Source organism: Acanthochromis polyacanthus, chromosome 14 (genome assembly GCF_021347895.1).
Source record: "Acanthochromis polyacanthus isolate Apoly-LR-REF ecotype Palm Island chromosome 14, KAUST_Apoly_ChrSc, whole genome shotgun sequence".
Lineage (NCBI taxonomy): Eukaryota > Metazoa > Chordata > Actinopteri > Pomacentridae > Acanthochromis > Acanthochromis polyacanthus.
In genome coordinates, this window is record NC_067126.1 from 40,083,864 (window position 1) to 40,197,306 (window position 113,443).

Sequence of the window (113,443 nt, forward strand, 5' to 3'; positions counted from 1 at the left end):
ATAATAGGCTATAGTTAAATGTAAAAATGCTTTTTTTTACAGCTCTACGGATATAGAAAGATTTAATTAAGATCAATGAAACCCAGTAACATGATCATGTAACATGGTATACGTCTAGTCTCTGTTCCCACAGACCAACTCAGAAGACAGATCCATGTATGAGTAATGTTCTTGACAAACAGGTATTAATATGCACTGCTGTAACTCCATCAGGCCTCCAAACTACATAATTAAATCTGCCTACAACTACATTCCCATTGATTGACCCACTGTTATGAATCAGTGTGTAATCTTCCACGAATGGAAAACCCACATGCTTCTGCTGCACCTGGAAATTGATGTGCCTCCTTTATGGACTATTAGACCAACATGGCTCTAGATTGTAGGTGGAATTGGTCACCTGTCTGACCTGCAAAATCACACGATCTAATGCATGCTACAACAGTTTCAGTGGTTTCATAGTCATGTTTGTTACTTTCTTTTTAAAAGATTTATGTATTGAAATATATTGCATAACACATTGATGATAAAAAGTTTGTTCGCAGTTGATGACACATTAATTACAGAATCAGTTGCATCTGGTGGCCCTATGAGTCTCAGATCATTGCTTGCTTTATACGTAATGTATGGGATGTACTTATTGTGGCTATTTGTAAATGAACAAACTATTGAATCCTGGCAGTTGCCTTCTGAGTCTCTTTAGTCAACAAAGCCAGACTATCTTGTTATCCTGCAGACCAGCTGTGTGTGTTTCTCACATCACACCACTCATGTGCTTTTAAATGTTCTTGCATGTTGTGTGTTGCTAATGTTAAACAGGTAATGGAGTATATAGTAGTCTTTTTTTTTTTTTTTTAAGAAAAAAAAACATGAAAAATTTCAATAGATGACTAATGGACCTGCTGAGATTTAATAATAACAAAATAAATGAATATTTAAATAGTTTTGGCTTGATATCTGAAGGCAATTTACGCTAGAGGAAAGGATGAGGTGGATTATGTTACACATGGAATGATCACCAGAAAAAACAGAGCACATAAAAGTGCTCTCCATTACAAGATGGATCTGAGGAACAGTTAGCAAATGTCTAAGACATCCAAAATGGTACATTGAAAAACAAATGTTTTTGTTTTGTTTGGAAATGAACCAGTTGATTTCTGCACTAAGTTCCTGCTACACGGTTTATTTTAGCAGATTTTTCAGTTTTTGACAGAAAACGTTTCCAACAAAGTCAGTGTAGATATTTTTGAGCTTTCTTCTACTTCTCCTCTTGGAGTTTTTTTTTATGTTTGATGATGCAGCAGGACCACAAAATTACAAGACAGAAGCTGAGCGCTGGTGGTTGTTCCCTCCAGTCCGCTGTTATTAACAGCAGCTGTCAGATGGCCGATTACGCAAACACCTCCCATGACAGATGGGTATTGTTCTGGAAATCCACTTCAAGTTTATGGGTTTTTATCAGCCAATGAACAAAACCCACATAAACATGTCAAAGAGGAAATCAGAAGAAAGAAAACAAAGACAAGGAAAATATTAGTCCTGTTCATTTTTAAAAAATGAAAAAATTTGTCACTCCTCTTCCTGACATTTAATTCGCATTCCAGGAGTTTACTCCGCTCAGATAAAGTGATGTGTTTGATAAGAGCATCTGGTCTGGAAGGAGTTAACTTGCAGTTTTCTTTCAGTCAGCGCCACCAACTGAAAAAAAGCTGTTCTGATGTTGGTAATGGTCTTTCAACTGATGCAGTAAAAATGTGTTGAAAAATCCTATTCACTGTATTTAGATGTCATTTATCCACCTTAATGCTTTGACCTAATTTGTTCCGCTTTCCTTTGTTAAGGAGTGTATTGGTTTGTATTCTAAAGATGACTGAGCTTTATGCTGCCTAGTGACTTTAAAGGTGACAGCTGCTCGCACAAGATAAACGGTCAAATGAGGCTTGCATTCAAGACTTGAACAGGACAATTACGCTACAACTAAGTCTTTACACCACAAATGCATATTTTAACTTTATGAATCTTCCAGCTGTGGTTTTATCCTCCACAGACACACACCATACCATCAAAACATCAGTCTCTACTAGATATTCACCATTATGTATTTACATTCACGTTTAACTTCTATTCTTCATCTTAATTTGCCTATCCATAATTATATCCTCTTCACTGCAAAACTCTAATCTAATCAGTCTGTTTTGTCCTTATTTTTAGTTTAAATGTCTCACCCACTTGATTTAAGATAAATTCACTAACAAGAGACATTTTCAGCAGATGGAGGGATGTGTTTTAAGACAATACATCTGAAATATACTTGTTAAGCGAACAATCTTGAAATTTATCTTAGTTTTGAGTTGAATTTTACAAGAAAACTCCAAATAAGTTTAACCCGCTGTCTCCTGCGGTCAGATTGACCGTTTTAAAGTTTGAAAATGTGGGGAAAAATATATTTTCACAGTGAAACTTCTGATGTCACATTTTCAACATTTTTGGGAAATCTTTGAACATTTTTGTGGAAAAAAGAAATGTTAAATGTTTAAGAACTTCACAAAAAATCAACCAAAATCCAGCGAATTTACTGGATTTTGGTTGATTTTTTTATGTGAATGTTCTTAGAGATATAGAAGTTTTATTGATATATTATGGAATCACTTTAGATATTTTTAGGATTTTTTGGGAAGATTTTTACTCATTTTTTGAAAATATTTAAAGAAATTTACTTGCCAAATTTGGGGATTTATTTATTTTTTTAAAATAAACTTTAAGGGAAACTTTTAGGAATTATTGATTTGTTCCTGAAGGTTGAATTTTCAAAATTTGGGAATTTCTGGTTTTGGATTTTTTTCAGACAAGGAAACAATATTTTTTTGGTCCATAAATGAGGACAACAGGAGGGTACAACATCTCAAATTAGGAGGTTTACATGAAAGCAAAATCTAATTTTTGAGTGAAAAATGCCCAATTTTTTTTAGCATATCTGGTTTATTTCTAAGAAACTAAGCCTGACAATCCTTAGGGTAAAATAGAGCTCTCAAATAAATTTTCACAGCAGCTAATTAAGGATCTTTTATATTCTAAATATTCATATCTTGATTTCAAGAAATCTTTACAAGGACATTTTTCACTTGTTTCTATTGCAGATTTTATTCACTTAACAGTTCCTTGAAATAAGTTTTTTTCTTGTTTTGAGAGGGGCATTTTCCAGTGTTTTTACTTTAGCACATCGTTCTCCAAAAATATACACTTACATGTACATTTATCTGGCAGGTTCAATGCATAAACAGTGAGCTTGAGAAATTTTGGCCAGAGCTAAAATCAATAGGCGTCATTTTCCAATTTGTTAATCCTCTCAATTTATGGAGAGCCACAGTTGTATAGATTCTTTTATGAGCTCCAATTAGTTGTGTTCACTTTTATTTACTTGCCTCGGACATTCAGAGTCTGCCGCTGGATTTTAGAACAGTGAAACCAACACAGTGTTTTCAACACAAAGACGGGCAAATCCCCCTTCAGCTGTGGAGAAAGGGCAGAATTTATCAATGGCAGGAATGCAACCCAAAAAAACCAGGCGATAATGAGTGGTATTGTAACAAAGAAGATGCTTTTCGGTATTGATGATGTTCAGCCTGTTCTCAAGAGCCTACAAATAACAATCTCTCCATCTATTGACAGAAAACAAGTTTTTTTCCGATGACACATAGGAGGAAACACTTCAGCAGGACTTTCATACATCTGAAGATTGATGAAGTCATTGTATAGAATTTACCTCACGGGTCTTCTGATTCTTTTCCTGAGGAGGCAGCTATTCTTAAGACATCACAACAAAAAAGGGCCAAGCAAACACCTCTCTCAGTAATGTTTCATAGATTCACACTTCAGGTTCCACACAGCATATTGACGTTACTGTAGTCGTGCAATGCAATGAAAAATTGCAAGAACAGTGTGCAAGTTTTAGATTATAGTCGTATTTCAACATTATCATCATCTTTTTCTTCCATTTTTTCATCTTTTGTGTGGATATCTCTCTTCTAACACCTATTACTTAAATGTTCTAAAAAGTTAATAGTGAAACACGACTTGGAGAACTCAATAAATTCATGAATAATTCACGTGAATATCTCAGATAATGCACTGAAGCTTTAGAAAGATTCAAACTGCATTAAAACTAAACTGCTCGTAAAGCAGACAGGGTTAAATTGGATATATAAAAAATGAAAATCGCATACACTTCAAAAGCCAATATTAAAAAAAGAACTTTGGCTTGATTCAATTCAAAAAGGCTACAGTGGGAATTCTAAGTTCGCAGGAGTGATTTCAACAGTGAGCTGCATAATGGCAAAAAGCCATTTCACCATGTGTGGTTTGAAAGTTGGGCACCAGTAAGCTGACCAGTCCTGCAAATCTGAAAGACCTATGGGTTTAAACTCAGCACACCAATATCTCTGATGCAAATTAAACACAAACATCAGTGGACTCTGTGGGAACCAGAAGTCATGGAGGAGCACGAGGAGCAAGAGAAAAGCAGCAACTACCAGCAGAAAGAGAAATGCTGGGGACAAATCACAATCACACATCACTGCATCGAACTTTTTTTAAAAGTAATATATGTATAATCCTCCTGTTGTTCCTCATTTACAGGCACCAAGAAATACTTGTTTCCTTGTCATGAAAAAAATCCACAACTTTCAGCAAAAAAAATTCCCCAAATTTGGTTAAGAAAAAATCTCTTGATGTTTGCATGACCCTCAAAAGCACAAGCAGACCCACGGATCCTCTCAGTTGTGATCTAAGATTGTACAACATCTGGAGGAAAATTATGTTTTTTTAGAGATCTGGGACATGGACGACTGCTCATATGGAAGTAGGGGAAGGTTATCAGATGTGTACAGAAACAAAGGCAACTTAACCTTTAAAAAAGTTGCAGATTTGCTGCACTTGAAGTGCACTCCTTTCATCTCTAACACACAGTCAGGCCCCGATGTAAAGATATATATAAAATTCAGGCTTCATCATGAAATACCCTTCTGATTTGTTTGTTTCCTGTGAGGACGTATCCTTATCCTTTACTCTTGTCAGGAGAAATTCGTGTTCAGAGCCTCATATACTGAACTGATTAGCATCGAGTCTGCTGGGCATTTATGATTGTCCTCAGCTTCAGTAGTCCAGTAAACAGAGAGGATTTTAGACCAGGTTAAACAAGAGGGTGGTTTAGATTCTTCTTAATCCTCACATGCAGAAATGAGTTTGAGTCTATATGTATTTATGTCAATAAAATGTGGAAATTGTTACTGTTTTACCTCGTGTCGTCCTGCGGTCAAATTGACCGTTTTAAGTTGAAAATGGGAGAAAAAATAAATATTTAGATAAGATAAGTCCTTTATTCTCCCACGCCAGGGGAAATTCACATTGACAGCAGTGTATGTAGCAATAGGATAAATAATAATAGAACAGCAGTAATAATAATTTTAAATATTACAGTGAAACTTCTGATGTCGCACATTTTGCAAACTTATTTGGGAAATTTTTGAACTTTTTTGGTGAAAAAGAATGTTAAAATCTTTCTATAGAACATTGACAAAACAACTACAAAATCCGTTATATTCGCTGGATATTTGATTGAATTTTTCTAGTGAATGTTCTAAAGAAATATAGAGTTTTACTGATAATATATGGAATCACTTTAGTATTTTTGGATTTTTTTGGAAGATTTTATCATTTTTGAAAATATTTACATAGATTTTCTTTACAAGGATTTTTTTTTTTTACACACGTGTCAGAATAACTTTTAATTCTCTCTACCACGGGTCTGCAACAGTTTACTGCCCTGATTTATTTTCTACATCAGATATGACGATAGTTTATTAGTTGTTTTTTAAAGTGGCCTATAAAATATGAACTTTACACCCTCTTCGACAGAATGAATGTGAAGAGGAAACAGAGGGAAAACGTGAGCTTTTGGCAAGATAAGATAAAGGGACGCCCCTGCTTTGTGACTTACTGAGAAATTAGAAAGAACAGAGGCAGGACTTGTGCAGTTATAAAGACTGGAGGAATAAAAAGAACCAGTTAAAACAGAGAAGAAGAGCGTGATAGAAACTCACGGTGCAAAACCCAATTTAAAGAAAGCCACAGTCACTCTGTAAATAGCTACGTAAACGGTACAGATTTAGTCATTTAGATCAAGATGAAGACACTAACGCTGCTTTCACTGAGCTTTGCAGGTAAGAAATTTAATTTCCATTTCTCAAGGAGCGTGACTAAATAGTCTGTGTGTGAACATATTAGCAAACTGCTTTTGTAAAAATTAAATTGGGAATATCTGTACCAGGAAACTTCCCAGAGGCCTGAGGGGTTTAAGGGGTTTGTGATAACTACTGTTAATATCTATAAATGGCAGTTAAATGAGTATTTAGACATCCAAAACTCCCACAAAAAATGCCAAATCACCTTATATTTTCTGTGCCTGTGGACAGGAGCTCATGTTAAAGGAATCTGCTTGATTTCAGCTGCAGTTATTCAGGTGTTTTCTCTCTGCAGTGGCTCTGGGAATGCCAGCGCCACCTCCTGGTGTCCCACGAAGTCCTGAGTTATCCAAAGAGGAGCAGAGCCCTCTGCTGGGAGACTCCGTCCCAGTGCAGGTGGAAAATCCTGCACCACAGGCCAGACTGAGCTCCACAGAGCAGCAGGAAAAGTTGGCTGCAGTGGACGTAAAGCAGAATGAGAGTCCGCTAGAAGTACAGCCAGAGGTTAAAGTGGAGGAAGCAGGTACAGAGGTTCAAGTACAGCCAAAAGGTGAGGTGGAGGAGAAGTCTGAAGCATGGCAAAAAGTTCAGCCTGAGCCAGAAGTTAAAGTGGAGTCAGAGCTAAAAGCAGAGGCTGAGGTGGAACCAGAAGCTCAAGCAAAACCAGAAGGTGAGGAGGAGGAAAAGAGTGAAACGAAGCAAGAAGTTCAGCTGGAGCCAGAAGTTCAGCTGGAGCCAGAGGTTCAGGTGGAGCCAGAAGTTCAGGTGGAGCAAGAGGGTCAGCTGGAGCAAGAGGGTCAGCTGGAACAAGAGCTTCAGTTGGAGCAAGAGGGTCAGTTGGAGCAAGAGCTTCAGTTGGAGCAAGAGGGTCAGTTGGAGCAAGAGGGTCAGCTGGAGCAAGAGGGTCAGTTGGAACAAGAGCTTCAGTTGGAGCAAGAGGGTCAGTTGGAGCAAGAGGGTCAGTTGGAGCAAGAGGGTCAGCTGGAACAAGAGGGTCAGCTGGAGCAAGAGCTTCAGTTGGAGCAAGAGCTTCAGTTGGAGCAAGAGGGTCAGCTGGAGCAAGAGGGTCAGTTGGAACAAGAGCTTCAGTTGGAGCAAGAGGGTCAGTTGGAGCAAGAGCTTCAGTTGGAGCAAGAGGGTCAGTTGGAGCAAGAGGGTCAGCTGGAGCAAGAGGGTCAGTTGGAACAAGAGCTTCAGTTGGAGCAAGAGGGTCAGTTGGAGCAAGAGGGTCAGTTGGAGCAAGAGGGTCAGCTGGAACAAGAGGGTCAGCTGGAGCAAGAGCTTCAGTTGGAGCAAGAGCTTCAGTTGGAGCAAGAGGGTCAGCTGGAGCCAGAGGCTGTAGCCAATCCAGACTATGAGATGGAATCAGACGTTAAAATGGAGCCACCACTGTTAGATGAGGCTCAGATTCAGGAGCAAATAAGCCTTGAAACTGACCCGTTACTGTCAGAAACAAATTATGAAGGGCAAGGTGACGAGTTTGACAACATGTTTGGAGATGAAGCAAGCAACACGGAGCTGTCAGAGGTAGAAGAGTCTATGAGGGCAGCTTTTCTGAATCCAGATCTTGCCGTTGAACCTCAGCAAGAGGAGGAGGATCAGGAGGAGGCCGCGATAATGACGAACTATGTCCAGGATGAAGAGCTGGAGCCGGAGATGATAGAAGAGCCCTTTGAAAATCAGTACATCAGGCCAGATGATGCCACCTTGGAAGAACTGCAGCAGCTGGACATGATGGAGCAGCAGATGCTGCTTTCACAAAACTACCCAAATGAAGGGGCAAGGATGGAGGAAGCAGGGGCAGAGTTCATGGCGGAGGAAGACGGGCCTGTGTTCGATGAGCAGATTGAAGGAGCTGGGAGAAGATTTTTACCAAATCCAGAAAGACTAGGTAAAGTGCAAACACACAGACATTCCTACTATCCCTGAACAACCCACTTCTACTGACATTAAAAGTGAATTCCTCCGTCTCTCCTTGCTGGCTGTGAAAGAATCTCCTCCTGATGCAACGCCAGTGTAAGGCACATGGCTCTGAGTGAGAATGACCTAATATGTGCACTTTGAATAATGTACACGAAGACGACAAACTTAAATGGCAGAAATAAGCGATCTCACTTTGGAGGAGGATAATGCCCCCCGAGAGGGAATGAAACAGAAGAGAAAATCAATTTTAAAAAGAAGAAAATAAATAAAAGCTTTAGCAGATGAAGCAAAACAAATGCTTCAGACTGTATCTTACAAAATGATTGCTATTTTGTATCTACAAGTGAAACAGTAGCAACACAAAGGGGGACTTTTGTGCTAAAAGTTACTTATGATGCTAAATACTTTGATTTGTGTAACTTGAGCTGCTTCTGACAACTTCAGAGGTCGTTAAAAGAAACATTTCACATCAGATAGCATTAGAACCACATTACAAAAGGATGTTTTCATGAAAAAAGCAGCAACTGCAGTGAAGTGAAGAAAAGTGAAGAGAATGTTTTTCGTTGAAAGAAAGCGCCACAAAAAAGCAATCTTATCCTTCAAAGAGCAGCAAGATGGAAAGAAGTGCTGTAATTTCCCCTTTCTGCCACAGGGCGGAGCTCTTGTACTGGAGTGCTGTTTGAGGGGAGGTGTTACCAATTCTTCAAAGAGCCAAAGCGTTTTGAGGAGGCTGAGGTATTTCCACATTTATCTTCCACTATTCCAGGGATTCATGACTGAGTCTTTTTAGGTTTATTTATTGAAACTGCGCCACTGTGCTTCTGGTTCTCCTGCAGTTCTTTTGTCAGAGTCAGTTCATGGGTGGCCACCTGGCCTCCATCACAAGCCCACGAATCCACAGAGATGTGATGGACTTGATGCTGACGACTATCGGAACCCGGACACGCGCCTGGGTTGGAGGACTCCGCTTTTTAGATGTAAGTATCTGTAGTTCAGAACACAAAATTAAACTTTAATCACATCTCCAGGCTGCTTCATGTGATTGTTGAGTTGTATCTGACAATAATTTCAATAAATACCTCCTCCATGTCATGACTTCTGTCTTTACCTGTCAGACTGGGCGCTTTGTCTGGTTGGATGGATCCCTCTGGGACTATTCTGATTGGCTGGTCGGGGAGCCCAATCACACAGCCAATAAGGAGGAATGTCTGGAAGTGCTTGGTATGAGACCGTCTAAATCCCTGATAAGTTCTTTCAGATGAACTTTTCCTGTCTTTTGTGTTTGTATTTTAAGCAAAGAAGTAATTGTCAGATTGTGAAACTGTCACACTCTTTTTAGATGTAACGTCATTTAATCCCAGTTCATTGAAAGTTAGTGTGCGACTTTAAATTTAAAATTAAATCTGTGTGTAAACAACACTTTTCACTTTTTTGTTGTAAGAAACAACACATGCAACATTTATAGCCTCTGATTTAGCTTTTACTTATTATTTCTACTAATTGCACCAAAAAGACAACAGATTTCAGCAGCATGGAGGATTAAATTTGTTCTTTTTTCAGTTTTCACTGGTTGGTATCAAGGAGGTTTGGTCTTTTTTATGACATAATAGTTACACTTCTGAATTTGTACTTCCATACTTCAAGAACAGTTTGTACCTCGGCATATTTATTGAAGTGAATCAGTGATAAATTGCCCTCATGCATTAATTATACATCAATTACAGCCTAATTTTCTGCATGGTAGGATCAAGAAAACTAGACATTGTAAAAATAGAATGCTGTCAGTATTTTAGAAACCCACAAAATTTCACAAATTTAAATTTTCAGGGAAGCTCATTTTTTAATAAGTGGACTGAAAATGTTATTTAGATTTACATGTTTCCTTAGCTTGCATTGAATCGGTTCTAGATTGAAAAACAAAACCAGAAATTTCTTTCTAAGTTCAGCTTTTCTTGTTATCGTACTATAAATATGCAAATTTTATTAGTGTCATGTTAATTCAACTGAAGATTTATTGTCTATTCAAATACCTTTCCTCAATATGATATCAGGTCTTTTGACTTGAAATGATTAGCTAAGGTGTTAGCATAGCATAGCATAGTATAGCATAACATAGCATAGTATAGCATAGCATAGTATAGCATAACATAGCATAGTATAGCATAGCATAGTATAGCATAGCATAGTATAGCATAACATAGCATAGCATAGCATAGCATAGTATAGCATAAGAAACGATCATTTTAATTGCTGGACACCCGTTTTCATGCTTTACATTTTTCAGGTCAGCTTATTTCTATGCTTAAATTGTGTATTCTTCCCAAAACGTTTTTCAAAAATAGTATAAACAGCTGCAACTTTAATTTCTTAAGGTCGGATGAAGACAACATAAATAAATAAATAAATAGTGATCGTATCCAGTGTTTTTTAAATGTTGTCAACTTTAGCTAGCTCCACTGGTTTTACATTTTCAAAACTCAGACGACTTTGCACTAATTATCTAATCTGTCTTCAGCTCAGCGGGTGAACTTATGTTGGAGCTTGAAAACAGCTACATGATAAATAAACAGTGATGCTATTATAAATAAGATGATTTGTGTATTTACACAGATAGACAGATTCAAGCTGAGCTGAAGCCTCACTGATTTGTTTTTTACCACATTTAATTATGGAACACGTCTGACCTGCTGTTTGTCTGTTTTCAGCCAATGGAAAGTTTAATGACTTCACATGCTGGGAACCTCAACCCTTCTTCTGCTCCTGCCCTTGTGACTGAATACAACAGGAGCTCTTTTTCAACCTGTTTCCTCGTCTGATCGGATGCACAGATCGTTGCGTTTTACTTTTCTTACAATAAATCATTTATTTGAAAGAAAATGACAACGCAGTCGGATAAATGCCTCAGAAACCTATTTTCTCAGTCAGCAGATTTGTCATTTTCTACTCAAGTCAAGACACTTTTGTTTTATTTGATAGATTTTTTAAGATTGGTGCTTTATGTTTTCTGTGAAGTGGGTGGGACTAATCTGGGAAATGATGATGTCACAATCTCCTGCTCCAATCAGGATTTAGCAACATTTGAAAGCGATGGCAGCTGCCATGTGGTTTGGTTGTTTTCAGAGCTCATGTTCAGTCTGAAGCAGATTTTATGAATAATGCAGAAAGATATATTTGTTTATCTTTAATGTTGCTTATTTACTGTAGTTGTGAATGTTGATGTTATTTAGAGACGCTGAAATGCACATTTCTAGGGCTTTTAGAAAAGTTAAACAAAATGAATGAAATAATGCGCATTCATAAAATATATATGTTGTCCTTTGTTTTTGATAACGAGCTTATAAACTGTAAATAAAGAGAACATTGTGTTTTATTCTTGGACTTGTTTGTCGTTGTTACCATCAGACTTTAAGTGTAACTGCAATATTCCAGCAGCTGGGGCAATAAAGGAAATATTCCTCTTATGAAACTACAGTAATTTTACATAATTACAATATATTTTCTAATCTTAATTTCACATGTGATTAGGAGCATTTCTTTGGCTTTTTAATGTTTATTGATCTGCAAACAAACCTACTGTTACACATTTCACAAAAAAGAAGTAGACAGAAAATGTCATAGCAACATCTAAATATGGGGACAGTGAAGAGCCTTTAAGTGTTCAGAAGATCAAAAGATTTGAAATTAACACATCAAATACAAAAAATAGTTGATTTTTGAAAATGTTTTTACTTTTTTAAAAATGCAGTGCAGCTGAAGAAGACAACTTCTGAGTACAATCAAAGTATATTTCTCACATACAAACACACTTAAAAATGTAATTTCAATAAATTAAGACTAATTTTAGTCGATTAAAATTATTTTTTATAGAAGCAGTCTGAACTGGAGGCCTAGTAACTCACTTATTTCTAGATGAGGTAACAAAGTGCATATACTTAAAGGGAAACTTCGGGTTTTTTTCAACCTGGGGTCTGTTTTCATGTAATTTCATACATGTGAGTGACGGAGAAATGAATTTTTGACATAGCTCCAGTATTTAGCCAGGCAGGCAGCTTAGCAGCTCAGCTAGCAGCTCAGCTAGCAAAAAGTATGGGGCAACTTGCCCCCCCTGCATCAAAGTCCGCCCTAACGTGCTTTTTTCCACACTGACCGGCTCAGATAGTCTCAATGAGTGTCCCACAACATGCTAGAGATGAGAAGTGAACGAAAACCTCCACATTACCTGGCGATCGCTCTTTGTTGTGGTCTGTATCCAAATCTCAGGAGGCTAGAAACCAAATCTCATTCCGAAATCGCACGATAGCTTGCGAGCTATCACGAAATCGCTAAATAATAAAGTGCAGTTAGGTCCATAAATATTTGGACAGAGACAAAGTGTTTTTGTTTTTTTTAAATTTTGGTTCTGTACAGTTCCACAATGAATTTAAAATGAAACAATTCAGGTGTGGTTGAAGTTCAGACTTTCAGCTTTAATTCAGTTGGTTGAACAAAAAGATTGCATAAAAATGTGAGGAACTAAAGCATTTTGTAAACACTATCCCTCCACAGAGGCTCAGAAGTTATTGGACACATTAAATAACTGAAAATAAAATGTTCTTTTCTAACACTTGGTTGAAAACCGTTTGCTGGCAGCGACTGCCTGGACGTCACCAGACGCTGGTTTCCTCCTCTTTAATGCTCTGTCAGGCCTTTACTGCAGCGGTTTTCAGTTGCTCTTTGTTTGTGGACTTTTCTTTCTGACATTTAGTCTTTAACAGGTGAAATGAGATCAGGTGACTGACTTGGCCATGCAACAATATTCCATGTATTTGCTTGAATAAAGTCCTGGGTAGCTTTGGCAGTACGTTTCAGGTCGTTGTCCATCTGTACTATGAAACGTGGCAGAATCAGTTTGGCTGCATTTGAGCCGACAGTTTGTCTCTGAACACCTCACAATTCATCCGGCTGGTTCTGTTCTGAGTCACATGATCAGTAAACACCAGAGACCATCACACCGCCTCCACCATGCTTTACAGATGATGTGGTACACTTTGGATCATCAGCTGTCCCATATGTTTTTCTTGCTATCATTCTAGTAGAGGTTTATCTTGATTTCATTTGTCCAAAGAATGTTCTTCCAGAACTGTGCTGGCTTTTTTAGATGTTTGTTTTTAGTAAAGTCCAGTCTATCCTTTCTATTCTTGAGGCTTCTGAGTGTCTTGCACCGTGCAGTGAACTCTCTGGATTTACTCTCTTTATGGTGGACTTGAACATGACACACCTACCTTCTGGAGAGTGTTTTTAGCTTGGCTGGCTGTTGTGAAGGGGTTTCTCTTCACCATGGAAATGATTCTGTGATCATCCACCGCTGTTGTCTTCTGTGGCTGTCCAGGTCTTTCTGCGATGCTGACTTCACCGGGGCTTTCTTTCTTTCTTTGTTTCTCAGGATGAAGTCAACTGTAGATTTTTCCACTCCAGATATTTTAGCAGTTTCACAGATGTTTTTTTCTGTTTTCGCAGCTTAAGGATGGCTTGTTTCACCTGCATGGAGACCTCCTTTGACCGTATGTTGTCTTCACTGCAAAATCTCCCAAATACAAGCAGCACACCTCAGATCAACTCCAGACCTTTTATATGTTTAATTGGTGATGCCATAACGAAGGAACTGTCCACACCTGCCTATGGCATGGCCTTTGAGTCAAGTGTCCAATTCCTTTTGGTCCCTTTTAAGATAGGGTGGCACATGTTAAGAAGCTGAAACTCCTAAAACCTTTATCTAATTTGAATGTAGATCCCCTCAAATGGAAGCTGAGAGTCTGCACTTTATGTCCATATCCATTATATAACTATAACTAGAAAATGTTTCACTAAACAGATAAAAAAACAAAAACAAACCTGTGTCAGTGTCCAAATATATACGGACCATACTCTAAATTATCATTGCAGTTGTTCAATAAAGGTTGATGATACATTTAGAAAGTAGAAAATAAAAAAATCAACACACACTCATGAAATCTCTAACTTGCCAGCATGCATGACAACATGATAACGTTCAGTTTCACGTTTCACAAACTGATGGCTGGTTCATGAGGGTTGTAACGTGGTGCTGTTCAGCTGGACTGTTTTATACTTCAGCACAGCTCCATCCTCACTGATAATAATCTTGTATAATAAACTACAGTTCAGCAGCATCTGCTCAGATTTTGTGTTTATTTGATATTTGGGACCCAAAGCTAAATTATGTCAAATATTTTGCCTGAATGTTTAGAATGGTTGTACTTTCACCCTTAAAAAACTTTACTGGTTCAGTGCATCCAAAAACTCCCACAGCCATGAAACTCAATGAAGACGCAGACAAAATCATTTCCAGCAGATCCAAATTATTGAACGGATTGAATGGATATTCTTCCAACTACATTTCCACAATTATTATAAAACTGAATCAATCCGGCTTCAAAACAGTTTCAGCAAACACAATGCGTTAAAACCTTTGTGAAAGCGGGTTTCGTGCAGCACAGGTGTGCTTCCAGCATCTTTCCTCTCCCTTCCAGCTCCCCTATCATGGCTCGCTGTGGAGCTTTTCCTGAAGTGTTTACCAGGAAACAGGTCATTACTCTGTGGAGACCAGGCCTCCATCCAACACCCATACATGGCCTCCTCAGCTCACTGAACCCCTGCAGTCCAGGCATTCTGGCTCATTTTGCAGGATCAGGCGAGAGTCGCTCCGCCCGAGAGAGCAATCTGTTCTGGTGCCCAAAGTCTCAGAAGGCAATAGAAGCCGTTGACACTCAGATTTCAGATATCATCTTCAGCATCTGCTGGCTGGAAACACGTCTGATTGCGCTGCTCTATCATCGCAGCATCTAGACGTGCTGAATACCAATCCTCAGCTAGCCTTAAAAATGGCAGCAGCTTAGCGCCCATTAAGTGCTGTATTCCCACACGGGGCTGCTGTAAGCTGCACACATGCTGCCGGCTGTGAGCCTCATTCATTTTCCACTGGCCTAAACAACATTCTCCTGACCTTTGGACACGGAGGTGAGGATTACCAACGCTAAGGTGATGAGTGGCAGCTCTTTATCCTCTGTTTAATGTGCTGACTGTCCCACCCATCCATCCATCCACCCCCACCCCCCCCACTCACCGTTATCAATGTTCAGATGATGCAGTCTAACATCGTGTGCACATGTGAGCCCTGTAGATTCTCCATTGTTCCCCCACCAGGAAAAGTGACTTTTGCTGGAATTAAGAGATCACAGCTGAATGTGCATCTCCAGTCTATTGCTGGAGAGATGCCCTCTGTAGCTCAGCAGCACATTGTGCAGCTACAGAGCAGAATCATATTTTTAGAGTCGTACTTCATCAGATCTGGTAGTCAGCATCACGAAGCGTGTCTATACATCAAATCTGATCAGTAGTGATTAATAAATGAAAGGGAGCAGGGTGGATTCCTGGTGTTGGGATCATAGAGCTCGGCTGTGATGGAAATCCTCTGATAGCTTCACTGATTATTGCTGTTGCTGTTTGGATGAGAGTGACTCACTGTTGCTGCTCACCATCTGTCAGTTCAAGTCATTTTCTAACTTCATGCAGCACAACCATCTGTTTGCTGTGTGTGTGTGTGTGTGTGTGTGTGTGTGTGTGTGTGTGTGTGTGTGTGTGTGTGTGTGTGTGTGTTCTTGTACTTGCTACATTGTGAGGACCATTTTCTGCATTTAACTATCAAAGTGAGGACATTTTTACAAAGTGAGGACATTCTGGCCGGTCCTCACTTTGAAACAGCCATGTTGGAGGGTGAAGACTTGTTTTTCGAGAACAGGTATGAATTGAGGTTTGGTTAGGGTTAGGGTAAGGATTAAGTTTAGGCCATCAGTTGTGATGGTTAAGGTTAGGGTAAGGCTCTAGGAAATGCATTACGCCTATGGATGTCCTCACTAAGATAGAAGTACAAACATGTGTGTGTGTGTGTGTGTGTGTGTGTGTGTGTGTGTGTGTGTGTGTGTGTGTGTGTGTGTGTGTGTGTGTGTGGTTGGTCGTAAACGGTGCAGTTTCCAGGCTGGACTCTGGTGCTGCCATGAAAACAGACTGAACAATGTTTACACCACGGCCTGTTATAAATACATACCGCCACTAATCTGTGTTCTCTGTGACAGCGCCGCACCAACAAGGAACACAATTATCCGTCCTGTTTCCAGTTCTTAAGCACACTTTAACCTTCCTGTTCTCCTCATTTATGGGAACTAAAAATATTGTTTCCTCTTCTGAAAAAAATCCAAAATTTCTACAAAAAAAGTCCCAAAATTTCTGAAAATTTGCAAAACTTTCAGGAAGAAAATTCCAATAATTCCTTAAAAATTTCCCATAAAAGTTTTATTTTAAAAAATCCCCCAAATTTGACATGAAAATTCTTGTAAATATTTTCAAAAAATGAGTAAAAGTCTCCCAAAAGAATCCTAAAAATATCTAAAGTGATTCCATATATATCAGTAAAACTTCTAATATTTTCTTTAAGAACATTCAGATAAAAATCAAACAAAATCCAGTGAAATTCAGGCAGGCAGGCAGACAGACGCCGATCGTCACATACTTCCATCGCCTACCATTGTGGAATAATTACCACTGGTCTTCTTGTAGATGCCAGGTGGCTCACACATCTGTAACACCTCGTGCACATCTGCTCAGATCCCTCTTAGGATCAACATAAATATGTAAATTAGTCCCAGCGTGAACAGATTGGGTTTTTAATTGTTTGCACATCCCTGTGGCTCTACCTGGAACCCTGTTTCCAGCCAGATGTTTGGCTCAGTAAGGATGAGACAACAGAACAATAAAAAGCTGATCACCATAAACCTTATATCCACAATAGTGTGTCTAATTTAGAGAATGTGTAGCAGGAGCTGGCTGGTCAGGATCAGGAGCCTAATTCTCTGTCAGACGTTATAAATGTGTGTGCCTGCTTCTGTCTCTCACTGAGGGGAGTGTCACAGATGCTGCTGCTGCTATAAACACAGCAGAGACAAGAGGACAACAAGAAAAGCAGCAGAGGACACAACTTCAGCAGGTACGTGTCACATCCTGGATTTAACCCTCCTGTAGGTCACATTGACCCGTTTTAGAGTTTGAAAATTTGGAGAAAAAAACACTATTTTCACAGTGAAACCTCTGATGTTCACATTTTCAACATTTTTAGGAAATTTCTTTAACATTTTTTGGTGGAAAAAAAAAAGAAATGTAAAAAAATGTTTCTTAAGAACATTCATGAAAAAAACAACCAAAATCAGTGAATTTCTCTGGATTTTGGTTGATTTTTACGTTAATGTTCTTAAAGAAAACATCAGAAGTTTTACTGATATATATGGAATCACTTTAGATATTTTTAGGATTATTTTTGAAGATTTTTACTCATTTTTTGAAAATATTTACAAGAATTTTCTTGCCAAATTTGTTTGTTTTTTGTAAAATGCATTTTTAAATGAAATTTTTCAGGAAATATTTAAATTTTCTTCCTGAAGGTTTTGTAAATTTTCAGAAATTTGGTGAGTTTTTTTGCTGATTTAAAAAAAATTCAGACAAGGGAACAATGTTTTTGGTGCTTGTAAATGAGGACAACAGGAGGCTTAAACACTGTGTCTGTTCCAGTAAATGAGGACAATTTAAGTAGAATATTTGCTTTCACAAACGTAACACACCAATAGTTATTTCCAAAGTGCATCTGTCATGTTTGCAGTTAAATCCATCTAAATGTGATTTGTATCTGAGGTGAAATGGAGCCCGACGTGCCCTCTGAGTCGCTGCCAGCCGCCTGCTTTAACCTCCTGCTTTAACCTCCTGCTTTAACCTCCTGCTTTAACCTCCTGCTTTAACCGCCTGCTTTAACCTCCTGCTTTAACCGCCTGCTTTAACCTCCTGCTTTAACCTCCTGCTTTAACCTCCTGCTTTAACCTCCTGCTTTAACCTCCTGCTTTAACCTCCTGCTTTAACCTCCTGCTTTAACCTCCTGCTTTAACCTCCTGCTTTAACCTCCTGCTTTAACCTCCTGCTTTAACCTCCTGCTTTAACCTCCTGCTTTAACCTCCTGCTTTAACCTCCTGCTTTAACCTCCTGCTTTAACCTCCTGCTTTAACCTCCTGCTTTAACCTCCTGCTTTAACCTCCTGCTTTAACCTCCTGCTTTAACCTCCTGCTTTAACCGCCTGCTTTAACCTCCTGCTTTAACCTCCTGCTTTAACCTCCTGCTTTAACCTCCTGCTTTAACCTCCTGCTTTAACCTCCTGCTTTAACCTCCTGCTTTAACCTCCTGCTTTAACCTCCTGCTTTAACCAGCTGTGATTCCAGCTCCACACTGGAGTCCAGGAGCAGCCAAAGAGACTAGTGCACTAAATCTGGTCCACTCTGACTTTTACTGAGCTTAAAGTAATCCACAAACACACAAATCATTTAACAAGCACACAATAGAATATCAGAACAACTAAACAGACACAACTGACATGCCGAACAGGACACAAAGGGGAAATTACTGCAGCTTTAATCACGTGAGACGATGATTATTTTAACAAACATTATACCTGTAGAATTTTAACAATGGAATAGTTTTTATGTACATTTTGCAGTTTGATGGGTTTTCTCATAATATTTTAAGAGCTAAAAGGTTTTAAAAGTGACAATGCAGACAGCAAAGCAGGAAATAGAAAAGCACATACCTCCAAGTTCAAATGTTATTTGAAGGTGCTTTCCACCAATTTTAAAGAGAACAGAAACTTTGTGACATAAACTGCAGGTGTGATGTCAGAAAGAAGTTGTTACCTCGACTCATACAAACAACCAGCCACTGTCTTCCATATTTCCTTATTTCTTTTAAAGAAATGCATCACTAAGCTGCTGAAGAACGTCTGTCTGTGAGTCAGTAACGGTTCTCGTGCCACAACAATACTTAGGGCTCATGGAGAGATCGTCTTCAGTCGTCCAGCCTGTCCGACAGAAACATCCTGGAAAAACAAAGGAGGTGGATGAGAAGAAGGAAGGGAAGCTGCAGGTGGAGCAGGAAGCCACAGATGAAGGTCAGATGAAGGTTCTATCTGCCGTCCTCTGCTTAGTCTAGTTTTTGGATGTCAGAGGAGCGTGAACTTCCAGATTAATAACTTTCAGTGCTGCTTTATTCTAACCTGTGCAGCATTAGCAGATCAGAAAGTGATGGCCGGTGAAGCTCAGGACAGGAGGAACATCTGGGAGCCGAGTGTTTACTACGCACTGGGAAAGGAGACTTTTTATTTTGCTGGTCACGACATCAGCATCCGCGAGTCCCTGGACACATACGGCGCTCTGATCTGGCCCGGGGTAGGCTCTGTCATCAGCACAGCATCTCTGCCTTCACTGGCTTTAAACGTGACTGTGAGAATTTTGTTTTGTAGGCCATAGCTTTGTGCCAGTTCTTGGAGAACAACCAGCAACAGGTGAGCCTGACGGACAAAGCAGTGCTTGAGATTGGAGCTGGAACCGGTCTGCTCTCTATAGTGGCCAGTCTGCTGGGTGAGTGGGGGGGGGGGGTTCTCATTTTACATCATATGTCTGAAACTTTGCCCACAAGAGTCTTTACAATGAAATAAAATAATACAGGAAAGAAATAGATTACAGGATTATCCGGATGGCAATGATACAGAAATCTTTAACCAATCCATGGATCCAGACTATCAGCTGCATCACTGACAGAATCTGATCAGGTGGTCCTTGGATCATTTCTGACCTTCTCTGGAAATTTCATCCAAATCTGTTGGTCTGTTTTAGAGGAATGTTGCAGACAGACAGACAGACAGACAGACAGACAGACAGACAGGAGGACAGACAGACAGACAGACAGACAGGAGGACAGACAGACAGACAGACAGGAGGACAGACAGACAGACAGACAGACAGGAGGACAGACAGACAGACAGACAGACAGACAGACAGACAGACAGACAGGAGGACAGAGACAGACAGACAGACAGACAGACAGACAGACAGGAGGACAGACAGACAGACAGACAGGAGGACAGACAGACAGACAGACAGACAGACAGGAGGACAGACAGACAGACAGACAGACAGACAGGAGGACAGACAGACAGACAGACAGACAGACAGACAGACAGGAGGACAGACAGACAGGAGGACAGACAGACAGGAGGACAGACAGACAGGAGGACAGACAGACAGACAGACAGACAGACAGACAGGAGGACAGACAGACAGACAGACAGACAGACAGACAGACAGGAGGACAGACAGACAGACAGACAGACAGACAGACAGACAGGAGGACAGACAGACAGACAGGAGGACAGACAGACAGACAGACAGGAGGACAGACAGACAGACAGACAGGAGGACAGACAGACAGACAGACAGACAGACAGACAGACAGGAGGACAGACAGACAGACAGACAGACAGGAGGACAGACAGACAGACAGACAGACATTCACAGATTGTCACATAACTCCACCGTTTCTTGAAGGAGTAATTACTTATAGATATAATTAATAAGCAAATGATGAAGACACGTATTACGCTTTGCTTCTTACTGCTTTGTTGTCTTTGAATGTGGAACTAAAGGAAAACTAATAAAACGGGTCAGTCAAGTCAGACATTGCTGCAGAAGTTTCAGAATTTGTTCAGATTTCGTATTTATTTGTTATTTGACTAAGTTTTGTCAAATATTTTGCCTGCATACCTACAATAGTTCATTTCTACCCTTAAAAACTTGACTGGGTTCAATATATTTTAAACTGTAACTCCTGCAGCCATGGAAGTTAACGAAGACGCAGACAAAATGATTTACACCAGATCCAGATTAATAAATGTCTAAAGCAGAGTCAAAATGGAAAAAATCTAAGTTTTTATGCTATTGGGCCGATAAATACCCGATATGTGTAAATATAAAAATGGATATACTCATATTTCTCACTGAAAACAGTCAAAAGGCTTTTCAGTATTTATTTTCTGCAGATAGTTGATTTTTGAATCAGATTAAATGAGTAAACTATAAGTAAACCAAATCTGAAGCAATGAAGCAGCAGCACTATCTGAAATGACAGACTGACTCCCTTATTTGCATAAATATGGACAGAATATTTCACAGCTGTCTCCCATATTTTCTATGAAATTTACATTTTAGCTTACAGGACAAACACTGGGAATCTGTGTTTGGGGGTGTGAATATCCACCCACACCACATTTCTGCATCCCAAACAGGCTCCTCCATTAATCACAGTGCAAACAAAGGGTTAATTTATTCCCCATGAAATTAAATGTTTTTATACAAAGAAAACTCAGTGCAAGCTACAGTCATTTCTTTTTCTTTTCTATTCATCCTTCTGTCTCTATCGATAGACATCTTAAAGAAAACCTTTTAAAGTTACAGCAATTCATTCTCAAGCGTTTGAACTTTAACACTGACCTGAATGTCTTCTCTGTCCTTAAATATGCAGCGAGTCTCTGTGAAACTATTCTGTGTCTGGAAGGAGATCAAGGTCCCAGAGCTGCTGTTAGTGATTCAGACAGAACATCCAAACCATCAGGAGGCTGAATCATTTTCCATGCAGCTGTAACCACACATGTAAAGGCTCAGCTTTCCCCGTCTCTGTCTGTTGGCTTTCTCCTGTAACCAGGTGCTTGGGTGACGGCTACCGACCTGCCGGACATCTTGTCTAATCTGACCTTCAACCTCCTGCGGAACACCAGGGGTCGGTCCCTCTACAGCCCTCAGGTGACCTCCCTCTGCTGGGGTCAGGACCTGCAGCGAGACTTCCCCTACCCGTCCTTCCACTACGACTACGTTCTGGCAGCCGACGTGGTCTATCACCACGACTGCCTGCAGGAACTGCTGCAAACCATGCGTCACTTCTGCCGACCAGGAAGCCGAACGACTCTGCTGTGGGCCAACAAGATGCGCTTCCAGTCAGACCTGAGGTTCGCAGAGAGCTTTGAGAGCAGCTTCAACACCACGCTGCTCACTGAGCTGCCCCAGCAGGAGGTGAGGATCTACAAGGCCACAGCCAAGTGAGACGGCAGCTTCCTGAGATGTGAAAGAATTTCAGGTTCACTTTTGAGGAAAACAGGAAATTACATTTTTCCATTTGCTGATTGAAGTCACGCAGGGAAAAGTGTGGTTCTGCTCTGTGCTGCACAACATTCCTGGACAGTGTCACAACCATTACTAAGGAAAAAACAAGTTCCTCACTCCAGTTTCCATTGAATAAGCTATTTTATTTGCCAGTACTTTTCAGACATTTGATATTTCTGAATGTATTCAGCTTTTGTTCACCGATTTGTTGTTCAGAATAAATAATAGAGCTGTAAACGTCTCTCCTATGCTCATATTTGTCTGGTAACATCTAGACAACATTCATCAGAGGTGCTCTTCTCTTTCTATACGTAAAAAGAATCAGCTGTGAAATAAAACCTGAAGAGAATATTTTCCACAAGCTTCAAACTTTGCATTTCTGATGTCTTCGTTTGGTAATCCAACAGCTTCAGAGAGTAAGACTAAGAAAAATAAAACATTTTCCATTAATGGCATACACTCTATATGAGCATGATGCAGTAGAGGAGATAAACATGTTCAACATGTGACTGTCCCTTAGCACCAAAGATAGCAGAACTAAACCCCTGCTGGCTTCTAACGTTACGTTTCAAATCTATAAGCATTACAGTAACTCTGCTCAAGCACACACACAAATTCAACATGTTGACAGAGAGGGAGGAGGAGGAGATGAAGAGGAAGAGGCTGAAGAACCAAAGAGGATTAATGTAAAGAATTAAAATTGTCATCACCTAAATCTATGCTTAAGTCCATTCCTGGCTGAAAGTCCACCCCCATTATTCCACCTGGCTGTTTCCAGTGTCCACAAATAAAAGTCTGCAATCAGAAAGTCCAGAGGAGACTTTGTCTGGACTATGTGAGTCTTCATGCCGCATGTTTTAAAGAAATATCAGTCTGTACACTGCATGGTTCGTATGTTTTCAGTGTGTCTGAGTGGCTCTACGATAAGCAGCACGTCGAAGACTTTGGCTGCTCTAGTATGGACTCCCTGCGCAGGTCGTTGGGGATGCTGCCTTCAGGGCCCCAAACGTTGAGCTCTCCATAGATACCCATGTCAATCATCTCCTCCTGCCAAGGGATGGGGATGTTGCCTGAGGCAAATTCATCAAAAAAGGTCTTATCCTGCTCCTCCAGGGTCACCCCCTTCACCGAGGAGAAAGCTCCGACGTCATCCAGACTTTTAGCGTACACCACTTTAGGGTCGGGGACAAAAGGAGGCGGCAGAATACCTGCAGAGGCCACAAATGAGGATCAAAAGTCTCACAAAACGGTAGACGGATTTAAACTGCTTCCAGAATCTGAACGATTTTAAATGAGTAAAGAAAGCAGACGATACCTGCGTTGAGCTTCCTCCAGTTAATGTCGTTGAAGAATGGGTGTGCTCTGATTTCATCGCAGCAGTCGTTTTTAAAACCCATCCTCTGGTCCACCTCTTTGGCCAGCAGCCCGTCGCACAAGGACTTTGCATGCTCGCTGAAGTTGTCTGGATAGGTGACCGTCAGAGTCAGCATACGCTCCTTCATCTCCTCACGTTCAACCTGCACCGAACACCAACAATCTGTCACCACCTCATCCGTTTCATGAAGTCTGCTTCTTTCTGCTTAAAGTCACAGACAGGCACAAACCAACCTTCTCCCCCCTGTTTCTGAAAGGATTCTTAGCAGCAATGAACTCAAACAAAGTCACCCCCAAGGTGAAGTAGTCCACTGAGGTGTCGTACTTCTCTCCTTTCAGCATCTCTGGTGCCATGTACCCTGCAAGAAAATGAGGGAAAAACCAGCAATAACTGAGCATGAAAACTGTGAAATTACAACTCTAAATATAAGCTGCTCATCAATTTCCCAGAAAACACAGATGAGACCCACCTGGTGTCCCAGCGTAGCCTTTGGTCAGAGTTTTTCCTTCTTTTAGCTCCACGGCGAGACCCAAGTCAGATATGCGCACGTTTCCTGTGTGGATGAAAAAAAAAGTGTCAGTCAGGGATTAGTTACACACAGACACTGTGAAATTCACCTAAAGATGATTACCGTCATTATCGAGCAGCACGTTTTCTGGTTTGAGATCTCGATAGATGATTCTTTTCTGGTGGAGATGCTCCAAACCCTGGATGATCTGGGCGATGTAGAAGCAGGCTCTGGGCTCATCGAAGCCGGGGTTGTTCTCATCCACCAGGTAGATGTGGTACCTTCAGGGAACAGCAACAGATTATGAAGGTGCAGGAGCTGCACACAGCTGTGATATCACATGCTGTGTGCAGCTCACCAACATGCTGCTTTTAGATGAGCTAAACATGCTCATCAGCTGTCTCTGTGCTGGAGTTTTGACAAAGTGCTAATTTTCTGAGGGGATTTTCAAGAAGTAAAGAAATCCAGCTTCAAACTTATTTTTAAAGACAGACTGAAAAAGGCTACCGTATCATAACAAACGACACTGTGCTCAAAGTGAATGTCTAGTCTCGTATATTAGGAATAACAGCATCTGAACACACACCTTCTCCCAAAAGTGACCGATAAACTGCTTCTAGCAGACATCTGGAGCTGGCCCTATGTGTCCGTCAGCAGCAACATGAGCAAATTATTACCAATAGTCCATCCCACTGTGGTTAACGTCTGGGTGATTATTAAATGAATTTCCAGCTGACCTGAGGGAAAACTACAACATTCCTGTCAGATCATCGTTCCAGTGGACTGGACCCCTCATGTTGGCAGCGAATATTAAAAGCTTATTACAGAAAAGAAGTTTGTCTGCTAAAGCAAAGGCCTGGCAGTGAGAGGTGAGGAACGTGTTCCACAACCGATCCTCAGTGAGCTGAACGTTCAGACTGCTGCTATGAGGTGTTCAGAATGTGACGTTACTTGAGGTCTCCTCCGTTCATGATGGTCATGACGAGACAAAGCTCTTCCTTTGTCTGGAAGGCGTACGCCAACGACACAATGAAGCGACTGTGGACCTTCTCCAGGATTCTCTTCTCCACCATGGCCCCCTGCAGGAGAAAATGAGAAAGGCAAGGCTGAAAAATGAGTCACATTTCAAAAGAAATAAAAAAGGAGGAAGTTTGGTGGATCGGGCAGCAGCAGAGTGTTCTGTACATTTCTGTGTCATTTGATGAAGAGGTTCATTTCCAAGGATAACCTCAGACAAGTCAAGGGCAAAATGCAACTGTGCCAAGGAGTTCTCTTCAGAAGAGCTTTTCAATAAAGCTCCCAGTAATCACTCTATCCCTGTCTCAGTGTTTAATACTGCAGGCTAAAGCCAAACAGACAGAGGCAGGGACAAAGATGATTAGCACCGCTGCAGACTGCTCAGGACCAACACTACAGCCGTGCAAAATGCCTTCATTATTCACACCACTGTGTGCTGAAAGTCATTTTTAAGAGTGCTGAGATTGCTCTGAATCATTCCTGCTTTAACGTGGGGCGACATAAAGTGAAGCTTTCAGAAGAACGCGTCTCAGAGAGTCTCACATTTCACATCCACAGACTGATGCTACACACATGCACACCACATTAATAAACACCTGACAGTGATGATTCCCTGCAGCATGTGAGGTTTCAGTAGCTCTAGCTTCACCGTGCCCATCATCAGAGGGATGTGATGTCAATATTTGTGCATTTTTGCTTAAGTGAAGTCCGTCTACATTGCTGTGATGCTGCTTTTACTTAGCAAACTTCTACCACTGACAGATTTCCTGTGATGTGGGCTCCGTTCTGTTCAAACGACTCCATCTCCCTGCAGAATGACATTAACTTTCACGTTTGTTTTTTATATTTTTATTTATTCTTATGTAAATATGTACTTACAGTGAGGGACTGGATCTATGAGAGCACCTCTGTACAGCTGGATGGTGAACAGTAAAGGACAATATTTCTAAACTAACCTGTTTTTTTGTTGCTTATGAATGAACACACTGAATAGATGTAGGTGAAAACGCCTGCATGTCTGTATTATGTTCATTAATGCTTCTGCTAAATAACTCGTTAATGCAATAATTTGTTGACTTGTCTGAAAACCCAGTAAACAAAAATAAGAACTTCTACCACTGACTCATGCTGAACACCAACAGCATCTCATCCAGAGATCGTCTTACCGCGTTGCCTTTCCTCTTCTTCAGCCTCTTCTTGTTGAGTTTCTTACAGGCGTACAGTTTTCCCGTGGCTTTCATCTGACAGGCAGACACCTCCCCAAACCCACCTTTCCCCAGAACACGGAAGTCCAGGAACCAGTCTGCATCCATGGGCTGCATCTCCAGCCACTTCCACTGCAGGAACCTCTTCAGGTACATGCTCTCCAGGTAGAAGTTGTAGGGAGCCTCCCGCAGAAAGTCCAGCGTGGAGGCCAAAGCTGCAGCAAACAGCTCGTCCCCTACGGCCTCCAGACCTTCCTTCACATTGGCTATGATGTCCTCAGACAGGTAGGGGCAGTGGTGTTTGGCAGAGGGGTCCATGTAGCGCTGAACAATCTTTGAGGCTTTTTTCGCCCTCTCAGAGTCCTCCGCCATGTCATAGGCCTCGATGTCTTTCCACAAACGGCAAGCCCCGTGGTACTCATTATTTGCATCCAGGAATTCCCTAAAGAGGCGCTTGCCGATCGGCTGTTCTACGCAGACGGAGTCAAAGGCCAAGTCCAGGGTGTCCCCCAGGCCTTCACACACGGTGATGTGGGGCAGTTTGAGGCGAGCGTGGTACTTCTTATCCCGAGCTGCTGCCAGATTAGAGCCATCGATGCTTCCACGGGCGTTGATGTAGGCAGAGTTGGCGACCACAGTGGTCAGTCCTCCGATGTCCATGCTGAGGGCAGGTGGCTGTTAGGCAACGCAAGAGGAAGACATGGCAAAGAGAAGAACGGCAGCAGAGGACAGATATCACTAATTAACGTGCAGGGATGAGGAGGAAGAGAAGGCAAGAGTGAGAGAACAGGAGACAGATCACAGAGGAGTGAGAGGAGAGAAATGGGAGCTGGACTAGATCCCAGCTGTAACACCCTCATTCACACTCACAGGGACGCGCACACACACCTGAGTCAACACCTTTTGGTAATCCATTAACACCCCAATGCCCCAGACAAAGTGTGCGAGCAGCTGCTGGAACAGAACGACACCAGCAGCATATGCAGGAACGTCAGTCAGTCAACACTTTATACAGACTCTGATCAGCCTGCTGTTAAAGATTCAAGAAGAAAGCAGGTTTTCTCTGAACAGGGACACCAAGTGGTAGTGTCTACAGTTACACAATAAATGCATTAACAGAGTAAATGGAAGCAGAAGGTATTAAAGGGGAGCTTCAAATTGTCCACATGTACACAGTCATCCTAAAAACTCTTCATACCTCGTGGAAAACAGCATTATTTCTTTTTAAAAGTTACGTTCTTGGCCTGTTTGGCTTTATTTGATAGGTCAGTCCAGAGGCAGACAGACCTGTAGCAAAAAGCCGTGGGCAGGAATCAAACCGGGGCTGCTGTAGGGATCTATAGCTCTGGTTCATGGGCTACCTGCCCAACCAGAAAACAACCAAATGTGTTCAGCGCTGTCCTCAAGTTCTTTCAATGGAATAAATACCTTTTATTCCATAAATACCAAATGTTAAACAATGACTTTAAAAAATGTGTAAACTTACATTGACAGTTCCAGCTAAGGCCAATGTGAAAGGACAGCAGTGAGTTAAATGAACTGAGCATCTCCCAAAGCTGCAGTCTTTTAGTACCAAGAAAGGAAACCACTTTGACTGTAGCTCTGGAGGATGCTAACTTCATCTGACTAGACTGCTAAAGCATCATATTACCTTTCACTTTAGAATGCAATTTCACACAGCTGTTTTTTTTTCTACCATTTGGTCACTTTGAAGTCGTTAAGTCAGAAGGGATGATTACAGCCACCAGTCAGCGAACATGTGAGCAGGTCTAAGCGTCTGTGACCCAGGATTTCCTCCGTTCTGAATATTTGTGACGTGTAGCTCAGGAAGTATCCTCAGGAAGCATCCATTTGTTCAGTATTGCAGGTTCTGAGTCAATGACATGATAAATATTCAGGGTTTTATCTTTTATAGTTAGTTTCTGACATACTGTACTCCAAACAGGGCTTCAAATTTCAATATGGGGGAAAAAGGTGCCAAGTGGGTCAACGGACAATAAAAAAGAAAAACCAAACTCCAAGTATTTGATATCTCAAGGTACAAATTTCAAATACCTTTAGAAATGTCCATATTTTGGGCTATGAATGTTTCAGGTAAATCAGACAATTGATCAGAAATTCTCGTGACATTTGGTCAGATTTATGTTGTGCTAACGGCAGCTAATGTGACCTTAACCCTCCTGTTCTCATTTACGGGCACCAAAACATGTTGCTTTCTTGTCTGAAAAAAATCAAAAAATTCAACAAAAAAAATTTCTGAAAATTTGCAAAACCTTCAATATGAAAATTCCAATAATTCCTTAAAAGATTTAGTTTTTTACAAAAACACCCAAATTTGGCAAGAAAATATTTTCAAAAAATGATAAAAATCTTCCAAAAAAGTCCTAAAAATATCTAAAGTGATTCCATATATATCAGTAAAACTTCTATTTGCTTTAAGAACATTCAGAATAGAAAAACATTTTTCCACCAAAAAGTTCAAAAATTTCCCAACAATGTTGAAATTTTCACTGTGAAATTGTTTTTTTTCCCAAACTCAAAATGAGTCAGTTTGACCCACAGAACACCACGAGGGTTCAGCAATCATGATTCGAGGAGAAAGGTGACATAACCTCAGCTCTAACGTCAGATTAACACATTTTTTGGACTATTTAATCCCAAACTTCCTCTGAAGTGACTTCAGATGTTAATCGGCTCCTTCACAAACGTCATTCTACAACATTTTCCCCACATTTGCAGCAATACTTCCCAAAAATGGGCGAGTAAAGTTTCTTTATAACATAAACCTGAAAATGTGACTCCATCCATGTGAACTGTGGCAGCCTTTGAAGTAAAAGAGGAGCTTGAATGACCTGCACCAACCTGTCTGCTCCTTCCACATTCTCCTGTTCCTGCAGCACTTCATTTGGGCTCTTGTGGGTTCTCCATGTCAAAAACATTTGGCCACAGCTCATTTTAAGAAAAGGGTCCAGTCATATCCACACTAACACATGAAATTAGAACAAGAATCAATAACAGGAAGGTAAAGCAGCTGATGATCAGTTCTCACCTCAGATCTTCCTCCTCAGTTTCTACCTGCAGCTCTCCTGTGCTTTTCCTCTGACATGCACACACCTCTCCAAGCCCACCCTTTCTCCAACACGTGCACGTCCGAGTGTCACATGGTAAACATTTTTTGCATCTAAAATCAGCAGAAATTTGCAGAGAAATATTTATCTACATGTTCCAGATCTGGGAATAAAAGACCCAGCAACAAACTCACATGAAAAGTAGATACAAACTTATTAAAACAATCTATATTTAATTTGCAAACTTATATTAGATTACAGAAAAGGTATTTGGAAGAGTCAGTACATGTGTTGCTCAGTTTTAAAAGGAGATCTTTGAAGGGAGTACATAAAGACCTATACAACCACACATTTGTTACATCAATAATTTTTGACGGTCTATCTTTACCACTGGCCTCTAAAGGATGCTATAAGCTACAATCGTAGGATTCATATACGTAATTAACAAACAAAGCTTATTTACCTATTAGGAGCCTGGGTTATGAAAGTCTTTACCTTGATGCTGCCATTATCTTGTAAACACTACCAAGGCGTTAACAGGGCGGTGGTGGACAATTCCTCAACTCCAGATTACAAAAAAAACAAAACTAGCAAACAGGATGAGGAAAGCAGCTGCCTACAGAACAGGAGGAAGCAGCCCAACACAACGGGGAAAGAAACTAGTTCAAATAACTGCCCAGGAACACAAACAAACAAAACAAAAGAAGTATCAACACATCTGATGGAGCCCCATCCTGGGATGCCATGGCAACTGCACTCAGCCAATCAGAATCCACGGTGCTGCAGTAACGGCATGCTAGAGCAGACACTTTGGCCATCTGGGAACATTTGATCATCATCATGTCTGCCATATGTAATTACAAAATAATCAGAATAACGTTTCAAACAAGTACATTATACATTCTCCAACAGCAGTAAGTTTTACAGAGTTTGTTTTTAGTGGGATGGCTTATTGAGAAGTGGATTAGACATACAAAGACTTCAAGTGGCGGGGGCCACAGACTACAGTTCCCTTGGACGACACCTCCCACCCAGCTGTGGTGCAGGTGCACGTGATTCAGGAGCAGAAAAAGACGGGTGCAATTAACCCCTCTGTTCTTTCAATATTCATCGACACCCCTGAGAAAGCCAGACAGAAAAACAGGCATGGGAAACAGGGGAAAGGTTCAAGAAGCACACACGAGAGTGGACTAAGCCTCCACGGTGGGGGTGGGTTGAAGGACTGTGCTTGTTGGAGTGGAGAGGCGTAGGGAGGTTAGTCTTCGTCGTCATTCTCATCATACTCATCCTCCTCGTCGTCGTCCCCCATGTAAGACACCGGAGTTTCCACGCGTGACCCGCTGTAGTGGGAGTCATTGGAGCTGGAGGCCATGGTGCCGTCAGTGCAGCCATCACTGAGGACGGAGGGCGAAATAAGTGAATGAGGCCAAGCTGAGAGCAGGAGGACATGCAGGATAAAACACTCTGTCACATTAAGAGCTGCTTTACACCTCTCACCTGCTAGCAGGATAACGGGCTCCGTTAGCAGAGGATCCTCCAGTGATGTAGACGTTACTGATGGGACCTTTCGCCATTTCTGGGTAAAAAGAAAACACATTCATACCTCTGAAGCCTGTCTTTTTAGCCAAAACCACCACTGTTAGCGTTAAGGCTGACTGGAACCACATGTCAGTGAGCACGAGGCTAAACGCTGCTACGCTTTTATTTAAGGAATTTATTCAAAGGTGTGTGGAGGCAACAGACAACAGAAGGAAACTACAGTAAGACTCTGACCTACCAGGACAGCATCACTTCTTTATGAACCGCTGCACAGTTACTAGCTCAATCTGATCCCTCATTTCAATAAGTCTTCAAAGTAACACTGGACTGGTTTCAGTCAACACATACTTTCATTTCAGAGCACTGACTTCTTATGTCCCATTTGCTGAGATTACTGCTGCACCGCTGTGACATGGACATGAGGTTTCCATGGCCAAAGGTGCTGCTGCTGCTTCTACTATTCCCTTTAAAGTATGTCTTGATGTGAAGGGGACAGCAGTGTTTTGGTTTGTACCTATAACGTAAGGCTCCAGAGCTTTGGGCACCAGGCTGCGTGCAACCGTCAGGTCCTCTGGAGAACACTTTCCCACCTCCAAACCACAGGCCATGCCCATACGCTTCAGCACCTCGATGTCATCGTGGATCTCAAACATGCTGTCGAAATTGAACAAATACTCGAACCTGCACCAGAGAAGGGAAGAACATCAGACAAGAAAAACATTCATGAACAAGCAATAAATGCTTTAAGCTAAATTTAAAGTGGATCAAGTAGTTTTGACTCAAATGTGGTGCTAGAGCTAAACAGAGAAACAGAATTCATTGTGAGTATTTGTGTGTTGTCCAGGTTACTTTGGAAAGATACTCTCCATGTTTTGAGGACATCCAGAAATGTTAGAGAATTAAGGAACACTTGGGTACGTTTAAAATTCAAGAGAATTAAAAGATAATTGATGAAACTCCCTGACCTCTGTATCTAGTCTATTTACTGTGCTTTCTTTACGTTTCACTTAACCGTGAGAAACGTATTGAGTGCAACTATTTGAGTTCAACCCAACACTTTCAATGCCTCCCTGGAGAGGACGTCTGAAAAAGTTAATCCCATATTATCTTCATGCACTGCTCATTGTAAAACATAAGTTCTAAAAACCGTAGCCTAACAGCAGACGATAACCACATACTTGTCGTTGGAGATGCTGCAGTCGATGACAGTTTTCTTGCTGGTGTTGACGATGATGAAAGGAAGGTGGATGATGGAGTTGGGAGGTGGAGATCTGTTGGTCTGCTGCTCTGACTGTCTGTTACGCTGAACCAGGTTCTTAAAAGCTATTTGCTGCCAGACAAGATCAAAGATGAAAGTCAAGCAGCAGCAGAGAGGATTTTGTTTGGATGTCTGGCATTCCTGACACTTAAAAATATATTTTCTGCTCCTGTTTTTCAGCAGCACAGTTTCTAGTTGAAACTTTGTGTGGAAGTCTCCAGAGAAGAAACTTATCCAGTAGCTCAGCACAGAATTTCTACTGTAGCATAACAATGACGTTAACGGCTGTGACACGAGTCATGCTTCCATTATAAATCATAAGGAAAAAACACAATCTTCTGCTTTCAACTAGGAGAATTTGTGCTTTTCTGAAAAGCAGAAAATAAATCTGCTTTAATCAGAAATCTTCAGACAAACCCACAAGCAAATTACAGAGTGAAAACAGGTCTTCTTGTCTCTACAGGGCATCTCCAGGACTTTTTTCAGCCTTGATGCATTGCTACATTTGAGGAGGACCACGTTAGCTTCAGCAGACCTGATATCACAGCTACACAGGCTGTGCTCATAGACAGAAGGTTCATCACTCCATTCATCCCCACCTGCAGAATGAGCTCCTGAAGCTGTGATTGTTTCTGCTTAATCCTCTCCAGCCGCCTCTGTCTCTCCACCTACAGTTGAAATAACACATTATGATTAGAACGGCTCTAAAAGGCCAGAGATGCTCCACACATACCAATGACAGGCCGGTCTTCACTGTGTTCCCACCTCTAGGTTTTGGCACTCCTGTGCTGAGTTGGTGGGCAGGCCAATCCATTTAATTTCTTTTTTCTCTTTAGAGATGATGTTCATGGCCATGAGCACGTTAAGTGCATCGTAAACACGCCGCCGAATGTTCTTCTGGTCATACACATGCTAAAGTAGAAACACATGATTCAAAGCATTAGCAAAACATCTCCGCTACACAAAGGCGTGTAAAAGCCAGCACTGCATCTGTCCCCATTTCAAACGTATCGAGTTCTTCAAGCGTTCATATTTCTGCATAAGACGACGTGCAGCACCCACCGAGTCATTGGGTGACATGTGGTTGTCTGCAGAGCTGAATTCTGCCACCAGTTCATCTGCCACTTCATTGTAGGTGGTTACTCCTTTCTTCTGCACTTTCTCACACACTTTCATGGAAAAATGCCTCAAGCCTTTTCCATTCTTTTCCCCTTTTTTACCACGTTTTCTGCAGACAGAACAAATCCCCACATCATGACATCTGTGCATTTTCTGTCTCTTTAAAATGATGTCAGACTTGACTCATGCTAAAAAAGCTTCATGTAATATCAGCAGAGCTCCACGATAATGTTCAGAGCTCAGAAACCTTCTGAAGACTCACCCAGATGACCAAGGAGAGGCGTCGGCTGGCTGACTCTGGGTGAGGAATTGGGAACTGGGTGTGTGTGGACTGTTTACCAAAATGGTATTTGATACTGTAGGCCTCTGTGGTGTTCCAATCACCTACAATGAAGAAAGAAGAACAAATAATATCTATATTCTGCTTTGCCAATAATCTCGTGAGGCTGTACACAGATGACAAGTTATTTTCCAGAACTCTGTGTGCTCAGGTTTGGATATATGATGAACTGAATCCTATTTGAAAAGCTGCTTTAATAAAATGTTTTATGGTAACTGCAGAGATTAGATAGCACTAAATGGAAGCGCTTCAGTCTGACCAGGAAGAGCAGAAAGCTGCATGTGATTACCCTTTAATACAAACGGAATTATTTGAATTTGAAGAACATACGCAGCAAAACTGAATGACATTTATTTAACTCAGGACAGAACGTATGCTTTACGCACAATTGTAGCTATTTCAATACATATAATGAAAAAGATTTGGACAGTGCTGCAAAAACAGACACTGGAAAGTTTTTATACACATTTTTAATGGAGAGATTAACACAAGTAGTGTTTGACATGTTTGTCAATGTGTAGTGATGAAAGAAATGATTTAAAATGTGCATCCCAACAGGAACATGAGGCATCCTGGAGACAGGTGATCTATTCCTTCACTAAGGTGATATCTAAGCTGATTTCCGTTATGTATACATTCCTTGTATATAATGGGATGATGGGTGTAATCCTGCTGACTGTAGAGTTGATGAGCTTAGGATCAACTGCCTCCACCCACCCTCTGCCCGGTCACCTCACAATGATAATGGAGGGGCTTACACAACAGTAAGACAGCAGAGAAAAGCAAACATACATGCAAATCTATGCACAAATACATCTGCATTAAAAAACCCAAACCATTCAAAACTCTGACACGAATCCTGACAGTGTAAGAACCCACTCACCATGTGTGGCACATGTGGCATGTGTGCAGCAACGTTCACATTGGATGGCCCGAGGGTTTTGGGTAGGAGCTGTTTAGCCACAGGAGCTGCTGTGGGCTGGACAGTAACCAAGGATAAGACACCTAACAGAAGACATGGGAGGAACAGGAATGAGCAGAGGACTCCACTGAAACTCCATTGCCCCCTATCGTTCACCCAGCAGCACACAGGCCTACTCCTGAGGAGACATTTCCTTTGATGGCCGAGCAGTCATTTAAACCACACTATATACATTAATTTATAAAGAACATACTGCATGCTGCATCTATAATCTCTGCAGAAAGGCAACTACTAGTTAGTTTTACCTTTGCTCGGGCTCAGATTCTGATCGATGAAAACCTTCAGCTCTCCATTTGTTTCAATGAGACCAGCCTGTGAAGGACAAGAAATTAAAACACAGAATTAAAGCTGCTATATTAGTGGTTAAACAAACCCTGTACAGAAACAGAAGCATGCTTTCAATCAGTTTAGCAACAGACACAGAATGATCTGACATTAGCTTAGCTCCTGCAAGGTGAAGCATTAATAACAAACTGTTCCCCATGAATCCACGTGTTTAGTTACTTACATCTTTAGCCATGATCCCAAAGGACCGAAAGGAGTTGAGCTTCAGGTTAAAAAGATTTCCCTCTGTCAATCACTATTCAGACCCCTGCAAACAGAAAGGAGGCAAACTATCAAAAATGAATGGTTTACTTTCTAGTTTCACCATAACATCGCATTTCTCATTACATTTTCTGAGCTAATATGTATTTTACTCGATTACAGTAGTGATACTGAAACTTATTTGTGAACTAAGGCCCATTTGAAGTGCTTGCTACGAGCACACTGCAGAAGGCTAACTACATCACCAAAGCTAGCATCAGTAGTCCTTCTACAACACTAACTTAACGCAAATATATATATTTAGCACACATCTGGATTGTATGGATCTTTGAGGGGTATTTCTGAATGCACGGTGTGAGCAGAAAACCGCATTAACCCATCCTTTGATGCTCAGAACTTTTCCTACGCTAAGTGTGCACAAGGCCTACTTCAGGTACCGAGCACGTCCGGAGGAGAGGCATCGTCGAACTTCTGCTACAGGTCACGCAAACATGCTAACTTCACCACAACAGCGCAAAACTAAAAATGTAGCTAAAGTGACAGCACGGTATGTTTGCGGACAGTCCGGCTGCATGCGGCAGAAACAGCACTCATCATATATGTCGCTAACAATGACCAATCTTTTGTTGAATCAGCTAGCTAACTGTTACTGCTAACACCTAGCGCTGGATTCGGCTTGCTGGCGTTAGCTCGCTAGTTAGCTTATGCACGTTTTGAGGCGATTCACAGAAAAAAATCACCAATTATTGGTTCCGTGCTGCAGATTCCAGCTACAGTTGAGCATGAGGTGACATTTTAAAAGCCAGTGTGCATTTAGCACGGTGAATGAAGTGAATATAGTGATTGTGTGCACTTACGAGTGCACTCTCCTGTCTCCTCGACGGCTGTTGTTGTTGGCATTTGAGAATGGAGGAAGAGGAGGTCTAAATCCCCACTAAACAGGAAACAAACTGAGCAACGCAGAGGCACTTTTTAACAAATCTACTGTTAATTTCAGTTGCAAATGAATCCATTGGTTTCGCTCGTTTAACTCTTGAAGGTGCTTTTCAGTCATGTTTCTGTAGTTTGGTGTTTTACAGCCACTCGGTCGTGTATAGAAGCCGCTTATACAGCGATCGTTTCCTACTGACTAACCATTGACAAAGTAAATACATCAAGTTTACAATTAAATAGAAATAATTTTCATCTTATTCACGGTGTTAAAGTTATGAAACACTTTGCACAACCCATAGTAATTCACCACAACTTCTGAAACACCCGTCAGTTGCATTATTTACATATAGTTCCGTAGTTAATTGTGTTTTATTGCCAGTGGAAAACTTCATATTGTCAGATACTTGTCACCTCCTCATTAACAAACAACACAGCTAACTAGTTAACAACAGCGAGCTTGTAGTCTCGAAACTACATTAAGAAACATGTGAATTATTTATCCATCATCGTGTCAAACTGCTTCAAGTTGCTTTTCTGATTTTTAATAAAACGTTGTTATAGAACATAAAGTGACTAACTCGTCGGCTTCATTAATATTGAGGTTGTTAAAGTGATTCGTTTACCTTTTAGACGTTTTCATTCCGAGTTAGTACGCAGCCGTTTGTAGAAGCTCTAGAAAAATGATTAAAGTTCCCAATTAGATTATAATCAGCGCGGACCGTTAAAGTTAGCCCTGCTACAGTTAGCTGCTTACGATTAGTTAACAAGTCGGCCGAAGATGCTCTAAATATAGTGCATAACGGACAACCACGACTACTATTTTGCTAGTTAGCAGCTGGTTAGTTTAGCAACGAGCTAACTCGATATTACGGTTGAAAAACTGGGAGCTCCGCCGCTTTGTTAGCCCGCTGCCGCTCGGCTAGCTGGTGGGCTAACGAACGAGCTAGCCCACAGCTGTCACCGACAGCACTGCCAGAATTAGCTGCAAGTCCACCTCGTTCAGCTTTGTGTCCGCTGGCAGTGTATTTCCAACTTATTTCAAACACAGTGCAGGTAAAATACATGACTAGCGTCAAGTGCTTTCATGTGCAACAGGTGAGGAGCGACTTAAAAGTCGGTAAACGCTACTTACCGGTGCACTTGACGGTGTTAGCGGATTGCTAGCTAGCCTCTCTGTCCACTCTCCGCTAGCAGAGCTACAGCAGCGCGTCTCACAATCTGATCTTGGCGGTGTCTCGGTATAGCGGCGTCTGATTGGACGGCGTGAAGGAGACGAAAGCAAACCAGTCAAAGTAGTTCATGCCCACAACCTGCATCTCCTGGGATTGGTGGATACCAGCCAGCCACAAACACACACATACCGCCATCTGCTGCACAGGAGTGTGAGGATTCTCCGTTAGTCTACAGCACAGACTGTCAATAAAGACTTTCAGTCTGTGGTCTACAACAGGGGAGTCAAATTCATCTTAATATAGGTTCTACTTTCAGCCCAGTTTGATCTTAACCCTCCTGTTGTCTTCATTTACGGGCAGCAAAAAATATTGTTTTCTTGTCTGAAAAAAATCCCCAAATTCTGCAAAAAAAAATTTCCCATAATTTCTGAAAATTTGCAAAATCCTTTAGGAAGAACATTCGAATAATTCCTTAAATGTTTCTCTTAAAAGTTTTATTTTAAAAAATCCCCCAAATTTGGCAAGAAAATTATTGTATATATTTTCAAAAAATGAGTAAATAGAATAGAATAGAATAGAATAGCAAGCTCACCATCGGACTGATAAATACAAAAACAAACCGAAAATTTTCTAAATAAAAAACCCATTCCAATATATACATATAAACAACTACAACAATATATATATATATATATATATATATATATATATATATATATATATATATATATATATAAACATACATATCCGTACATACTTATTTTACAGTGAATATGTAGCATCAGTATTGCACGTACATTGAAAAAAGTGTCAGTAGTTATATTTTACAGTGACCACAGTTGCCCAGCAGGATTATTGTGAGTTCAAGAGTCTGATGGCTTGGGGGATGAAACTGTTACAGAACCTGGCTGTTCTTCCAAAAAATCCTAAAAATATCTAGTGATTACATATAACATCAGTAAAACTTCTAAAATTTTGTTTTTAAATATCAGCAATATTATGCTTCAGTTTATCATTTCCACATTACAACTTATAGATCACAGAATAGCTGAAAAAGGCACAAAACATTTAGTCATGATCAAAACAACAACATTCGGACAAGAAAAGACAAAAACATCAAAAACAAGACAAAATATTACAAAAATGAAACACAAAATTATAGCGACGAGAACAAAACGATACAAATTAGACAAACAACATGAAACAAAACAGAAAAGAGACAAGAATAGTAGGCAAAAAGTTACAAAGTGTCGAAGAAATGGACAAATGACAAAAATGAGACAAAAAATTACACAAAATGACACACAAAACGATAAAGTGTCTTAAACAGCCTTGACCAATCAACTCCATTCACCCTGAAGGTCTGCTGTGGTATCTGGACTCCACGAGACCCTGAAAACGGACATCAGAACTGGACCACAGAGCATTGAAAGAAGGTGTCCTGGTCTGATGAAGCTCTTTTTCTTTTACATCTCATGAATGGCCGGGTGTGTTGCTTACCTTGAGAACACATGGAACCAGGATGCATTATGGGAAGAAGGCCAGCTGATGGAGGTAGTGTGATGTTTGGACAATGTTCTGCTGGTAAACCTTGGGTGCTCCGTCCATGTAGATGTTACTTTGACATGTACCTCCTACCTAAGCATCGTTGCAGACCATGGACACCCTTTCATGGGAACAGTGTTCCCTGATGGATGTGGCCTCTTTCAGCAGGATAATGTTCCGTGCCAAAAAGCAAAAATAGTTCAAGAACGGTTTGAGGAGCACAACAACCAGTTTGAGGTGTTGACTTGGCCTCCAAATTCCCCAGATCTCTATCCAATCCAGCATCTGTGGGATGTGCTGGACAGACAAGTCCGATCCATGGAGGCTCCACCTCACAACGTCCAGGACTTAAAGGATCTGCTGCTTACATCTTGGTGCCAGATACCACAGCAGAGCTTCAGGGTCTAGTGGAGTCCAGATACCACAGAAGACCTTCAGGGTCTAGTGGAGTCCAGATACCACAGAAGACCTTCAGGGTCTAGTGGAGTCCATGTCTCGACAGGTCAGGGCTGTTCTGGCAGTAAAAGGAGGACCAGCACACTACCAGTCAGGTGGTCATGATGTTCTGCCTCACTGGTGTGTATATAATGTCAGTGGTAATGATGCAGAGGTGTTTCTAATATTCTATAACGTGCATATGTATATTATAAAGGAGCCACTGAGTGCATGAAATACTGTGGGACATTTAATCAACTTGTGCAACACAGTTTAGATATTATAACTTTTAAAATTAACTTAAGATATCCCACCAGTGTCTGTTTTTTTATCTACACCTGAACATTAAGTTGTCTGGTGTAGTCTGATACAAAAGCAAGCAATAAACTAAAAAAAATAAAAGCAATAAAACCTACATTCTCTGTAAGTATACTGTGCTTTGGTTGAAATAGCTTCAAGAGACATTGATTCAACTTTGTGTTTGCTTTAAGGGCTATATTGTGGTGTATTGTAATTATACTGTGTGACACTGAGGGATGATTTAAATATTTTGTCAAAATAAACTCAGCAGTGCCATTGAAATGTATTTCAGCAGCATTACAGAGCTTGTAAATGTGTTTCATAGCTGTGATGAATGACAGAAGATCTCTCTACAGTTTTCTAACAATCACTTACAGACCGCATCCAGTGAGTCAACATATGATGCCATTCAGGCCTTTTTCACTGCAAAACACCAAAGAAGAAGAAGAAGCAGAAAGCTGAGGTCCACAGATACTCTATCAGCGACAGTACGGCGTGTGTTATTTACACTCACTAAAGGGTGGATTCATTTTCACATGAGATAACTGAGCAGAGCCTCCTGTCAGCTCAACTTACTGTCATATTTTTTCTTCTAAGATGAGCACTTGAATGTGATGAAAGACAGCTTAAATTATTTTAGCGTTATAAGCACAGACCACCTGCCTGTAACAGTTTGTTGAAACTACATCGTGCTAATCTCTCGTCACAGCATACATTTGTGCACTGAGGTCATTTCTACAGTTAAAAACTAAACATTTTCCATTCATACTGTGGCGCTGAAGCATTTTTTGCCCCTTGTTTCAGGGTAAAATGTGCTGTTGGTTCCCCATTAGCCCCCTGTCACTCACACTCTGCGTAAGGTGTGCACTTTTCTGTGTGACAGTTTGCTGAAATGTTTTGCTTTAGGAAACCTGTGCAACCTATTAACACAAAACCACATAGTACAGATCTCCAGACATGATCTGACACTGGTCCACTTAAGAGCCGAAGGCCAGGAAATAAACTATTAGCACTTTTCAGGCCAGGATTACGGTCAATTGTTCTTTAACTGTGCATATTTCCAGAAAAAGGAACAAACAACATGATACACAGAAAATCTGAATTGCTACCGTCTCCTGCGGTTCTGGGGTCCTTAGCATACCTACTTTACTTTAAACTTTATTTTTTATTTTTTCATTTAGCTGTTTTTGATGTGGGGCTGCACAGTGGCGTAGTGGTTAGTACTTTGGCCTTGCAGCAAGAAGATCCCCGGTTCAAATCCCGGCCTGGGCCTGGGATCTTTCTGCATGTAGTTTGCATGTTCTCCCTGTGCATGCGTGGGTTTTCTCCGGGTACTCCGGCTTCCTCCCACAGTCCAAAAACATGCTGAGGTTAATTGGTTACTCTAAATTGTCCGTAGGTGTGAATGTGAGTGTGATTGTGTGTCTGTATATGTAGCCCTGTGACAGACTGGTGACCTGTCCAGGGTGTCCCCTGCCTTCACCGAGTCAGCTGATAGGCTCCAGCACCCCCCATGACCCTAGTGAGGATAAAGCGGTGGATAGAGGATGGATGGATGGATGGATGTTTTTGATGTCACCCAGCTCATATTTCAGTCCAATTTGAATGCCATTTATTGTCAGTCAGTTTGGACAGATCTGTCTCTCAGATGAATCTACTGCAGTGTGAGCTGTTTGTCTCCTATTAGGACATCAGGACTGGTCTGATGTGTGTTAAAGTAGGATTATAATTCCTGTGCTTTAGGGTGTGTATTGTGTTGGTTATGCTGCTGTGTTTGGGTGTCGAGTCAGACAGTGTGTCTCTGTGTGTTGAGGGTGAAGGGTGGAGTTGTGTTTTACTTTTAACAGCGTTGTATACAGTTTTGGGGGAGATTTCCTATGTTATATATGCTATAAAAATATGCTAAACAAAACTTTAAACGCAACATTTAATATTGTATTGAATTTTAGGCATTCTTTTTAAACATACGTGAGTATTTGTTGGTCCAAAGCAACACAGTGGACATCATGAAACAATCAAGTATGCAGGATCACGCTGTCAGACTCACCCAGGACATCATCTGGTGGGGCAATATGGAACTGCAGGACTTTTTGTATCATAGTTGACAAATGTTAGCTGTTTTAAAGACTAAACCAACATGGCTGCCGATAACCAAACACCACATGGCATTTTACAGAAAGATTCTTCTACATATTATATACAGAAGGTAGTTGGTATTAAATTCAGACGGTTATTTAGTTGACATTTTAGGGATATCCAGTCATTTTATAAGTGATTGTTTCAATAATAAATAATGATGGAATTTGTAAAGACGTAATCATAATGAACATAAAAACATTATTTTTTTTACTTTTAAGAAAAATGTATGCAGATATATCCCATGGGCTTTAAAAGTCCCTCAGTTATAGATTGACACTGGCAGTAAATTCTTTGATGACAGATGGTGGAGTTTGAGACAGCTGAGTGCTGGTCTACAGCCCTACCTAACAGGTCATCTGTGGCATTGTGTCATTTTAATAAAGCTGCATTTTTAAGTGTCCACTTGTAGCCACTGGTCAAAGGAATGTCAGTGTGCTGGACACATTATGAGATCATTGTCATTTAACTGCACACCTGACTGTGGATTACCTCAGTGGTTGAGAATTTTCCACCACCTGATCAGCTTAATTTATGTATGTTTGTATTTATTCATAGCACAGCAGACCACATTTAACCACTTTCTGACCCAAAAAAATCTAAATGCATTTTAAAAAGCTTTTTCTCTAGGTCCAAAAAGAACCCATTTGGTTGCTGTATATTTGTTCAGGTTTCAGTAACCCCCCAACAATTTCTTTATTTCTTGAATAAAAAAAACACATGCGCAGGTATGGAAGCCCGTTTACGCCACTTTAAAAAAATCACATGCTTTCTCATAATTATGAGATAGTAAGACATAATTATGAGGTATTAAGTCATAATTATGAGTTAGAAAATCATAATTATGAGGTATTAAGTCATAAGTATGAGTTAGAAAATCATAATTATGAGGTATTAAGTCATAAGTATGAGTTAGAAAATCATAATTATGAGGTATTAAGTCATAATTATGACTTTGTATCTCATAATTATGACATAGTAAGTCATGAATATGAGTTAGAAGGTCATAACTATGAGATATTAAGTCATAATTATGAGATAGCATGTGACTTTTTTTCCAAGTGGCAGAAACAGGCTTCCATACACACAGATTTATTTTGGTGAATAATTGAAAATAAAGGATACAACAACAGACCAGTTGCTGCCAAACTTCATCTCTTTTTTTGAACCTCATCTCTCATTTTTTAACCTCATCTCTCTTTTTAAACCATCTCTTTTTTAAACCTCATCTCTCTTTTTTAGTATGTATTTTTTAAACCTCATCTCTCATTTTTATTTATTTATTTAAACTTCATCTCTCATTTTTATTTTTTAAACTTCATCTCTCATATATATTTTTATTTTTTTAAACCTCATCTCTCATCTCAAACCCAGAATAGCTTTCTACTACTTCCGCGCAGGCGCACAATGAGCGACGGTCGGGCTACCAAACTGGTGAACCAGCGGGTGTAAAAATGGTAGGTAACCAAAATAAACAGAAACCCGGGCATTGGCTTTAGTGCCAGCAGGGCTTACCGTCAGGACTGTGATCGTAGTATTAAAGCAGATGCTGTGCTGTGTTTGGGCGGGCTTACAGTGCTTATTTACTGGTGTTCGCTGCTCTTACAGGGAAGGTCAGTGGATATTTGGAGATCAGCTAGCGTTAGCTCCCTTTTTTTGGCAGTCTGGTAACTTCGGCTGTTAGCAGGTCAAAGAGACTCATACACATGGGGTCGTGAGAGTGAAATCCTGCCTTATCCAAACCCACGCTGACAGCCCACTGCCGTGATATTCTCCTGGTCGTGGAAGTGTCAGTGAGACAGTGTGGCTAACTCAGCTAGCGTTAGCCAGTGTAAGTTACTAGCTCGTGGTTGGAGACAATGCTAACCTAATGTTACCCATCTGGTAGCACAATAATCCGAACAGCAGCCAGCACACGCACACAACGCAGTCCGACTCCATGCGTCGTTATTCAGAGAGCTCGGGGAGGGTTGGTGAAGTCATTATCAACTCGGTGGAGTCAGAGTTTTAGTCTCCGGTTTCAGGAAATGCTTCTGTCCGGTGAAGAGCTCAGATGCTGCAGCCGGTGGGAGGACAGTGCATGCTGGCTGCTTCCTGTAGATGGACACTAAGCCTAACTGTTTACCTGCTCAGCTACATACCTGGTCCATAATCAAACATCAGGATACTGAAAATGAGCAGCACAGATGTCCACCTCACAGTCCAAAACAAGTAGATATTGCTTTCACAGTAACAGAAGAGTCGTAAAGTCAGCAAATCGTCATATTTAAGCTGCTGAAATTAAGACCGTCACTCTGTTTTCATAAATAAAATCACTTCATTATCTATTATGTAAAATGTGGTCATAGCACACATGTAATGATGGAAACCAGACATGATTTGGGATTTGGTTTAACCCTCCTGTCGTCCTGTGGGTCAAAATTGTTTAAAGTTTGAAAATGTGGAAAAATATTTATATTTTCACAGTGAAACTTCTGATATCCACATTTTCAACATTTTTGGGAAATTTTTGAACATTTTTTGGTGGAAAAAAAAGAAATGTTAAAAATGTTTCTGAAGAACATTCACATAAAAATCAATTTTTATGTGAATGTTCTTGGAGAAAATATTCAAAGTTTTACTGATATATATGGAATCAGTTTAGATTTTTTAGGAAGATTTTTACTCATTTTTTGAAAATATTTACAGGAATTTTCTTGTCAAATTTGGGGGATTTTTATTGGAATTTTCTTCCTGAAAGTTTTGCAAATTTTCAAAAAATTTGGGGATTTTTTTTTTGCTAAACTTTTGGATTTTTTTCAGACGAGGAAACAATATTTTTTGGTGCCGTAAATAAAAACAACAGGAGGGTTAAAACTGCTGCTGTTTTCTGTTATTGCTCTTCAGTTTTAACCGCTAAAAACATTTTGACAGTACTGAGTTGTTAGATTTTTTCCCCGTCTATTTTGTTTTTATTAGTCTTATTTCCGAGTATTTCTGGCGCGCTGCTTGTGTCACACTCCAGACTTGCTGCACCTCCAGGTCCTTGCGATGGCATCCCGTTTCCCTGCTCGTGTTACATCTATGACTGTAGTTATCTGAGGGGCCCTTGGAGGTACAGCATGTGCTCTGAGAACCCACAACATCCCCCTTCAGAAAAGCCCGTGTTGCTTTTGGACGGGTCATAATTACCACCACCGCGTCTCGGCTTCGTGTTTTCCAACGTGTTTTGTCTGTGCGACCGGCTGATTTTCTAAGTGTCTCCCGGTCTTCTCGGTCCTCCTCACGTGTTGCCTGAATGCCTGTAGATGTTTGTGTGTTGCTGTGTGTCTTTGTCTGCGTGTCGGCGTGTGTTTGCGTGTTGTTGTCGGTGTTTCCCGGTCTGCTCGCTCCGGTGTCTGACAGCCCCTGTCCTGTTCTTGCACAGCATAAGCTGAAGTCTTCGCAGAGGGACAAGGTACGGCAGTTCATGTCCTTCACACAGGCTGGGGAGAAGACAGCCGTGTACTGCCTCACACAGAATGACTGGAAACTAGAAGTGGCCACGGACAACTACTTTCAGAATCCAGAGCTTTACTGTAAGGAATCCATGAAAACCTCAGTAGACCGGAAAAAGCTGGAACAGCTCTACAACCGCTACAAAGGCAAGTAGAATCACTTCCACTGCATCCTGGAATACTCACCAGGACACGGGTGACGGTCCAACATGTTCCGGTCAGATTATAAACGGTACTTGTGTGTGAAAGAGTCACTGGGCTTTTTTTCTCACTAGATCCTCAAGATGAGAACAAAATAGGAATTGATGGAATCCAGCAGTTCTGTGACGACCTCACGCTGGACCCGGCCAGCATCACCGTGCTCGTCGTCGCCTGGAAGTTTCGCGCTGCCACTCAGTGCGAGTTCACCAAGAAGGAGTTCCTGGACGGGATGACGGAGCTGGGGTGAGTGTTGACATCTGCAGCGTGTGACATGCTCTGAAGAGGGACGAAAACACCGGGCCTGAAGCAGCGGCGCTAACGGTGCTCTAAGTGTAGCTCGGGGAGGGAAGGCTGTCTATATATAGATCCTCCCACAGCTCCAGTGTTCTGTGTCTTCATGGAGTGACTCAATGAAAAGTTGCAGTGTTTAGACTTTACAGGTTTGTGCTTCAGAGGCAGCTTGGCATCAGCATCAAGACTGTCCTGTCACAACTTGTTGAAGTGTCCGTTTGTTTAGGTGTTTGTTGCTGAAATGGTCTTTTTTTTAGGTGTGACAGCCCAGAGAAACTGAAGGCCCTTTTGCCAAGATTAGAGCAGGAGCTAAAAGATAGTGGGAAGTTCAAGGACTTCTACCAGTTCACCTTCAACTTTGCCAAAAATCCTGGACAGAAAGGTCTCGGTAAGTAGAGTCAGAGCGATTCCAGCATGATATTCCTGCTTCACAAACAGCTGAAGTGTTCTTCGTTGTGTGCAGATCTGGAGATGGCTGTAGCCTACTGGAACCTGGTCCTGTCAGGACGATTTAAGTTTCTCGATCTCTGGAATAGATTCCTCTTGGTGAGTCAAAGTAGTGATAATAAGGACACATCGGTCAAATATGGCAGACTCTGAGTTTACTAAGCAGTCAGTAGTCTTCCATATCCAGAGCGTTGTGTGGTGCTGACACAGCGCTGTGCACGATGGTCTGCAAGTCATTATCTCTGGTCTGCAGAGGGGAAAAGCTCGGCTTGTTTGTATTTCTTTAAAACTAATTTATTTCCCAATAATCATTGAAAGTCAAAGATGCAGCAGCTGAATAGTTTCTGTGTAGGGAGGCGCTAACATAAAATGACAGTTTTTATGATCACAGCAGTCCTGGCTTGATGTTATCTTTTTTTAAAGCAGTGCAGTGAAGTTATTGTATGAAGATATTAACTGAGGTCACATCACCCCTCTGTGTCACCAGATGTTCTGATGCTGGAATTGGAGTTCTAAGATAAAATGTAAATCGCTGCATCCTTCATTAAACTCCATGTAGTGCAGTATTAAGTAGCCTGGGCTGTGAAGGTTCAGGGCACCTCCCTGATGAGCACAACGTGGACCAGTGAGCAAAGCCAGATGATGTTTGGCCTCCAGAACACGTAGTGATGCACACTGTGGTGATACGGCAAAAATACTGGCTATAAAGGCAGGAAAAGTTCTACAAACATGAGAACAACCCACTCCTGTCTGTTCCAGGAACACCATAAACGATCCATCCCAAAGGACACATGGAACTTATTGTTGGACTTTGGGAACATGATTGCAGACGACATGTCAAACTACGATGAGGAAGGTGAGTGTGGAATCATCCCATGCTTCAGATGTTCTTCAGCTCTGGTCGCTGTGACTCCACTAACGTGTCGCTGTTTCTTCCTCAGGAGCGTGGCCGGTCCTTATAGATGATTTTGTGGAATTTGCTCGACCAATTGTAACGGGATCAAAACGTAAAACTCTCTAAATCCGGTCCCGGCTCTGGAAAACCAGAACTTTGTTTCTTTTACAGTGACTTCATAGTTTTTTTTAAGACTTGTAAAAAAAAAAAAAGTGAAAATTGTAGACTTCAGAGAAACAACAGAAGCACTTGAAACTGTCAGGAACCACCTTTCAGGGAGCTGAGTAGAAACTATGAGAACTACTGGCCATATTTTGTGTATATGGACTTTGCCAGATTCTCAGTTGCCCCGGACGCCACTCTGCTCTGCCCCAGGAGGAGCCTACTGCCCTGTCAGGGCATGGACAGCTGAGAGGAGCTCCACTGGCTGCTGGTGTGCTCTAAACGGACTGGACATGAGAAAGCTGTGTGTTTTAAGGTTCTTCCTAGTCGGCTTTGTTTAGTTCTGTGAAGCTCTGCGTGATGCCAGGTCCTACTGCAGCTGGGAGGAGGAAGTGCTCGCTACACCAGCACCAACACAACTGTTCAGTTTTTACTGTACATACTGTATCTATTGGGACAGTTTACAAAGAGAGCTATATGAAGAATAATATAAATATGTTCACAGATGATTGTTTTATGTACAGTAAATGCTCAGATCTCTAACGGATGCCTCAATATTGTGGATGAAATGCTGTTGGTTTAATTGTTAGGTGGATCTGTCCAGTTCTCATTGAAAGCATGTTAAACACATTTTACGTCACCTCGGGCTGGTTTCACAAATAAATTTTCACTAAAGTAAAGGCAGTGCTTTAATTTAGAGGATTGATATTGGTTTGTGGTATTTATTTGTCTGAATAATGTGGGTGGAGATGGGCTCTAGTCCGTCCTCTCCACGGGGTTTTACCAGAAGGTCATGACTGTTGTTTCACCAGTTTGTCCCGCTGAGCTATTTTTGATGCTAAAGCGACCACTCAGCAGCATTTAAGACGAATGAAAATGTAAGAAATGACTGCATGGCACACATGTGTATGCTGAAGGCCTCTGATCAGAATCAGGACACTGAGGAGGGCGGCAGCAGGACGACAACGTAAGCCTTAAGAATAAACAGCTGTCTGTCGGGTTTTCTGTTTCTGTTGAACCCCGTCTGTTCCTGAAGGTAGTGAAACATAGAATATATTGTTGATACATCGTGTAAGTAGCCTCAGTATATTGTTCATTGAAGAAAGATGAATAAAGCATGAGTTTTTCCAGAATCCTGCATGTATTTAGCCTTTTGTTGTCGATAAGATGGATAACAGCCTCACAGTGGAGCTGCAGACGACAGGCGTACTTTACAAGACATCCTGTAAATAGAAGTGTCAGCCACATGTTTGACTGGAGCTTCTTTGGGATTTAGGGCTCTGTGTCCAATTCTCATCAGATACCTAAAGCCTTATTTTCTTCTTAAATTAAAAAAAAAACATGTTGTTGGCACACATTACAGAGAAAACTGCTTTTAAACTGAAAGAACTGATCTGCTGGCAATGATGTTTTCATTTATTCCTGGAAATAATGTTTCTGAATGCCTGGTTTTGTTGAAAGTTTACACATTTTTGCTCATTCAGATGACCTACTAAAACAGACGATCCAGGATACGCTGCACTTCATATTATACAGATATTTTCTGCTGTTTGAGGTTAAATATAAGTCCTATCTGTAGCACTGACACCAGCAGTAGCTTCATTTACGGTAATAAACAGGCATACTCTAATACTACATTTAGGTTTGATTACATTCAGTCAAGATGCTTGAGGTTTAATCGAGTCTTTTTATGCATCTTTATACGTTTACTGCACTGAATCTGTTAATTATTACAACATTTTCACACCTTCCTGTCTGGTAAAAACCAAACATCTCTACCTGAGGTGATTTTTAATGTCGGTGATAAACTGAAAGTTTCCTTTCAGGGTTGGGAATTCTCTGACTTCTTAAACTAAACAAATTATTCAGGAACCATATTAGATTGAACTGACCGTCAAGAACATGAAAGATGTTTTTTTTCATTTGTAGGACAGGGTTAGAGCTGCAAACATACAGAGCGTGCTACGTTGCTGTACATTAACCCTCCTGTTGTCTTTGTTTACAGGCACCAAAAAATAGTTCTTCGTTGTCTGAAAAAAATCCAAAAAATCAGCAGAAGAATTCCACAAATTTCTGAAAATTTGCAAAACCTTCAGGAAGAAAACTCCAATAATTCCTGAAAAGTTTTATTTGAAAAAAAAATCCCCAAATGTAGCAAGAAAATTCGGATAAATATTTCCAAAAAATGAGTAAAAATCTTCCAAAAAAATCCTAAAAATATCTAAAGTGATTCTATATATTATCAGTAAAACTTCTGATATTTTCTTTAAGAACATTCACATAAAAATCAACCAAAATCCAGTGAATTTCGCTGGATTTTAGTTTATTTTTTTGTGGATGTTCTTCAGAAACATTTTTAACATTTCTTTTTTTCCACCAGAAAAATGTTCAAAGATTCCCCAAAAATGTAGAAAATGTGGACATCAGAAGTTTCACTGTGAATTTTTTTTCCACATTTTTAAACTTTCAAACGGGTCAGTTTGACCTGCAGGACGGCAGGAGGGTTAAACGACCCAACATTTATAAAGTCATTAGAAATAGCTCAACATGCACCCTGACGAAGCAGTCATATTTACCCAAAACATCCTGTAAAGCAGTGAAACACTAACAGGGAACATGTTACTGCACACTGAGTACTTTTGGTTCTCTAAGGAGAGACTAAACGACGTCTTCAATCTGCTCCAAATAGATCAGTGTCATATAAAGCTGTACTGGACCACAGTGTACAAAATGCCTTCAGTATCAAAGCATTCTGCTTTGTAGGCCCTTACATGGATTGTGTTTCTGTAAGTTTAGCAGTAAGATGTTAAAAACTACCACTTTAAATCTACTATGTTACAAACACAGCAGCAGCTTTACAATAATGCAGTTCTTAGGAGGTGAATCATTTATTAAAATGGTAGCAGACTTACTGTGTGCTGGAGTGTCTCTTCTGCTTTTACCTGTGTTGAATTCACCTGCGCAAATGTAGAACCCAAAACTTCCTCATGCTGCTGCCCCCTAGTGGCAGAATGAGGAAAACACTGAGCAGCTGGGTCAGTCTGTAAGTGGTAAGTCCATGGGATATATCTGCATACATTTTTATTAAAAGTTAAAAAAAATATGTTTTTATGCTCATTATGATCATGTCTTTATAAATTCCATCATTATTTATTATGGAAACAATCACTTTTTAATAAAAAATGGCTGGATATCACTAAAATATCATCTAAATAACGTCTGAATTTAAGACCAACCACCTTCTAATGAGCTAAACAATAATAAAATGAGCTGATTCACAAAGAGTTTGGATTGTGTTCTTTTATTAAGCTGAGATAATCAGGACAGAGATTTATTTTTTTGGCAATATATCACATTTTATATGGAAAATAAAAATAAATCCCTTCCCACTAAGTTCCCCGTTCCAAAAACTCCTCTCCAGGAAGTGTGTTAATTCCAGATCACATGACCTGCTCCACATGATGTCATTTCCTCCTGAAGAAAAGACTGGAAGACTCCAAGGCTTTCTGACTTACTTCATATAAAGTAGTCATCAGGTTTACTACTAGATCTTTAGAAATCAGGTGTGTATATCATATTTAGAAGAATCTTTCTCTAAAATACCATGTGGTGTTTGGTTATAAGCGGCCATGTTGGTTTAGGCCTGAAAACAGCAAAAAATGTGGACTATGATAAAGAAAGTCCTGCTAATATAATTTGACCTAAATATATTCAGGCACTGAGATTAAAGCATCAAAAGAATTACAACCAGAATTCACCTGCACCATCAATTTTTCAATAAACCTTTAAATAAGTCATGTCGAGTGTCTGAATGGTCATGAGTCTGAGAGTGTAGAGGCTTTGGACTGAATCTAATTCACACATTGCTCTGGTTCAAATGGAAACTCACAGTCGTTTCTGAGCCGAGTCGGCCTGCAGGTGAACCTCAGCACCAGGAGAGAGTCTCAGTGAACGTCAGTGCTAGATGTTATTTAGTTCTGCTTCAAACGTTTTGAGAAAATAGTCCCTCTGCTCAGAATATAGTTTAGTCACATTAACACCAGACTGCTGCTGTTTACATTTTAATCTGTTTAACCTCATAGTGGTGCTAAAGAAATAACTCAGGGGCTCCAAAAACATCCTTTGGGGTCTTTGTTTTCCACTAGAGGTTTAATAGAAATACCGTAGAAGAGAAGAACAGTTAACATGCAAATACTGAACCTTTTTATCGAAATCAGAAACTGGTTTGAGATGTCATCAGATGTGAGAAAAATGTTAGCTTTCCAGCAAATCTAAAAGGCTAAATGTACAGGTTTTAACTAAAGACAACATTTCTGACAGGATTTACATTTTAAACTCCTTCAAGCAGCAGAATAAGAGCTGCGAGAACAAATCATGGAATCAGACACACCCTCAGTGTTAACTCTGCTTATTATTCTTTTAAGCAGAGTTTATATCCAGAAAAAAGCACATGAACACCTTAAAAAGATTGGTTCTACGTGGTAGTTGAACAGTGACAACAAGGAAACAGAATGCTTAATAATTTGAACCCAAAATTCATTAAAAAAAATACAAAAAATATGAAAGAACTACAGCAAAAATCTGACATGAACGATGCCAAGTAAAACACATTTTAAAAAATACAGGAATACTGTGATATTCAAAAACTGTTAAAAAAGGAGACAGAAAGAAAATAAAAGCAAATATCTTTAAAATAATGATATTTTTAGTGGATTTAAACACTTTACAAATGAAAAGTCATGAGAGACTCAACTAGCAGCGGTCACACGACAAAAACTGTTCTACAGGCTGAGATGGAATGAAATCAATAAAATGTACTTTAGCAATAAAATAACTGTTCTATATGTCAGCCAGGTATTATAAGAAACACTCAGGATGGTCAAACAGCTTCTGGAGTTGATGTGCAGAGGAGCTTTTACTGTGTTCCTGTGGCTTCAAACCTCTACTTTGTTTTATTTTGAACACTGCTCTGACCCTTATTGCCCTTATTCCAGTAACAGAACTCTGTTTGTGTTCCTCCAGTCGCTGTGCGTGCAGGTGAAGCACACACCTGTGATGTTACCTGGGTGTTTCCTCTGCTGGCTCCTCCTTTCACTGAGCTGTAAACTGAGACACTGAAACTCAGACCGCTTTGTTATTTACTTTGACAGCAGCCAGGGAGTAAAAATGAAATAAGCTTGTAGCTGCAGGTAGTTTATCGCCTCGGTGGACTTCTGTACCTGCAGCACATGACCTGTAATGGAGACAGAAGTGAGAGGAAATGCTGCTCAGCCTGTGGCCGCGTCTAATGACAGCGACAGGTGAGCTCTGTGTGAACCGTGGTCCTATTTAACTGCTTCTTTTATCGTTGATGAGCTCGTATTCACAGAATGGACATCAGTTTTAACTCTTCTTGTCAGATTGGAGTGTTTCCACGGTGCAGAACTCTGCTGCTTCCTCATTGGTGACCTCAGCTTCTTCCTCTAATTTATTCTATTTACATTAAATGTTTTACTCCACAAACCTGTAAAGCTGTCATTAAAACATTCAGGCTTTAGGGAAAAATACGGGAGTTTATTTGAAGTTATTTTTCAGCTTGAATTTTGCTCCTTGCTCCTAGTCCTACTCAGAAGTAATTTAATCCTGACTATTCATCAGCTGGAGCATTTGATCGCCCCGCTGCAGAAACCCAATCTAGTGCAGGTAGCTTAGAGTCTGTCGTCACTCAGTAGGACAAGGAAGAAGGGTGGGGAGTTTGTTAACTTTATGCATTCATTTGTTGAGGACTGTCTGGATTTGTCCCTGCAGGATCGACCCCTACGGCTTCGAGAGACGCCACGATTTTGAATCCTACAAGGAGATGATGAACGAGTACGTGGCCGTCCTCAACAGAAGGTCGATGAGATGGTCGAAGCTGCTTCAGGAGAAACCTCAGGTGGAGAAGAACGTGACAGGTACAAAAAATAAGCACAAATTCCAAACAATTCAGACTGTAGCTCTGTGTTTCTGTGGCATAACCATGAAATTTGCTTTGGAAGTAAAGAGATACGTGCGTAAAGGTGTGCCTAACGAGCACCGGGCCAGGATCTGGATGGAAGCTAGTGGAGCTCAGGAGCACCTGGAGAGGAACCCGGGTTATTACCAGTCCCTGCTGGCCATGGAGCATGATGGGAAGCTGAAGGAAACCATTCACACAGGTCTGACAGAAGGAGCACTTCAACCCACGGAGATACACCCTCACAAACTCACCTCCAAACAAATCACATCAATTCATATCACACACACACGCACGCACGCACACACACACACACACACACACATATCTGGTTCTTATATCCCCGTGGGGACATACCATTGACTCCCATTCATATCTAACCCCTAACCCTAACCCTAACCCTAACCTTAACCAAACCCTAAACCAGACCAAAACAATGGCTAACCCTAAAGAAACGTTTTTGCACTTTTACTTTTTTCAGTAACAACAACATGGCCAAGAAAACACTGTTTAAACTTGTGGGGACCCAAATGAGGTCCCCACAAGTGACATTGTTTTTGGTTTTCCTACAGTTGTGGGGACATTTGGTCCCCACAATATAGCAAAAACATGGGCACACACACACACACACACACACACACACACACACACACACACACACACACACACACACACACACACACACACACACACACACACACACACACACACACACACACACACACCTAAGACGTTGAACAACTGGCAGTTGAGCTGTTCCAGCGTGTCCACAGCAGCAGCCTGTGATGTAAAGTGATTTTATGTATTATAAATGATTTAAATAGTGAAACTAAAATCAGGTTCTGGTTTGTTTGTTCATATCCGGATCAGCAGCTCAACATTCTGGGATGAAGCTGTTAATCAATGCTGAAGCTCAGACAATAATAATAATTGCCTCTTATTTTGCAGACATGCACAGGACCTTTCCTGATAACATCCTCTTCCAGAACAGAGGCGAGCCGAGCCTGCAGAAGTCTCTGTACAACGTGCTGCTGGCCTACGGACACCACAACCTCACCGTGGGTTACTGCCAGGTCAGGAAACACTGTCAGAGTCAGCAGCTGGCTCTCCTGATACCAAACATCTGTTTACCTAAAGAACAGGTCCAGCTGCTTCCTCAGTCATTCAAATAAACCAGGAGCACATTTTCCATGTGATCTTCAGTAACTCCTGTTGGTTCTGTCAAACTTACGTCCATCACTATATTTATTAAAGGAAAAAGACTTAAAGCTGTTCTGGTTTCACCCAGACATCCTCTTATCACAATTAATTTGAGGATACATCATCATCTGCAGCACTTCCTGCTAAAACACGATAAATTCAAGGTTATATATTTACACTATTACATATAATATACACTGCCAGCCAAAGGTTTAGACACACCTTCTCATTCAGTGGTTTTTATTTAATTATTTCATACATTGTAGATTAACCCTGCTGTTGTCCTCATTTACAGGCACCAAAAATATCATTCTTTTGTCTGAAAAAAATCCAAAAATTCAGCAAAAAATTCTTGCACAATCTTAAGGAAGAAAATTAAAAAAATTCCTTAAAAGTTTCCCCTAAAAGTTTTATTTAAAAAAAAAATCCCCCAAATTTGGCAAAAAATTAAAATTTAAAAATTTAAATAAACAAAAATTTTAAATACCTTTTAATCAATAGAAATCTTCCAAAAAAATCCTAAAAATATCTAAAGTGATTCCATATAAGTAAAACTTCTAATATTTTCTTTAAAAACATTCAGAAAAAAATTCAACCAAAATCCAACTAATTTTTTTCTGAATGTTCTTAATGAAATAATTTTTTTAACATTTTTAAAATATTGAGAATGTGGACGTTTTCACAGTGAAGATAGATTTTTTCCTCACATTTTCAAACTTTTAAACGGCATGAGGGTTAACAGTGAAGAAATCAGAACTATAAAAGAACACAAATAGAATTATGTTGTAAACAAAAGGTGTGAAGCTTCAGTTTTAATCTAGAATGCAGAAAATAATAGAAATAAATAAAAAGCATTAGATGAGAAAGTGCGTCCGAAGTTCTGACTGCTGGTGTTTATAGTATGTTTAGAACATAAAATGTCCTTCATAGGTTCTATAAGAGCTTCCTGGGTTTACTTGTGTATTTACTGACCTTTACTAATTCCCTAAAATAACAATATGATTGCTAAACATAGCTAAGTTCACAGGCTTTTTGACATTGTGTTAACTGATATATTTATATAGGAAAATGGATTGGAGTGTATTTTCTACATTTCTGGTGAATAGAACCTGATTCCCTGGTGTTGTCCTGTTAGCTCTTTATGATTCTGTTGGGTTCATTTAAAGCAGCAGGTCGTAGGCTGATTAAGGTGATCTCAGGTGGAAGCAGGTCTAGCAGCATCCTCCAATGACTCCTTGAACTGATGCTGGGACTTAAACCGATTATTTTGGTAGCAGCCAGAGAGTCTGTGGTAAAATCTTGATCTCATGGGGTCACAGTTAAAGGAGCTCTGGATCAGCAACAATTAGCAGATGCTGAATTCATCTAATGGAACCAAATGAACCTAAAATCTGTCAGACGAACCAGAAACAAGCCTGGTGTTTTCTGTGAAATCACTGATCCCACATCGTCTGTCTGTTCCAGGGGATGAACTTCATCGCAGGCTACCTCATCATCATCACCAAAGATGAAGAGAAAGCCTTCTGGCTCATGGACGCATTGTTGGGCAGAATACTTCCAGGTACAGTTTGTTGAATGTTCACACACTGAAGCAGACTAAAGACCTGATGTCTGACAGTCTGCAGACACTCCATCTGTGCTCCACATTAACTGGTTTGTAGATGAATGCCAAGAACGTCATCAGGGCTGTTATGAATTCAAACAAAGACTTGACCCTCTTACTGGTAGATGGACTGCTGACCAAACAGGGATGTAACGATATGGGACCATGTTCAAACTTAAAGGCTGGTCTCCTCAGCTCAATCTTCCTCTGCCTGGTTCTGCTTCCTGTAATTGGTCCAAAGGTCTGAAAGCTTTAAAACATTAACTTCAGAAGAATACCACCTCCTTCGGTTCAGCCGTTTGGTTTGGACTGTGGTCTGGTGAATGTTTCACAGCTGTTATTTTTTTGGTTTTTCTGCATCAAACAAGTTCTGTGTGAAACGGTGCTAAACCTGTGATGCTGCAGACTACTACAGCCCGGCCATGATGGGGCTGAAGACTGACCAGGAGGTCCTGGGGGAGCTGGTGAAGACCAAAGCTCCTGCAGTAGGACAGCTGATGGCTCAGTATCCCGGCATATGGACGCTGGTGGTGTCACGCTGGTTCATCTGCCTCTACATCGACATACTGCCGATTGAGGTGAGGAAAAGTTGTGGTTTAATGGTTCAGACCAGTGAGGGGTCCACAGCTTTCATCAAAGCTTCTCGCTTCCTTGCAGACCGTCCTGCGGGTCTGGGATTGTCTCTTCTACGAGGGCTCCAAGGTCCTTTTCCGTGTTGCTCTGACTCTCATCATTCACCACCAGACGGAGATCCTGAGAGCTCGGTCTTTGCCTGATGTCTGTGAGTGCTTCAAGCAGATCACCTGTGGAGCTTTCACTCTGGACTGCCACACCTTCATGCAGGTGAGCTCAGCAGGGACAGTCAGAGGAAACTGGTAGGGAAACAGTGGCTGTTAGATGGACTTCCCTTCTAGATTCAATCAGTCCAACAAACTGTTCCCATTAAAGTAGAAAGACGACGGACTAGAGCTCCTCGTTTACGTGTTTTAAAGTGTTTCCTTCACTGGACTTTGCAAAAACATTCACTTTACTGAGACAAACATGCATCTTTAACAATCAAAACTAGAGTTTGTGTTCTGAATATGAGTGGAATGAAGGACTCTGTTTTAAGTTCTGTCCAACTCTTTTTTTGCAGAAGATCTTTACAGAACCTGGGAGCCTGTCGATGACAACCATTGATAAGCTGAGAGAAAAATGCAGACAACAAATCCTGAAGGAGGAATCAGGTCAGGATCCAGCGCCTCCTGTCTGAGTGGATTCTTTAAAACTAACGACTTTCAGGCAGTAAAGAAAAACATTTTTCTATGGAGACGTATCACTGAATGGAAACGCTGCTGGCTGGATGTAAAAGATGAAGGCTTGCTAAAGTTTTTGAGCCTTTTCTGTTGCTTCTGTTTCTCACAGTAACTTTGCTGCTATAGATACAGGAAGTGCGTTAGTATTTAAGTCTGTAATGTTTTTTAATCACACGCACTTTAGTCATCGGAATATGAGAGAGATCTGGAGAATAATCATTCCTGCTTTGTCACTGTGGTTGATGTTAACTGTCCTCTGGAAGTAAAATAGAGCAGCCAGACTTTGGTGTGGTGATTTACAGAACTCCAACTTGTTTCACCTTTTGTCTGTAAACAAAAGCCTGATAATTTCATTCATCTGTTTCCTGACTGAGCTTCAGCCAAACAAAGGTAAGACGAGGTCATTTCAGTGTGACGTGAGTCTGAAACCACAGCTCATTGTGGAGCTCCAAACCCGTGGCTGGATCAAGTTAAAGTTAGAAATCCAAAACAAACTGACCCTTTAGAAGCTCCTGATGTCTGAGCTCACACTAAACACTCAACAAGCTGTTTATTCCCACAGATAAATAACCATTAAAGATAAGAAAGAACGTCTTCTGAACAACTTCACATTTATAAACTCCTATTTAAGGAACAATAAACCTCAGGAAAAAGAAACTGAGCACAATTAAGTGTAACAACTAAATGAACGAGGCTCCCAAACTCCTAAAGGAAAAACACCCAGACTGACTGTTTGTCATGTTGTGTGTTGTTGTAATTGTCACACATTTCCTCGTACTGATTTTGCATCTCTGAGGTTGTTTTGCATCTCCTGTGTCTCCACCTCTGCAAATCCAGAACACAGACTGATGTAAATAGAAGGTGTGGCTGTGAACCAGTGATGCTGTAACTCAGCTGTAGTTTACATATACAGCCCATTTCCTTTACTTCCTCAAACTGCACCTTTTTCATTCTGCTCTTTTCTGACTCATCAAAGCAGTGAGTTCTTCTTCACCTCGTAGCTTCTGTCTCACTTCTAAAACACTCTAAACTGGAAAAAAACATCTGAGTGTGCTGCCGTGTTGTCCTGATGAATGAAAGCATTTTTTCACAGCATTTCGTCTTTTCTCTGATTCTTTCTAGCAAAGCCTCCATAACCTGCTAGTAAAAGTCCCGTACTGGGAGGAAAAGAGACTGAAATTTAAGTTTTCTTTATTAAAACTGATCTGCAGCATTACTCTCATCATTTGGGTCAATATATAACAGCTGGACTTTTTCTATCATAGTCGACATTTTAGCTGTTTTCAGGCCTAAAACCAACATGGCCGCCTATAACCAAAAACCACATGGCATTTTACAGAAAGATTCTTCTAAATATGTTATATACAACTGAGTAAAATGTGAAGTTATTTCTACAGATCTTGTAGTAAACCTGTTGACATGTTTTTATAAAACCCCGTAAAACCCAAACAGAAAAAAAATGAGCATAAATAATAAATAATATCTATGCAACATATATATAGTGTAATAAGCAAACATAATAAATATATCTTACAGGGGTTTATTAACACACTTCCTGGAGAGGTGTTTTTGGAACGGGGAACTTAGTGGGAAGGGATTTATTTTATTTTCCATATAAAATGTGATATATTGCCAAAAAAGAAACATCTGTCCCGATTATCTCACCTTAATAAAAGAACCCAATCCAATCTATTTGTGAATCAGCTCATTTTATTATTGTTTAGCTCATTAGAAGGTTGTTGGTGTTAAATTCAGACGTTATTTAGTCGTTTTCTTTTCCCTGATTTCTTCCAGATAACAGAGTAAACTTGCCTCCTGCAGCTTTAACAGTTAAACACCATGTTTAATAAAATAATAACAAGACGACATGGTCATCAATATCCCCCGCCACATGAGATGTCTATGAGTCTATATCCAAAATAGAGATCAAGGGCCATAACTCTGTTAAATATTATCGCACAGGTCTCATTTTCGAACTTGATCAAGGTGTCCATGGTGTGAAGCTACACACTAAATTTCGTAATCCTAGCTGTAATAGTTTCCGAGAAAAGCTGTCCCCTTCATCTCGGACGGACGGACGGATTCCAAACCTATACCCCCTTTTCCACTTCGTGGAGGCGGGGGATAATAAAGTGATTCTATTCTATTCTATGTTTGTGGATCTTTCTCCCATCTTTACTGACAGATGTGTTACCCAAACCTAAACATACTAAACTGCAGTTTACCTCTTCAGAAAGGCAAATATTTGTTCAGATTCTTCACACAACAATGTTGGAATTCAGTCTTTGATGGTATTCAGCAGCATAATTATCTTCCGCCTCTAAAGAGTCCAAACAAATGAAACAAATGAAACCAAACAGGAACAGGTTTGACCGCCGACAAAGTGCATGAAGGCAAAACAAAAAGCCAGGCAGCCTCAGGGGTTCACTTTTATTGGCCTCTCCTTAAAAAAAACAGTTCAAACAATTCCAATGAAACCTTATTAAATCACTATGTGGAGATTAAGATGAGGGAGGAAAAATGAACACAGAAAACAAACATCTGTACTTTCTCCTACTGCAGCAAACAGAGCATTTGTGGTAGTAAAAGCACACGAAGGCGATGTGACACAGAAAACGTCTGATAACCGGCAGCACAGAGTCAGAGAGTGAAGGAGTGAGTCTGTGAGAAACCGGCTTTACTTAAACTCCATCTGTTCAGCTGAAGGCACGGATCCACACCGACCGGAGCATTCTGGACCTTTTTACTGACATTACTCAGGACTTCAGTCTTTCCCTTCAGCCAAACCAAAGCCTAAACAGACCAAAACACAGAACAAACAAACAAACAAACAAACAAACAAACCCTACGCTGATGTCCTGAGCTTCTTCATCTAAACCAACAGCCCCGTTTTAGAGATTGTTTCAGCAAATCCTGGTGTGTGCGTGTGAAATGTAACAGCAGAATCCACAGGAGTGTCTCACCACTGTGGGAAAATCACTGGAGCTTCATGAGAAGATCAACAGAGCTGCTTCCTGAAGTCTCAGTCATCCCAGTTTGACTGTTGGTTTCAGAAGTCAGTCAGATTCTCCTTCATCCCTGCAGCTACTGGACAGGAATCACATCGGATCAGGCTGGAAATTAAAAGCCTGTGATCATTTCAGAAAGTAAAAGACTCTAAAAGGTGACATGGAAACATCAGTCAGGGTTGTGCTGTTAGTGTAAAAACATTTACTGAAGGCTCTGAATGCACACTTTGATCAGACTTGTTCATAAAACGCTGAGTGTCCGTTCTCATCATCAGTGGGATCATTTCATTTTAACAGCTCGTTTTCAGCTGTTAATAATGCCAGCCTACTTATAAGGTTCTCACAGCGCTGGAACTCAAATTATTTCCCTGATAACTCCTTAAAAACATGTTCAGATAATTAAATTACGTACTAATGGGCGTACCACAACATTCCACCAGTGGCTCGTTAAATCCTCGAGGTCAGCAGTTACCGCCACTCTATGTCCATACAGTGAAGATAAATCTGCAGTCAAGCATTGAACACTGGGTCTGGACAAAAGTAACAGAACTCCCAAACACACCTCTAAAGCTCACTAAACGTCTGATGTGTTTCATGTCAGTAGAAGTTGTACTTTTGTATGTTGGCTGTGAGGATTCAGACACGTTCACTTCTTAGAGTCTCCTCTAAAAGAAATATTTCAGCATCTGTCCACATCTGCTGGCTGTAGCTTCATTTTCAGTCAAATCAATCTTCTCATGTAACTCTCAGCAACAAACAGACTACTCCCTAAAACACCAAACTACTCCTTTAAATGCAGTGAATAAGGTTCTCTAGCAGCGCTGACTCCTGTACCTGCAGCCTGCACACGAAATGAGTCGAGTACCTAAAAAACAAATCGGCTCCAGGATGAACGGCCACAGAGCCTCTTGTGCGTCTTTTTCAGGATTAATGTGTTTTTAGCATGCTCCTTAAAATCTGCAAACAACTTAGCAACAAAGTCAGTTTTTACTGTGTAACTGGCAGAAATATTCCCTTTATGAACAACGAGCCTCATTTTTGGTGAAACCTCCAAAAACAAGCAGCAATCCCCTCAATCCCTCATTTCCATCACAGAAATCATAAATGGTAGAAGAGCTAGAGGCTGTGATCAACATGCATCCTGCTCTACACGGTACCAGCAGAAGGTCCACCTCCTTCATCAGTCCCTTTGTTTGATCAGTTCACAAAGCGCAGACCGACCTCCACTAAGTGATTATGACAGAGTTACTGACCAGGAAAGAACAGCACACAGAGGAAGAAGGGAACAGCGGGGAGGAGGGTTAAGTCTCAGACAGCAGAGGTTAGTTTGAGGGTGGGATGGCGCTCTGGGACACGGAGGTGAGCTCAGATGGTTTGGTAGCCGGCGTGGCTCCTCTTCCTGCCGATGAGGTAGGCCAACAGAACGATGAGGACGAGGCCCGCTAGAGCTGCTCCCACTATGATGGGGATCAGCATGTCGTCTTCATCCAGCTGGCACTCCTCGGCTGAGACACAGAGAGAACCGTGAGGAACCAAAGCACAGAGCAGGTGATGGATTTTATCCACTTGGTGAAGGAGTTTACCTGCTCCAAACTTGTCTCCAGTCAGACCGAAGGGCTGCAGCTGCACCTGGAAGGTGTTCACCGACAGACTGGGGGCCACGCTCAGAGTCTGCTCTTCACGGCACATGTAGGAGTATCCCAGGGTTCCCCTCAGGTAGTCCAGACTGCGGTTCTGGACAAAGAAGGGTTCTACGGCAGAAGATACAGCGAGGAGTGAAATGATAGCAGGAGGAACTCTGTCCCACCCTCAGGCCTTCAGATACAGAGAACCTCCTCCAGGCTGGACGTCTGCAACGCTTCATCAGGATCCCAGCAAGAGCTGCACAGGCTCCAGTATGTTCAGAACAGCTGCTAGGATCCTGATGAGAAGGAACACCACATCACACCATCCTCCGTTCACTCCACCGGCTCCTCCAGAATTCACTACAAAATCACTCTACATTCATGGAAACGTTCTGGATCCCCTTAAAGAACTCCTCCGTCACCAATCATCCAAAATAAACCTCCACTAATAACCTTCACCTCCTCCTCCTGCCCAGAACCAAACGCTGGACCAGAGACAGAACCTTCAGAACTCCTCCTGATGGCTCCACAGACAGCACATGTTTGAATACAGAGCTCCTGAACGTTTCTGCTTTTATTTTATCTGATTGTTTTGCTTTTATCCATTTTATATCATTAGTGCAGAACTTTAAGATTTTGCCTAAAAGTGCCTTTTAAATAAAATGTATTATGATTATTTTTATTACACGTTTGTGTTCCTTGTTCTGTAAACACCACTGCTGCAAAAATACAGTTTTATTTTTCTATATTTGGGTTTGTGTATATACACTAAATGAAATTAAAATCCAATAAACGGTATTCACACATTTCAAGGCACGATGATTTTAAGTGAATTTAGTGATTTAAAGTGACTGACAGGTAGTAGGAAAAAGTTAGAAACTACCAACCGTGTGGACATTCTATAATAATCATCCTAATGTGATTATTATGAGTTATTAGAATTATTCAGTTTGTTTGCTGCACATTTTTTCTATATTTGGGCCTCACAGGATTAAAAAAATATTATAAATAAAGAGTGCCCCCCCAAAAAAATCCCAGCTCCACTAGACAGAATAGGCCCTACACAGACATCCCAGAATAGGTGGTACTCATGCTCACTGATCAGACAGGAGGCAGCAGTGTCAGTCTAAGGAGCAGAGTCCACTCACCTTTCATGTCCGGCCACAACGCTGACAGAGAAACCTCCCTCAGGTGGTACTTCCTGGACGTAGTATTCTGGAGACAAACAGCAGCACCAGTACATGAGTACTACAGAACTACTTTAATTCATCACTACATGAGTACTACAGTATTACTTCATTACTACATGAGTACTACAGTATTACTTCATCACTACATGAGTACTACAGTATTACTTCATTACTACATGAGTACTACAGTATTACTTCATCACTACATGAGTACTACAGTATTACTTCATCACTACATGAGTACTACAGTATTACTTCATCACTACATGAGTACTACAGTATTACTTCATCACTACATGAGTACTACAGTATTACTTCATTACTACATGAGTACTACAGTATTACTTCATTACTACATGAGTACTACAGTATTACTTCATTACTACATGAGTACTACAGTATTACTTCATTACTACATGAGTACTACAGTATTACTTCATTACTACATGAGTACTACAGTATTACTTCATTACTACATGAGTACTACAGTATTACTTCATCACTACATGAGTACTACAGTATTACTTCATTACTACATGAGTACTACAGTATTACTTCATCACTACATGAGTACTACAGTATTACTTCATCACTACATGAGTACTACAGTATTACTTCATCACTACATGAGTACTACAGAATTACTTCATTACTACATGAGTACTACAGTATTACTTCATCACTACATGAGTACTACAGTATTACTTCATCACTACATGAGTACTACAGTATTACTTCATCACTACATGAGTACTACAGTATTACTTCATCACTACATGAGTACTACAGTATTACTTCATCACTACATGAGTACTACAGTATTACTTCATCACTACATGAGTACTACAGAATTACTTCATTACTACATGAGTACTACAGTATTACTTCATCACTACATGAGTACTACAGTATTACTTCATCACTACATGAGTACTACAGTATTACTTCATTACTACATGAGTACTACAGTATTACTTCATTACTACATGAGTACTACAGTATTACTTCATTACTACATGAGTACTACAGTATTACTTCATCACTACATGAGTACTACAGTATTACTTCATCACTACATGAGTACTACAGTATTACTTCATCACTACATGAGTACTACAGTATTACTTCATCACTACATGAGTACTACAGTATTACTTCATCACTACATGAGTACTACAGTATTACTTCATCACTACATGAGTACTACAGTATTACTTCATTACTACATGAGTACTACAGAATTACTTCATTACTACATGAGTACTACAGTATTACTTCATCACTACATGAGTACTACAGTATTACTTCATCACTACATGAGTACTACAGTATTACTTCATTACTACATGAGTACTACAGTATTACTTCATTACTACATGAGTACTACAGTATTACTTCATTACTACATGAGTACTACAGTATTACTTCATTACTACATGAGTACTACAGTATTACTTCATCACTACATGAGTACTACAGAATTACTTCATTACTACATGAGTACTACAGTATTACTTCATCACTACATGAGTACTACAGTATTACTTCATCACTACATGAGTACTACAGTATTACTTCATCACTACATGAGTACTACAGAACTACTTTAATTCATTACTACATGAGTACTACAGTATTACTTCATTACTACATGAGTACTACAGAACTACTTTAATTCATTACTACATGAGTACTACAGTATTACTTCATTACTACATGAGTACTACAGAACTACTTTAATTCATTACTACATGAGTACTACAGAATTACTTCATTACTACATGAGTACTACAGTATTACTTCATCACTACATGAGTACTACAGTATTACTTCATCACTACATGAGTACTACAGTATTACTTCATCACTACATGAGTACTACAGTATTACTTCATCACTACATGAGTACTACAGAACTACTTTAATTCATTACTACATGAGTACTACAGTATTACTTCATCACTACATGAGTACTACAGTATTACTTCATCACTACATGAGTACTACAGTATTACTTCATTACTACATGAGTACTACAGAATTACTTCATTACTACATGAGTACTACAGTATTACTTCATCACTACATGAGTACTACAGTATTACTTCATCACTACATGAGTACTACAGTATTACTTCATCACTACATGAGTACTACAGTATTACTTCATTACTACATGAGTACTACAGTATTACTTCATTACTACATGAGTACTACAGTATTACTTCATTACTACATGAGTACTACAGTATTACTTCATCACTACATGAGTACTACAGTATTACTTCATTACTACATGAGTACTACAGTATTACTTCATTACTACATGAGTACTACAGTATTACTTCATTACTACATGAGTACTACAGTATTACTTCATTACTACATGAGTACTACAGTATTACTTCATCACTACATGAGTACTACAGTATTACTTCATTACTACATGAGTACTACAGTATTACTTCATTACTACATGAGTACTACAGTATTACTTCATCACTACATGAGTACTACAGTATTACTTCATCACTACATGAGTACTACAGTATTACTTCATTACTACATGAGTACTACAGTATTACTTCATTACTACATGAGTACTACAGTATTACTTCATCACTACATGAGTACTACAGTATTACTTCATCACTACATGAGTACTACAGTATTACTTCATTACTACATGAGTACTACAGTATTACTTCATTACTACATGAGTACTACAGTATTACTTCATTACTACATGAGTACTACAGTATTACTTCATTACTACATGAGTACTACAGTATTACTTCATCACTACATGAGTACTACAGTATTACTTCATCACTACATGAGTACTACAGTATTACTTCATTACTACATGAGTACTACAGTATTACTTCATCACTACATGAGTACTACAGTATTACTTCATTACTACATGAGTACTACAGTATTACTTCATTACTACATGAGTACTACAGTATTACTTCATTACTACATGAGTACTACAGTATTACTTCATTACTACATGAGTACTACAGTATTACTTCATCACTACATGAGTACTACAGTATTACTTCATTACTACATGAGTACTACAGTATTACTTCATTACTACATGAGTACTACAGTATTACTTCATCACTACATGAGTACTACAGTATTACTTCATCACTACATGAGTACTACAGTATTACTTCATTACTACATGAGTACTACAGTATTACTTCATTACTACATGAGTACTACTCAGTTAGAGCTGCTTTACTTGAAGCTCCATCTGCCATCTAGTGGCCTCTTCAGGAAGTGTAAGACAAAGATGAAGCTTGCTGGCTGTTAGGGGACAAACATGATGCTGTTACTCACCAGAGCGAAGACGAAGGTGAGGTTGGTTTTGTCTCCGTCCGTTGTGAGCCTCAGCGTGGCGTTTTCTGCCTCACACGACCCGGAGCTCTTTGTGAAATTAGGCTGGAGGTTCACGATATCCCGCACAGTCTGCAAACAAACGATTAAAGGGCTTAGCGTTACCTCTGAAGCTTTGTTAGTTTCAGCTGCACAGACAGCAGAGAAGTGGTTTCACTCAGCACCTGATTCTGGGAGAAGGAAGTGAAGGAGATGTTGAGCTGGAGGCCCATGTAGGCCAGTAAACAGGTCGTGCCGTTGCTGCTGCTGACCAGGTAGTTTCCTCTTTCGGGTCTCTCAGGTTCTTTCGGAGCGGTGGTGGTTTGAGCAGTCGTAGGAGGGGCAACGGTGGCAAAACCCTGGTGCAGGGCAGCAGCTGCAAAACATAAAAACACACCCACGCAGAAGTCAAGCAGCAAATCAACGACATAAACAACGACAGGAGCAAAAATAACAACAGTGTGTGTATTATGTCTGAACATTAATTAAACTCACAGCAGAAAATAAGGCGGCATGGCTCTGACAGAAGGAGGATCTAACGGTGATCCTCTGGGAGAAGCTCTTTTATTCTCACTGGTGTCTGATATGAAATCTAAAATAATGAAACTATCCTGAAGTGAATCCCTCAGGATTTCAGAAAGCCTCTTTTCTCCATCACTATTGACTGAATTCTTACAGAATTATTATTATAGCACCAAACTATTGACAACAAAATCAATTAAAGTATCAAAATAAAAGCTTTCACAAGGCAGAGAAAAGTAAAATACAGTTAAATAGAGTTTTAATGAAAGTGGAGTCAGAAATATTCAAGATCTTTACTGTGAAAGTTACTGAAACAATGATTATAGCAGAATCCTCCAGCATCAGTCACATTAATGTGCTGTAAGGCTCGTAGGATAAGCACCGTTACTTTCATTGTAAAATATTGTGCTGATTATTTTCTCAGTTCCTCATGTTAAAAACCCAAACATGCTCAGGATACTGCTGTACAGAAACATTCAGATCAGAGACACTGGAAGCAGCAAATCTGGTCTTATAGCATAAAGAAGACCTAATTATTGCACACTATTTTACTGATTCAGTTTAATGTTTACCTCTGAAATGTAATAAAAGTAGAAGCAGCATGAAATTAAAGACTCGTTCCATGAAATGTGTGTTTTTCTTTGACTATCTGACCCTCAATGTGAGGCCTGTTTTCAGCTGCAGACGAGCTTCTCAGAGTTTCTCTTAACTCCAACACGCCTTCCTCTTAGCATGTAACACGGCTTCATACCTGCCATACCTGATCTTCTAGATAAACCAGCCAACACTGCATTCAGCTTGAAAACCGGGTCTAAATCTATCGTCTTCTCAGAAAATCGAAAATCCTAGAAGTGTTACTGTCATTTTTTTTAGAGATTTATGCTAAAAGGTGAAACTGAAATAGAATTTTAATGTGTGGAATTAACAACCTCCCAAATAAGAACTTCTATAACTACTGCCATCAGTTTTACAGATGGAAATGAACAATTAAAGTCCCTTCTCCTGTGTTTTTGGTTTAAAAAGCCACACTACCAGCTGTATGCGCTATCTTAGCTTTGTTCAGGCTTATTTTGCTCAGTAGTGACAGATGTCTCTTGCATTAACTGACCTTAATTGTGCAGAAACAACATGCTGACCCTGAAGTTTTATTTGGTTTATTTTGAGGCACAGTAATGCTTTCTAATTTGTCTCAGTCAGTGGAAAAGGAAGACTAAAAAATGTTCTAAATCCCACAGAACACACAGTGATTACAGTATTTTGAGAAAAGAGGCTGAAATATGTTGAAAATCAGATCGTGCTGACCTTATTTAACATGCTTAAACATCACAGACTAACACTTCAGATTTATACTTGCTGATGTTTAGGCAGTGGATCTGTAGATGTCCTGAATGTTTAATGAATAAGCCTGGGTGTTTGGGGTTTTTGTTTGCTTGTTTTTTCTCCAAGAGGAAGAATAATAATGAAAAAATACCCTTGATCTATCAATGACACATTAAAGCCCTCAGAAACAGAAAGAAGAAGCTGATCAAATTCAGATCCTTTTACTAAAAAATGTAAAATATTTCTCTGTTATGTTGGACATTAAGCATTTTGTGTTTGTTGGATATCTGCAGCAGAGACATTACCGTGTGGGTCGACTTATAATAGCAGGACTTTCTGTACCATAATCACATTTTAGCTTTTTTCAGGCCTACAACCAACATGGCCGCCTATAACCAAACACCACATGGCATTTTACACAAAGATTCTTCTACATGTTATTTATACAACTGAGTGAAATGTAAAGTTATTTCTACAGATCTAGTAGTAAACCTGCTGACTGCTTTCTATGAAATTAGTCAGAAAGCCTTGGAGTCTTCCAGTCTTTTCTTCAGGAGGAAATGACATCATGAGGAGCAGGTCATGTGATCTGGAATTAACACACTTCCACATAGAATTGGAATTTACACACTTCTCTTTTTTCACAGAGCTGTTTCTGTATTGGGGAACTTTGGTAGTTGAAAGTGACTTCTTGGACACATATGTAGATTGTGGAGCACAGAAAAAGTTAACTTAACATTATTTCTTTACCTTAATCCTCGTGTCGTCCTGCAGGTCAAACAGACCCGGTTTAAAGTTTGAAAATGTGGAAAAAAATTTATTTTCACAGTGAAACTTCCGATTTTCACATTTTCGATATTTTTGGGAAATATTTTAACATTTTTTGGTGGAAAAAAGAAATGTTAAAAATTTTAAAATGTAAAGACTGCTGGGCTGGGCTAAACCAACCAGTGTGCTGAAATATATTCAGGTGATTTAAAGTATAAACCCACATTTTAGTGTCATAGCACAAAATACAGTTTTTTAAAGGAGTAAACACACAACGACGCTTCAACATTTACTCTGTTTAACACTTTTGCTCTATAAATAATTGAAGTGCATTTATTTAGATTTGTTTGTAACACAGTTTTGATGACAGTAACACACCAGAGGTACAGGAAACAACAACAGCTGCATTTCTTGTAAAACTTTACAGCCTTTAGCGTTAGCATATAGCTGCCTCTTTGCTGAACTGTCCTGCTAGTTGAGGACAGTTTTTCTGCGACCTTCGGGTTTGTCGTTTCCTAAATCAAACATACGGAACAAATACTCACCTAAGATGAGGGGTAACGTTACTCCCAGGCACCAGGACTGAACACCGCAGATCTGGGTCATGTTTCCGTTGTTGTCGGGACCAAATCTCAGCAGCAGCTAGTTAGCCTCGATTAGCAGATGTTGTGCTAGCTGGGCTAACGTTAGCTCCGCGGGGAGAAAAAGGGAAAAAATGGAGCTAAAGTTAAACGCAGTGATTTGGAGGAGTGATAAAGAAATGGGTTACAATGCAAAAGCCGCTCTGTTTACGGATCCCAACTTTTTTGGCTTGTATTTCGTAGCGGGGAGGTTTAATTTTGCTCGTCTTTTACTGAAATCAGATCATGTGACTGTTCAGAAACACCCAGAAGGTCACGTGGTCAGCAACGTCCACTGATGTAAACAACAGCAGCTGGTTGGGATCATTCTGAGGAAGAACTGAGGGATAATCACACGTTTCCTTTACTTTAATGTAAAGTACACACAAATAGAGGCGTTGTTGTGATGTTGACACTCAGCCCAGCCCACAGATCTTTACATTTTACCCTGATGATTGCACATTTTTTTAAAAGTTACTCCAGACTTAAATGAACATAAAGTGTAAGGAAGTCATTCTACTTTCCTTTCTGTGCTTCACACATGTTCCACATAATATCACAGTGAGTACAGGACAGTCTTACTTGTGATGATTTACAACTGTAATCATATAGGTGGAAACACTTACTTACATAAATAAAATGTATTTCAATTCCTGTGATTGACCCTTTAAAGTGCTCAGGAGAAGAATTTCAGGTGCTGATGTGTAAAAAAACAAAACAAAATTCACCTATGATTCCCAATAATAGCATAACCAAATATATAACTAACAGTAATCTGATCAAATATATTAAGCTTGTTGCCAACAAAAACACTGAGAACTCTACAGCAAATTACAGCAAAGCAATAAAATGTCCTTTCATTGCTACTTGGCATGTTTATTTCATGATAAATCCACATTTGTAGTCATTAGGGAAACGTCATACAACATACACACAGTAAACACACTGTTTTAAAACAGAATAAAATACCAAAATGTTCTGTTTGTGCACAGGTCAGACTTTCATATAACAATACCATAAATAAAAATATGATATATTTGGGGCTTCAGCCTCAGATGCCCAGGCCTAACAACGCCACTGATGTAAAGGACTCTCATCTTTTATTTTGGAAAAAGTAGCAGGTAAACAAAAAGTACTATCAATAAAAGTGTCACATTTAAGAGCAAAGTAAAAGCAGAGAATTGTTCTCTTGTCATCCAGCACTTCTAAAAGTGTTTAAAATGTATTTAAAGTGATCATTTTATAGAAAAGGGTTTAGTATGAATGCATAAACAACATTTCACTGTAGCCGGACAAGTTGTTGGTGTATTCTATGTGCAACTGCATATTTAAATCCACAAATACTAAGATTAATGTAAAGATAGTTACAGAATGTAAATTCATCTTTAGGGTCAATCTACAACTGAGAGACTTTTGAAGTCCATGGGATATATCTGCATATATTTTTATTAAAAGGAAAAAAATAATGTTTTTATGTTCATTATATTCATGTTTACAAATTTCATATTTATTTATGATGTAAACAATCACTTATTAATAAAAAATGACTGGCTATCACTAAGATATCAACTAAATAACGTCTGAATTTAACACCAACCACCTTCTAATGAGCTAAACAATAATAAAATGAGCTGATTCACAAAGAGTTTGGATTGGGTTCTTTTATTAAGGTGAGATAATCATGACAGATATTTCTTTTTTGGAAATATATAAAATTTTATATGGAAAATATCAAATTAAATCCCTTTCCACTAAGTTCCCCGTTCCAAAAACTCCTCTCCAGGAAGTGTGTTAATTCCAGATCACATGACCTGCTCCTCATGATGTCATTTCCTCCTGAAGAAAAGACTGGAAGACTCCAAGACTTTCTGACTTATTTCATATAAAATAGTCATCAGGTTTACTACAATGTCTTTAGATATCAGTTGTATATATAATATTTAGAAGAATCTTTGTGTAAAATACCATGTGGTGTTTGGTTATAGGTGGCCATGTTGGTTTTAGGCCTGAAAACAGCTAAAATGTGGACTATGATACAAAAAGTGCTGCAGTGTTATATGGACCCTTTATGTCAAAATAAACTCCATCAGTAGACTCCATCCTTGTAGTTAAAATATAAAAATAACTCAAAGCTTGTGTCTTGGTGAGTCAGCGTCAGAAATCAGCTGTTAACTCCTCACCTTTTCATTTTAGTTTGTGCTCATTTCTGTTCGTGTTTCTGCTTAGATTACGTTAGAATTAAAACGTTTCACATTTGCAGTCCAGCGTTCAGAATGTGAGCATTTTATGAAAGGTGACCGAGGTGAAGCTGCAGTCAGCAGAACATTTTACACAGTGGTTCTAAAATGACGTCTCCTCTGACTGAAGCCGGCCTCACTGATCTGCTTCAGCAGCTTCCTTCAGTGTCACAGATCAGTGTGATTATGCAACATGAGACGCAGAGGTCTTGGTCTGTAACCTTTTCCTCTAACAGTCATTTGGAGGTTCTGCTGCTGGCTGATGGACTGATAACCAGCAGCTTGTTTTGAACCTTTAATCTGAAATCTGGTGACCACATTTTTAGATAAACGTCACTTTGAAAGTTTGTTTGTTCCCACAAGTAACTCTGAAAAACATGACAATCAGCTGTTATAGAGACCAAACCCATCTAAATCTTTTTCTTCTGTTCCTCTGCAGACATTTTCATCGGTTTTAAAAACTGGTACTTTATGCAATACATAAAATATGTCATTACATGTAAAAACATTTAAAAGCAGCATTTCACTGTCTTGGTTTTAACACATTACGTTTCATTTGTAAGAAAATAGGACTCTGAGAAACTATGACTAATGCTAAGAAGCTTCCATGACGGCCGTATAAACAGTTCATTATAATCTTAGTAATGCAGTAATCACATACATTCACAGACAAAAGTCATAAAAAACAACACGTTTAAAATGATGTATGTGAGGAAACTAATAATCTGATATCTGCTTACAACGACATTAAAATAAGTGTTATAAATCACATATTACTGATTTAAAATAAATGTTACAGACATTTCTGAATATAAAACTAACATCTTCACCTGCCTGTTATTTTACCATCATTTGCAGTGTATTTCTGATTAAAAACAACTCTGCTGGGGATAAAATGTGAAGCAGACGAGCCCACCAGTGGAAGATGAGATGAACAGAAAGCCGTCAGAGGACCTGCAGTGGGTGTTGAAGCTTCCACGACGCTTTGAAGAACTCATGACTCGTCTTGGCAGTCCATTGGCAGGTTTTCATTCAGCCGCTTCCTCTGATCACACAGAAATTAGAGCAAAGCGACAAGAGGCAGCAAGAAGGAAAGAAACAAAGACAGAAAGGTGTTTTAGACAGAGGGAGTCATGGACGCGCTGAGGACAGGTGTGTTTGTGCTGTTTCTGCTCCCAGCGCCTGTTTCCTGCTCAGGTAAGTCACACAATTACAACTTTATAACGAATTTAAATCAGTTTTACAGAAAAATCCTGAATCATGTGATTGGGTTGGTCGTTTAAAAGGTTTGGTTAAACTGAAATAATTTCAAAAACTAAACAGCGAACTCGGTTTTATTAACACACTGAGATGTAAATCTTGAATAAAGTACATTTGCTTGAGTTCTGTAGCAGCGCTTCAGTTGAATGTTCACATTATTGTCGTCACTTTTCACATATTGATTCCTCAAACAAAAATGAATAAACAGACAGAAACACTTCCAGTGATTTATGCATGAATTTAGACTGTTTCTGTGATAAATTAAAGGATCTGAGAGCTGCTTTTTGGACAAACATATTTAAAGGAAGGAAATTTGTCGTCACCTTTCTGATGTGTAACGAGCTGCAGGCGAGGTGAGTGGAGATGTTTCCTCCACTAGCGCTGCTTCATCTTATGGAAAAAGTAGTTCAGACTTAGTTTGAGTTAGCATTGAGACATTCAATAGTCTAAGAATAGCTTTTCTATATTTGGAACACAGGAAGCAAAGAGATGCAGAAAGACTGACAACCTCACTGCCCCTGATGACCCCAAATTAAAAGAAATGTGCTTCTTTCTTCTGGTTATTTTAGTCCTGTTCATTACTTATTGTTGCTCTCCATGCATCTACTGCAGCTTAAAGTATAAAATAATGTCCTCGCTTTCCGTTCTTTGGATTTAATTTGGGAAGTTTTTGTGAGTCGGAGACGTTTTTGTGCGTTTGATGTTTCTCAGACTTTCTCTTTTATGTCATAGTTTGGGTGGAGGGAAAAATAATTTTCAAAATGATCAAAAACTCTTTCAAGTCCCGTCGTGTTTTCAGTCAGATGAAAGTTCTCATAAATAAATCATCCTAACTGACTGTGAAATCTCTAAAGGTACATTTCTGCTGCTTCTAATCAAAGCTCACAGCAGAAAGACACACTTTAATATCAATAATCATATATTTACTTACTAATATTCATGTGGCTCTGTGAGGACTGTTTAATGAGGACATTCTGTATTATAGTGTAAAATGTTGAAGTATGTGTTTGTTAATTCCTAAATACTGATCAGAAAATCTGCAAAATGGGCATTTTATCAACGAAGAGAGGAATTAATATTTACCGTAAAAATCCCTTTGTTTCCCCTCACAGCAGCTTTAAGAGTGAAAAATCCTCTGATTCACGGTCTGATCGATGTGATTAGTCAAATACAGGTTTTTCAGGCACTTCAGATATTCTGAGCTTTAATTAACATTAAAAACAAATTGTCTTTGGAAACTTCAGGTTTTCCAGTTAAAATTGAACGTAGATTTTTGTGGGTTTAAAAGTATTTTAACTGAACAGCAGGTGTTTAAAATCAAGGCCATGTCGGCAGGTAATTTCTTCTTATTAGTTTTTTATAGGTCCAACGTTTTGGGAAATGCATTTTGTTTGAACACTGATAGCTTTTTAATTCAGATGTGTGCAAAAATTTGGGCCTAATTTAGTTGATTTCTAAAATGGAAAAAAGTAAAATAACAGACATGAACCCTCTGAACTCCAAATAGTTTCTGGACATTTTTTCTTCCTGTTAGAAATGTAAACTCTGTAAATCTATCTCCATCTATCTGTGGAAGATCCCAACCACGACCAGAAGCAGAGAAAAGTCCTTTCTGCAGTGTAGAATAGAATAGAATAGAATAGAATAGAATAGAATAGAATAGAATAGAATAGAATAGAATAGAATCACAGTTAGTGGCTAAAGTCATCAAATAAAAGTTGAATTTCTTGGAAAAACGTTGTGCATTGTACCAAATGAAAGATGGCTCTGCAGACTGTGAACATTGTCCTACTTCCATTTTAAACTCGTTTTTGTCTTCTAGCTGCTCTGTGTGAACACAGCCTGCAGTTCAACCCAAAAACAGCCTCACTATTAGTCCTCACCAAAAATGTTGTTGCCTTGTCTGAAAAAAGTCCAAAAATTCTGAAAAAACTTCACAAATTTACAAAAATGTGCAAAATCTTCAGGAAGAAAATTCCTGAAAAGATTTCCTCAAACGTTTTATTTCAAAAAAATAAAAAATCCCCACATTTGACAGCAAATTCACTGGATTTTGGTTGATTTTTTCTGAGTGTTCTTAAACATTTTTTTAAAATTGTGTTTTCCACCAAAAAATGTTTAAAAATTTCCTAAAACAATTTTGAAAATGTGGAAGTTTTCACTGTGAAGATATATTTTTTTCCCATATTTCTAAAATTTTAAAACGGGTCGATTTGACAACAGGAGGGCTAAGCTAAGTTAGCCAGCTGCTCACTGTAGTTTTATGTATTTGTTTCTCTTTTATGAGCGGTTTCAGTAACTTTATTGGACAGGAGTAGAGCAGATAGGAGATAGGGGAGTGTTAGGCGGCTAAATCGAATGTTGTTTCTTATTATATCATCTGTAGATTCATGTTAAACACACAGAGAGTCTTCTAATCTAACCTTACCATAGAAGCATATTATTGGTTTTAGAAAAAGGCTACCCACACATTTAATTTACAAAACAGCAGTTTCCATATGGACAGATGAAAAAATGAGATAAAACAGAAACATGAGCTCAGGTGTTGCTATGGGAACCGTTTGGAGAATTCATTCAGTGGTAATTAGGAGAAAGGCTGCGTCCTGAAGCAGCTTTCAGATGATCAAGGCCTAATGAGAAAGTTGTAGCCTCAGTGACTCTCCTGAACGCTTCTGTTCCGACCGCACAGCGACATGAAAGAGCCTCAGGAAGCCTCAGTGCAGCCCATCGCCCTGACAGGAAGACAACATGTAGTGTCTTACTTCCTGTTCTGGGGTCTTTGTCGCGTCTCTTTTTTCCATTGAATGTTGTGTTTCATGTAACGGACCAACTTCTCCCTGTAGACTCACACACACGTCACTTTATGTGCAGAAGTTTAGAAGATCTTCATCAAGAAACACCCATTACAGATAATTATCATTTATGGGATGTATTTAAGGCATCTTTCTTTTTTTGGGTGGGGAGGCAGAAAGTTTCTTTGTTTATTTGCTTTAAGAAAAAATAGAAAATTTAAAATGCTTATAAATAAACTGTTGATAAATCAAGAGATCAGCTAATTCTGATGTAACACCACATTTTAAGACTCTGTTGACCAGAAATGATGATCTAATAGTAAATTTAAACTCTCTTTGCTCTGTTTTGGGTCACTACCAGCTGTTTGTTTGGTGCTTAGGGGCTTTTTTTTTTTAGTTCTTTATTTTTCCGTTTTATCTGATTTTTAGTGATGGTAGAATTCACACGTGCACACTATTATCACTGTTCTTTTTCATTGTTAATGCATCTAATACAGAACTGCACATCGTTCTTCTATATATGCTGTGTGTCTCTGAATCATTTTCTTCAATATCGGCCCAATATTGGCACAAAAAATGTCATACTGGTCAGTTTCATTTAGTTTTTTTGTGCCTATCTTCACATCACACACCACTCCTTCTGCTGCAGATAAACACACAGATTCTGAAGGCTAGTCACTCACACACGTTATATTTAAGGAAAATGAGGAGACTACTGTGCAAAAGAAGGTGCAGATGAACCTGTAGATCATCAGAGCATGTTGCAGATGAAGATCTTGATTCTGAGCAGAGGGACACATAATTAAAACGTCACTGAATGTGATAATTACCTTCACATCATAGCAAACATACAGCAGAACACATATTTACATTTTCTCTCCTGTTTTGTTCCTCTACCGTTTTAATTGTCGTCTTTATTCCACTTAATAAACTCTAATTTAATAATAATGTATTTTTTTCAGTGACTTCTGCTTGGTTTCCTTTATATGTGCAGAAGTTAAAAAGATCTTATCCATAAAGAAACACCGATTGTAGATTACATTATTATTTATATGATGTATTTTATGCAGGATTTCACATCATTCTTTGTCATAATCTGTGTGTCTCTGCGTCATTATCTTGTGTTAATCATGTATTACACACATCACACACTTTTTAAACGTTCTCTATTTATGAATGCAAATAAACTGATTTATGTTAGAAGACACAAAAGCTGTTTGTGTTTCTATAATATTTGGTTTTGCACATTTACAGTTAAAAACAGGCACATTTTAAATTTACAAATGACCTTTTTCAAACAGTGAACGGTTCTGCAGTAACAGACGTATTCCCACATTTAAACCGTTCATCCACAGACAGACTGAAGAAGCAGCTTTTACTGAGCTCCATGATGCTCAGGCTGAAAGTAAACGCTGAACTGTGCAGGGGATTAAAAGAGTTTGAGGAACAGACATAACATAAAAGAAAAGACAGTTTGATCTGAACACAACAACTAAACCCGACAAGCCGTCCTCATCAGCCGAGGCTCTGACAGCATCGGAAACACGGCGGTTGGCAGGAAACCGGCTGCAGCAGACAAAAGACACACAAAACCGACTTCCCTTTAAAACAGGACCATATCCATCAGTTTAAAACTGGCAGACAGACCATAGCAGAGCAGTGTGGTTAAAGTGTCCTTATGGTGGAATCCTCTGATGTGGAACCAAAGCTGAGCAGCTCTGATGATGGACAGCAGGAGAAATGAAATATTTGGCTTGAAAAGGATTCGGTTTGTCTGCCAGGAGGCTGGATGGAAAAGATGACAGTAGAACATGATGGAGTGATGCAGGAACTGGAGATCTGGTCAGAAATAAGGGTGGAGACTGTGATTGTGGACTAACACGTTCAGATATTTAGATTCTATTCAGAGTTAGCATTTAGCATCCCTCTGACCCTAAAGCTCCTAAAAGAGTCAAAATAATGCAAAGAATTTCCTCATAATTAAATTCTTTCATGAAGCATGAATTAATTATTTTCATCCAAATTAACAAACCTGAGTTTACTTAAGCTGAATGCACTCATTTACCTGAGCTTACTTTGTTTGTTTGGGTTCATTTAACTCGTGTCCTAAAGTTTGATTCAACCTTTTTCCATATATTTGGTCCAACCTAATTCAGACTTGTTGGATGAAGTTAATCCAGTTTGAGTAAATCAGTTTATCTGAACTGAAAGAATTAAATGTCTGGAGAAAGACATTTACTTCTGTCCAGGACTTTTTTCTAGTTCATTCAAAGCATGTTCATTTTGAGAGTAGAATTTCAGTCAGTTGATCCTCAGCAACCAGCTCGATGTTCAGCACAGAACAAGGAGGGAGGAGACATTCAGTAAATCTGGATCAGAACCTTAGTCCAGCTTTAATAGTCTGCTGGTTCCTACCCATCATGCAGCACCATCAGCGACTCATTCTGACAGTTATTTATTTGTAGTTTAGCTGTGATGTAATTTCTTATTATTATTTCTTTATATCATTTAATTAGTTCAGTTTCTTTGTGCTGTCGTATTGTGGTGCTGTGATGTTTCCTTTAACATAAACTCACTGATATCTGCATTCATCAGATCAGTGTTTGTGATTCAAACCACAGAATTTCTCTCCTAAATGTGCACAAATAGAAACAGCAGAATCGTTCTCTGTTCTCTGAATCTTCTCCTCTTCTCTTTGTTTGCTCTGCAGTGTTTTCTGCTTTCTCTCATCCGGTCATCTGCTACTTCTTGGATGCTTTTCTGCTGGTTTACTGCATCGTTGCCACAGCGTTGTTCTTCAGAGAAAAGGTGAGTTTCAGCAGCAGGACTCTAAAGCCTCTAAAGTTTCTAAAGCCGACATTTAGCCGGTTAATCGTTTAGTTTATCAGAAGGTTTCTAGAAACAAATGTTACTAAAGAATTATTTGATTTATGTTATTTAACAGATTAAAATATCAGATATTTTCTGATTTCAGCATCTTTTTGTCACACTTGGAGTCTTTTAAATGTAAATTAGAAATAAAAACAGAGGAGTACAGGTTTTATCATTTAATCTGCCTCCTCTTCATAGAGTAGCTAACAGGAAATGATCTTTAAGATGCATTTTCACATTTAACTCTTCACAAAGTTCTGCTTCTCTTTTTTAACTGCATGTGGTTGTTTTCTATTAGTGTTTAAACTGTCATTACGTTTGAAAAAAGAATGCCCAGTTTCCGAGAAATTTCATAAAGCAAAGTTTAATTCATTTTAAAATGTTATAAAATGGAGAGAAGTAGCTAATCCTCACACCTGAGAATACTTTTTAAAAAATCATTTTCTAACTGAGCATGTGTTATCTGAATGGTTGGCAAACCAAAGCATTGGTCCATTAGCTGAGTTTTTGTCACTTATCAGAGTAAATGAGAACTATTTTAAACAACACCTGGCAGATTGAACAGACCGACAGAGAGCTGCAGACTATTGGTTTGTAAAGCACTTATTCTTTTTATTCTCTAATAGTTCTCTGATCTTCCATCTGATGCCAAACCTGTAAGTATCCAGACTTCATTATATCTATAATGTTTTAGTGTTTAATCATCAGCTGCTGCTTGAATCAAACTTTATCTTTGTGTTTTTCTCGCTGAATAAACAGGAAAGTAACGGTGACGTTTACCAGGTGAGGACCAATCTCTCACAGCATGGTTATCTGTTTTCCTCTATTTCTGCAGCCTTTTTATTTATCATTGGCTTTGTTTCATCGTAGGAACTTGAGAGGCCGACGGATGCAGATCCCTACCAGGTGCTTGAGCCATCAAGAAAAAAGGTGTGCCACTTATTTAGTTAAAAAAAAACTTTTAATGGTCACAGTTTCACCTGTTCTGGCACCTAAATGTCACTATTTTGTATTTTTAGAGAAAAGCTGGCAAGAAGAAACCCGGGGTAAGAAAATGTTCTCACATGGAATCAGATTAAACTAAATGTGTGGAGTTAAAAAGAAACTACATTAAAGTCATCCTCTGGTGAAAATCAACATTTCATTCCTTGTTAGTACATTTATTTAGACCAAACACAACATCGCATTTTAGAGAAAGATTCTTTCTAGATTTATCCCATTGACTCCAAAAGTCAAATTAAGCATTCAGGACCGATGTTACACGGAGTTTAGAGACATCACCGGGACAATCTATAACTGAGAGACTTCTGAAGTCCATGGAAAATATCTGCATGCATTTTTGCTAAAAGTAAAAAAACTAATGTTTTTATGTTCATTATGATCATGTCTTTACAATTTCCATCATTATTTATTACAGAAACAATCACTTATTAATAAAAAAATGACTGGATATCACTAAAATATCAACTAAATAAACGTCTGAATTTAACACCAACCACCTTCTAATGAGCTAAACAATAATAAAATGAGCTGATTCACAAACAGTTTGGATTGTGTTCTTTTGTTAAGTTCAGATAACAATGACAGATATTTATTTTTTTGGCAATATATCACATTTTATGTGGAAAATAACAAATTAAATCCCTTCCCACTAAGTTCCCCGTTCCAAAAACTCCTCTCCAGGAAGTGTGTTAATTCCAGATCACATGACCTGCTCCACGTGATGTCATTTCCTCCTTAAGAGAAGAATGGCCAGACTCCATCAACACAGAGCTCTAATTTTCTCTGTCCTCTCTCCAGTCCAACAGAGACCCCTACGAGTGTCTGACTCCCTCTGAAGCCCCTCCAGCTCTGCCTCGCCGCTGACGTCCTGATGTGACAAACTCAGCTCCAGCAATCATTTAAGTCATTTAGAAGGAAAAGAAAGGGTTCATTCTGGAGCTTCAGCTTCTCACATGTGAGACTGTGCCCTTATACAGTAGATATCTTTGTTCTTTGTAATGTTACGTTGAGTTTCTGCTGCACTGTGATCAGCCGTTTCCACAGTTTTTGGTCACTTTTCATTTTTGCATTTAAACATAATGGAGTGGCTAACATGCTAACGCTATAGAAGTGACATTTAGCATTTTAAATTAGCGCCCAGCTCAAGCTAACATCTTTAGTATCGCTACAAATGTTTCTTTATATGAATCCCAATAAAGACAAAGCACATGTGAAAACACTTGGAAAATGGTTTAATGATGTTTACAACAAAAGAGAACTGTACATTTACAGTAAAAGATTATCTTTATATGTGTATAAAAACAAAACAAACAAAAATACAGCAGACAAATGCATCAAAATCTACTATGTATCCTGATTCACATACTTAAAATCCTACACAATCGTTCAGTTCTATGCCGCCATGACTGGAAGCCTTTTTTTTCTTCTTTTTTTGTTTTTTTTGTAGTCAGATCGGAGCAGTGTCCCTCAGTGTTGTATTCCACGATGGAAACCAAAACTCTTTACATTCGAGTCCTGGAAAGTCAATTAGTATCAGACTGCAGAATAAGAAAAAGGGGAAATAAAACGGGGACACATTCCTTTAGATGAGCCCAAGCTTCCAACGTGAAATGTTTTCTGAGATACAGACAGAATATGTACATGTTGGCGTTTTCAGCTTGTTTTTTCTTTTTCTCTGTTGAAGCCATGGTCACTTGGGCTGTGAACTGATAAATCACACACATAACACACCCAAAACATACAAAAATACTATATCTTTAACCTACCAAGAGTAAGACAGTTCTGCAATTAGTTCCATGCTGTGACAGGAAAAAGAGATTACAACAAACAAACGAGAAACAGACGCTTTTCACGTAGGTTCTTCTCAGAAATATACCAAAATATACATCTAAGCTTTGGAATTACTGAGGCTAGGACTAAAGCCAGTGCTGGGTTTGTCTCTTAATACACATGCTGCAGGGTGGGGGGGGACAGACACACAGAGACACACAGGACAGAGAGATATCTTTGGTATCTGCATTTGTCAAAAGTTAAATATTTGGATTTTTGCTTTGGGATAGCGCTTGTGAGGTCCTTACAGCCTCACCTGGAGTAAAGCATTAAACAAAGTGTCACTGAAGCCCGTCGGCCAGAAGCTCTGAGCCGGAGGGACACAGTCCATGCAGAGAGAAGGACCATGATGCATAGTGTCACAGCTGATCAGAGTCTGTAGTGAAGAGACGATGTCAAAGGAGGGAGGGCAGGGGCAGGATAGGGGCACAGCAGTGAGTTTTAACAACCGCAGGATGTGTATTCCTGGAGACAACAGGGTTTACGTCCTGGGACTACAGTGTAGGATGACGAGGAAGAGACAGACGCACTGAGAGGCAGGAACAGCATTTTAACCACAGTCCTTGAGAGAGAAACAGTGGAGGAGAGGGACGAGGAGAGGGGAAGGACATCCTAGCAACAGAGACAGACGAACAGAGAGTCCTGAGCAGGTACAGTGTGCACAGGATGAACCCTCAGTGTGTATTAACAAACACCACCCAGCCACCTCCACATCGGTCTGGTGTCTGCCGGAGAAGCCCGCTCAGCTCCTGCTGCCTCCCGCCGATCCCCGCCCACAGGCACTGAGCCGCCCCGAGGACCAGAGCGTCCCCGGGCCAGACGCACATTCGCATGCAGTAAAAAGCAACGTGTTTCCAGGAGGGCCGGGTGGGTTTGATGCTGAGCAGTGAGGCGGGGATGGGCGGGAGCTGCGTGTCGCTCACATACAATCAGGTTAGAAGTCTTTGGTTAATGTTGGAACCACAGGAGAAGGAGAGCGGGCTGCAACAGCACACCGTCATGTGGGAAGAACGCACATACCTGTACCTGGTCAGAGCCAAACACACAAATAAAAGAAAAAAAAAAAGGATTGTCAAACTTAAACAAGTGTCCAGACATGTGGGGGCTCCCGTCGTAAACAACTAATAACCTCTGTTCACCCTAAAATCCATCACCAAACTGTGAAAGAAAACAGCAGACATTCAGAGAGCGCCCTCTGGTGGCAGCTTTCACCACAGCCCTCTGAGTACAGGTATGAGCAGGCTTCTCCACCGACACCAGTTTGTGTATTTTCATAGTTTTTAGGATTTTTTTAAAACATTTTTCTTATTTCTTAAGTAGATTAAAGCAGGTTTCACTCAGTCTTGAGTTAGAAATGAGGTATACAACAGCTCCTTTTGCCTTACTGGTGCTCCACACGTCCACATTAAAACCCAGCAAACCAGCGTCGACCAACCAGAACTCTACGCACGGCGGATTTTAAAACGTACGGATCACCCACTGAAACTGCTCAACAGCTAGAGTCAGTGCCGAGCAGACGGTTGAGAAAAGCAGAGGTCAACCACAAACTGGACTTTTTCCAGAACAAACCAAAAGCCTGAAGTTCAGTCAGTAGAGAAGCTCCTCCAGGCAACAACCACAGTAAGCTCTGGTCTCACCCTTCAAACCAAAAGAAATCACTCTAAACGCCCGCTGGAAGATGGAAAAATGCACCAGAATGGTTTGCAGACTGCCCTCCCTATTCTTTCATTACCACACACACACACACACACACACACACACACACACACACACACACACACACACACACACACACACACACACACACACACACACACACACACACACACACACACACACACACACGCTGGAATTATTAGTAAAGCTTTTCTCACAGGTTTCCTCAACCTACAAACATAGGTAGCAACGGAACCATCCCACGCTCAGAAATGCCCAAAGTACACTGTTCTGTTTCAGTGAAGACAATGCACCAGGTGACGCTCACACACACACACACACACACACACACACACACACACACACACACACACACACACACACACACACAGAACAACGATGCTACAATGCTCATGTCTTCTACGTAACAATAAGGCATAAATGATAATGTTAATCTTCTTTATCAAACTAAGAAAGCCAGTGATCTTGCCCTCTCACACTATACAAAACAAGTAAAGGCATAAAGTAATTGAATAAAAACTAACTAATGATTGTTAAAGACAGCACAGCAAATCAAGTCCACAACGACTCAAAATAAAGTATCTATGAAAGCATTAAGATGAGAATGCCTGAAGGAGTCAGCGAGTCGCTCCACTGAGGCGTGCTCGGGTTTATCTCGGACTTTTTGGTCTTGAAAGTTCAAAACAAAAAAAAGATTGAGGGGAGAATTTGTTTTGGAGTAAGGATGACAATCACTACATTCAGTCTGGATAACACCGGTTCAAATATAAAATATGAATATCTTACAAGTGTTTATATATATATTTATATGTATAGAATTAAGAAAAGATCGTTTGTCTAATTCTTCAGATAAATATTTCAGTAACATCCTATGGTGGTTCATCTCGCTATCAGACGTTCAGTAACTGGAACAGGACCGAGTTCTTCAGGCAACCAGAAGCCCACCAAGCTGCAAAGAGAAAGGCTTTTACTTTGGCAAGAAGGATCTCAAAATTATATTCAAACCTGGAAATACCCCATAAATAGTAGTACTAGAAAATAGCAGTAGTAGTAGTCCTTTTCTGTACGGTTCCTATGCATGGTTCATCAGCAGACGGTGCTTCTACATTCTGTAATGCTCTACACAGAAACGCCTACAGGGGAACCTTACGCTGAGCTGCTGCTGCTGAGGTATATTCAGTCAAAAAGAATTCAACAGAAAAGAAGGACAGAGAGGAAAACATGGACACATTTCACTGCTTACAGTCTCAGTGATTGAATAACCACCGGGTAAATTCATTTAGTCGTTTAGAAGCAGAACAATGCTACTTTAGTGTGGGGTTAGCTAAACGTGGAGCTCAGGACAGACTTATCCTCCACGTGTTCAGTAAGAGAGTTTTGGCAGGTTTTAAACTAGTCCACAGACGGATTTCAGGAGCAGCAAATCGTTTCCCAACATGCTGGTTAAAACTGAGAGGAGGTGAAGTGTAACGATCAGATCAGATCTACGCATTTACACCTCCCACCTACAGGAGCCTGACGTCGTCATAAAGCTATCAGAAAGCATGCAGGCCTCCACAGCTCAGCTCCACCGGGAGGGAGAGCTTCAGCCCCACCGGGAGAGCTTCAGCCCCGCCGGGAGGGAGAGCTTCAGCCCCGCCGGGAGGGAGAGCTTCAGCCCCGCCGGGAGGGAGAGCTTCAGCCCCGCCGGGAGGGAGAGCTTCAGCCCCGCCGGGAGGGAGAGCTTCAGCCCCGCCGGGAGGGAGAGCTTCAGCCCCGCCGGGAGGGAGAGCTTCAGCCCCGCCGGGAGGGAGAGCTTCAGCTCCGCCGGGAGGGAGAGCTTCAGCTCCGCCGGGAGGGAGAGCTTCAGCCCCGCCGGGAGGGAGAGCTTCAGCCCCGCCGGGAGGGAGAGCTTCAGCCCCGCCGGGAGGGAGAGCTTCAGCCCCACCGGGAGGGAGAGCTTCAGCCCCGCCGGGAGAGCTTCAGCCCCGCCGGGAGGGAGAGCTTCAGCCCCGCCGGGAGGGAGAGCTTCAGCCCCACCGGGAGGGAGAGCTTCAGCCCCGCCGGGAGAGCTTCAGCCCCACCGGGAGGGAGAGCTTCAGCCCCGCCGGGAGGGAGAGCTTCAGCCCCACCGGGAGGGAGAGCTTCAGCCCCGCCGGGAGAGCTTCAGCCCCGCCGGGAGGGAGAGCTTCAGCCCCGCCGGGAGAGCTTCAGCCCCACCGGGAGGGAGAGCTTCAGCCCCGCCGGGAGGGAGAGCTTCAGCCCCACCGGGAGAGCTTCAGCCCCGCCGGGAGGGAGAGCTTCAGCCCCGCCGGGAGGGAGAGCTTCAGCCCCACCAGGAGCTGCAGCAGCAGGTCACTAAAGCTAAGTTTCTGTGATCCTCATCCAGCAGCACCAAATCAGGAAAAAAAAGGGGGACTGACCGAAGTGGAAGAGGAGAAAATAAGTGGAGGAAAGCAGAGCTGTGCTCAGACAGGCACAGCAGCTGTTGAGGAAAACCACTTTGGTTCAAGCTGTTGTTTTATGGCTGAACGTTAGCACAAAACCAAAAACAGACCCTCTCCATAATGCTTCAGAAAAGTCCAGAACTGCTACCAAAACAGGATAGAAAGAGAACAGGCCATCAAACGGCTCACAGAAAACCAGATTCAGAAATAAAGAGAAAAAGTTCTTTGTCATGCTCCATCCCTCCTTTCTGGTCTTTTGCTGCCAATTGAAAAGTGAGCTATGAGACACTCGGTCAAATTAAAACATGTAATCTTTGGAAAATGATCATCAAAATATTGCATTTCTATATTCTGTCGACAATGAAGAGAGATTCTGTACTCATAAATATATTGACTAGACTAAGCTACACCGACTACACACAGCAATTATTTTAACAAAGATTTTTGGTATATCTTAAAGTACGTAAGCCAGTCAAAAGAATTTCATTCCTCCCAAAACAGGCAGACTGCAGCTCATCAATCCAGTTTTTTGGTACAGATACTGTGCACAAGTAGATACGACGGTACTACTGTTAAACAGAAAAGAAAACACAACACAATGAGCCCAGCTAGCCAGGGACGAGTCCTCCAGACGCAGACTGCCTGAGCTCTTCAAACACATGCACACATCCACTTCCTACCTCCAATCCAAACATAATGTACAGTTTTCACTAATCACACTGCAGGTCTGCAGCTCACTTTAAAGCTCTCATGTAATGTTTTCAGTCATTTTCTGTCAGTGTCTATAGTCCACATCTAGACCGTCGTTTTACAGAAGCCCGGCGGCTACGGCGTCACCACAGCAAAATGTAAAAGTCAGTGTTTCCAGAAGAGAGACTCAGAGGGACACACCTGGTCCCTCTGACCTTAAAGCAATGATAACCTTTATATCGGCCACTTATTACTTGTTTTAAAGCCTTATAACCACGATTAAAAAGTGATAGTTAAACCTTAACTTAATATTAGACTTGAAAAGTTCTGAAAATGTCAAAAAATATAGACAGTAAAGATAAAGGAAGAAAAAGTCTCTACAATATGTTGATATGATTTACGTCAAGGCCTGTCCTATAAACCCAAACGATAATTAAAAGGAGGGCGACACACACACCCCCCGTTAGTGATGATGAACGTGTGAAATTAGTAGTAAATCAGTAAAGTTTGAATGTTAAAGAGGAAAGTTCTAGTTTTTGGTTAGAAGTGCTTCAGAGAAAGTTCTGACCTGGAAATAGAAGGATATATGTACAAAACGAGAACAGGACGTTTTCCTCCTGCACACGTGTCAAGGTTCATGAGGACTGGCAGGCCAACAACAGTTTGTGAGAAAACATCCAAGAATCAGAAAGAAAAGGACAGGAAAAAACAAAGTTAAAGAAAGAAACTGAAGAAGCAACCTTTGTGAGGTTGTTTTGTTTTTGGTGGCAGCAGAAGGATTAAATAATGGTAGATACAATGGGAAGAATGTGGGTGGTTAGTGAAGCAGAGCTCTGAGCAAACAGCCGCCCTGTTCCCTACACGCTGTGATCAGGAGTAGTGCCGACGTAAGAAACGGGACGCAGCCCCACTGCTTCACTGGGCCTTGGAGGCAGTGGTGATGGTGGAGGCCTGCACCGTGGTGGCCTGGTGATGAGCGTCAGCGGTGACCTGCAGCCCCCCCGTCCCGGCCGACACCAGGCTCACGGGGTTGCTGGTGAGCAGCGACAGGTTCTGGGGGTTGAGGAAGAGCGGCGTGGTCACCAGGTTGGGCGTGTTGCCAGCAGACGTGTTGGCAAACAGGAAGTTCCCGCCGTCCAGAGAAGTGATGGGGATGGTGCCGCTGGACGCCAGAGCTGTGGAGAAGAACTTTACCTTTACTGGGTTTCTGCAGAAATCAGTCAAACGTAATGCTTTTTAATGCTAAACTGTAAAAATAATGCCGTGACCATGAACCAACAAACACGGGTTTGTTTGTGCATAAAAGATGATTTTTATATGAAAACTGTCCCCACATTTCACTATTTCTGAAACCACAAACCACCCACAGGCTGCAGTCATTCTCTGAAATCCACCTTTTCTACCTATTTCTGCTGGAATTTCCCAGTTCTCCTCCACTTTAAAGCATGCAGTTTTTGGCAGTTGTACCCGACCAGCCGGAGCATCGATCACAAAGCTTCAGCGTGTTTACGCAGATGAACCGCAGCCTGTCACTATGTTAGGGCTGGACCCAAATATCTGAATATTCTTTCGCTACGGCGGTATCCGGATATTAATTTTGGTATCTGAATATTCGCCGCCCCCCCCGCTCGGACGTTAACGGGCGGAAAGAATATGCGGCATTACTGTCTTCCCTCCTCTGCTGTGGTCCTCTGTGTCTGTTAGCCGCTAAATAAATCTTTAGTGAAACTGTCAGTTAGTGCTGCATTTCTCTTCTCATCCCTTAATGTCATCCCCTCAACAACTACATAATATTTTAATTAATCCCCATTTCCAGTGAATCTGGTTCCTCTGGACCATGTTGTGTATCAAAGGAGTTAAACATTAGTTATAAGTTTCAGCACTGAGCTAACAGTAAAATCACTGACAGAACACTCTCACACCAAAACAAAACAGTCAACATAAAAATAACTTAGAACAAATATAAAACGGTGACGCTTCTTTCCATACGACAGATGTTTGCACAGGAAGTATTGGGTGTACCTTGAATGGTAGCCAGGGTACTGTTGCTCATGAGGGCAGGACTCAGCGCAGAGCCGAGGGCACCAGGGGCCAGGCTGAGGAGGGCACCCCTGGACACAGATGGACATCATTCAGATCTGAAGCTCCACAGCAGAAGTAACCAGAGGCTGAGTTCAAACATACTAACCCTGGAGTGAACTGGGAGGACGCCATCAGCCCTGGGCTGAGCCCCGCAGCAGCAGCCATAGCTGCAAAGCTGGCGCTGGTGGGCAGCTGGGTGGCGTTCTGCAGCGCTGCAGACAGACCCGGAGCCGCCACCATCACCTGACCCGTCCCTAAGGTGGTAGCTATGGACGACGGAGCCTGGGTGACCACGGTTTGTGCCAGAGGCTTGCTCTCTGTGGTCGTGGACTGAATAGTGGTCGGGGATGGGCTTAAAGATGGAGAGCTGGTTGCCGTGGTAACCACAGATGCAGTGGAGATGACGGATGCAGTGTTTGTGGCTCCGCCTGTCGTGCCTCGTTGGAGAGAAAACCAGATGGAAGTGAGCCGTAAATTCAATCATTTTCTGCAGCTGAACACCTTTACTAAGACACACACCTGTGAAAGACAAACTGGAGACGCTGGTGCTGGTGAGAGGCATCACTGGGTTTACAGTCAGAGTGGTGGGTGTGTTAATGGTGGGACTGCTCACAAGGCTCGCGGTGCTGGCCACCTGGGCAACACCAGAAGACGGGTTAGATGAGACATGTAGAGCATCACTGAACTACAACACACCATGAGGAACCACCGGAGCTTAGCAAAAAGAAAAAGTTAGCATGTAATGAACAAAACCACCTCTGTGACAGAAATGGAAAAAACAGAAAATCATCAACACACAGAGAACCCCTTCAGTGTGGGCCGTTACCAAAGGGCTGCTGGGGGTAAAGATGGTTTTGATGGGGGTGCTGCCTCCTCCACTGCTGCCACTGCTGGGGGGGTTAATCCTCTTCTCTTTCTGTCGACGATTGCAGAACCAGACCCGAATCACCTCCTTCTCCATGTTGAGCTGGTCAGCGATCATGGTGATCTCTTCAGAGGTAGGTTTTTGGTTCTGCTTGAAGAGGGCAAAGAAGCCAGGATTCCCTGTCAGCACTGAGGTGACTGCTGTCAGGTAGCATCTATCTATCAAATTAAACTGTTAACTTCAGGAATAAGAGTTCCTCACCTCCAGAAAGCTCTTTTCTAAGGCCACTCGAATGTTGGTCTCGATACTGGTCCTTTTCTTGCGTCTGCGGTTGATGCCCTCCATGCCCATGCCCGGGGAGCCCAGGGTGCTGGGGCTGGACAGGGACTGGTCAGACGTCAGGTTCTCTGCACAAACAGCAGCGACACAAAGGAAGGACGGGAGGTAAAGACAGACTGTAAAGACACACATCCAAACACAGGTTCATATCCAGGAAACAAAAGGCCTGATGAGTGAAGCTCTCAGGTGGGTTCAGGGACAAACCTGCATCATTGAGCCACTTCTCCAGCAACGGCTTGAGTTTGCACATGTTCTTAAAGCTCAGATTCAAGGCCTCAAAGCGAGAGATGGTAGTTTGGCTGAAGTCGTTTCCATACAGCTTCCCCATGGCCAAGCCAACATCCCCCTGAGACAGAGGAGCAATGACAGGGAAATAAGAACAACGGAAAGATTCGGTTTAATTTCACCGATGAGGTATTTATTATATAGACTGTAGACAAGCATCCATCAACTGCATATTAACTATTATGGAACGTATAAGATCACACCTGCGTAAAGCCCAGTTTGATACGTCTCTGTTTGAAAGTCTTGGCAAACTGCTCCAGCTCCTCCAGGTCACTGGGCTCCTCCAGAGTTGGTGTGTCCAGTCGTTTGGGGGGAGTCTGACTGTGGGGCAGGGCCTGGATCGGGGTGGTTGCTGTGGTGCGGGTTGGAGTTGCAGGCTGGAGACAGCAGAAATACACAAAACTGTTCATGCTTTGAAAGTCAAGAGGAATTAAAAAATCAGAATAAATCTAAAAGACAAAATAAACTCCAAAACTCTGTCAAAGTTATCTTTTTGTCAAACACCAGGATTACAGCTGAGGATGTTCAAACACTGCCACGCATAGTCCTCAGAGTTTAAAGCGCTGCTGCATCATGACCCACCTGAGTTGCGAGGGTGATGCTTGGTTGAGTCGGCAGGAGGTTAGCTTGGCTTTGAGGTAGTTGATTTAGACTCTGGGCTTGCAAGATGCCTGAGGAGGGAAAAAGGAAGTTTCACTAAAAATCCACCGACTGGAACACATCTCTGCTCTTCAGTCTGTCTACAAACCAAACCCTGTACAGTGTTTTACTCACCCTGCTGGGCCGGCGCCGTCTGTGAGATGATGAACTGAGCGGACAGTGGCGTGGCGATGGGGTGGCCGGGCTGAACCAGAACAATCTGAGGCAGACTTAGATTCTGCTGTTGTAGCTGCTGCAAGAAGAAAAAGAGCATCACTACAGCCATGCAGCTGTTTGCACTGCACACCCACAGTACGGTAACCATGAACCCACAGCACCCAGATTCACCGCTCCAAAACACTCTGTCCACACCCGGAGTACCGTCTGTATGGAAATCAGAGCAGCAGGATACAGAACAGCTAATGCTGAATCAGAAGGTTTAAATCTGTCTAGACCCATTCCTGAGAAACCTCGCTGAAATTCAGTTCCATTTTTTATTTAGTTTAATTTCTAACATAAAGACATAACAGCAGAGTAATGTTACATCTCTGCACAAAGAGTTTCAAATACTCTGGCATCCTGTATTTTATTTGGAAATGAATCCGTTATAGGTCACTATGACAGACTTTAGACTATTTGGAACGACTAAATAAAATTCTGTATGTTTCTAAATGCAGTTTTATTTTGATTCTAACAAAAGTGGTTCATGGACCACCAAAGCTAACCTGCTGGACGTATTTTTAGTGTCAATAATGTATGAATAATAATCAGCATTAGAATACATAAATTCAGATGTTTTTGAACATTTTCAGTCCGTTGTTAGCTTTCTGGATTTAAAATGCTTAATCGAGCTGAACTGACAGATCCTGCTAACAAACTAAAGAAGCAGAGTTTCTAAATGGTGTAGCTGGGTTCTTTTACATTTTTACAGCTGCTCCACTAAAACATTTCCAGGATTTGCAGACACTGTGGTGCGTGGCTGTTATGATTGCGGTCATATATGCTTTTTCTGCGTGTCCTTTTAATTTGCCATCGAATACGTAAACAGAGCTGTGCTGAACCACGGATCGGATCAGACACCAGGACGGGTCGGCGTCAGATTGGTTGTTCTACTAAGGAGCAGAAAGATGATGTCACTGCCGGGGGTCAGAGAGAGGACCAGATGGGCTGGACATCCTTCATTCTACGACTGTTTACAAAACCACGTTCTGCATCAGAAGGGATTGAGCTGCTACCTATCGTTCATTTAGACCCGTTTTCTGAAAGCTTACCGTGGTTTTGTTTATTGTTTTGGCGAGAGCTCAACCCTAATTTTAGATTTGTTTATAGATTTTTTAAAATTCTCGCTTATTGAAAACAAATCGTTATGTTACTGTTATAAATGTTCTATTTGCTGCTGTACTCTGTAAATTTCCCCTCTGTGGGATTAATAAAGGTTTAATCTATCCATCTATCTTAATTTCGGTGGGAAACGCTGTGTGTGCTGCCTGAGCTCTCCCCGTTACACTCAGCACCCCCCAGAGCGGCCGTAACACCGGGTGAGCGTCTTACAGGGGCGATGTGGATGGGCTGGGACAGGGGCAGCTGGGTGATGGGCGTGGCTGCAGAGGCTGAGATGCTGGCCCCGGTGGTGCTGCTCTGCTGGCTGGCTGAATGCTGCACGGCTGCAGCCAGGAGCTGAGCCTGGGCCTGCTGGAGCAACAGCTGCTGCTGCGCTGGGGTCAGAGTCAGCTGGAGACACATCAGAGGAGGACGGGGAAACAGACACAGAAGAATCAGCAAGGGCCATCTCACAGAAGGAGAAACAGAAAGACAGCACACAGTGATGGACTGAAACGTACAGATCAATGGTTCTGATCGGTGCGTGGTGCCATGATAGTCTAGTTGTGACTTTGATACTCATGCACAGCTTGATAACAGCCGCTGCAGCATAAACAACACTTTGTTTCCTGATAATTCTGCATATTATCCACAACACGGACACTTCAGCTACTCCTCTCTCAGTCTAACTTCATCAACAGGTTGGACTGTTCAAAGCACTGCTCTGCTTATTCCAGTTTCTCTGGTTTACACTTTTACAGATGATACTGAGCAGTACTTCCATTTCACTTGAATGTTCTGAATTTAACTTTTCACAAAGGTATCAAAGTAATATTTAGACTTTGGCTATCGTGGCGACACACATGTGGGTTCTTCACAGTCAAATGGAAATAAGACTCATGCAGCTGAGCCAGGCACAGTGCAAATGAGCATGGAGATGTCAGTTTAAACTTCAGACCACATGCACTGAAACATTCACTCCTACAGCAGCGGCCACATTCGGCCGTCTGGTGTTCTCCACCACGCTACGGCCTCACGGTGAACATGGACATGGATGTGTGTCATGTGACTGGCTGGACGATGCGTGTACAGACTATGTCCAAACACGTCCTCCACTTTCTGTCTAGAGGACGTTGGACACAGACTAAGAACACGGGGATGAACAGGCACACAGGCAGCTTTAACCAGAATCAGGGCAAGCCATCAGTTTACTAGCCAGAGCTGATCGTGTTGACGTGTCACCCCGGGATAAATGGCAACGATCAGGTTTTAACTCCAAGCAATGAGGCCACTTACTCCAGCAATCTGTCCCCCGGCCAACATTAGCTGGGTTTGAGGCAATACGCTCTGCTGGACGGAGGTGGGAAGAGCACCCGAGTCTTCAGACTTAGACTAGTGGAGGTGAAGCAGAGAGGGGTGGGGCTTAGAGAGGATCTTCCTACAGGTGTATCTGTGTCTCCATTTCATATAATAGTGCTCATCATGAAAATAAAAGGTGCTAAATGTCTGAATCAAAAGCAGTTAAAATGGATATTTCATTCAGAAATGAAAACAACACTCAAACATCAGACTGAAAACACAATGAAACGTCTCATATCTGTGCTACCTGAGCGGCTCTCAGTCTTCAGGCAGGGAGAAGAATTTAAATGAAAAAGAAGCAATAAAGTGGCTATTTAAAATGTGCTGCAGCCTTCAGAGACAAGCAAAGTGAAGTGAAGGGAGGGGAGAGTTGAGATGCTAATTAAAATAACTGTTATGCAGTGCATGTAAATTCTGCATAGATTTGCATATTCTCGGCCATCTGTTTCCGAGCAACCGCAGAGCAGCTAATTAGCATACAGGGTTGATTAATCTGCCTTGTTGCCAGGCGACACTGGGAGAGCCTGGCTCATTTAAATGAACTCTTTCTGCTCGTGCATATTTGAGTGGCGATGAGCATACCTCCGTCCAAACTTCACACTTTATTTTTTTCTTTTGCAAAGCTACTAAACAACCACGTCAGTACACAAAAACATCAACCGTTAGACATCTGCTCCTTCGACAAAAACAGGAAAACAAGAGGTTACTGGAGGTAAAGTGTGAGGCGCTGTGCACGTGTGCGTGATGTGGTACCTGTTGGAGGAGGGCTTGTGCATGTGCATTAGTGATTGCACTTGTGGTTGGCACCCTCTGAAAGTCCAATCCATTGATTTGGATTCCTGAGGACAGAAGTACAGGTCATGAAACGGTTCAAAGATGTTTTCAGGGAGGTTTAACCGGCAGCAGACTCTGTGTCGTTATCAGCACAAAAATGAGGAACATCACACTGAAATCTGAGTGGAAATAGACCTGAGACAAACCGTTTTCAAGTGCAAGGAAAAACATATTTTTAAAATTGGCAGCATATGTAAGAGCTGCATAAATCTGTGAAATGCAGGCTGGTGAATCATCACAGAATTAATTTTTCACATTACGAGCTTAGAGGCACACGGCATCATCAACAATATTAACTTATTTCTCATTAGACACACAAGAGGAACATAAAGCCGTGCAACGAATCTACAGTGTTCACTCAGTTTGATCTTTTACAACACAGAATCACTGAAGCAATGAGACAAACAGAGCAGTGTAATGTTCAGTAGGCACCAGTGCTCGCTGAGGTGAACACCTCATTTGACAAAGAGGACTGCTCGCAAAGACTTTGGAAAGCTGCCATCTCTTTTTTTTTCTAAAACGAGTTAATAAAAAGGTGGACAGCAGAGCGGTTCCTCTGATTTGTGCTGCAGAAATGCTGAAAGAATTGTTGGCTAAAAACGTGGAACCTGTTGAATGAGGAGGGTTTCAGCCAGGCTAAAAGAAGAAAGAAGAGAGAGCTGGAGGTCACTCACCGGTGTTCCCGTCATCACTTTCCATTGCACATTTAGTAGTAGCTTCTGACTGATTATTCACTTTAACATCTGAAAAAGCCAGACAGAGACACAGTGAGACACAACAACCTGCATGTTCTGAAGGGCCAACTCACTGCTATCTAAAAACCCCATAATGAGCATTTCAGTCACATCCACCTCTGAAAGCAGCCAACAGCCTTAAACTGACCACCAAACGGTCAGAATAAACAGCACCGACACAGAAATAATCCATAAGACACCAAACAACAGCCTCGTCACTAACTCACCCACTCGTCCTCCACCTGCGTTTTCCAGCATGGTTGCTGAACCTATGGAGGAAAAGCGCCCCGGCCGGGTAAACCCGCCAACAGGGAGTCCGGCTCTCTCCTCCTCCTCTCACTCCACCCTCTGTTCACTCTCCACCGGTCAGCAGCAGAAGGTTCAATGCTACCACAGTCAGAGCACACACAGTGTCCAGCTCACGGTTCACTGAGCAGCACTGGGATACTGGGAAAGCCAACAGGGTTTAGGCAAACAGCTCTCCTGCCTCTCTCTTTTCTTTTCTTAGAGCTCTGCCCCTTTCTCTTTTACTGTGCCTACTTTCTCTCTCTCTCTCTCGTGTGCCAAGATTGCCTGTACTTCTGAAAAAGTTCAACCTCTCCCTCTCTTGCTGGAATGAAACAAACGACAGTGCAGCTGGCGGCCTCCTCCAGCTCCACCACCCCCTCCTCCAGCTCTATAATGAAGCATAATCAGTATTCAGCTGATTAAAGCCGTATGCAAATCTGCCCCAGCCTCGTTAGCAATGCAAGGCTTTGAAGTCCTGCGAGCGACGCATTTCACACCGGGCTCTGAAAGCTTTCTGCATAATTTAAATCCTATAAATATTTATCAGCTCATTAGCATATTAATTGGATGGCTTTTGGAGGACGATAAAAAACAGGGGAATAAGGACGACAGAGAGAAGAGGAAAAAAGTGCTCAAACTAGCACTTGGCGCAGCGCAGGGAGGGGAGGCAGCAGCACTAGACCAATTACTGAGCGAGAGCAGGCCTAGAAAGTAATTAGCTAAGAGCAGGTAAAGGGCTGAAGATATCCCAGAATGCAGTGTGAGGTCCGTCAGCGGTGGTCTGGGCATGTTAGCAAGGCGACTGCATTAATAGAGCATCTATGCCTGCCTGTTCTGAGCATCTCCAGGAGTCATGGAGACCCGCAGCCGAGGAGGGAGGGAGGGAGGGGGACGCGCTCAATCGGAAATAAATAACTCCACATTAATCCACCACAAGCCTGTCATTACCGCTGGACCCCCTGTGGCTAAAGCATTCCACAGCCAGCGACTACACAAAGTGGGTGGCAGGCCGTCGATGTTTATGAAGTGTTTGGGGATTAGCATATTTAGATTAGCTTTACATTCCATTAGTATTTCATTTTGGGGGCCCTTTTAAATTCATTTATTTTAATAGAGCAGGGAAACGGGCCGGCTACAGGGCTGCACAGGTGTCCGGTGGATCACAGGGTGGAATGCAGGGCTGTACTGGGTCTGCTGGGGAAACGGCTCACCAGTAAATCTACAACAACTGCTCCAGGCTAAAGCTCCCACCAACTTTTTCACTCATCCCACCCCGTATCTTCACTACCTAATGAAAGACATGTACATACTAGATGACCGAGTCCAACAACGCCGTCTGAAGGCGTTAACGTACTGAAAAACCAACAGACCTCTGTCAGCAGCACGACATGCAAATCTTCAGTCAGATAGTAGTCAACAGCTGGAAGCTGCAAACAACCACAGATCCTAAACCGTCAGCGACCAACGCAAGGCTGCAGAAGTCACGTTGTATAACCTACACTTCACAGTATACTAAAAGTAAGGAAGTATTTCCTCAATTTGGTCAAAATTTCCTGAAGCCCAAAATGACAAAAAAGCCAACATTCATTTACGACCATCAAAAAATATTGTTCCCTTTTTTTTTTTAATCTAAAAATTCAGCTAAAAAATTCCCCAAATGTCTGAAAATCTGCAAAACCTTAATTAAAAATTAAATTCTTGTAAATATTTTCAAAAAATTAGTAGAAATCTTAAAAAAATCCTACAAATATCTAAAGTCATTGCATATATATAAGTAAAACTTCTGCTATTTTCTTGATAAAATGAGAAGTTGCTCTCAGGGGTAGTAGCTGCTGAACAAAGACAAACACCAAACATCACTTTGGTTTCATCTTCTGACATGTGCTGTTAACCCTGCTGTCGTCCTGCAGGTCAAAATGACCCGTTCTAAAGTTAGAAAATGTAGAAAAAATATATTTTCACAGTGAAACTTCCAACGTCCATATTTTCTACATTTTTGGGAAATCTTTGAACATTTCTTTGGAGGGAAAAAAAGCTTCTTAAGAACATTCACATAAAAATCAACCAACATCCAGTGGATTTTGGTTGATTTTTATGTGAATGTTCTTAAAGAAAATATCAGATGTTTTACTGATATATATGGAATCACTTTAGATATTTTTAGGATTTTTTTGAAAATATTTACAAGAATTTGGGGGATTTTTAAAATAAAACTTTTAAGGAATTATTGGACTTTTCTTCTTGAAGGTTTTGCAAATTTTCTGAAATTTGGGGAATTTCTGTGCTGAATTTTTGGATTTTTTTCAGATGAGGAAACAATATTTTTGTTTCCTTTAAATGAGGACAACAGGAGGGTAGCTCAGTGTGATGCAGAGGCTGGGAGGTGTTTCTGATGGTAGGACTCAGTTTGTGCAGAGCCCTCCTCTCTCCCACCTCCTCCATGGAGTCCAGGGGGCAGCCACACACTTCTGTAGAGACTTTTAGTTATAAATATTTAAATGTATATTAACTACAGGGTTTCTACAGATACCACAGTGATGTAAAAAGTCTGACAGAGGTCATCGCAACTAAGCGAGCCAAGAGGTCAGGAAATTAGTCTGGTCTTCATGCAACCAAATGAGAAAACAAAGGAGAAGTGAATGTGAAGGCCGTTATCAGCTTTGCACTCCGACACATGTACAGTTACTCGGTTGAACGGTTTGCAAAACCTTGCTGTGGAACAATGCACTGAACAAATATCCTGCCAAGAGAATTTTAAACAGGTATCTCATTAGCGCTGTAATATGGAAAGGCTGGCTGAATGCTGCAGAGCCGTTAATGTGAGCGCAGAGATTCAACACGAGACAGAGCAAAACTTAATTAGCACATCCACATTCAGCTCTACTACCTATAGTGTTCATCTGAAAAACACTGAATACATCAAGAGCACTTCTCCACATCTGGATCAGTCTGGGAGCTTCTCACATTTTGGATATAGTCACGACAGATCATTTAATTTAAAGCAGTTAATAACTTAAAGCTTCCTGGTTTTGTGCAGCATCAACATGAATATCCAAACAACTAAAAACAGCTTCAATATCAGTGCATTAAACCCAACAACAGAGTGGAAACAGGAACACTGGCTGAGCCCACAGATGACTGAACTAGCGGCTTGCAGTGTAATTTGATGAGCAGTAATGGGGCTAACACCACCGTTAGCTTCTGTGGAATCTCTCCTGGGTGGTCATTAACCGGCCGTCTATAGGCTGGCTGGAAAATTCAATCTAACCAAATTAAAGTGAAGTTTCTCTGGGAAGGCAAGGAGGAATACTCCACTGCTTCCAACGCGTACATGCAGAGGTTTGCTCTCATGAGTCGCCTGTTCAACACTGACTGGGACGATAACAGGAGCATTACCTTCTGGTCAGGCATGCATCAGCAAAATACTACACTTTTCTTCAGATTATTTACAGGTCATCGACAGCTCCCCTACGCGTTTCAAATAAGGCACATTATGGCAGCCGCAGAATATTTTTGAATCAATCAGAATATTCTTTGTTTTCACCATTTAATTTTCTCACACCGTGTCTGTATGCATTTAAAGGATTAATGAAATGCCTGCAAACATTGAGCAGTGATCTTAACTATGCCAGACACACGACAGTCATCACAAACAACACAGCATTTGTCACAACAACCTGTAGGTCATCCACACATAAGAGACGGCATCTAGTTCTCCAGAAAGCCCCGTTCGGTTGATTATCACGTGCACATCTTACACCACCTTGGATCCTTACTTTCACCTACTAGTGTTTCTCAAAACAGGGTTTTCATCCTTTTCCAAAGGCTTAGAGTTTACATTGGCGTGTTATTTGTTTTCCCAAAAGCCGATATCTGCTTTAACTGCTGTGTTCATAAGATGGCATTCTTGCTTTGCGTTGTTCAGCCAGGAAGGACTCACTTCACTCAGGATCAGCACAAACAAGCAGCTGTAGTCATGAGGACACCATACAGCTTTTATTACTCCACCGTGGAAAAGCTTGTCTGACTGAAGCCTTCATGGAGGCCTTCTCAGTACTCTGAGATGGCATGTCCTGAATTTATTACTGCGAATGATGCATTATTCATAACAACTGTGTTTACATCGATGAATATTCATGATGGAACTACAAGGCTGGATGAGGGTGGAACTGTAAAACTGATTAAATGAGAAAAGTAGCCTAAGTGTGAGGAAAACAGAATTATTTCTCATCTGTTATTTAAGCAGCCCACTTTAATCAGCCAATTATTTTTTACATAAATGCGCCTATTTCCAGACAGTCAAAAACTGTCGGCAAACTAAATAAAAACTTTAGAATCTAACATTTAAGGAGTAGTAACATAAAAACCTGCTGCCTAAACCTGAAAACAAAGGACATCGTTCACATAGAGGACTATCACATGTCACAGAACTGCCAGTAACGAGATACTGCTGCTGCTGTGGGCAAACTGCCGCGTGAACGCTCAAAATTAGTGCATTTACATCACAAGGAACACAATCTGCATCACACATTTAACCCTCGTGTCGTCCTGCGGGTCAAACTGACCAGTTTCAAAGTTTGAAAATGTGGAAAAAAATAATTTTCACAGTGAAAACTTCTCCATTTTTAACATTTTTGGGAAATTTTTGAACTTTTTTTGGTGGAATAAAAGAAATGTTAAAAAATGTTTCTTTAAGATCATTGGGGGGAAAAAATCAACCAAAATCCAGTGAAAGTCTGGATTTTGGTTGATTTTAATGTGAATGTTCTTAAAGAACATCTTAGAACTTTTAATGATATATATGTAATAACTTTAGATATTTTTAAGTTTTTAGAAAATGTTTATTCAATTTTTAAAAATATTCACAATTTTTATTTATTTTTTTATTTCTTGCCAAATTTGGGGACTTTTTTAATTAAAACTTTTAAGGGAAATTTTTATGGAATTTTTCCTTAAGATTTGGAAAATTTCTGTAAATCTGGGGAATTTTTTGCAGAATTTTTGGATTCAGGGAGCAGTATTTTTTGGAGAAGACAGCACTAGGGTTAAACAGATCAAGCTGCAAAGACGGCTCCGTCTTAAACCTCATAAACAAAGTCACACCTGATCCGTCACATGGCCGCTTCTTGTGGTAAAAGAGGGTAAAACTTTAACTGTAAAAAGATTCCTGAGGAGATGGAAAACCCCTCTACATGGAAAACTGAACTACTCGGAGTACAAAGGGTGCCATCAAGCTGTGTCTTGTCCAGCCATGGAGCAGGCAGGGTGAATAATAAGAATGCCCTGCCTGTTATTACTGTGGCCTTCCGGAAGTGGGCCTCACCAGCCCTCCCAGTGCCTGCAGGGGAAACACAGGTACAACCTCTGGATTCAACACAGCCCGACTGGGGCTCAACTCCTGCAAACAAAGGGAGGCATGACCGGCAGATAGCAAGTTTTCAAACTGTACCATGGGAAGCAACGAGAAGCTGCACGACTGGATTATATATTGTAATGAGATGAGCTAACAGTTTACTCCCACTTTATGCAAAAAAGAAGCGTTCCAGCCCAACTTCACTCAACTTTAACACAGATCAGAAACACGTTCAGACAAACACTGAAGGCTTCAGCTGCTAAACACAACAATCACATCTGTATTCACGCTATAAAGTTAGTTAGCGAGTTTCCCCAGCTACTCGGCTCAGGAGACAGCCAAATTAAAGTCAGATTCCTCTCCTCGGTGTGAGCCCTGATAAACCGCTGTTGTGTTAAACATGCATTCGTCGTGCTTCTCCGGAATATGCTGAACTCCGCACTCCGGCAGAGGCAGGCCCGCATGAATAACACAACAGGCAGCCGAGGCTCCGCTGGCCGAGCACAAAAGGCTGGGCGAGAAACGCTCCGCTATAAAACCAGCTCTAGGCACACCGAGCCTACACCGTGTGCTTTAACGGAAAGCCTCATTTGGCTCCGTGTCGGTTGATTCTCCCCCCTCAGAAACAAACAGCACTTGAAGAGGAGAACCAGCCAACAGCCGCTGGCCCGGCTCGTCAAAAATGAATATGCAAACCCGTTTCAAAAGCCTCGGTGCGCATCAACACAAAGCCCAGCTAGCAGCAGGCTAACGCTAGCCGCTAGCTGCCTCATTTCAATCAAACTGCGTTCGCCAAATATCTAAATGTGTAGCATATGAGTCGGAGCCCCGACGGCGATTACTAATAAAATATGCTAAATTGTGTTTGTCGACAGAGGTATGAATATGTAGCGGCGTACAGCTCGTCTAATCACACAAAGGGGGGAGGCATGTTTCACCGCAATAGCTCGTTTCCTCCTCTGTCAAACTACATTACAGGCTAGCTGTGAGTAAATACAGCCGCCACCCGTCCTCATCTGATAGTCAATCTGGATTTCATCAGCATTCCGTTATCATAAATTGTGAGTAATGCAGTTTGAATATGAGTATGAATATGTAAAATGTTGTAATCATTACCTGGTCCTGAACTCTCATCTTGACTCGCTGCTCCTCCGTCCGCCATTTTGAATATTTAACCCGAAATCCCAGCCCTGTGCCTCACACACACACACAATACGCATACACTTACACAATAAACACACACACACGAAATCCCAGTGCCACACACTCACACACACACACACACACACACACACACACACACACACACACACACACACACACACACACACACACAATAAATACACACACACACAGTAAATACACACACTATTCACACACACATTCAAAGGAGACTGCTGTTGTTGGTGACTTATTTACATACTTAAATAATCATCTGTTTTTTCCCTACACAATAAATTTGGATTAATGTTGAAACAGAAGCATTTTAAAGACCTACGCACACACTGGTGGCTCATCCCAGTCCTGCAGTTTTTAGATTTTATGTCCAATTTTTTGCCCTTTTTTTCCCCAATAATCGATATCCCGATATTGTCCAACTCTCAATTTCTATTTCCGATATCAACCGATACCAGTACCGATATTTGTGGACTATTTAACTAGTTGTAGGTGAAATCACATATCTCCCATGGTGGAATGAACACATCAGGCCTCATTGTGATGCCCCATTGGATGTATTCTCAAATGCAACAAGGCTTCCCAATGTTTTCATTGTTTTACTGGTTTTCATGACAGGCAGAAAAAACAACAACAATATTGACTGATATTACATTTTTATGCCAGGCCGATAATTTCCATGAGCCGATATTATCAGACATCCTAATTTTCACCTGATATTTGCACCATTTTCAAGAGTAAAATGAATGTAAACACACACACATACACATTCAGAAGAGACTGCTGTTGTTGGTGACTTATTTACATACTTAAATAATGTTCTGTTTTACAGCCCATACTGGAAATTATTTTAAGATCCTTCAGCTTAGAAACACAACTTCACCTGCTGCAGTGGAAATGTTAGCTAACTGCTCGTAGCTTGTTGATTAGCTTAAAGTCATGTTAAGAGCTGTGAAAGTAAAAAACTAGTTAAGTTACCTGAATTTGAAAAACAAATTCAGTAAACTTAAAATATTAAGTTGATTAAACCACACGCTACAGACAGACTTTATTAGACTTTTTTGTTTTATTTTAGTTCATAAAATGTTCTTCTTACTAGCAATGTTCTACAAACATTTTCTGAATGTTGCATTGAGAACTTCCTTCCTTTGTTGTCATGCAACATTACGAGAACGTTCTGGAGAAGAACTTTCTGAACAGTAACATCCCCCAAAACACCTTCAGAATGTTACAGGAAAAATGTGTCACATTATTTGAACATCTTTAAAACAGTTTTTGAATGTTGGCTCTTTTTTTGTTACCGTGTTTTAATCTTACAACATCCTTAAAATATCCTCTCAGTGTCAAAACGTTCCATCTTAGTTCCTTTCTAACCTCATGGGAACATTACATGAAATGATAAATATCTACAAAACATTCTTTTAAAATATTATTAAACCTGGAAACAACGTTAGCTGGTGTTGTGGAAACCTTGCCTGATTGCTGGATTATTTTCCTGTAATATTTTCTAAGTTTTGAGAGATTTCTCTGTATTTAACATTAAGAACTTACAGGATCAGATGTTGATGCCATTTTTTCATACCAGAGTCAGCAGAAGGACAATCTGTGAGGCTGTTTTTAGTTACAGAGAGATAAAGTACAGTTGTAGGTGCTGAATTGGGCTTTTGTTGTGGTTCAAACTGTTATGATTATTGTCTGTGTAGACTCTTAATCATCCAGAGGCCTGTAGTATGAAGCAGAAGGGAACTTCATGTGTCAGGATTATGACAGTGGATCACTCCTTACTGGGGTATATCACCATGGAAACGGGTGCAGTTTATGTTCGACATTTCAAATCAATGCTTAATAAAATGCTGCCACTTATTTGTTAAATAATTAGTTTATTTTGTTAGTAGCATAAAGGGACAACATCTGGAATTTCATTATACAATCACGTGATGTAAAGCGATAATTAAATCTTGAATCTTACAATGTGTACACAGCGATATTAATAAGCCTAGTAGTTATTTATGTACATGTAGTTTTGTGCAGCTTTCCTTCCTGACTTTGTAGCAGCAGCTGTGTTGTCTTCAGCCTCTTTAAAGTTTAAACTCTTCATACTGGTTTAGAATCATAGTGAGAAATATTTAAAGTTGTGCAAACTCAGTTGTAGTCTGATATAAGAGTCAGTCTACGTGGTGTTTTGAATGATGTTTTTGTATTTCTGTTGTCATTTAGCACCACCGGGGTTACAGCTGAAAGCAAAGAAGAGTCGATTTGACTGACTTCTTTTATGATGTTTTACAGTGCATGTTCCATGTTTTTAGGTCAGCTGAACCATCTCATATTTGCCCTGGAAATAGTTGCATTTTTATGATGAGCACAACTCGGCTCATATGTAAAGGTGCAACTTTGAAAATACTTGCTCTCATAAGTTTTATTTCAGAGTAATTTCTGATGCTTTTATATAGAGCGGGTAAAGTCCTGTAACACAATACCTCAAATAAATAATAACAATCAGAGCCAATCTGCTGCTTGTGTTGCTGAAAAAATATCTCCTTAGCCTGATGAGAAATTGTCTAACTACAGCAACTTACAGCCCAACAATCAATGAAATGTAAATACTTACATATTTTATGAGTCCCTTAAAGGATTATCAAGAAGCTACAAACAATATGGGAAGTGTTTGATATGACAGAAAATATTCAGAGTAAACAGATCAGAATTTTATGAACAGTAAGATAATATTTACCTCCGCCAAAGAGGTGATGTGACACCTGGCGTTTGTGTGTCTGTCTGTCTGTTAGCAAGATAACTCAAAAATGCCTGGGCAGATTCACATGAAATTTTGAGGGGATGTAGACTATGGTTAGAGGAAGAGCTGATTTAATTTTGGTGGCAATCCGGAAAGGATCCTGGATTCTGGATCACTTTGAATTTTTTAGTATGCTTTAGTATGTGGTCCAAAATAGGACAAAAACATCATAGGTTAGTATGTCGTCCAACAAATTGGAGCAAGGTGTCCAGATAGCTCAACTGGTTAAGAAGGTGCTTCATAAACAGAACTGTGTCAGAGACGCAGGTTCGATTCCAGTTCATGATCCTTTACTGCATGGGTTTCCTGTTTTCCTCTCTGTCCTTGGTGGAGGTCTGAACTCTCTGAGAGCTTTTCTAGTTCCCTTCTTTGATCAACTATATCATATTATTTTCAAGGACTGTGAAATGAATAGGGACCCTGTAAAACCTACAAAAATACAACATCTTTTTAATTATTATTTCCTATTATTCATATATACAGTTCCTTGTGAAATTATTCGGCCCCCTTGATCTTTTCAACCTTTCGCCACATTTCAGGCTTCAAACATAAAGATATAAAATTTTAATTTTTTGTCAAGAATCAACAAGTGGGACACAATCGTGAAGTGGAACGAAATTTATTGGATATTTTAAACTTTTTTAACAAATAAAAACCTGAAAAGTGGGGCGTGCAATATTATTCGACCCCCTTGCATTAATACTTTGTAGCGCCACCTTTTGATGCAATTACAGTTGCAAGTCTCTTGGGGTATGTCTCTATCAGTTTTGCACATGGAGAGACTGAAATTCTTGCCCATTCTTCCTTGTAAAACAGCTGGAGCTCAGTGAGGTTGGATGGAGAGCGTTTGTGAACAGCAGTCTTCAGCTCTGCCCACAGATTCTCCATTGGATTCAGGTCTGGACTTTGACTTGGCCATTCTAACACCTGGATACGTTTATTTGTGAACCATTCCATTGTAGATTTGGCTTTATGTTTTGGATCATTGTCCTGTTGGAAGATAAATCTCCGTCCCAGTCTCAGGTCTTTTGCAGACTCCAACAGGTTTTCTTCCAGAATGCTCCTGTATTTGGCTCCATTCATCTTCCCATCAGTTTTAACCATCTTCCCTGTCCCTGCTGAAGAAAAGCAGGCCCAAACCATGAGGCTGCCACCACCATGTTTGACAGTGGGGATGGTGTGTTCAGGGTGATGAGCTGTGTTGCTTTTACGCCAAACATATCGTTTTGCATTGTGGCCAAAAAGTTGGATTTTGGTTTCATCTGACCAGAGCACCTTCTTCCACATGTTTGGTGTGTCTCCCAGGTGTCTTGTGGCAAACTTCAAACCAGACTTTTTATGGATATCTTTGAGAAATGGCTTTCTTCTTGCCACTCTTCCATAAAGGCCAGATTTGTGCAGTGTACGACTGATTGTTGTCCTATGGACAGACTCTCCCACCTCAGCTGTAGATCTCTGCAGTTCATCCAGAGTGATCATGGGCCTCTTGGCTGCATCTCTGATCAGTCTTCTCCTTGTTGGAGGTGAAAGTTTAGAGGGACGGCCGGGTCTTGGTAGATTTGCAGTGGTCTGATACTCCTTCCATTTCAATATGATTGCTTGCACAGTGCTCCTTGAGATGTTTAAAGCTTGGGAAATCTTTTTGTATCCAAATCCGGCTTTAAACTTCTCCACAACAGTATCTGGGACCTGCCTGGTGTGTTCCTTGGTCTTCATGATGCTCTCTGCACTTTAAACAGAACCCTGAGACTATCACAGAGCAGGTGCATTTATACGGAGACTTGATTACACACAGATGGATTCTATTTATCATCATCAGTCATTTAGGACAACATCGGATCATTCAGAGATCCTCACTGACTGTAATTGAGGCTATATAAATAAAATTGAATTGAATTGAATTGAATTGTTTTTCAGGATTTAATACTTTAAACTATCTGAAGCTACTAAACTGACCCAATACTTAAAAGTTATTTATTCCACAATCCAATCACTCTAATGTGTTACTGACAACTTTTAAACATGATTCAGACTTTAACATAGAAAAAGCAGAACTATCATTATTTCTGCATATAATGTAGCTGGCTCTTATTCAAAGTGCATCCAAATCAACTGGAGCTGCAGCGTGTGGATCTCGTGACATTAAAGTTTTGCCAATCTGGAAAAAAATGGACATTTTCTGTGCTACCTTTCCTGTATCTGTTTATTTACTGCAGAACAAAAGAAAACACTCTGAAGTGATGTAGTGTCTTTAATCATAAACTGTCTTGCTGACCTTTGTGTGACCAGAGAAAGAAAATTTCACTTCTCTAATGTGCAGGGATGTAAAGTGGGAACTCGTTTCCTTCTATTCCACCACTTCCTACATGTTCCCCATTTAGCTGCTCTGCACACACTGACAGGATTCATCAGGTTTCACCACCTTCCACCATTCACTGACCAGATGTGACTTAACTTTACTTTACACACTGTGAAGCTTCTACAAACTTACATTTTGTACTTTGCATTCTGTGCTTTATATTATTTTTTATTTCTGTTTTACTACTAACTTCTGTAATTGTGTTCATTCCACTAACCTTTGTTTATTAAATAACTTCCTCTGGGATGAATAAAGTAGATGTTGTCTTGTCCTGTCCTGTCTTAAATAACGGGTCAAATGGATACAGTTAGTTTTACTCTAAATCACTTAAACTTTCACCTGCTATTTTTCCAACTAAAAGATCCAATAATACAGCGTTAAATACAGCAGCACATTACCTGTTTATCCACCAGTTCTTGCATTTTTCAGGTCAGAATTGTTGACAAATACATTAATAAATTGATAAAGGAACCATGAAAAAGTCTTTAGTTTGTGGTAAAGCTGATGGGGAAGTGGAAATAAGTCGAGCACACATCCCAGTGAACGCTAAATCTGCACTAATTTTGTCAAAATTAGTGTATAATTACAAAGTCATGCAACACACTATTTTCCGATGTTCAGCACCGACAACAACTGATGCAGACTCATTGTTTAATATGGCTGATTACACAACTCAAAGGTTTGATTACAGCCGGTTAATGGAGCTCTGGGAAGTCCCACATTCATCACATGTCTTGGTTTCAGCCGTATGATTAATTGTTAATCTGACAGGGAACTGGCACGAATGCAACAACTGAGGCGAGTCCTGCTTTATCACCTAAAGATGTGGAACTGCTCTTTGTGGTGTGGCACCGTGTCAGACGTCAGGTTTAATGCCATTATCTGTTGAAATGAACTGAATCTTTAATGGCCAAGTATGTAAATGGACGTCTGGGAGAACAGGAATGGAAAAAAATGAACAAATAAACTGAAGAGAGACACACACATTTATAAAAACAAGGAGTCCTGGAATAAATACTAAATGAGACACGTAGTAAGTTACTTTAATACATTTTGTAAATGGTAATATGCCTGTCTGTCTGGTACAATAAACACAATCTCACTGAATATGTAGTAGACTGATGGTTGACTCTCACCTGCTTGTAGGCATTGATCTGGCCTGTTAGCAGTAGTTCTTTGTGTCTGAGTGTATTCGTGTGCTGTGTGATGGAGCTGCTCCATGTTTCCGCTGTATTAGAGGCAGAAACAGGGTGTATATTCCTGGACGATGGAGGGTTAATGGTGTTTGCCTCAGGGACTGTCAACATGTTAATTCATGTACAGTTCTGCTGATAAAAGGCCTCCAACTGTCAGAACTATTCAGCACTTTTTTAACGTGTCTAAAATACACACAATACACACAATCTATTTATTTAGTTTGGAAATGTAAATATCAGTGTTATAAAACAACAAATTACTATATGTAAAATAAACAAAATAAATGTTGATTTTTACTTACTGAAGTTTTTTTTAGTGATTTTAGGTATTTGTAATTTTAATGAGAGGAAACCTGTAAAATAAGAGTAACAACAACAATAACAGCTAAACAGTTTAAAATTGTACTTTTTCCAGTGTACCAGCCTCAATCAGCACCAACCGTTCAAACAGTAAAATGTTTATTGTTGATAATTAAAAAACGTCATGTGTAATAAAATGTCAGACTGAGGCCCTTTATTCTGCAGAATCAGTACTTTTATTTTAATAATTGTTGTTTTATGATCTGTCTTCTGGGCTGTTTAGATGCTGAACATGGGACTTTATTGGTACTTTTACTTAAATAAAGAATAACAGGCATCAAAAAGGAGCGACGTCATTAGTGATGTCATCACTGTGTCATTGTTTACTTTGTGAGCTCACATTAAAAACATCACTGTGCTTTTCTTCTTAGAGTTTTAAATGCGCTGTATATCACTTTGTCTCCCAGAAGAAGTAGTTTTGTTTCTTCCTCTCACCAGAAATGGTTAAACTGTAAGTCCTGGGCCGATGACCCACTGAACGTTTCAGGACGCCCTGTCACATTAAATCATTGTCAGGAATTGAGTCTGAATCTGCAACCTTGTGCCACCAAAGTCTGAATGAGTGCTCTGTATTCCAGCGAAGGTCACATGTCTGCCACTGTCTTCCCCAAACATGCTGTGCCTTTCCACTGTGTGCTGCAGCTCTTTAAATATGAAACCACAGCGTTTGTTCATGAGCATTTCAAAATGGGTGTGTTTTTATTTACCACAGTGCAATACTGCAACCTGCAGGTCAAACTGAGACATGGAGCACAATGAGACTCTTTAGAAAGGCCTGTGATCACTTAAAAGACTGATTTCAGATTGGGTTTGTTGTTTTCTGGATATAGTTGCTAACATTAGCTTAAAATGTCATGAAAACTGTGTATTTTTCTAAGTTTTCACACTTGAGGGATACATACACACATCTATCTATCTATCTATCTATCTATCTATCTGTGGGTGGAGGTGTGTTGAGGTAGAGCGATAGAGGGTGTTCAAACTTTTGTCTTTCTTTTGTATTTGTCACTTTGTTTTCTGAATGTTCATTGTTTGAATTATTTGGTGAAACTTTGGGTTAACAGTTTGTTGTGTTTGTGTTCTTGGAGTGAAGGAAGAGGCTTGCTGTTGGTAAAGATAACCATTTTTTATTTTGCAGCTAGCTCATGCTGTTAGTGTGCCTCACATGCTGAGTTTCTCATTCTACTGCTGCAGCATACAAACACAGTGCTCAGCTAAACAGCAGCGACGCCAAGTGGTCAACACTGATCATGACATCCTCCTTTCTTTGAGATGCATAACATCTGCATTAAACATTTATGCAAAACAGAACATTGTTTTTTTTTTTCTTTTCTTAAAGCCACCATGCTCAAAAGCAACATCTAACACAAAGTAACATTTGTTTAAACATGTTTTTTTTTCTTCATTATTAATGTAACGTTATTAAACCTTTATAAGTTCAGTCTGTCAGGTTTCTTTATTTCACGATTTGATCTCCTCAGTTCATGTTTGTCTGGTGACATGTTCTCAACACAGTTCATGTTTGGTGGTGTGGTCACAGGTGGTTCAGAGTGAGCATTGGTGGTTTTGACAGGTGCGGCTTGGGTCTTCAGAAGACTGCGGCGGTTACGCCTGAGCACTTGTCCATCCTCTGTTCTCACTGTAAATGATCTTGGTGCAACCTCCTGTAGCACAGTGCCTTTTGTGTTCCAACCATCTGCATCCTCGATTCGAACTGGGTCATTGTTTGCCAGTGGAGGGAGTGACTTGGCTGAAACATCATAGAAGATCTTTTGTTTCATTTTCTGCTGTAGAAGCTTGTTTTCAAGTTTTGGCTGTTTCTTTTGTTTTGTTGCCTTTGGGTAGCTGGGAAGCGTTGTACGTAGCTTTCTATTCATAAGTAGTTCCGCAGGTGACAATCCGCATTGAAGTGGAGAGGCACGGTAACTGAGAAGTGCCAAGTATGGATCCGAGTTGCTGTCTGCCGCTTTCTTCAGCAGTTGCTTTAGGATGTGGACACCTTTCTCAGCTTGCCCATTGGATTGTGCAAAGTGTGGACTTGACGTGACATGACGAAAGTCATATTGCTCTGCAAACTTTTGCCATTCCCTGCTACTGAAACATGGTCCATTATCACTCACTACAATATGCGGGATGCCATGCCTGGCAAAAATGGATTTGGTGTGAGTGATGATGCTTGCTGATGTTATGTTGGGGAGAAGTGCCATTTCTGGAAAGTTCGACAAGTAATCCATGATTACTAAATAGTCTTTGCCTTTAAGGTGAAACAAGTCCATCCCTACCTTTTGCCAAGGAGATGTGGGCATTTCTGGGATCACCATTGGTTCTTTGCATTGTTTACTTCTGTGTTTTTGGCACGTTTCACATTTACTCACAAGAGTCTCAATGTCTTTGTTTAGTCCAGGCCAATACACTGACTCTCTCGCTCTCCTTTTACATTTTTCAATCCCGAGATGTCCTTCGTGTATCCTGTTCAGTATCTCTGGTCTCAGTGCTTCAGGGATGACTATTCTTCCTTTCTTTAGTAATAGTCCATCAATAAAACTGAGATCTCCTCGAACATGATAGTACAGAGGGCATGAACCTGGGGGCCAACCGTCATCCATGTTTTGAATCACACGTTGCAGCTCAGTGTCATGTGTAGTGGCTTCAGCTATTTGTCTCGACTTTGTGTCAGATACTGGCAAAACACTAGACACCATATTTATGTGACTTTCAATGTCTTCATCTGTAGTACTCAAACAACTGTCAGCAGGCGCTCTGGACAACGTGTCTGCAAGTACAAGATGTTTTCCTGGTGTATAGACTAGTTCAAAATCATATCTTTGCATCTTCATCATTAAACGCTGGATGCGCGGTGACATTTCGTTTAGGTTCTTTTTAATAATCGAGACAAGAGGGCGGTGGTCAGTTTCCACAGTAAAAGACGGCAGTCCATACACGTAACTGTGAAACCGCTCCAAACCATATGCAACACCTAAACACTCCTTTTCAATCTGGGCATACTTGCATTCGGAGTTTGTCATAGCCCTTGACGCATAGGCCACTGGTTTCCAGTGTTGTCCTTCAGCCTGAAGAAGTACTGCTCCAATGCCATCTTTGGACGCATCAGTTGATATTTTCAACTTTTTCTTGTGGTCATAGTAGGCTAATGCTGGTGCTGTGGTAAGGGTTTTCTTCAGTGTTTGCCACTCTTGCTCATGTTTGGGTGCCCATTTAAAATCACAGTCATTGTGTAACAGCTCGCGAATGCATGATGTCTTTGCTGTTAAATTGGGAATAAATTTGCCTATAAAGTTCACCATTCCCATGATGCGCAGGACACCGGTTTTGTCTGTTGGTCTTGGCATATTCAGTATTGCTTTTATTTTGTCTTTGTCTGGTTGTACACCTTGAGCTGTGAGTTTGTCTCCTAAGAAGAGGATCTCCTTCACTGCAAACTCGCATTTAGCTCTATTGAGTTTCAGTCCATACTTTTGAATGCGCTCCATCACCTTATACAGTCTCTGGTTGTGCTCTTGGAGAGTCGAGCCCCACACAATAATGTCATCAATGTAAACTCTGACTCCCTCTAGGCCTTCAATGATCTGTTCCATTGCTCTGTGGAATATTTCTGGTGCGGACTTAATTCCGAATGGCAGTCTCAGATAACAGTACCTCCCGAAAGGTGTATTAAAGGTACAGTACTTTGTGCAGCTCTCATCCAGTCTTAACTGCCAGAAACCTTGTGAAGCATCAAGTTTTGTGAAATAGTTTGCTCCTGCCATTTCACTGATTATTTCCTCACGTGTTGGTATTTGATAGTACTCACGTTTGATGTTCTTGTTTAGATCTTTTGGGTCCATGCATGTTCTCAACTCACCACTCTTTTTCTTTGTGACCACCATGGAGTTGACCCAATCCGTAGGCTCCAGGACCTTTCTGATCACACCCAGGTTGGTCATTCTGTCCAGTTCTCGTTTGAGGGCTTCACGTAGTGGAGCTGGAACCCTGCGTGGTGCGTGCACAACTGGCTGTGCTCCTTCTTTTAGCTGGATTTTATATGTAAAGGGCAAAGTACCAAAACCTTTAAACACATCAGAAAAGTTTTGTACGATAGCATTAGTGTCACATTTTGAATCTGTTTCAATACAGTACACTCTTTTCACTAGCCCTAGCTCTTCACAGCTTTTATCACCCAACAGTGAATCACATTTGTCATTCACAACAGAGAAGTTTACATTGTGCACTTTACCTTTAACATTGACATTTAGTTTGCAGATACCAAAACACTCAATGGGCTTCCCGTTATAATCTTTCAACCCTGATCTCTTCTTGTAAATCTGTGGTTTTACCTGCATTTCTCTTATGTCAGACATGCTAATAAGGTTTGCTTTTGCACCCGTGTCCAGTCTCATAGTGACAATAGTCCCGTTAATCAGCAGAGGAGTGATCCATTTGTCTTTATCTGTAATACTGTGGACTTTTACTCCTTCGTTTTCACAGTTAACGAGTCCAACAAAGAAAGTGTCACTTAAATCTGTCTCATCCACGACATTTACATGTTTGCCTTTCTTTCCTTCTTTCTTTTTAGTGAAGCATTGTTTGGCATAATGATTCTTTCCGTGGCAGGTTGAGCATACTTTACCAAACGCTGGACATTGCTTTGGCTTATGTTGCGATCCACAGCGCTTGCAGAAAAACATGGTGTCCTCGGTCCGCTGTGCTGGCCGGGTTTGTGTGCGATGTCTCTCGCTCTGAAACGACACTGCACCTATCGCTGCTCCTTCACTCATGGGCGACGTGGCACTAGAAATCTCGCTGAATGTTTTCATGTGCTTCTGGGACAGTTCACTCGCTTGGCATATTTTGATAGCCATATCCAGTGTCAAATCTGACTCACGTAGAAGTCTCTCTCTTAACTTTTTGTCTTCCACGCCAAAAACAATCTGGTCTCGGACCATCGAGTCTTTCAGAGTCCCAAAGTTGCACGA

General features: G+C 40.7%; 8 protein-coding genes and 1 long non-coding RNA gene across 17 annotated transcripts; 5 read left to right on the plus strand and 4 right to left on the minus strand.

The window, feature by feature from the left end:
- The first annotated feature begins 8,803 nt into the window (after nt 1-8,803).
- LOC110956970 (uncharacterized) lies at nt 8,804-11,532 on the plus strand. 2 transcript variants are annotated; one of them, XR_002596063.2, is made up of 4 exons: nt 8,804-8,897; nt 8,999-9,139; nt 9,278-9,383; nt 10,868-11,532. It is a non-coding gene; the product is annotated as an uncharacterized LOC110956970 (long non-coding RNA). The 2 variants fall into 2 exon arrangements; XR_002596062.2 differs by lacking the exon at nt 8,804-8,897 and having other exon boundaries at nt 8,904-9,139.
- A 5,473-nt stretch (nt 11,533-17,005) lies between these two features.
- On the plus strand, nt 17,006-22,252 carry mettl21cb (methyltransferase 21C, AARS1 lysine b). The gene is made up of 5 exons (XM_022202721.2): nt 17,006-17,199; nt 19,072-19,194; nt 19,308-19,471; nt 19,546-19,663; nt 21,783-22,252. Exons 2-5 carry the CDS (start codon nt 19,077-19,079, stop codon nt 22,175-22,177), a joined length of 795 nt encoding a protein of 264 aa, XP_022058413.2. The 5' UTR covers nt 17,006-17,199; nt 19,072-19,076; the 3' UTR covers nt 22,178-22,252.
- Nucleotides 22,253-22,359: 107 nt separating this feature from the next.
- Nucleotides 22,360-27,017, minus strand: LOC110956946 (rhodopsin kinase GRK1-like). Its single transcript, XM_022202720.2, has 7 exons — nt 26,304-27,017; nt 25,072-25,199; nt 24,244-24,401; nt 24,082-24,165; nt 23,846-23,970; nt 23,553-23,754; nt 22,360-23,445 (listed from the first exon to the last, which is right to left on the minus strand). The coding sequence occupies exons 1-7, from the start codon at nt 27,000-27,002 to the stop codon at nt 23,156-23,158; spliced, it is 1,686 nt and encodes a 561-aa protein (XP_022058412.1). The 5' UTR covers nt 27,003-27,017; the 3' UTR covers nt 22,360-23,155.
- A 2,606-nt stretch (nt 27,018-29,623) lies between these two features.
- Nucleotides 29,624-37,411, minus strand: tfdp1a (transcription factor Dp-1, a). Of its 4 annotated transcripts, XM_022202724.2 has the most exons (13): nt 37,260-37,383; nt 36,751-36,799; nt 35,157-35,240; nt 34,894-34,960; nt 34,550-34,671; nt 33,589-33,710; nt 33,270-33,435; nt 32,973-33,119; nt 32,807-32,875; nt 32,128-32,279; nt 31,464-31,630; nt 30,908-30,986; nt 29,624-30,804 (listed from the first exon to the last, which is right to left on the minus strand). In XM_022202724.2, exons 3-13 carry the CDS (start codon nt 35,166-35,168, stop codon nt 30,666-30,668), a joined length of 1,242 nt encoding a protein of 413 aa, XP_022058416.1. In that variant the 5' UTR covers nt 35,169-35,240; nt 36,751-36,799; nt 37,260-37,383; the 3' UTR covers nt 29,624-30,665. The 4 variants fall into 4 exon arrangements, with proteins under 4 accessions (XP_022058416.1, XP_022058415.1, XP_022058414.1 ...); XM_022202723.2 differs by lacking the exon at nt 36,751-36,799 and having other exon boundaries at nt 37,260-37,411; XM_022202722.2 differs by lacking the exons at nt 36,751-36,799; nt 37,260-37,383 and adding an exon at nt 36,052-36,151.
- Nucleotides 37,412-43,058: 5,647 nt separating this feature from the next.
- dcun1d2a (DCN1, defective in cullin neddylation 1, domain containing 2a) lies at nt 43,059-48,320 on the plus strand. 2 transcript variants are annotated; one of them, XM_022202728.2, is made up of 7 exons: nt 43,059-43,172; nt 45,122-45,338; nt 45,467-45,635; nt 45,941-46,071; nt 46,147-46,229; nt 46,890-46,986; nt 47,072-48,320. In XM_022202728.2, exons 1-7 carry the CDS (start codon nt 43,170-43,172, stop codon nt 47,149-47,151), a joined length of 780 nt encoding a protein of 259 aa, XP_022058420.1. In that variant the 5' UTR covers nt 43,059-43,169; the 3' UTR covers nt 47,152-48,320. The 2 variants fall into 2 exon arrangements, with proteins under 2 accessions (XP_022058420.1, XP_022058418.1); XM_022202726.2 differs by lacking the exon at nt 43,059-43,172 and having other exon boundaries at nt 44,978-45,338.
- Nucleotides 48,321-52,425: 4,105 nt separating this feature from the next.
- On the plus strand, nt 52,426-57,568 carry LOC110956950 (growth hormone-regulated TBC protein 1-A-like). Its single transcript, XM_051958516.1, has 8 exons — nt 52,426-52,487; nt 52,975-53,120; nt 53,205-53,363; nt 54,110-54,234; nt 55,826-55,922; nt 56,370-56,542; nt 56,622-56,807; nt 57,100-57,568. Exons 1-8 carry the CDS (start codon nt 52,426-52,428, stop codon nt 57,214-57,216), a joined length of 1,065 nt encoding a protein of 354 aa, XP_051814476.1. The 3' UTR covers nt 57,217-57,568.
- Nucleotides 57,569-59,675: 2,107 nt separating this feature from the next.
- lamp1b (lysosomal associated membrane protein 1b) lies at nt 59,676-69,984 on the minus strand. Its single transcript, XM_022202730.2, has 6 exons — nt 69,628-69,984; nt 66,658-66,848; nt 66,437-66,565; nt 63,041-63,107; nt 61,851-62,018; nt 59,676-61,772 (listed from the first exon to the last, which is right to left on the minus strand). Exons 1-6 carry the CDS (start codon nt 69,686-69,688, stop codon nt 61,633-61,635), a joined length of 756 nt encoding a protein of 251 aa, XP_022058422.1. The 5' UTR covers nt 69,689-69,984; the 3' UTR covers nt 59,676-61,632.
- Nucleotides 69,985-72,858: 2,874 nt separating this feature from the next.
- Nucleotides 72,859-81,083, plus strand: cd247l (CD247 antigen like). The gene is made up of 7 exons (XM_022202741.2): nt 72,859-73,136; nt 78,702-78,799; nt 79,489-79,518; nt 79,622-79,645; nt 79,733-79,792; nt 79,882-79,908; nt 80,663-81,083. Exons 1-7 carry the CDS (start codon nt 73,073-73,075, stop codon nt 80,726-80,728), a joined length of 369 nt encoding a protein of 122 aa, XP_022058433.2. The 5' UTR covers nt 72,859-73,072; the 3' UTR covers nt 80,729-81,083.
- Nucleotides 81,080-101,817, minus strand: pou2f1b (POU class 2 homeobox 1b). 4 transcript variants are annotated; one of them, XM_022202737.2, is made up of 15 exons: nt 101,702-101,817; nt 94,885-94,953; nt 94,130-94,215; nt 93,314-93,409; nt 92,249-92,428; nt 90,833-90,950; nt 90,641-90,729; nt 90,262-90,435; nt 89,978-90,119; nt 89,696-89,841; nt 89,396-89,581; nt 89,089-89,203; nt 88,676-89,006; nt 88,510-88,598; nt 81,080-87,662 (listed from the first exon to the last, which is right to left on the minus strand). In XM_022202737.2, exons 1-15 carry the CDS (start codon nt 101,745-101,747, stop codon nt 87,403-87,405), a joined length of 2,127 nt encoding a protein of 708 aa, XP_022058429.2. In that variant the 5' UTR covers nt 101,748-101,817; the 3' UTR covers nt 81,080-87,402. The 4 variants fall into 4 exon arrangements, with proteins under 4 accessions (XP_022058429.2, XP_022058426.2, XP_051814459.1 ...); XM_022202734.2 differs by having other exon boundaries at nt 89,396-89,584; XM_051958499.1 differs by lacking the exon at nt 93,314-93,409 and having other exon boundaries at nt 89,396-89,584; nt 90,833-90,947.
- Nucleotides 101,818-113,443: the final 11,626 nt, after the last annotated feature.

Coding starts and splice junctions, on each gene's coding strand:
- mettl21cb (XM_022202721.2), top strand. CDS start 19,077: ATGGAGAGATCGTCTTCAGTCGTCCAGCCTGTCCGACAGAAACATCCT. Junction 19,195..19,307: donor GCAGGAAGCCACAGATGAAG/GTCAGATGAAGG, acceptor TAACCTGTGCAG/CATTAGCAGATCAGAAAGTG. Junction 19,664..21,782: donor TATAGTGGCCAGTCTGCTGG/GTGAGTGGGGGG, acceptor TCCTGTAACCAG/GTGCTTGGGTGACGGCTACC.
- LOC110956946 (XM_022202720.2), bottom strand. CDS start 27,002: ATGGACATCGGAGGACTGACCACTGTGGTCGCCAACTCTGCCTACATC. Junction 23,971..24,081: donor AGGCTACGCTGGGACACCAG/GTGGGTCTCATC, acceptor ATTTTCTTGCAG/GGTACATGGCACCAGAGATG. Junction 23,755..23,845: donor TCAGAAACAGGGGGGAGAAG/GTTGGTTTGTGC, acceptor TGTTCGGTGCAG/GTTGAACGTGAGGAGATGAA.
- tfdp1a (XM_022202723.2), bottom strand. Junction 33,436..33,588: donor GCCTCTCCTTGGTCATCTGG/GTGAGTCTTCAG, acceptor TTCTGTCTGCAG/AAAACGTGGTAAAAAAGGGG. Junction 30,805..30,907: donor GCCCGTTATCCTGCTAGCAG/GTGAGAGGTGTA, acceptor CTCCGTCCTCAG/TGATGGCTGCACTGACGGCA.
- dcun1d2a (XM_022202726.2), top strand. CDS start 44,993: ATGCCTGTAGATGTTTGTGTGTTGCTGTGTGTCTTTGTCTGCGTGTCG. Junction 45,636..45,940: donor GACGGGATGACGGAGCTGGG/GTGAGTGTTGAC, acceptor TCTTTTTTTTAG/GTGTGACAGCCCAGAGAAAC. Junction 46,987..47,071: donor GTCAAACTACGATGAGGAAG/GTGAGTGTGGAA, acceptor TTTCTTCCTCAG/GAGCGTGGCCGGTCCTTATA.
- LOC110956950 (XM_051958516.1), top strand. CDS start 52,426: ATGGAGACAGAAGTGAGAGGAAATGCTGCTCAGCCTGTGGCCGCGTCT. Junction 55,923..56,369: donor GTTGGGCAGAATACTTCCAG/GTACAGTTTGTT, acceptor GTGATGCTGCAG/ACTACTACAGCCCGGCCATG. Junction 56,543..56,621: donor TCGACATACTGCCGATTGAG/GTGAGGAAAAGT, acceptor GCTTCCTTGCAG/ACCGTCCTGCGGGTCTGGGA.
- lamp1b (XM_022202730.2), bottom strand. CDS start 69,688: ATGACCCAGATCTGCGGTGTTCAGTCCTGGTGCCTGGGAGTAACGTTA. Junction 63,108..66,436: donor TCACCTTCGTCTTCGCTCTG/GTGAGTAACAGC, acceptor GTTTGTCTCCAG/AATACTACGTCCAGGAAGTA. Junction 61,773..61,850: donor TGGAGACAAGTTTGGAGCAG/GTAAACTCCTTC, acceptor TCTGTGTCTCAG/CCGAGGAGTGCCAGCTGGAT.
- cd247l (XM_022202741.2), top strand. CDS start 73,073: ATGGACGCGCTGAGGACAGGTGTGTTTGTGCTGTTTCTGCTCCCAGCG. Junction 78,800..79,488: donor CGTTGTTCTTCAGAGAAAAG/GTGAGTTTCAGC, acceptor ATTCTCTAATAG/TTCTCTGATCTTCCATCTGA. Junction 79,793..79,881: donor TTGAGCCATCAAGAAAAAAG/GTGTGCCACTTA, acceptor TTGTATTTTTAG/AGAAAAGCTGGCAAGAAGAA.
- pou2f1b (XM_022202734.2), bottom strand. CDS start 101,747: ATGGCGGACGGAGGAGCAGCGAGTCAAGATGAGAGTTCAGGACCAG. Junction 89,585..89,695: donor TAGAAAAGAGCTTTCTGGAG/GTGAGGAACTCT, acceptor GCCCTCTTCAAG/CAGAACCAAAAACCTACCTC. Junction 89,204..89,395: donor TTACCCCCAGCAGCCCTTTG/GTAACGGCCCAC, acceptor GGTGTTGCCCAG/GTGGCCAGCACCGCGAGCCT.